A 144,179-nucleotide genomic window follows, 5' to 3' on the forward strand; every position below is an offset into this window, starting at 1 on the left:
TCCCCCTCCACCCCCGCTCACATACGTGCTCTCTCTCTTTCTCTCAAATAAATAAAATCTTAGAAAAAAAGAAAGAACAGTAATGAGTAGAATTTTAAAATCAAGACATTCCTCCTAGTTTCAATAAATGTAAAATAAGAATGATTTTAAAACTCTCTAAACATTTTTACCAAAGTAAGATATAGAATGTGATTGTTGTTTTTTTGGAATTTTTTATCATGTTTAATAAATGGGAATGTATTCTAAATACAAATTTTTATTCTAAATATGAGTGAATTCTCTAAAACAATGATAATGAATAAAATCAATAATAACTACATGAGAAAAATCACTTGCATGCATCAAAAACATTTAGCAATTTCTTTTGTAGACTTTTGACAAAAACATGTACTTCAACATATACTATTAAAAAATCTTACATGCCCGGGGGCTAGGGGGGTGGGTTAGCCTAGTGATGGGTATTAAAGAGGGCACGTACTGAATGGAGCACTGGGTGTTATACGCAAACAATGAATCATGGAACACTACATCAAAAACTAATGATGTAATGTATGGTGATTAACATAACAATAAAAAATTTTAAAAAAACAAGAAACAAACACATACAAAAAAAACTAACGATGTAATATATGGTGGTTAACATAACATAACAAAATTTAAAAAAAATCTTACATGCCCTTTGACGCAGTAATTCCACATCGAGTAATTTATCCTAGGAAAGAAGTTAGAGAGACACCCAAAGATATATGGTAGGTATACTCACTACAATGTTATTTATGATATGAAGAATTATAATCAGTTTAAATGCTTGATAAACTATGGCGTCACAATACACTAAAACTCGAAATGGACGTTAAACTATTATAAAATTTTAATGGCGTGGAGAAATATCTGTTAGATATTCTAAGTGAAAAAAACAATGTGAATATAACCCCATTTCTCTGGAGGGGGGAAATAAACAAACATATTTGCATATGCGTGTGTGTGTGTTTAATACACGTGTTTGTTTTCTCTATTGGTAAATATACCAAAATGTTGACGGCTGTTACTTCTGAATGGTAGGGTTGTGAATATTTTCCTTGGTGGTTTTCTATTTTTTCCAACTTTTATCCCACGGCATGTATGTATGTATGCACGTATGTGTATGAGCTCATCATCCCTTATCTATAATCAGAAATCCAAAAAAGCTTTCAAGATGAAAGTTTTTAGTGAAGTGAGTACAAACTCATTTAGCAACAAAACCTGGCCTGAACCGACATGAGACTACATAGTTTTAAGTATTCATCTTTACCTCGTCTGTATCTATCCCATTCAGCGTGCACAGGCTTATATTTCCCTACAGAAAGGATACTGCCCCCAAACTCCCAGAGGTGCTACATAATATTCGTATATGTATCATTCTAATATTCAAAAGCACCTGAACTCCAAAGCGTCTGTCCCCAAGGATTTCAGATAAGGTATTATGGACAATATTTTGTGATTAGGGGAAGAAGGAAGGAAGGTGGGGTGGAGAAAAGAAGGGAAATATTTATTATCTGGGTGGGATAAAAAAAGTCCCAGAAGGGCTGTCGAGGGCAAATTACATGCAATAAGAAGTTAAAATGTAAATTTTGCTGCTGTTTCTGCCAAAGTTCTTCAGCCAAAGGGCACCAGAACCCACAAGTTGGGCTGGTTACTTATTGCAGGGAGGGAGAAGGTGCACCGTGAGGGAACCCTGGGCTGTCTCCGTAAGGGAAGTGTTAGGACTTGTTGTAGATTTAGGCTTTTATTTTGTGATTTGGGGGAGGGCTTAAGGAAGGAGGGGTTCACTCTTAGAGTGGGTGCTTTCAGGAAGAAGGTGCAATTCTATGACCGTGTATCTATTGGAGGGGGGACTAGAAGGAGAATAAAACTGTAATTGGCAAAGAAGCCGTCATTTCCTTCAGTCAGGAGAGGGTGTGTTTGGCATTTGCACGAAGCTCAGTGACTTATTTTGGTCTGAGCTTAGACACGGTTATAAAGCCACCTTGCTCTGTCTCGTTTTATCGTGGTGTCAGAGCACCCTGAGGTTGGTCTTTTTGTCTAGCGGGAGAATCACACGGCCCAGCCTCGAGGGCCAGGCCAGCTCCTGAATGTCAGGGGCTATGCTTTTTTTCTTTCTGGTCTCAGCATCGGCTGAGGCCCAGAGCTGTGACATAAAGGGCCCCAGAGGCCCCACAATTATAAGGGGGGGTGACAGCATCAGTACAGAATTTGATAAGCATCACCCGGATACTAGTCCAGTAACCCTCAGCCCATCACCCACTTGAGGCTTGAAGATTGATCAATAGGCAGAGACTGGAGCCAGGAGTTTGTTAGAGAGACTATGGCTCGCAGAGGCAGGAGGTGCTTTCCCTCACCCTCGGCCACAAACCACAAAAATGTGCAAAGGCAAGAACCTCTGGAATCTCTAAAGGTGAGAGGCTGGCCCAATCCTGGCTGCGGGGAAGGGGGAAAAAGGTAGACTGGGAGAGAGAAAGCCATGTGCAACCCCGAGGAAAGGAAACAACCTTGAGCCAAGAGTACCACCTTCAGGGCAAAGGGACCCTGAGAGACGCTGTCTGCTGAGGAGAGGGCCACTGGGAGCCAGGGGATGACAGGCATCAAAAGACACAGGTGGGCTAACGTGGACCCAGGAGCCCAGCACAGATTCGGGCAGGACACCATAGCAACCGCCTCACAGAGAGCCAGCATGGGGACAGCGGCCATCCCCGAGGCCACCCAAACCAGATTACAACCTGCTTCCCCTCGTCCGTCTCCAGAGAAGTCAAAAGCAGACTTCTGAGTGGCGAAGACAGAGGGGAAAGGAAAAGAAGCAAAACAGTGAGGAAGCCACCAGTGCCCTCCTTCCCCAACCATCTCCCAGCCTGAGACAGGCCCATACCGGGCCAGGGAACAAGCTCTGGATCAGGCCAGAGACTGAGGCTTGAATAATTCAAGGGACTGGCCTCCATAATACCTCCCAAACAAGATGTTTTGATAGTTGAGAAGGACTGGGAAAGCTACAGGATCTACCAATGACCTCAGTAAGGAGAGGAGAAAGAGGTTCAGACCGAAGCAAGGATATGAAAGAGTAAGGTTGCTTTCTGCATGCACCCAACAGGTGTGGTTTGTTCACTGAGTCATTATATATATATACACAGTGACATGCTGGTGCTTTTTTTTTTTTTAAATAAATGCTTTGGGGGAGGCAGTTTTGGGTTTACGGGGAAAAAATTGAGCAGAACACGCAGAGAATTCCCATACCCTCCCTCCCCCTGCCCCACCCAACCATCCACAGGTCCCGCATTGTTAACACCTTGCACTTGTGTGATGAACTTGCAATGGTGTATACACCATTACTTTTTCTGTATCATACAGAAGAGTTTCACTGCCCTAAAATCCCCTGTGCTCGCCCTCTTCACTCCTCCCTACTTATCAACCATTGATGTCTATATTTTCCCAAAGTTTTGCGTCTTCCAAAATGTCATATAGTTGGAATCATACAGTATGCAGTCTTTTCAGACGGGCTTCTTACACTTAGCAATATGCATTTAAAGCTCCTCGTTGCCTTTTCATGGCTGGATAGCTCATCTCTTTGTATCACTGAATTACATGCCATTGTATGGATTCCAACCTCTGTATTCCTCAGTTTGTTTACCCATTTACTTATTGAAAGACATCTTGGTTGATTCTGAGTTTTGGAAGTTATGAATAAAGCTGCTATAAACACGTATGTGCAGGTTTTTGTGTGGACCTAAGTTTTCAACCCATTTGGTCAAATAACTAGGAGCCCCATTGGTGGGTCAGAGGGTAAGACTTTGGCGAGCTTTGCGAGAAGCTGCCAAGCAGTCCTCCAAACTGACTGGGCCATTTTGCATTCCCACCAGCAGTGAAGGAGAGGTCCTTTTGCTCCACGCCCTCATTTGGTCTCACCAGTGTTTTTGATTTTAGCCATTCCCGTAGGTGTTTGCTAGTAGATTTTTTTTTTTTTTAATTTTAGCCATTCTCATTGTCTTGCTAGTAAATTTTTAAACGAGTTTTCCCTTTGCTGGAGAAAAGCATTTCCATTTGCTGAATGTTTGCCAACTTTCATGGTGGAAATATTCCCACCGTGGCCAATGTAAACAACCAAAGTGATGTCACCGAGCACAGAATCAGGTTGAGGTGTGCAGGGGTGGGCGCTGGTTCCAGAATACCACTGCCTGTACAGATGCTTCGTCCAGAGAGTGGGCTTAGGCATTCTCGACAAATCTTTCTGTCATCTTCTTAGCCTGCATGGCCACTACTTGATCATGAAGGGTTGATGTCCTGGTGCTCAGAGTAGGAGAAATCACATAACCAGTTTCCTCTACAGAATGCAGACTTAGTGAGGCTAACTTCTTTCTTGATGACAAAGATGCTAAATGTAGCAAGTGGACATCGGGCAATCACTAAGTCATTCCTGTCAATGCTGGGTGCTACCTCGGGTCTTCCAAACTCTATAAAACTGTGCCCTAGTCCTCTAAAAAGGCTTATGCCACAAAGACCTTGCCACCCTTTACCTTCTCTCTCTGTTGTTCACCTTCCTTTTAAAGAGACCTATTTGGGGGAACCCCCTCCTTTTTTCTCCCTCACCTTTCCTCATTTGTCCTGCCCGAGTTGGAGAATTTTGTTGGTGACCATTTGACAGTAAATTTAGATACATACTGACCTAGAAGGCAGGAGAAGATCCCCATCCCCTTGCCCAGCCTCTTACTCTGACCCCACTCCTCTCAGCTCCCCTATAACTATTCTGGCATCATTGTCTTTATGTCCATGGCCAGTGAGGTTTCCACAGCTTCTAGGAGGACATCTGATCGAGGTGTTAAGCTTTCTGATATAAGAAGACAATCGTATGTGCACAGGATTATTTTTTAAATCCTCCATGGGGGTTCAATTATGTAACTGATTCCTCTCTTCCTAGAGCATTCTTTCTTAGTCATCAATACTTGGAGTTGGTAATGATCGTTTGATGATTTAGTGTTCGGCAATTATTTGATTAAAGCTAAATTTAGACTTGATGCGTGAGATTATGCTTTGAAGTGTGACCAAGGCTCCACAAGAATGAAACAGGGGTAGCCATGAAGTCAAAGCAGGAGTGCGGGGGTCAAGACTCCCAGGCCACTGTTGTCCTAATCTACTTGCAGAGAGGGAAACTGGAGTGCAACTAACAGACAGGATTAGTAGGGGCGATCATCCTGGAGAAGTGAAGTAATTTGTCTAAAAGGAAAATGGCTCCCCACCGCCCTGAAGTTCCTAGCCAGTGGCCTGTTCCCGGCTGGCATCCTCTAGCCCTTCTGAGCGCCCTGCATTGAGCCCAGGTCTGACCTTGGGCGGATTGCGCAACCCCCTGAGATTAATTTCCTCATCTGTTACCTGAGACTGCAAGCCTTTCATGATGAACAGGTGGTCTGGCTCAGAGGGTGCAGCCACGGTTTGAAGCAGGCAACAGGGAATTTAAGACCGGTTTTGTCACCATTGGTGCTATGCGACCTTGACCGAACAAAGCACTTAATTTAAACCTATTTCTCTCTCTCTACCAAATAAGGACAATGACGATGATGGGCTAGTAAGTTACAAGATGTCCACTGTAACTCCCAGCCCATAAACGATCTGTTAAACCTGATCTGAACCTTAATTCCTTGGGCTACAAGACTCCACAGTCCTTTCCACGGTTTCTGTGAATTCCTGTGCCTCCCTTTTCAAGATTCTCCTGCCTCCAGGTCCCTTGTTGGTATGTGTTCTGCCCCACATCAACCCAGATATGAGCCCAACTCCCAATTGCCATGAAAAATGCACTTACCTACAAGCACCTCGTGGATTCAGAGAAACTCACTATGGAAGAGGTGGCCACGGAGCAGGGTCCCTCCATGCACCGCCTCTAGCACCTCCTCAGCATGATGCACAAGCCCTCCCCAGGCTTGTGCAGCACATTCTGCCTGTGCCCAAGCCTCCCTAATTTCAGCTTCTATTCCAAAGCACAGATCAAAGTATTTCCCCAACAAACCAGCTTTCTCCTTCTACGGGAAATGCTGGTAAACAAACTTCTCCCCGCGTGGGTACAGTTATAATAACTGACACAGATGCACTCTTTGTCAGGCATTTTACAGGCGATTTTGTTCAAGCCTCAAGACAACCCTCAGAAGTGTGATTTTTACAGATGGGGAAACTGAGGCTCAGAGACGTTCCGCGACCACCAACATTGCACACCTGGGAAAGGTTGGGCCTGATTTCAACGCCAGACTCCAAAGCCCGTGTTTTTCCTTCCATCACTGGCTCTGGGTTTTGGAGACAGAAGATCCCCTCGAGACTCGCCAGGATGGACACCTGCTTCCAGAAGACACTGGCATGCCCCCCTGCTCCCTGCCAGAAGGGCAGGGAAACCTACTTCTACACCACACCCTCCCCCATGGAAACCCTTCTTTGACCATCAGGGAAGCAACAACAATCTTCAAAAGAAGGAACTGAAGGAAGCAAAGGGCTTAACAGAGAACTCAGGTTGGGCCGGAGACGTTCTCTCGGCCTTTTCTCCTTTCTGTACTTCCTCTATCACCTCCCTAGTCAACTCCCTCCCTCCCTCCTCCCTCAACCCCCCCCCCCCCCCCCCCCCCCCCCCCGATTCCCAGCCAGAATGCCCATGCCCTGACAGCGACGAGCACCATGGGGTATGTGACACAGGAAGGAAGCGGGAGGTAGACAGGAACCAGCAGTCTGGGCAAGCACGAGAGGAAGAAGGCTTAGGGTCAAGTCTGAGTCGGGCTCTGGAGACACAACCCAGGCCCCGACAAGGGCGGAAGTTAGAGATGCAAGAGGAAGAGATTACCGTATGTACATATTACATGTAAAACCTTCCTAAAGGTTGACAATTAATTCTCCGGTAACAAGGATAACACGGAGAGAAGTGGGAATATATCTGAGCAAAATATACCTCAGAAATCTGTTTGGCTTCGGAATGCAACATGCCTCTTAGGGGACTTTCACTCTCTGACCAAGCTTGGCTCCAGCTGGCAATAAAAATGCAGTGGTAACCTCCTGAGCACACTCCCCACCAGCTGACAGTGGCGGGAGGTGGTGGAAAAATGTGCTGGGTGGTCTGGGTAAATCAGCCTTGGATTAAAGATTGGCTAAGGATAATATACAAAATAAATACCAGCAAAAAGTCAACAGTGGACCATGCTACCTAAAACAGGGGGTGGGGGGGTGGCAGGGCCAAGGGCAGAGGCTGCCTCACTGTACAGAAGTGAAGGGTATTTTTAGATCACCAAGTAAATGAAAGGTGCAGTTATTCTAACCTTGCATTTATACAGCATTTCACAATGTAGCCAACGATTTCATGTGCATTGTTTTATTTAAGGGAACTAGTCGTCCAGACTCTAGGGTTAAGCTGCCTCTTTTGAACATCAGCCCCACCACATGCTCCTATGTGACTTCATGAAAATGATTTTCTTCCCTATGTCTCGGGTTCCCCATTCATAAAATGGAAGTGCTAAATGATTCTCACCTCACTGGGTTGTTCTGAGGGCTCAAAGAGACACCCATTCATTCACTCAGCAGATAGTCCTGAGCATCTCCTCTTTGTCAAACACTGTCCTAAGCACAGTGAACAAATTATGGCAAAAGCCTCTCTGTGAAGTGCTCTCTCCAGTGGGGGGGGAGACAGAAAGTTGACACAATAAATGACTAAGCTAGGTTGTATATTAGGGGTGAGCAAGCCGTGAATAGACTCAAGCGGGCTGAGTGGGACCCCAGAGACTCACACCTCAGAAGCAAACCTAGGCCAGAGACAGACTTCTAACTTACATTTTACAGGTATGCCACCCGAGGCTCAGAGAGGTTGAAGACCTGCCCAAAGCCATACAGCTAGCAAAGGCCAAGCCGGGACTCAGAGTCTGCCTTCTGACTCCTTTTCCAGTGCTCTGTCCCTGCCCCTTCGGGGGCTCCATGTGCATGTCACAGCCGCTCCGACCCCTCCCTCCCTCCCAGGGAGCCTCCAGAACTTGCCCAGCAGGACACTCCAGGGGGCCGGGGCTGACCGAGGCTGAGCGCCTCGGTAGGAGGCCTATTCCTGGAGACTCCCGGAGCGGGGTTCCCACGGTGTGGAGGCTGACAGGGTGCCAAAGGGAGCAACACCGGCTTGTTTTATTGACTTTTCCCTCCGTGGAGTCCTCCAGCCCCGCGGTTAGAAGATAATGAACAGAAGACAGCAAGAGGCGGTGCTTGCAGGCTGCCCCCGTGGGGTCGGGCAGCCCCCCAGGCCGCCGCCTTGCCTGGGCCTGGGTAGCCTCAGGACACGACGTCCGTCTCCTGTGGGCTCCTGGAGTCGTGGGCAAGGCTCCGATGGCCAGCCCTGGCCCGCAGCCTGCATGCACACCCCCTTCAGAAGGGACCCATCCAGGCCAGGGCTCCGACAGGCTTCAGAGCTGGAGGTGCGGGCCAGACCACCGCTGTGTGGGGCTGGGCCTCATTCGGAGACTTCCAGCTCTGCTTCTCCACCGCTGGAGCCATCTGACTCTCAGCCAGACGCCTGGCCCCAGCTGCCCCCCGGATTCATCTGAACGCACTGGGAGAAAGCCCCGAGCCACCCTCCGTAGCGGACACTGTTGAGGACAGCCAGGGCCCAACATGTTGTCCCCGCTTGTACTTCTGGTGACTGGTTCTACTGCCCCCCGAGGCTTACTAGCTTGCCGACCCTTCTGGGGCATCCTGATGTCTCTAGTTGGGCTCTTTCCAGACGCCTCTCTCCTCTTCCACTCCTTCGAGGGTCAACCTTGTCATCTTGACAAGGCTCTGTGACATCTTGACAAGCTTCCAGAGGCTACCTGCCCACTGTTTTAGGTCTTGGAATAACATCAGCATTGTTGATTTGTCTGCTAAGTCCCACACTGGACGACCCCAGTATGAGCACCGTAGAGGCCCACCCACCTGCTGTCATGCTCTGCCTGGCCAGGTAGCAGCCCACCCCCCACCCCTGCCCAGGACCTGTGGGACCTGCCTGCTGTCGTCTTAGTAGTTCCCACTCTGGGGAGGAGAGCTAGTTCTGGGCCCTAGCCTGCCTTATGTACCACCGCACCTCACTCCCTGTCAGCCTGTGCTCCAAGATACATGTTAAGGTCTGGGTTTCCTGGCTCTGAGAACAATATGAAGATGGTGTTATATATTCAGCTTTATAAATATCTTCTTTTAAGTTTTATTACAAAAATTCAAACAATGAAATGTGTGAAAGTTAAAACGCATAGCTCCAAAAGGCGTGAAGGGAGCCAAAATTCCAGTTATAAAATTAACAGGTCGGGCACCTGGGTGGCTCAGTTGGTTGAGCGACTGCCTTCGGCTCAGGTCATGATCCTGGAGTCCCGGGATCGAGTCCCGCATCGGGCTCCCTGCTCAGCGGGGAGTCTGCTTCTCCCTCTGACCCTCTTCCCTCTCGTGCTCTCTGTCTCTCATTCTCTCTCTCTCAAATAAATAAATAAAATCTTAAAAAAAAATAAAATTAACAGGTCATGGGAATGTAATGTACAGCCTGGAGACTATAGTAAATAATACTGTCTTGCATATTGGAAAGTTGCTAAGAAAATAGATCTTTAAAGTTCTCAGCACAAGACAAAAGCTCTGTAACTCTGTATGGTGATCCACATTAACTAGATTTCTTGTGGTGATCATTTCACAATATAGACAAATATCGAATCATTACACTGTACTCCTGAAATTAATATAATGTTATATGTCAATTATATCTCAATAAAAACAATTAATAGTTTCCCCTACACACTTCTTCCTTAATCTCAATCCCCAGAAGTGTTCATTCTTAACAGTTTGGTATGTATCCCTCCACTCTTTACACACACACACACACACACACACACACAGTCCACATAGCATTCTTTTATATAAACAGAAACATATTATACAAATTGTTCTACACCTGTCTTTTTTAATGTAGCAAGGACATTTTCCTATTCAGGATACATAAAGCTAACTTGTTGCTTTAGTGACTGCTACATTATTCATTGCAGAGATGTCCAATAACATGTTTAATCATTCCCCTGTTGATGTACAATTAAGTTGTTTCTAATTATTCACTGCTACAAACAGTACTGCAATAAACATCTTTGCGCATACATCTTTTCATACTCCTGTTTTCCCATAGGTTAGTTTCCAAGAATTCTTGTTATTCCACTTTACTTTGCGTTCTTTGATGATTAGTGAGGTTGGTGTATTTTCACCTGTTGGATGGCACTTTGTATTTCTCCTGTGAATTTCTTGCCTGCACACTCTGAGGCCTGCAGTAACACTGAACTCTCCAGGCTTTTACTTCTATAATCCCTCTAGCTCCACCACCAGTAACTCCGACCTTCCATTTCATCAGAGTGGAATCTACGTTTCCCATGCAGAGTTTGGCTCTAGGAGGACTAGAGTAAAAGCACACGTCTCTCATAAAGCTTCCCAGAGGTCGGGAGGGCCCACTGTCCTCCTGCCCAACCACACTCCCCTTCGGACCCACGCAGAGCCTGAGTCAAAGTGGACTCCACTGTCATCCAGCCAATGGCAGAGGCAGTGGGATCTGAAAGCCTCAAGGAGATACATTGTCACTTGGAGATGAGGATCCCAAATGAAAGATGAAGTTTCAGGAGGGGGCTACGGAGGAACATGATGAGGGATTAGAAAGATGACGAGAATAAGAACCACAAGTTTATGGTGGTATCTGGGACAAGGGGGCAATACTTAACCTAAGCAAGGTCAGTCCTTCCCCTACTGCAGAGATGATGACAGGCCTTAAGGCCCAATCCACCTCTTCCTCCCCGCCCCCCACCAGCACCTAGTAAAGGACAACCTCCTGCTGCGCAAGTAAAACTGGAAAAATTGAGCAACAAGTAAGTTCCCGTAGTCCTACCATGAAAACTTAATCTCTGGTGGCCTTTTGAAAAGTTCCATCCAATCCTGGGCCGTCCCCTCTGCTCAGTGTCTTTCCAGAGGCCATGGGACTGGCTCTTGCATTGAGTGACCAACAGTCTTTGGACTGTAGCCAAGGCAGGCACTGGGAGAGTGGCCTTGGCATTGTTCCTGGGCTAGTGTGGGCAAATTTGGGATTGTGTGTCCTCAAGGCTGACACTCCACTATCTCTTCAGAGTAAACATGTGAATTGCATATATTAAAAAGCCACTCTAGTGCTAGAAAACCTCTAAAGAAGAAGAGGAATTAACATATATTGATGAGTTTCCATGTGCCAACCTCAGAATAACATTCCGTGTTAGGTATGATCATCATCCCCATTGACAAATAAGGAAATTGAACTTCAAAGACATTAGGGAACTTGCCGAGCTCACGTGGCTGGTCGGAAGGAAGGCATGGTTTTCAGCCCTAGTCTTCTCATCCCACGTGCAGAACTGTTCACATCACACCAAGTTGATTATTACATCACCTATTAGCCATCTTCCAAGTAATGAGCAAAACTAATCTGTTATACTTTCCACATCTCTCTGTTCACATAAATACTCATCCCAAGTGGGTACTGGAGGAAGGAATCAGAGGAAGGATGGGGAAGTCAGCCCTAGTCTAAAGAATGGCCACACATGAGGATTTACACAAGTGCAAGTGCAGGGTGCCAACCCACAGTTGGGATGGTGGACGGAAGGGAGGCGGTCCGAACAGACACCTGCTACCGTCTTCCCAGTGCCCTTGTCATGCCATCTCTAGAATCAGCTTCACCCCAAACCGCTGAGGTGGGTAGGAAAAGAGAACCGATTCAAACTCAGAGATAAGTTTGAAACCAGCCTTGCTGAGATGGGGAGAAATGATCTGTCTCGGTTACAGAGAGATGAGGAATTAACACCTTACCTACTCCTTTGGGGGCCATATTCTTCTCATCTGTCCTTCTTCACTGTATGTACAAGACCATATACACCCATAGGTGATGAAGCGTTAAAGAAACAGAAATAAGGAGAGAGCAAAAAGGAAGCTAGCTGAGAATATTCTGTTGTTTGGGGACAAAAATTTTTTTAACCGAGTGAGTCAATTTCTTTTATTGTGTCCCCTAACCCCCAAACCCAAATCTGAGTCAGGAAGACCTCTCAGAGTCAAGGCAATGAAGACCTCCATTTCCTTGGCTGGTTTTATTCCCAAACCACCCTTCTCTGATGGTCTCAGCACAGGAACTTTTCTAGTAGAAAAATCTAACTATGTCACCCTCCTGCTTAAAATCCCTCCACCCCTCCTTCACACGGTCTCTATGTTCACTTCTGATCTGTCCTCTGTCCCCTATGACAGCTTCCCTTCTCTATTCTGACCTAAATTCTAGACATAATGAGTGTCTTCTAGCTGCTCAAACTGACCATTCTCTGTCTTGGCTTCCTACCTTCACATAGGCTGTCTCTACCTTTCTATCCAACTGGCCCAAACTCCACACTGGCTCTTCCAGCTAACTCACTGCCCCAAAGAGGCTTTTCCCTTACTTCCGGCATTGGTGAGCTCTTGATACCCCGAGTTACCAAGATCCTACATTTTCTCCATTGAAGCAGCCAACATGCATTGCTACTGTCGCTCATGTATCTATCTTCCCCACCAAACATAAACCCCTTGAGGGCAGGGGCCTTGTCAGTCTTGTTCTTCGCTGTGTTCTACGGTCTAGCATGGTGTTTGGCACATTTAAGTACTCAGTAAGTAGTTGTGAAATGAACCTCCAACTTTTATTTAGTAATGCACCCATCGAGTATTTTTAAGCACTTCAAAGTGCCAAGAATGGAGCCAGGACCTAGAGATTCGGAAATCAATAGGCATCGTCAATGCTGCAGAAGATTCTCCACTTCCTCTTGTAATACAGTAAGTGAAAACAAGAGCCGCCGTGGAGCCCATGTTCCTGCCACTCCAATGGGAGCGCAACTGAGTGAAAAGTGGGGAGCAAGAGAAAAACTGTAGATTCCAGCTATAAATTATACATATGTTTGGCATTAAAAAATTATTTTAACACATCAAATATTAAGTCATTCGTATGCTCTGCAATTACTTTATCTGTCATCAGCACACTCAAGCTATTCGAAGCGGTGACAGATGGAAAGGAGTCCGTGCCAAGTTTTCTCGCAGGTGTGCATCTGGGCTAGAGAAGAGAATTCTGTACGTGCATGAAGGGAGGGGAGGGGATGGGTTGACTGAGGTTATGAAACTGGAGCTGATGTGAGAGGCTTGGCAAAAAATAAAAATTACAAATTTGCATCCTGGAGAGCTGCAGGGCATCGTACTCCCTGGGAACTCAGCATGATCATTAACCGGGCAGCTCAAGGGAGGTGAAACAGCATGCTGCCCACATTGCAGGAGGGAAAAATCAAGGCCCAGCAGAACTAAGGCGTTAGTAAGGCAGAGCTGGTGACCAGACCCAGCAGGTCTGGCTCCTCTTACCCACCTCATTTGGAGCCTAATCTGTTCGGTTAATCGATTCTGAGTGCAGCACTCCAGAGAAAGTGAGGCAAATGGAAGGGTGGGGAGAAGGGGCTACAGGTTGCCCAGAGCCTAGGGCTCCTCAGAGGCCATCAGGTGAGGGATGGAGGGATGGAGGGATGGCGGGAGAACCAGACACAAAATATCTGACCCAGGCCAAAGGATTTTCTAGAACATTTTCTCATACAGGTTATGAGAACCACTCTGGAAGAGACTGACCCGTCCATTTCAATCCAGCCTAGTGCAACACCTCCCGGGCCTAAGGAGGAACCCTCCTCCCAAGCAGCATTACGCATTCGCTCATACCCACTTGTCCCTACTTCCTTCCCCAGATTCCCAAACCTGGGTTCTGCTCCAGACACAGCATCCTCAGCTGCTTTCTGGCAAGTGAGAATCTCTGTCACCTATCCTAGGAGGGTGGCTGAGTCCCATCCCCTCCTGTCACCCTCATTATATTACCCTCCTGTTACCCATACCCAGCCACCGGGTCTCACCTCCTTCTTCCATAATCTGTACTTGGTCCAACATTTTGACTTCAAATCTCACTATCTTCACTCTCTTCCTTAACTTTGATATCAGAGCTCACCACTCCCCCTTTCTTCTAATGATCTCTCCCTCATAAATCTGGACAAGTAAAACAACTCCCCGGGTAGATTGAGCCTCCACCAGTAGTACCCCACCCCAAACACACACACACACACACCCGTCCTGTGGCCGACTGTCAAGGCAACTTCACTCTGCGGTGTGTGTTCTCTGAAGCAATAACCTATTCGGCACAAAATGATGCTACTTTTCTTCCATCTCCTCAGGCAGAACAGGAGGGAAATGACTTAAAGCATAGGATGAAGGAATTAAGGTTGACATGAAAAGTAACTTCCAGCTCATGGAGTTGCAGAGTTCAGACTTAAAGAAGTTCTGAAAGTGCCTTTTCCACGTGACTGTGGCAGAGATCTTTCGGGTCCGGGAGAGCTGGGGAAGGGGCTGGTTGGGCAGATGGATTAGGTTTCCCTGCCACCGCCGGGGTGCTCTGACCCTATTACGAGGCAGCGGGCCCCCTCGCTGAGAGCCAACTGCCAAATGGCCAAAGTGCCAAAAACAAACTGACTTTCAGCAAACTCGCAGGGAATCAACCCCAGGGCCCAAGCAGGGATTGCAGTCCCTGCCAAGCACAGTGCGTGTAGGTCGGACAAGCATATTCAAAATGCCATTGCTTCGCTTTGCTTGAATAACAACATCTGACTTGTTTTGAAATATCCATCACATTAAAGAAAAAGAAAAGATTTCTATGTTTCTCAAAAAAGGGCCTGGGTTTTTAAGAACTGAGAAGCTTGGTTCTTGAATAATTCATATCTTTATTAAAGCAGAGGAAGGAGGGAGATTCCAGCTTTAGTCTTTCATTTGTTCTACAGAAGCAGGAACTCATTTCCTATTTCAGGCCTGGGATTATATAGACAAATAAGGCCAAGTTCCCAGCCTCAAAGCGGCCTCATGTAACAGAGGGGAGCTGTCGGGAGAACCAAGGACTGCCACTCGGGCCGGTTCTGGGATGTAGGGAACTCTGGGAAGAGAATGGAGGAATTCAGCAGGCCTGGCATGAAGTAGGAAGGCTTCACAGGGGCATTTGAGGAAGTCCATGATGAGGTGCTCAAGCAGAGGACAAGTTTGAGGATGAGTCTGAGACATGACAGACCAGGGAGCCAACAAAATGGGTGAATGTGTGGAAGCAGAACCGCCCTATTTCAGAGCCATCAGGAGACTATTGCAATAGTCTGGGCGGGAGAGGTCTGTGCATTGGAACCAGATTGGAGATGAACACTGCATCGCACATCTTCGTCGTTCAGCACAACTGTGAATTCCATGACATAACAGTTCAAATAGGAGCTGAGAATAAAATTGGAATACAAATGCAGAACCACTGGGGTGGGGGGAGGGGTGGACTATAACTACCACAAGATAGACTCAGAGGGATAAAGAACAGCTTTAGGAAGGTACTCAGAGGAACAAAGAAGTTGGAGGAAATATCCTCCCATTCCATGAAGAACTTGAAGGATCATCAAGTATCTGAGCGCTAAGTAACTCCTGGTAGAGGGGCCTCTAATCTCAAGGTCATCTACATGCTGCCTTGGAAGACGCTCCTCGGTGGGACCCTCAGCCCATGGGCTTTAATTTGCTGGCTGGCTCGGCTCACTCCCTATGGAAGTCACAAACAGAACTGACCTTCCCAACTCAGCAGCTTGAGCTCTGACAAGATCTCTGCCCCAGGAGGCCAGGCTCCCTGGCAGGCACCAGCTCCCTCACCACACCTGATGTCAGAAGAAAATGATGCATCCTCCTGAATGGATTTGGGCTGAATTGGAAGACCAAGCCCTTGTCAGTCAACTGCCAACAGGGCAGTTCTCAACCTGCCAGGCAGGGTTAGTCATCACCCTTATAAAATAAAATACCCCAATAATTAATACAGGACAAATTAATTAAAGGAAGTGGGAGCATTGCAGAGCCCATTATGAATTGGGTGATAATTATTAGCAACACAGGAAGAGGTTTACTAAGTACCCCTAACTCTCACTTCACTGACAATAAACTAAACCCTGAAACCTGTGCCTCCAAAGTCGGGAGGAAACAGAGCAGAACCCACATGACTGAAACATACAAGGTGACAGCCCAGGCTCGGCCCTTTGCCTGATCCTTTTACCCATTCAAGGATTTTCTAAGCACCTCTGGCCCTTGGTCAGTTACAATCCCAGCCCTATGATGAAAGAACCACAGGCTTCTCTCTACGTTTTTGACTGACAAAGCAAAAACAAGGGAACATTAATCCTGTAATAAGCAAGCCATCCCTTCAGCCGATGCCCTTCCCACCTTCCCCAGCCCTAGCACTTCCCAGCTCCAAGGCAATTACCCCTCAGCTCCCTGACATCCATCTACAAATTTGCAGAGCCTCTGGGTAGAGCTTTATAGACGATCGGAAACAGGGACTATATCTAACTTGTATTTAATCGACTCTATTTTTTTCTCTGTTACCATCTTACTCACCTGCTCATTTACTCTATGAACTACTGTTAGGAGGTGGAGGAGGGACAGGAAAGTATCCCCCCAAACTGAGAGGGCACTTTGAGACCGGAAAACGAAGGAGGCCACTCTATAGAGTTGACACAGTTTTATTCAATGTAACTTACTGACTGGGGGTGGGGATCGGGCCGAGGACGATCCATAGCGGCTACATGGTTATTCTGTGCAAAACCCAGACCTCAGTCCACAGATTTTCTAGAGCAAGGGGGACACACATAAGGGCATCGTAGTGAGATCACAGGGCTCACACACACCTTGAAGGGCTTGCATGCGCCCAACTGACAGCTTTTAATTAGATCTTAGGGTATCACCTGGTGCATTATAAGAGGAAGACTATGTCATCTCTGAGATTCATGGGAGGCCAAAACAAGCCTCCTCCCATCCCCACCGTGGTGGGCATTTCAAAAGTATGTGTATTAATGTCCAAGGGGCCTGTGACATGTAGCCCCAGGAGAGGTCACTGAGAGGCTGACTATGAGCAAGATGGAGTCAGTATTATCAACTTTCCTACAACGACTCGCCTACCCATGGGCTCTGCTCTCTCTCTCTGCACATCATCAACAGAACTGATCTTCCTAATGCAGCAGCTATCACAGCATGTCCACCAAGTCAGGTTTCTTGACAAGCATTGAGAAACTGACAGGCATTGGCTCGCTCACCACACCTGATGTCAAGAGAAGATGATGCATCCTCCCGAATGGACTGAACTGGATTTGGAGTTTACGCCCTCCAAAAGGCTCGAAATACTGTATTTAGTGTTTGTTATCTCTTTCCTCTCTCTATAACGAAAGTGCCGTTGTTTTATTGCCAAAGGGCCATTGTTTTATTGACAGATGTGGTCCCTGAAGCTAGAACAGACTGGCACATAGGACCCACTCCAGAAATGTTTTACTGAATAACTCAGGGAGGGAGATCCTGACGAGAACGTTTCAGGAGTAGGTTATATCCGCTCTACAGAATTCCCAGGACGAAATGGAGCCCAATCCCAGCAGTACTTCGTGTTTCCCCTCTGCAGCCCTGGACGCCTGTTGGGGAGAGACCAGCCATCAGTCAGATCCGAGTGTGTAACTGCCCCACAATCTGGGCAGTTCTGGACTTATGGGGTGCACCCTCCCTCCCCGGAGGCTCCCTGGACCACATCTCCCGCAAACTCAGGTGTGTTCTGGCTCAGGTCCCCGACATCCCTAGCACAGGCCAGCTCGCCCTGTGCTGGAAGGCTGGGAGCAGCATGGTCAGCACGTGATGAACAAGGCCCTGTTAGGATCCCCATCACTGGCCCTCTGACCCGGCCCGGCGCCTGGTCCGCAGGCCTCTGAGCGCCTCGGGTTGGTTCACTTTTGAGGCTTCTTGTGAAACGGCCTAACCAGGATCTCTGCCAGGAAGAGGCGCACCCCCTCTCTTCTCCCCAGTCGGGGCTCCGAGCGGCCCGCGCGCTCTGCCGTTGTCTCAGGCCGAAGCAGCGGGGCTGCACAACATTGACAGATCACAGTAGGGGAAAGAGGTTCTTAAATGCAGTGGGGAGAATTTTGCCACCATTCCCTAGGAATAGACACTATCACATTAATCCGGGCCTCTGGTTCCTGGCCAACTTGAGGGTCATCTTTTTTCTTTAAGGCTGAAAGTGCCAGAATATTTTAGCTGTGAGGCAAATAGGGCCCCTTAGGAAGAGTGACAGGTCTGTACACTTAACCTGTCCACACAGAGGCAGCAATTTGACTCCGTGGGAGGGAGGTTCCCCTGGAAGCAGCTATCTCTCCACATTTTATGGCTCAAAGGGAACAAAACATTATTAATTTCGTCTGTCAGTGAAGCCATAAGTTTTTTTGGGGGGGAATCCCCTTAAGTTCTTCAGCTACAACCCAGTGTGCCTACCTTCTAAATATGTCTCCATTCCCTGCTCTTTTCTCCATACTCCTGCGGCCCACCTCACCTCTCATCTGGATGATCACACCCACTCCTCAATGGTACCCCAGCCTGCAGTCTTACACCCTCTCAACCCATTCGCCACTCTGGCTAGAAAGATCTCCCCTGAGGCCCTTCCTTGAAACCTTCCAGTGGTTGCCACTGTCCTTAGGATTGAGTTCAGTCTCCTTAACATGATCTGAACCCTCCCAAACACTCCAGCCGCATTTCTTACCCATTCCTCCATTTCCCACAACAGAAGGGCCATGCTCCACCCCCTTCCACGTTCCCCTACACATCGCACCTCCATCCTTTCCAGGTCTTTCGGGGTGCAGTTTCCTACACCACCCCCACCCCACCACCACTTCCCACCTAACTCTACGCTTTATCCTTATAGTCTGCTGCCCTCAGGAGATCTCTGATCCCCAGACCAGGTTACATCGCCCTACTATCTACTAACATCTGTCTGAACTTAGCCAGTCTTAACTTCCATTAACACTTTTGTCATGGCAGGCTTCCCACATGATCAAAGCCAGCCTGGTCTGTCTCCTCGGCTTTACCAACGCCCAGCACAGCCCTGGATCAATAAATTTGCGGTAGATGAAAATGTACACTCATTTTCAGAACAGCTGTGCATCCCTGCCTATCTGCTACCTCCCCAGAACTCCAGTCCAATATTAGCCTTTAGTTCATTTCTTATCTGGGATTCTCACTAGACAAATTTGCCTGATGTACTTCCCTATGAAATACCTGCTGTTGTCATTTTTCTTATCCCCTCACCAACTCAGCCTCATATTCCTGCCCTAGCAATAAATTCCATCTGGCCAAGGAACTCAGAAGCATTGAGAAATGTGGGCGAATTGGCTACTTCACTTTTCAAGGTTGTAAAGAGGTCTGGGCATGCCCCCTAGAGATGACAGTGAGTACTTTGTAAAAAGCCTCTGGTCCTCCTCCTAGATCCCTGCCTTCCAGCAATCTCCCAAAATCACTAGGTATAATTCTAGAAGGACTGTTAGGAGGCCTCTAGCCCAGGCGCCTACACTTACAGATGAAAAACTAGCCAGAAGATCTTGAAGAGGGGAGATGGTGAAAATACTGGTCTGGTGCCCCCTTCTCCCTCCCAGCGCCCCCGCGCCCAGCATTCTAAACCCACCCCACTGCAAATTCAAAAAGTCAGCTGAGGCAAATGCCTGGTGGTGGACACAAGTTCACTTTCCTTTCTTCTCTAATAGCTGTGAAGGACTGTAATGGTAATTAGTGACAGTTTGTTTTACAGCGAGGAAACAGAGGTCTAAAGTACCAAATGAGAGCCAATGTCCTTTTTGTGGCGGAACATAGCCAAACTCTTCCTGAATCTCTTTCCCAAAACTGTGCAAGATGGAATAGCACTGCAAAACCTCATTTTTACCAGATATCAATCATCCATGTAATGAAACACCTGAAATATTCGGATCAAATTTAGTAATCATTTGAAATGGGAAGTATTTACTAACACGTTTTCTGGCACCTACATATGTAATAAAATGAATATTTTCAGATATTGTCCTCAGGTCAGAGGCAGCTCTATTCCACTTCTGCTGGGTCTGAAATAAGATGAACTTATTTCACTGTCAATACCCTGGGGAGATAATAAGGTTTGAAAAAGGTAAAGGGGGAACTGTGAATTTAACATCTACTAATGTGCAGCAAAATGGTAACTGTACAATGAGAAGAGTAGAGGGGCGCCTGGGAGGCTCAGTGGGTTAAGCGTCTGCCTTCGGCTCAGGTCATGATCTCAGGGTTCTGGTATCGAACCCCGTGTCAGGCTCCGTGCTCAGCGGGGAGTCTGCTTCTCCCTCTCCCTCTGCCCCTCCACCCCACACCCAGCCCCAACCCCCACTTGTACTCTCTCTCGCTCTCTCCAATAAATAAAATCTTTAAAAAAAAGAGAGAGAGAGTAGACATGGTTTTTCATGGGCAAGAGACTTTCCCATAAGGACACTTTCTCTTTATCACATGTGACACAGTCTAAATTTATCAGAGTAGTTTCCTAATATAATGCAATTATGAGTCAAGACATTAAATGTTCATGTAGTTTGAACACTCAGTCACCTAGAACAGTGTTTCCCAAAGTGTGACCTACAGACCACTAAGTCTTCTCCAAAACTCTTCTGGGCCTGTGAGGTCAAAACTATTTTCAAAATAATACTAAGATATTATTTGTCTTTTCCACTGTGTTCCCAGTTGCACTGGTGGGTGAAACTGCTGGTGTCTTAGCACAAATTGAGCTGGTTAACACCAAACTGCATCCTTCTTTGACATGTGCTCACAGGGCGAGAAAATGCTAGTTTCACTTGAGAATGTCCTTGATGAAACAGTAAAAAATATTGTTTTTTTAAAAAAAAGATTATTTATTTATTTGAGAGAGAGCAAAAGCGAGAGAGATCACAGAGGGAGAGGGAGAAGGAGGCTCTCCGCTGAGCAGGGAGCCCGATGCGGGGCTCGATCCCAGGACCCTGGGATCATGACCTGAGCCGAAGGCAGATGCTTAACCCACTGAAGCACCCAGGCATCCCAAAAGTACTGATTTTATTAAATCTCAACCCTTGAGTACACACCTTTTAAAATGTTACACTCTGTACATAGAGCACTTTTGTAGCACAACGAAGTACAACCCTGTCTGGAGGATAAACAATTGAAGGTTGTTTGAATTGTAAAATGAACTAGCTGCTTTTCTCATGGAATGCTATTTTTACTTGAAAGAGTGACTGACAAATTCCACTTACTCAGACATGGATATTTACAGATGTTTTCGTAAAAAATAAATAAAATGAGCCAGTCGCTTCAATGAAACCAGTTGACCTTGTGGCCAATGAGAAAATTTGACCTTTCAAACAAAAATTACAATTCTGGAAAACTTGTATCTGCCACTGTAAACCTGACAGCTTCCCCGCCCATAAAGACTTTTCCAGTGAAGTCAATGTGTTATTAACTAATGTAACTTTTTTATCTTGCATAACGAAATTTGTCAACACTTGGAAGATCTGCATAACTCAGTGAGTCATTATTTTCCGAATGACCGATGCATGGTGTTACAAAATCATGCGTGGGTAAAGATCCACTCGAGTACATGTTGACCAATAGATTTTAATGTAGCAGAAGGTGAAATTCATTGACGTGGTTTCAGATTCCACACCGCAACCACCCTTTCAGAAATTACTACTCGGGGCACCTGGGTGTCTCAGTCGTTAAGCGTCTGCCTTCGGCTCAGGTCATGATCTCAGGGTCCTGGGATCGAGCCCCACATCAGGCTCCCTGCTCGGCGGGAAGCCTGCTTCTCCCTCTCCCACTCCCCCTGCTTGTGTTCCCTCTCTTGCTATGTCTTTATCTGTCAGGTGAATAAATAAAATCTTTTTTTTTAAGATTTTTTTTTTTTATTTGAGAGAGAGAGAATGAGAGATAGCACGAGAGGGAAGAGGGTCAGAGGGAGAAGCAGACTCCCTGCCGAGCAGGGAGCCCGATGCGGGACTCGACCCCGGGACTCCAGGATCATGACCTGAGCCGAAGGCAGTTGCTTAACCAACTGAGCCACCCAGGAGCCCCGAATAAATAAAATCTTAAAAAAAAATTAAATTAAATTAAAAAAGAAATTACTACTCATCAATTTTTTATGTAGAAAAATATCCATAATTATTAAATACTTCTCCTCTTTACAGTTACATATCTGTGTGAAACCATACTCTCTCCCTCTGTGTCCCCTGAAACAACACTTTACAACACATTTAATTCAGAAGCAAACATGAAAAATCAAGTCTTCTTTTAAGCCAAAAATTAGAATGAGTTGCAAACACATAAAACAATGCCACTCTTCTTGTTAAAAGGTCTTTTCTTTGGAAAATATAGTTTTTTTAACAAAAATCATTTCATCTTTGTTAATGTATAATGTGTTTATCAATATTATTTTTAATTAACACTTTTTGAAATGTCTCACTTTTTATTTCTAATTTACATAAATAAAAGTATACTTTTTTCCTTCTCTTTCCGGTGCTTATCTCCCCAGTAGCTGGAATATAAATCAAGCTACATCACTCCCTACCTGAAATCTTTAATGGATTCCCATTGCAACTAGAATAAAGCCTGAACCCGTTGCTGCTGGGTCAACAAGGGGGGCCCCAGCCCGCTCCAGGGCAGCCCCTGGCTTGCTGTGTCAGAGCACATGGAGCTTGCTGTCACTGACAGGCCTTTGTGCTTCCTTTCACCCCAGTTCCCTGCCTGGTGGCCTGGTCCTCACGCAGGACCTCCACCAACCCCCATCCAACCCAGCATTTATGTGTGGCGCTTACACTCCCTGAAATCATCCTACTTACTTGTATTTTTATATCCATTTTTATTGCCTGTCTTCCTGAACCAGAAACAAAAGCTTCATGAGAGAAGTCGCCTCATCTGCCCTTTTTTGTCCCAAGATCTCCAGTCTGTAGAACCATTGCAGACAAGACACATGATCTCAATAAATGCTTTTGAATTAATGCATCTCTCCTGTGCTACCAGACACCTTGGGAAGGGAGAAAGAGGGCACAAGTGAGAAGACTCTGGACAGACACCTCAGTCAGGAATCAAGGTGGTTGACAACAGCGGTGGAGGTTTCATAAATGCTCTGCCTTCTGGAAACATCTTAAAAGTGGAATGAACGCAAGAGAAATCTCCTTACTCTGACACATGAGCGTATACTCTCCCTTCCTCGTGTGCAAACTCCCAGGACCCAGTTTCCCGTCCATGCACGTTCACACTGACACTCTGGCTAAGTCACGCACACAAACAGGCACCCACACTCATGAACATAGAATGATCTTTTTAAGGGCGCCTGGGTGCCTCAGATGGTTAAGCGTCTGCCTTCGGCTCAGGTCATGATCCCAGGGTCTTGGGATCAGGTCCTGCATCAGGCTCCTTGCTCAACAGGGAGCCTGCTTCTCCCTCTGCTTGCTGCTCCCTCTGCTTCTGCTCTTTCTCTCTCTCTCTTTGAAAAATTAATAAAAATAAAATATTTTTTAAAAATTTAAAAATAAGGTAGAAATAACTGAAATCCCAACAGTGTTTCTTTAGCTTCCACCATCCTTCTAGCACAATAAATCACTGACATAGGGTATCACTAACTGATGCCCTGGCTGGATCTGGGAACTCACCAAAAAGTAAAAGCATCTGTCCAGAGTAGATTGCAATTCTTTACCCAAGTCCTTTTTTTTTAAGAGGTTTCTATTTTATTTTATTATTTAATTTTTTGAGAGAGAGAGAGAGAGAGAGTGGGGGTGGGGGGGCAGAGAAAGGGAGAGAGAGATCTTAAGCAGGCTCCACACTCAGTGCAGAGCCCGATGATGGGGCTTGATCTCATGACCCCAAGATCACGACCTGAGCTGAAATCAAGTCTGATGCTTAACCGACTGAGCTACCCAGGTGCCTCCTTTACCCAAATCTTTGAAGTAATTTAAAGTAAATTTAAATTTTAAAGTAATCTGTTCTGCATATAACAGTAGATGAGGGGTCAGGAAGGTAATATAAATGAGGGACTAGGGGCCAGGAGAGGGACACAGGCGTACATTGTGTGAGTTGTGGGTCTCTGTTGAACTTGAGACCCTGCAAAGGCAGCCACCACGCAGGGTCAGCTCCTTGCTCCCGGTGGAATACAGGCCCTGCATGGCCAGACCTGCCAATTCTTTATGAAAAGCTAGATAACTGGATTTTTATGCAAAATCCCCAATTGTTCAAGGGTAGCTCATATTCTTTAAAAGCATTTTTAAAAACATGTTTAAAAACATATCTGAGGTCAGATTTAACCTGAAGTCCACCAATGTATCACCTTTGTTCTAGAAGTTCAGCAAAAAAAGAGAAAGGACAAAAACCATGGGGGCGGGGTCAGGGGTGAGGTGAAGGCAAAGAAAAAAAGAGGGAGAAACAAGCTTTTAGCAAAGATTTGAAATTTCAAGAGTGGAGAGAGGCTCTGGCCTCAAGGGCAATGTGATTGTCTCTGACTTCATTCCAATCTGATCCAACCCCAACCAGGTCTTTTCTGGGCCACTTGGTGAAAAGAGGGGATGAAGAACTTGAGATGAGAAAGTAAGGACCAATCAGAGAAACTGGAATTGGTCAGCCCCAAAGGATGGGGAGGAGAAAAAAAGGCTAAAGATGATTCAATGACAAGCTTCACAAAAGCTGGAAATACAGAAAGAAGAACAGTAGAACCTTAAGGAACATGGAAGGAGATGTCCTGATTCCCAAGACTCTGTGGGCAATGGGAGGCTGGGGAGGGGCCGTCCACACATTTGGAAGCTACCTTTCCACTGCCCATCTTCTTTTTTTAAATTTTTTTATTGATTGATTGATTGATTGATCGATTTCATTTTATTTTATATTTTAGAGAGCGAGCACAAGCAGATAGAATCCTCAATCAGACTGCCTGCTGAGCTCAGAGTCCTACTCCAGGCTTGATCCCATGACCCTGAGATCGTGACCTGAGCAGAAATCAAGAGACGGACTGCCACCTAGGCGCCCCTCCACTGCCAATTTTCAGACATGGCACTACCTCTGAAGCTGCAGGGCAGGAGGGGGACCAACAACTTGCACTTCGGAGCTGCTGAGAGGGGCCCGGGAGGCCCATGGCAATGAATGGAGTTCAGGCTGAGCAAGCTTATTCCATCACGTGGGGGCCGGGCAGGAAGCCTCCAACTCCCTTGCGCCCCTCTGGCAAGAGGAGATCGAATGGCCGCTGAAGAACAGCACGGCTTTTGGGAGTGAGTGTAGTTTGCACTATCAACTTGAACTTCCCGCTTTTCTCCCCCAGAGGAGGCTTTTCCCTATTCAGTGATCTGAAAACTTTTCTACTCTTCGTCTTGCTTTTGTCCAGGAGAAAGGATAAGGAATATGGTAAAGGCGACAGCCCCCAGAACAAAGGCTCAGGAAGGTGGGAGCATCCTTACTTGCAGCAAAACACCCAAAAGAATTGAAAGCAGGTGTTCAAGAAAAGGTTGCACACGAGTGTTCATCACTGCACTATTCAATCTCACCAAAAACTGGAACTCACCCAAAATGTCCATCACTGATGAATGATGATCAAGTGTGGCAGATCTGTACAATGGAATCTTATTCAGCCATAAACAGAGCGAAGTGCCGATATATGCTACAGACATGGATGAACCTCGTCAACTTTTCTAAGTGGAAGAAGTCAGACAGAGAGGTCACATATTGTATGATTCCATTTATATAAAATGTCTAGAAGAGGCAAATCCTCACAGTCAGAATACTTTCTGATCAGGGGGGTGCCAGAGGCAGGGGATAGAGAACGGGGTGACCATGAACGGGGACAGGTTTCCTTTGGGGTATGAAGTGGTTTTGGGGAAGTTGGTTTTTTTAAAGATCTTATTTATTTATCTGACAGAGAGAGAGAGAGAGAGACAAAGAGAGAGCACAAGCAGGGGGAGCAGCAGTTCTTGGTCTCATGGGATGACCTCCTTGAGCAGCCGGGCGGCACGTGCTGAGCTCAGCTGGAGACACTGCTCCACTTTTAAAGATTCTCACACAATGGGAATGAACAGGAGCTTCTGGTCTGGGACCCAAATTCTCAAATGCCTTAGGGTCTGGGACCCTTTGTGGGCAGAGCCTTGTTTATAAGGACTTTTGAGATTCCTGTAAAGAAAAGTGAAGTTGAGGACCTCTGGAGAAGCCACACAACACTGCTTGGAGGTGGTCCCAGTGCCCCCTTTCCCAGGCTGATTAGGATGGGGGGCTGCAGAAGTAATGCGGGTTCTGGAGCTACACTGTCCCTGGGCATTGGCCCTGCGGAGCCCAAGCGGGGTGCCTGCACCTGAGAAGAATGTGGGGGTGCATTCTCTGCTGCATTCACCCAAACTCGGCTGTTGTAACAATGACCCTATTGTGGGTTTGGGATCATGTTTTCCCTAGGTTTTGTGTTTGTCTTTTACATGAAGTGGTTTTATTTTGTTTGGGGGTAAGTATGACATGAGTCCAAAATCAATTCACCCAAAAAGGTATACAGTGAAGTCACCCCCACCCCACTTACTATTTGCTCCCCATTCCACAGCTAATTTTACTAGTAGCCTATGCATCCTTTCCCGCAATCTCTTTAAAGTAATACAAAGGCCAATATTATTTTCTCTCTTATTTATAGGAAGAACAGCATATTGTGTACCCCCCACACCTCATCTCAAGTGCATTTCTCAAGCGAAGTGCATTTTTGCTTTTTTCACTTAATACACCTTGGAGATCAGTTCCTAGCTCCTAGCTTCCTCATTCTTTTTCACGGTTGTATAGCATTCCCTTGTAGGGCAGTACCATAATTTAGTTAGCCATTCCCCTTTCGATGGATATGTGGATCGATTCCAATCTTTTGCTATTAAAAATCAGTGGCATAATTTTGTATGTCATTTTGCAAGCATGCAATTATCTATAAGGTAAATCCCTAAGACTGTTATTGCTGGGTCAAAGGTTACATGCAATTTTGATAGATATTGCCAAATTAGTCTCCGTTTTACCTGCCAACATTACTGTTAAGAGAGTTCTATTTCCTCACAGATACAACAACACGGTGTGTTGTTACATTTTTGGACTTTTTCCAATCTGATAGGTGAAAAATGGTATCTGAGAATAACTTTAATTTGCATTGATACTCTTATGAGTGAAGTTGAACCTTTTTTTATATATTTAGGAACCCTCTCTGTCTTCTATCCTGTGAACTAACTGTTCACATCCTTCACCCATTTTTTTTTTTGCATTTTTTGTCTTTTGCCAATTGGTGTCTATGAGTTTTTTTATCTGTTAGGAAGATTAGCCCTTTCCTATGATCCTAATCACAAATATTTTTCCTAGTTAATCATATTTGCAAGTGGTGTTTTTGCCATGTGGCATTTTTTATATTGTTTAATTTCTCAATCTTCTTATGGCTTGTGTGATTTCTGGATTTTGAATCATCGTTGGAAACACATTACTCACCCCAAGGTTACAAAAGTTTTAACATAGCATTCTCCCAAATTTTCATCCAAGTATCTACACGGATATAAAAAAATAATAATAATCATAATCTTTGGTCTCTTTGGATCTTTTTTTGTTTCCAGCTTTTCCCCACCCGAGGGTGGGGATTCCTGTGTCCTCTCTCCACCCAGCCACCCTCATAACTCCCTTTCACCCTAACCTGAACTTGGCCCTCACACCAGACTGAGACATTACTACAGCTGCCAGCAACGGAGACTTGAGGAAAAGGCAGCAACCCTAAGGCATCTCCCACGGCGATCAGAATTTCCGTGTGAATCTGAGCCAGTCTCGGGCGAAACAAGGTTTGGGGGGACCCGGAGGAGACTGAACGGGACCCCATAGCAGGGACCCCAAAGCTGGTTGCCACGGCCACTTAAAATTCTTGGAAGCGCTGAACAGAGTCCCGTGGAAAGGGAGAAAAATGGACTTAAAAAGCAGCGCCGGGGCTTCAACATGTGTTCTTCGTTGGTAGAATTCAGGATGAGGATTTGAAGGACCCTGTGGGAGTATCCTTTCACTGCTCGCCCCTAATCCTCTCCAAATCGCCTGGGCTCTACAGCTGTTGGTTAGCCAGATAAACTATTTGTTCAATTATTCTTGGCCTCGATGGGGCGGCTGGCCTCAAAGGCTCTGGGCTTCATAATTCGGGCTACTTCAATCAGCCCGGGCCCTCCCAGGGCTGCCTACAGGAGCCAGGGCGTGTTTGAAGACACCACGCTCCTAGCAAGTCTCTCCCTTCCACTTCCTTTTCATCTCCACCCAGACAGGGCCGGGGCGGCTGACACCTCCCCACGGACCCCAGTGTCGGGGAGCAGAGTTAGCTTTGGGAACAATGCCAAAGCAGAGAATCAAGGCGATAAAATAATTACAAATGAAAGGGAGATTAGCAGGCCCTGTCGGGACAAATGCTTCCAAAATGGTTCCTGAAACCTCAGGCAGCACATTCTCAGAGGACTCGGTGTTGCAGCTGCTGTCTCCATGGCAATGGGGGCAACAGATGCCCGGCTGGGAGCACTCGCTGCAAATGTCAGACCCGACAAAACACCAGCCACAGGGAACGAGATGACAGACTGGGTCACCTTTGCATCATGGAAATGGACTGGTAATTAACACAACTTTATTCTTCTCTTTTGTCTGCTCTCCCTCCCCCTTCGCTTGGCTTCCGTTGAGTCTCACTAATAAATGGTTGACAGCTGTGGAGAGATGGGTCCAGTCTGGCAGTTGCTATGAGAAATACTCTCTTTGGGGGGTTTGATCCCCCACTGCGAAGTCCTCAGAAGGGCTGGTATGCTCTCTCCTTAGAGAAGTTCTCATCCCAGCCCCTCTGGCCCTGTCTCTCCAATTTGCTACCTTTTCCTCAAAACTTTATTTCAGTTTCTCATAAGATCCCGAGGTAGCACTAAGAACAGCAGGTTTGCTCATCTTCATCCCATAATCTCCATGATTTCCCTAAGACAAAACTTAAATAATAGGAATGGAATTGCTACATATAAGTCCCCGCACTCTCTCCTTCCAAAGAGACTGCCCCTACCTGAGCTCTTGCTATATAAAAGTTCTAGAACTATCACCGATAGTGCCTCTCTACCTAACATGATTATAAAATCTGACACTCTCTTTCACATTCCATACCAGCTTAGGCATTCCTCTGGGGTACTTTTCCTAGAAGCAATGGCCAGGAATCTCAGCAATATAAGCAAAGAGTATGGAGAGGTACTTTCTAAGTACTCATCAGGAGACCCTTGTGAAAATCATGAATTCATCATACAGTTATTGACTTGGAGTCAAATGAACCAGACACAATCTCAGTTCTTCCATTCACAACGAATGCTGTAAGCTCCCAGAGAGTAGGACCAACACAAATTTTTTTGTGTATCTTTATTGCCCAACAGAATGCTCAGAGCAAGCATCAAAAAAACATGCAAGTTCTGTGAGGCAGGATACTCCAAACTTTTAAAATCAGGTATCCTTATCAATAAGTTTTTAACAGGCACCCCCAATCTAGCTGTTTTTATTTAAGTCATATGACCTAGTAACACAATGAACATTACAGAACATACAGAAAAGTAGAAATTGATACACAGAATTGGGTAGGATTAAAACTAAGTACAAGTTCTAATATTCTTATACTGCAACGGATCATCTTGCCCTTGCACTTCAGACACCATCGTTGTGGAGAATACACAATTTCTATACTCAAGAGACTTGTGGTCTACTTGAGAAGACTTAGGGGAAAAAATAACCGCTGGAACTTCTGTTAAAAAATAATAATAAAATCAAAGTGTAGAGTGGGGAGTGATCACCAAGCTCATGGATGGGCTTCAAGGAGCCCAAAAGACCAACTGAAATTGAATGCTGAAGTTCATAGATATGAGCATATGTGCACATTTTTCTAAGGAAAGTCCCAAAGCTTTCAGATCGTTCTCACATGGATCTGGAACACACAAAAATTATGGAACAAGTGACCTAAAGGGAGAAAGGAAACAGGAAATACAGAAGCATCCTGTCCAACGTTGTCCTGCTTGCAAACAGAGTGCTCTAGACCCGATGGGATATTGCTCCAAAAGTTACTCAAGGAGATTACGGGATTTCCAAGGACTGAAACTTTGTCTCTAGGTTAGTGATTTTTCAATTTCTTTTAACAATGCCCACTTTTCAAATGATCTCTTACATGAAAAACCACATATATAAAAGTAGATCAAAGTGAAGGAGTTCAGGGTGAAGTAGGGTTGACCTTCAACCACCATTCCCTCATCCTCCCCAACCTCAGCATCCCCACACTGATGATTCCAGGGCACAGGAAGACTCCTTGGAATACAGCTGAAAATCCCTACACCGGGGATTCTTGAGCCTGTAATCTGACAGTTTTCCTTAACTAGTATCCTCTTCACTCAGTTTTTGAACCATTCGAAATCACTCCGTCTGCCCCACCTCTGTCTATGTCACTTCCTTTGCATCCTTTGCCAAAGGCCCCATTAGCTGTAGTCTCTAAATGTTTTTTACCAGGTGTGGTCCACGATCCACCTTCAGCAGAATCACCTGGTGTGCTTGTGAAAGACGCAGACTTGTGGGCATCACCCCAGGCCTACTGACTCAGAATCGCTCGGCATGAGGTCCCACCACGTGTAACTTCAACAAGCTCTTCCCATGAGTCTCAGGGGCCCTGAGTTTGGGGTAGGGCAGCAACGCCCGCCAACTGGCCCCTAACTACCAAAGTCACCGAAATTGACTCATCTTCGCTTGAGCTTACCCAGAAGCTAAAGATAGAGCCAGAAGGAGATGAAAATCACGGGAGTGTGTGTCCATGGCTCCAAGGTGAACAATAACTGAGTGTCCTCTGAGGTGACAATCCTCTTTCTCCGGTCTGGATGCACAGTGACAGGCGTTTTTCTTTTAATACAGCGCCTCATGCTTTGCAGACTTCTGGAGGGGAACAAGGGCAGTTCACGAGGCATGGAATTTACTAACCTGGAAGTCAGTCATCTGCAGCCTTGGTGTGGGGGGAGCCGGGGGGAGCCGAATCCCAGTGTTGGACCATTAGCTCTTGGGGCATTGGTGCAGTGGGAGAACCCCTAAACATTGCACATTTTTCCCAGTTAAAAAGACAGCAGTGGCTAAGCCTACATGTGAGCCACCTGGTAACTGACCTCATGGGGATGTTGCTAAGCTAAGCGGTTGAAGTTGTTTTTGCCATACTGACATAGAAGCCAGAACAATTCAGAGCTGTAAATGGCAGGAAGTCATAAAACCAATTCTCCATATTCTGCCCTCTGTTAGACCCAGATCAAGTTGTGCTTCTTTCATGAAGCCCTTCCTCAACCCACACCTCTCTTTCTTTTGAATTCCTAACGCATATATCAGCAGAACATACTTTAGCACAAACTTATTCTTTACTTTCAGCACCTTGCTTTGGGCTCCACGTCTCCACAACATAAGCCCTTGAGTTTGGAGACTACATCTAATCTCAGTTCCTCCCTCTGCATCCGCCACAGTATTTTGCACAGAAGCATCCAGGAGTCCTTCTGAACAGAGACCACATCAAAGGGAGAGGTTGGGAAAGGGGAAGGGAGTAATAATAGCTAATGCTTACTGAGTAAGGCAATTATGTGCCAGTACTGTTGTAAGCATTTCACATGTACTAATCTGCTTAATTTTTGCAACCACCTTTTGAGGTGAACCCCACATTTATAGAAGAGACAATTTAGTTACAGGGAAGTTAAGTGAATTGCCCAAGGTCACACAGCTACTAAGAAAAGGCAATGAGCTTTTTTCCAGTGTCTCAGCTCTGGGTTCAGTTCCTGACAAATCAGCTTTTCCCTCTGCCACACCAACTGCAGCCTGCTCCCCGCACCCACTCCCCCCGCCCAAGATCCTTCCTGCCTCTGCATGGATTGGGGGACATGGGGAGGGAGGGATTTGTCAATGGAGAGTAGCTCCAGATCGGAGAGCCTCAGATGGAGCCTCGGAGTCTCCTGTTGGGGACAACTCCCAGCTGGGCTTCACCAAACCAAAACTGGCAAGAGAACTCTCACTACCCTAGAAAAGCACCCTGAAAATTAAAACAATGCCTCACCCCACCTCCTGCCCCTTGCCGCAGACTTTGTTTTTCAAACCTTCTAATGCTAAGTAATGAGATTACCAATCCCAGTTGGCCACACCCAAAACCACTAGAGGCCCTCCCAACCCCATTCCAGGCAATGACACTTGGTGACGTCTACAACCGCACAAGACTTTGTCCCAGGTAGCCTGAGAAGACACTTTCCATGAGATGAGGGGAAAGTCTCTCCTTTGAAGGTAGCAACTATTTAAGGGCCTTCATATATGAAGCAAAAGTAAACTTCTTGCTCTGGTAATTATTTTAAAATGTAAACATACTCATGGATTCATATAGCAACAATGAATAAAGCGTCAGACCAATTGTCCAAGGCATAAAATGTCAGGATGGTTGAAAGAGACATGGGCTTGGTTTGCTTTTTATGGAAATTTCTATCTTATAATTCTTTCTAAATTCTTTCTAAAGTAGAATGTACTTTTTTCCTTCATTCATTCACTCAATGAACTGTACTGAATGTTTCCCACGTGCTGGGCTCTTCCTCGGACTGCACACTGGAGATGTGAAGGTGAATATGCCCCATAGGAGGAGAGCCTAGAAGACACAGAGAGGTAAGTAAATCATCATGTGTAATAAAAGTTTCAGGTTTCGGGGATGCACATCCCTAAAGGGAATCAATGGTGAGGGAATCGTTAGATCTAGCAAGGGGCTCAGGAAAGGCATTATGGAACAGCGAGTGCTTTTGGAAATCCGGAAGAGAATGTGGGTGTTCACACCAAGCGTAGGTTCAGGGCACTGTGAGCGGCACGGCAAAGGTGAAGATGGACGAAATACGGTGAAATTAATACTGGAGAGGTGGGCAAGGTTTAAAGAATTATTCCATTAATTCAGTTCCTGGAAGCACTTCCTTCTGAAGTAGCCAAGAACTTGATCCAAAGCCCTTTCTTTGGTCCAAATTGTCTAGAATTCTTCAAGGGAGGAAATGAGCCTTCCACCCTCATAAAGGGAATGCCCGGCCCTGGTGGAACACAGGCCCTCAGGAGACTGGCCGGGGGTGAAGGCCAAGGGGACCACAGAGCCAGGCACCCGGGCCCTCCACAGAGAAGTACAGAGCATCCTCCTCTCGCAGTGCTGGCTGCTTCACACGCCTGACTTTGTCTCAAGTTCAAGGACACGCTTTCGTCCTTTCTGCCTGCAGTGCTTAGCCCAATACTTTTTATACCAGAAATATTAACTGGCCAGAATCATGGTGGTCTTTTTCATGTGGTTGCTTTTGGGTAGTAGGCTGTGTGTGGTCTCTGAATTCGTTCTGTAAGGTTGAATAAAGGTACTGAACTGTGGGTAGTGAAATATAATGCTCACCATTATTTCTTGTGTCAGCTAACTGCCAGGCCCTGTACTAATGGCTTTGATATGGATATAGATATAAATATAGATATAGATGTGGATATGGATATAGATATGGATGTGGATATGGATATGGATAGAGATATGGATATGGATATAGATATGGATATGGATGTGGATATAGATGTGGATGTGGATATGGATGTGGATATAGATATGGATGTGGATATGGATATGGATGTGGATATGGATGTGGATGTAGATATGGATGTGGATATGGATATGGATGTGGATATGGATGTGGATATGGATATAGATATGGATGTGGATATAGATATAGATATGGATGTGGATATAGATATGGATATGGATATAGATATGGATGTGGATATAGATATGGATGTGGATGTGGATATGGATGTGGATGTGGATATAGATATGGATGTGGATATGGATATAGATATGATATGGATGTGGATATAGATATGGATGTGGATGTGGATATGGATGTGGATATGGATATGGATGTGGATATAGATATGGATGTGGATATGGATATGGATGTGGATGTGGATATGGATGTGGATGTGGATATGGATGTGGATATGGATATGGATGTGGATATAGATATGGATGTGGATATGGATATAGATATAGATGTGGATGTGGATATGGATATGGTATAGATGTGGATATGGATGTGGATATGGATGATATAGATATCTCATTTAATACAGCAAACTTATACATAGAATTACTGTCCATAGTCCACAAAGGAGAAAACCAGCCTCAGTCTGTACTCAAACTACACATAAGCAGCAGGTCAAGGACTCAAAGTCAGTCTTCCTGCTCCATTACCAACATCCTGGGCTGGCACTGGGCCTCACACAGGGCACCGAAGACTGCAGTCAAACGTCTAAGAAGTGAGTTAAGATACCATTTTCTCCGGTTCCTCTCCATCCAAAATTTTATCCACTCCTTCTCTGACATTCAGATTGTCTCAATCCCTACCAGATTCACATCCTTTCATTTTCAACATGGGGTTTTCCCTCTTCCCTCCTGCCCCTATCTGAGAGAGATGAACTTCTGGAAGCCAAAAACCTGTGGAGGGAAATAAAAGAGATTTGGGACTCTGTGAAATCACTGACCTCACAGCTAGAATCACTTAAGGAGGTAAGGTGCTGGTAACCCTGTGGCCATCTATTCTCTGCCGGGGGCCAGTTGAAGATGGTTCCAGAAAGGATAAACCTAACTTGCAGCATTTGCCTCTGATGGAGCTCACCCAGCCTCCCTGTCTCCTGTTCTACCTGGCTCTGATGAGCAACCCCCAGGGGGCTAACTTGGCAAGAACAGGGTTAAGGAGGTATGTTCCTTTCACCCTTGAAAAGAAAGATTTGCCAGAGAAATTCATACTTGTGCTAAGTCATAGCGTATGCATAGGATCCAGTATTGTGCCTCAGTGACAGGCTTCTGCTGACAGACAGATGCCAGGGTGAAGCTGGGACACCTCTACTGCTCATTCTGTACGGCTTGTTCAGAATACCTTTTTCATGCCTCGGCTTTGTCACAACCTGGTGTCCTCTTACCTTTCAGAGTGGTAAGAGCCTAAGAAGCCAGGAGAGATTACTGCTGTGAAATTGTCTTGGACCTGGGATGTGTGGGACCAGAGATATATCTTGGAAGGTAAGGGTAAAAGAGAGGAGATGGATTTTTGCCTAGGGGCTGCTGTGGGGGAGCCCTGCACAATCCTGTACTTTTCCAGGAGAGCGGAACGCGAACCTGTCTCTGGATTAAACTTGGTCCAGAAGTGTATTAACATAATAGCTCCTGGTGTATGGACACCCTGAGAAATAGGACTTCGAGGTCCCCCGCTGAAGGAAAAGAATATGCTGAGATCGATGCAGGGGCTCTGGTGTCGGCTCTAGTGAGCAAGAGTCAGAGGGAGCATCCTTAGCAGTAATACGTCCCCAGGAGCGGGACAGCACCCCCTAGTGACGGAGGGCGTGTGGAGGTCATTGCAATATCGTGGAAACAGCGCCACCTACTGAACATTCTATAACATGCTGATTTGTCAACTCAAACTTTCCTGCAGGTACTTTTTAATTTGCTTACTTAAATTAGTCAGTATTGGGCTTATTGAAAGTGTACTGGTGACATGGAAAAAGAAAGTGAAAATACGAGATGGTTTGCTTCCTGGAACAATGGGAACCAAAGAAAAATAAGCAGCCATTCTTTCAATAATAGGTGCTGCCTATCTATACTGAGTTGTGAACACAGGGCAGCAAGCACAGTGCAGTGAAAAAAGCATGAATTTTGGAGTCAGACAAATGGGATCGAATTTCCATTCACCTTGTGAACTTGGAAAGTTACTTAAAATCTCGGAGCTTTAGTTTTCCATATCTTTAAAGGCCGGGATTCTTGCAGTGTGTTACAGCAAAAGTTAAATGAGATAATGTACCTAAGTTAAAAATAAAATGTGTATAAAGTAAATCAGATATATGTATAATAAATAGGTTTCAAAAGTATAACATAAAATATTTAACATAGAAATTTTACCCCATTGTAAGAATTGTGAAATATTCCTGAAATGGATATATCAAATGAGAAGATAGAATATCTGTGGGGGGTTTTTTAATAGTCTAAATTTTCTTTTCCCTAGAGTGGTTAGTTCTGACCCTTCTCCAAAGGACAATCTATTTCTGGTCACAGGGCCTAGAAACAGAATTCTACCAAATTGAGATTCCACTCACATTTATTGATAATGTCTGCCATGTGCTAGACATTTTCAGAGATGCTCTTTTATGATCACCAGTAAAATACAAAGCTTCAAGATCATCCCTTCTTTCCACCAGAAAATTTTTTGCCAAGAATAGGAAAACCTCCTGCTTTCAGAGCCTCTCAAGTTCTTTGAAGACTCCTCAGAAAAATCTAACACCGGAAACAACCTAAATGTCCATTAACAAAAAGATAGATTGTAGTCTCTCCATATAAAGTAATACCACTGGACAAGAGAAAGGGCAAACAACCAGATAAACACAACAATCTAGGTAAATCTCAAATCTCAGGGGGGGAAAAGCCCAGACCAACCCAAAAAAATACACACACACACACACATACAGTATATATTTATGAAGTTCCAGATTAGAAAAATCTAATCTGTGCTGGTAGAAATCAGAATAGTAGTTTGCACAGGATGGGGGTGGGGAGGAGCACTAGGGAACTTCTGTGTGATGGAAATGTTCTAAGTCTTGATTTTGGTGATGATTACACAGGTATATATAACCAGTTCTGTGCTGGAACCCACTGGAAGCATCAAGAACACTGATTGTTACATTTTCAGGAAATTTGCAAGCCAGTTGACATTGGTAGCTTGGAATTCGCTATGGTAAAAATATTCATACCACAGAAATTCAAATACTACAAAGCAGGGGCTTTTTATTCCACCAGAGAGCCAGTTGTTAAACATTTACAAACACACCACTGTGCCACCGTACTTTTGTCAAAACTCATCAAACCATGTGACTAATACCGTATAAGAATTATACCGCAGTAAGTGAGAGGGAAATCGCCACTACAAAAGTGTGAAAAGGAGCACGGCTGTGGGCCCCTACTGAGCACTCAGTTGAGAAGGGAAGATTGTCAGCAGCTTCCTGGGGTTGACAAGCAGAACTTAAGAAGTCTTTTTGTTCAGTCATAGTGGATCCAAAGCAAGAATCCAAATCAAAATACATGGACCTCGGGGAAGAGGTACAAAGCTGAATTGACATTTTTATAGTAGCTATATGGATTATAGATTATCACCTCACCTTAGTGAGGAAGAACTGGAGATCTATATCAGAATCCACTGTCCATACTCTACTATTTTATTAATTCTGTTCTTTAAATCATAAAGGAGAGTCTCTTGTATACAGTTACATAATGTTAACACATGTAGAGATCCATGTAATCATCAGGATACAAAGTAGTACCATCACCCCACAAAATTCCCTCACACTCTCCCTTTATAATCACAGCCCCCCACCCCACCCATGGACTCCTAACTCCTGGAAACCACTCATCTATTCTCCATCACTATCTGTCTTTTCAAAAATTGCATATAAGTGGCATTCAAATGAGCAATATAAGATGTCCTCTGTTGAGACAACTTCTTCCACTCAGCATACCTTGGAGTGTCATTGATTGTTGCACATATAAATAAATAGTTCATTCTTTTTTATTCCTGAGTAGTAGTCCATTTTATTGATGTGCCACAATTTGTTTATCCATTCACCCACTGATGGACACTGGGTTGTTTCCACTGGGGCAATTATGACTAGAAAATTGGTAAACATTCATATACAGGTTTTTATGTAAACATAAGTTTGAATTTCTCTAGGGAGTGGGGTATATGGCAAATGTGCATTGATTTTATAAGAAACTGCCAAAGTATTTTCCAGAATGGCTGTACCATTTTTCATTCCCCCCAGAAGTGTATGAAAGTGAAGTTGCCCTTGGTATCACCAGTAATTTTTATTTTAACTATTCTAGGCATGTAGTGGTATCTTACAGCTTAGTGGTACCTTAATAGTATGTTTGTGGTTTTACTTTACAATTCCTTACAACCTAATGATGTTAACTTACCTGTGTGTGCTTATCTGTATTCATATGTCCTGCATACAAGTCCTAGGACAGATGTGGGGTTTGCGAATATTTTCTCCCAGGCTGTATCTAGTGTTTTCATTCTCTTAACAGCATCTTTCACAAAGGTTTTTAATTCTGATGAAGAGAAATATGTCAGTTTTTTTTATTCATGCTTTTGGTATCCTGTCTAAGAACTGTTTTCCCAGCCTCAGGTCACAGGGGTTTTCTCCTGAAAGTTTAAGCTTTTCATTCTACATTGAGTTCATTTTTGTTTTTGTAAAAGCTGTGAGGCCCGTGTTCTTTTTTATTTATTTATTTATTTATTTATTTATTTATTTATTTCACTTATGGATGTCCAGTTGTTCTAATGCCATTTATTGAAAAGATGATCCTTTCTCTCCTGAACTGTTTTTGTACCTTTGTCAAAGATCATTTGGCCATGTTTGTATGGCTCTATTTCTGGACTCTATTTTGTTCCACTGATCAGTGTATGTCCATCTGCAATTCCACACTGGTAGCTTCGTGGCTTGTCTTAAAATTGCATAGTGTGATTCCTGCAACATTGTTCATATTTTGCAAAACTGTTTTAGCTCTTCTAATCCTTTGCCTTTCTCTATGAATTTTAAAACCTATACCAACAAAATGTCCTGGGTGAGATTCTGACTGGAATTGTGTTCAATCTATAGGTCAATTTCAGCAGATTTGACAACTTTTTTATGTTCCATCTTCTCATTCATGAACATAGTGCCTCTTTTATTTATTTAAGTCTTTGAGTTCCTTCACCAACATTTCAGTGAGATTTTTATCTAAGTATGTCATTTTGTGGAGCTTTTTAAGTGGCATTGTTTTTTAATTTTGCTTCCCAAGCATTATTTCTGGTTGTGATAGTTCATTTTATGTCCAGTTGGCTAGGACATGGTACCCAGTTTTGGGTAAAAACACCAGTCTCTTGATGTTGCTGTGAGGTAGTTTTTAGATGTGATTAACATTTAAATCCCTAGAGTTTGCGTAAAACAGATCACCCTCTATAGTGTGAGTGGGCTTCATCCAATTAGAGTAAAGATTAAGATCCCCCAAGGAAAAAGGAATTCTACCTCCAGAGAGTCTTTGGCCAAGTCTTCCCTGGGTCTCCAGCCTGCTGGCCTGCTCTGCAGACTCAGACTTGCCAGCCCCCACAGTTGTGTGAGCCAACGCCTAAAATAAATCCCTTTCTCATTCTTTCTCATATATATACATACATAGAGAGACTAAAGAAAGAAAGAAATATATATATATATATATATATATATATATATATATATATATATATATATATACACACACACACACACATACAGACACACACACATCCTATTGGTTGTGTTTCTCTGGAGAACCCTGACTAATACACACTGGTATACAGAAAGATTGTTTGTATATTGACTTTATATCGTAGAATCTTGTTAAATTCACTTACCAGTTCTAGGAAGATTTTTACAGACTCCTTGAGATTTCCTACATACAGAATCGTGTCAACTATAAATAGGGACTCTTTTATCTGGGCTGGGATGGAGAGCCCCCCAGGGTAAGAGGGTAGCGTCTCCTTCAGATTTTCTTATTAGGTGAGATAGTTTATGAGAGCAGTAAATGTCCCTGGCCCTTTTGAAAGCATGAAAATTCTGAGAGAACGCAACAGAGAACAAGGATTTTCGCGAATGTGATGGGGTAAGGAGAGGTGACTCAGACACTAGGGTAGAAAGGACGGGGCCAGACAGTGGGGCAGGAAACATGTGGAACAAAGTTCAAAGATTAACTCAGCCTGTTCCTCAATAAGACCAGGCCTCTAGATGAAGCAGCAATCTGAGCTTAAACTGAGGCTGGGTCCATCACAGGGATCCAGGTAAGTCTGGCGCATTGCTGGGGATGCCCAATCTTTGCAAGGGGGTGGAGGGGTGGAGGCACTAAGAAGTTTTCAGGGCTAGAACTCATTATGGGAAAAGAAGAAATGGTCACTGCAAACTAACCCAGAACAGAGCCTGAGTTAGAGCATTCTGAGCACAGCAGGAGAAATTTCATCAAAAGTCTCCAGAATTCTGGGACGGAAGCATCTCTTCTTGGGAGCCCTTCTCTTAAATTGTAACTCCAGGTTGAGAGAGGCTCCCTGAAGACCAACATAATGCAGTGGCCGCTGTGCTCAGCAGAGCCGTGGTGGACCAGCTCTGCAAAACTCCTGCTCAATGTGCAGGGATGCACCCAGACCAGGAGGTGTAGTCGCTGTCCTGGGGCAGCTAATTAGTATGTGAGCTCATGAAATGCTCCTGTAGGACCCAAGATTCTAGTCACAATATCCAACTTGGAATCTGTACCCCATTTCAAGGGGGATTGCCGTACCACCAAGGAATTCTTAGACACCAGCTGGGTGTCTTACAATTCAACTCATTTCTGACGCTCTCTACACCAAGATAGTGTCTACACAGAAATAGCATCTACACAGAAATAGCATCAGATCCCACAGGTTAAGGGTTCAGTCCTACAAGACTGCCCCCCAACCCCCCCCCCACTTCAGACACCAATCATAAACCCAGGTAGTCACCTGTGGCTTCTGAACAACTGTCCGTAAATCAGAGATGCCCACAACCCTCACCTTGGGTTCAATTAATTTGCTATAGCAGCTCACAGAACTCTGGGAAACATTTTAGTTACTAGATGACCAGTTTATTATAAAAGGATGTAACTCGGACCAGCCCGATGGATGAGAAGCAAAGGACAGGTATGCGGGAAGGGGCTCAGAGCTTCCAGGCCCTCTCCAGCATTTCCCATGTTCACCAAGCCAGAAGCTCTCTGAACTTCGTCCTTTTGGGGTGTTATAGAGTCTTCATTGCACAGGCTTGATTGATTAAATCATTGGCCATTGGTGATTGAACCTGATCTCCAGCCCCTCTCCCCTGCGGCTGGGGGGGGGTGCGGGGGGAGACACTGAAAGTTCCAACCCTCTAGTCACCTGGTTGATCCCCCCAGGGACCATCTCCCCATTCTTAGGCCATTTAGGGGCTTTCCAAAGGTCATCTCATCAACATAACTAAATACACCTGCATTGCATTTGTCACAGGACATCCCAAGAGTTCCAGGAGTCCTGGGCCAGGAATGGGGACAAAGGCCAAATATATGTTTCTTATATAGGACCCCAGACACTTGGTGTAGACTTTGAAGGGTCTGGAGATCCAGTGAGATCATGGTGGTGCAGGGACCAGTGAAACTGGAGTTTTTAACTCATGATATCCTGCTTCTACAGGCTGGGAGGTCAAGAGAAATTTTTAAATAGGGGAATTGCATTTTTGTTACCCGAGAACCCTCCCCATTCCTCCGTCACAACACCTTTGGGACATGCTTTAGCCATTTCCACAGAACCGGGAGCTGTGACAGCGTCTGACCACCTATGAAGTTGCTAAAGGTGGCAGAATGTCCTCCAGCTCCCCATGAGGCTGCCCGTTAATCATCACACCCCCTGGCTCCTGCTTACTTTTCTCTCATCCCACGGAAAGCTCCTCACAGCTGTCCCCAAATTCTCCCAGGCTATAGAAAGCTCTCCCTAAACAGTATGTCAAAACACCGTTAGTGCCCCTCAACACAGTCGTCACTCGCCTGCCCCTGTCTCTGCAGGCCACTCTTCTCTTCTGCCTCTCTTCCTCCGCCTCCAGAACCTTCGGCAGCTTCCCTCCAAGCCACTCCTCCCCATCCTTTCTCCTCCTCCTTTCCCAATCCCCCACACCAAGACTGAACACTTGTCAGAGAGCGTGTTACCTCTGGGCCCCTCGGAACCTCCTGCAGCCCAGTTCCCAAGATTCTGGGACTTCCTATCCACCCCCCAGCTCCCTGACACCCCTGGGCCTCCCGACAGCTGGGCCCTTCCTGGATCCCCTCACATCACCAAGCTAAGCCAGTGTTCCAAAATAGCCTCCCGAACAATGATAACAACTGCACGGTTATTTTGGAAAGTCTGCACGGCCGAGACCCAGAACAATGCAGAGAAGACAATGGCCTGGTGACCAGTAGGAGGGAAGCATGACCAGCTGTTTGTGCCAACGGATTCTCACGCCTAGACTTCTCCTGCATTTCTGCCAAAGGATGACCAGAGCGTGGAAGAGCACGAAGGATGAAGCTGAAACCAGATCCCTATAGCTCCCGTCCCTTAAAAACACAAGGACTGTGTTTAAAAAAAAAAAAAAAAAAAAAAAAAAAAAATTCAACGGGGTAAATTTGAAGATTTAATTGGCTTTATTAAATGATTTATGAGTCAGGCGGCATCCCATCTAGCAGGTAGAAGGGAGCTCCACTGATCCAGACAAAAGAAAGGTTTTTAAGGGCAAAGAGAGGGTATTAAGAAAAGAAGAAGAAGAAAGGAATTTATTAGCAAGGAATGCATTGTTCAGGCAAGGCTGCGCTCCTAGGGGGAGGGGGACTGGGTCTCTCAGTAAATTTCCTAGTGTTGGCCAGGATTTTTCGTGTTGACTGGTTAAAGGTTGCATTCCTAGGGGGCTGAAACTGCACTTCGGTCAGGCATTAAGTCTTCGTTTGCTGACTGGGCCTAAGTGACACCATTCTGGGCCTGTGGTTTTCTTTTCAACAACTGTAAAGACATAGAAACAGCTTCCTTTAAAATTGGCTTTATTATTCTCACAGGATGACCAGAGCCAGGGCCTGGATTCTTATACTAATAGGGTCTACACTAAGCACTAGCTCTCTTTAAAGTGCAATTTCAGGGGCGCTTGGGTGACTCAGTCAGTTAAGTGTCTTTCTTCAGTTCAGGTCATGATCCCGGGGTCCTGGGATCGAGCCCCACATCAGGTTCCTTGCTCAGCGGGGAGCCTGCTTCCCCCTCTTCCTCTGCCTGCCACTCCCCCTGCTCTCTCTCTTTCTCTCTGTCAAATAAATTTTAAAAACCTTTGAAAGAAATTAAAAATAAATAAATAAAATAAACAAAAAATAAAGTGCAATTTCAAACTAGCCCTGAATGGAGTCCAATTATATATGACTGTATATTTCTTTATTTTTTGTGTTAAACGAAAATTCAGCTGAGTAATTTAAAAAACCCAACTGGCTTTTCTGAATGATTCATGAATCAGGCAGCATCCCATCTAGCAAATAGAAAGGAGCCCCAACAATCTGCAGTAAGGGAAAGGCTTTTAAAGGTAGAGAGGTAGCAAGGGAAAAAGGAAATTAATAGCAAAGAATCCATTGTTTTAGGCAAGATCACTCTCCTAAGGAGAACAGAAGGGGTCTATCAGTAAATTTCCTAGCGCTGGCCAGGAAAAACCATGTTGACTGGTCAAAGGTTACATGGGGAGAGGGGCTGAATCTGTACTTAGGTTAGGCTAGGTATTAAGTTTTGGTTTGCTGACGTGGGGCCCTTAACATCGAGTGACTCCATTTGGGACCTGTGGTTTTCTTTTTAACATTTGTAAATTTTATAAAACATACACATAGAAACATACATAAGTCATTAAACTTAAGCTTGATGAATGTTCACCAAGCAGACCCACCTGTGAAACCAGCAGCCAGATCAAAACACAGAATATTACAAAACCCCAGAAGCCCCCCAGCCCCACTTCCTGTCATTACTCCAAGCCCCCCCCAACCCCAAGGCAACCAGTATTTTAACTTCTAATGTTATACATTAACTTTCTTGGTTTTTTTTTTTAATATAGTAAAATCATAGAATATGCACACTTTAGTGACTGGCTTTTTTCATTCAGTGTAAGTTTGTGAGATTTATTCTTCTTGTATGTGGTTGTAGTTAATTCATTCTCATTGTTGTACAGAATTTCAGGGAGTAACTATACCACAGTCTATTCATCCGTTCCACCATGGGCATGTGGGTACTTTCCAGTTTGGAGACATTAGTAATAGAGATGTTGTGAACATTCTAGAACATGTCTTTTGGTAAACATATGCATGCAGTTCTGTTGGGTATATATTTTGGAGTAGGGTTACAGTTCTGAGAAATATATTTCAAAGAAAAGGAAGCAAGCTCAAGTTTGATACAGACTTGACTGTTGCAAGAAATGAATTCCACGATTGCGGCACACCCAAAGGGGCCATGTGCAGTGGATGGAGCGTGCTCGCTAAAGCACAACTATAATATTGTGACACATGTACAAATCTCAAGGAGATTGTTCAGAAAAGCACCAGACTTCTTTTAAAGGATGCGAAAGAGCCTTGGGAAAGGATCACAGAATCACTCAGATAAATAAGTCTAATGGGTGGGGCCAATAACTATCTTCAGAGAATGTGTAAGATCATACAGTTATTTTTCATTCTTATATGCAGAACTTTCTGAAGAGAGCTGTGAATTACTGGGAAAGGAGAGAAGCAGGAGATGGGGAGGGTACCATATGTGCCTGTAGGCCCTAAAAAATCTACACTGGGAATTACTTATGATCCTGGATGGGGGTAAGGAGGCATGTGTTACCCTAAGGAAAGAAGATTCCATGTCACCATTCTCCGTCCTGGGTCCTCATACTGCGTGGGAGTAAAATAATTTCCTTAATGCCATCAGATCCCCTCACGCATATACAAAATATTTATGAACATCTCTGTCATTTCTGCTCGTTGAAGTGACAGAATCAATCTTCCCCTTTTAGAAATAGAAAAATGAAGTACCAAGGGAGTCTGCATTTTCTAACTTCAGTTTTAGTCAATGATTTTGGAAGTTCTGCCCTAGTAACTGAAGTGACCCAGCCTGTGAACCCCACGGAGCCCTTCTCAGCTCAGGCCAACGAGGCAGCGTGGCTGGGCCTAGAGCGCCATCTTGTGTTCACAGTGAGACAGCTACACGTTCTACACGTTCTATCAAGCATTAGTCATTCAGTATTGGGTACTGTGCCTCCCCCATTACATTAAGTCCAGGGCATTCAGAGATTGGTAAGACAGTTTTAGAGTTCAAGTTTGAACTCATGCCACATGGCTTTGGACAGCTTATTTTAACCTCATTATGCCTCAGTTTCCTAAACCTGAAAATGGAGATAAAAGTAAGAAATTCAGGTTCTCAGAGGAGTATGTGAGTGAAGCAGCATAAGGCACATAAAGTGTTTGTCCACTTGGTAGTCACTCCACACGTGGTAACCGCAAAGCATGCTCCCTTGAAGAGTTGACATTCTCATGAGGGAAAGTGGGAATGTAAGTGGAACACAGAAAATACACGACAAGAAATGAAAAAGAAATACAAAATATTTATGAATATTCGATCCATATAGACAAGCATCAAAACTAACATTGCTCTCACGTGTGACCTTCAGGCATTGTGCATTAAGACTTCTTTGATCTCAGTCAAAAAATAAGTACTGGGGCACCTGGCTGGCTTAGTTGGAGAAGTGTGTGACTCTTAATCTTGGAGTCATGAGTTAGAGCCCCAGGTTGGGGGTAGAGATTACTTAAATAAATAAATAAATAAATAAATAAATAAATAAATAAATAAACTTAAAAAAGAATAAGTACATACTAAAACAACAATAGGGGACCTCCTGTGTGTCCAAAGAACTTTCAGGCAGAGGTAAGTTACCTAACATCATTGTGTTTCAAACTATATTTCTCAAGCCTTAGTTGTTAGATATTCACATATTAATATATCATATATATGTACTAACATTTCAGAATTTCATTTCATCTATACCAGATATTCTCTAAGTTCGTTAACCTTAGAGAGTTAAAACCAAAGATCAGGGTTGACAAGAACAGCAGCATTTAAATAACAGCAGAGCCTCTGTCTGGAGGTCACCCAGCGAAGACCATGGGATAGTTTCCTTACAGTCTTGGCCCTTGTTATCAGAGTTCCTGGGTGGTTCAGGAATGGTCCCTTTGGCCTCCAGACACTACCAACAAGCTTCTTCGCAAGCAGCTCTCTGGTCAGTTGGTTCTTCCTCTCTTTGCTAGAGCTGCTTTTCTCTCTCTCTCTCTCTTATGGCTCACTTTACTGACACTAAAATGTCTCTCCTTGCCCACCCTCGAGCCCTACTGTGTCCTGAGGCTGGGCCCACAGACTCCCATTGGGACCCTTCTAGTCGCCATTCCTGCCTCTGGCCTGAGCGCAGCCCCTCAGCTAATCCATAGCACGGAGTGGGTGGCTCAGGCCAGAGTGGGGGCTGGAAGCTACTGCTCCCAGAGAGAGTGCTCCCCTTGCCCATCTTTCCTGGTGGCAGCCACAGGAGGCAGCCTCATACCAGCTCCTCTGGCCTGCTTGGTAGCCACCAAGACCCTTGGCCTTTCACTCTCTTTCACACGCAGCACCCAATAAGTACAATTTACAGTGTTTGCATCCAATCACAAATTACCGGGCGAACACAAAACAGAACAAAAACAAAAACAGAAACCTACCGTCCATGATGAAGAGAAAAAGCAAACATGAAGACAAATCCAGAAACAACACAGATTATACAATTAGTGGCAAGAACGTTCGTTTTCTGTAACTGTTGCGTATGACCATTTCCTGTGTATTCAAGAACTTAGAGGAGAGACTGAACATGTTGGTAGAGATGTGGAAGATACAAAAAGACCCAAATTGAACTTCTGAGAATAAAACTATAATTCTTTTTTAAATTTTAAGAGGCGGGGGAGGGGCAGTGGGAGAGGGAAAGAGGGAGAATCTTAAGCAGGCTCCATGCCCAAGGCAGAGCCAAATGTGGGGCTTGATCTCATGACCCTGAGATCATGACATGAGCCAAAATCAAGAGTCGGACATTTAACCGACAGAGCCACCGAGGCACCAACCCCCCCCTTTTTTTAAACTACAATTCTGAGATGAAAACACACTGTATTGGATTGATAGCGGATTAGACAATGAAAAAGAAAAAGCTAGTGAACTTAGGGACACATTAATGTAAACCCCCACAGAGGGGAGGGCGCCTGGGTGGCTCAGTTGGTTAAGCGACTGCCTTTGGCTCAGGTCATGATCCTGGAGTCCTGGGATCGAGTTCCGCATCGGGCTCCCTGTTCAGCAGGGAGTCTGCTTCTCCCTCTGATCCTCTTCCCTCTCGTGCTCTCTATCTCTCATTCTCTCTCTCTCAAATAAATAAATAAAATCTTTAAAAAAAAAAGAAATACAGAGGGGAAAAATATTGAAAAAAATAAAAAGAGCATCAGTGCACTGGGGGACAACTTCAAGCAGTCTAATATAGGAAAAGAAAGCTTCTGAATGTAACAAGGAGTCCCCTAAAATGTCAGAGACCCCATCAGAATTTTTAAATAGCTTAAGTGGAGAAAAAAAAATTTATTTTTGAGACCCAAGTCCCCAACACATAAATTTTTGTGATGCAATTTCTTAGTTATCACCAATCCAAACAGTCTGTTTGTCATCTGACACGCTGTCATCCTAGGACTTTCAATCACACTGCTCATTTATCAGTGTTTTTTAATAATATGAAAATAATACATGACTGGGACGCCTGGGTGGCTCGGTGGGTTAAGCGTCTGCCTTCAGCTCAAGTCATGATCCCAGCGTCCCGGGATGGAGCCCCGCATCAGGTTCCCTGCTTCTCCCTCTGCCTGCCCCCCACCCCGCTTGTGCTCTTTCTCTCTGTATATCTCTCTCTCTGACAAATAAATAAATAAAATCTTAAAAAAGATTTTTAAATATAAAAATAATACATGACCAAGAACAGTTCATTCCACTAATAAAAGAGTTGTTCAACAGTGGGAATCCTATCAACATCAACCATTATATTTGTATGCTAAAAAAGAAAACCTACATGATTTTATGAATAAATGCAAAGAAAGTCATTTCCTAATATTTACTTTTTAAAGATTTATTTATTTATTTATTTTAGAGATAGGCAGTGCACATGTGTGCTCGGTGGTGGGAAGGGCAAAGAGAGAATCTCAAGCAGGTTCAGGGCTCGATCTTACTACCCGAAGATCATGACCTCAACTGAAACCAAGAGTTGGAGACTTAACTGACTGAGCCACCCAGGCGCCCCTGTTTTCTAATATCTAATAGCATCTCTAATAAAAACACTAACTAATATAGGAATAGAAAGAAACTACTTAAACATGATGAAACTGTTTATCAAAAACCAATGTTCAACTTCAGCTTTCAGTCACAGTGGAATAACAAGAGACTGGATTTACCCTCCCTCCTTAAACAACCAAATGCCGGACCAAATATGTAAAACAAAAGTTCTCGGACATTGCACCTCAGCCAGTGCAGGTCAGTGACCCCAGAGAGAAGGAAAACAAGCAAGGTGATCCTGAAAATTGCCCCAGCTCACTACCTGGAGAGTCTCCAGGCTGGACGCGGAAAGCGGAAACCAAAGCAGAGGCCAGAATTCTTACTGGGTTAAAGAGACAGTTTCAGAGCTGGAGGGGCGCAAGGTGATGAAAATTTGTTAGCAAAGTATCAGCGAGGGAACTGCAGAGAGAGAGAATGCTCTGGAGATCTGCAGGGGGGATCCCTGGAGTTTTTGGCTGAGCACTAGAGTATACTGCATGTGGAAAGAAACCTCCAAGGCTGGGGAAGGCACACCAGAAAGGAGGATGCAGATCAAGCCCTGGCGCTCGCACAGGGTCAGAAGAGTGCTTCCGCCCTAGCCAGGGTGGGAAGACCGCCTATCACCTGGAACCCTCCGACACAGGGCTCAGAAGCATAGTGCCTCAGTGGGGCCAAATTGGCCCTTGATGAAAAGTTGGGTTAGACCTGTCCTATCAGAGCCTAAAAGCAAGCTGCCAAAAAGACTCAAACCCATTCCAAATAATTTACTGCGTTCTAAACCAAGCCCATAAAAATCTAAAGGAATTCAAAAAACCCAGCACCTGATAACATACAACACACAATGTCTGGTGTCCAATCAAACATTACCAGGTATGCAAATAAGCAGGAACTATGACCTATAACCAGGGGGGTAAAAAAATCTATCCATTGATCCAAAAAAAAAAAAAAATCAATTCGAATGAACACAAAGAACACCCATTAACTATATTTTAGCCAAGATTTCACACTCTTGCCTCCTCAAAGCTTTTAGCAGCAGATGCTGCCTCAAAATTACCGAACTGGCAGATTTCCTTTCCCTGATTTTTGGTGCTAATAAACCAAAAAGTTGTTAAAAGGAAAGAAAAACCAAAGCCCAACTGACAGATTACTTCTGAAGAATTCTCTAAGCTTCAAGGTTGCAAATCCTGCTTCGCCCTCGACGCCTTTCCGTTCTTCCTGCATTCCGTTGTGTGTTCCTTCCTTCTCTTGGTAAGTATATTCCTCTTTCTATTTTTACAAAAAATATTTCAAAAACAAAAACTTATATGTATTACATATATATTTGTATATATCATCTATTGTTTTATATATTATATTAATTAAGTATGTATTAATTAATTATATATACACACACAAGTTAACACAAGTTAATGCATGGCCATTATTAAATGGATGCTTCTATTTTGTTCTTTCTGCTTTAGATCTCTCAGGTAACAAAAAACACTTAATAGTATGCTGCTATGTGCCAAACAAAATCAGTGCCATGCCCATATGTGTGTATTCTCATACGAAATACATATTTTGGTAATCAGATCAGCCCTGTGTGGTAGATACTATCATCATTCCTATTTTACAGTTGAAGAAATTGAGGCATGGAGAGGTTCAGAAGGCTGCACTACGTCAGACGGTGGATAACTGGCAGATTTGGGTTTGGGTTCAGATAATCTACAACCAGAGCTCATGATTTTGATCATAAATTCTACTGCCTTTAACTAATACAGAGGCTATAGAATAGATTATTTATTTTTTTTAAAAATTAAACTATACAGATGTAACCAATACAGATCCCTCCCCTTCTTTTTCTTCCCTATATCCCTCCAAATAGCCACTAATCTGAAGATGTTCTCATACATGATTTCCCCCTCACCTGTTCCCACCCCTTCATCTGATCTCAGGTGAAGATGATTGAGTGAATCCCATTAGCCAGTTTCCACCTCCATTGTTAACTATGATTTTCATAGTAGCATTATACATAATATCCAAATGTGTTTTGTATGTATCTTCTAAATCCCATATTTAATGATTTAATGTGTTTTGTACATGTCTTCTAAATTCCATATTTCACCCATGTTGGTGGTGGTGGTGGTGGCTGATGGTGTGTGTGTGCGCTCACACTTTAAATTTATAGAAAGGGCATTTGTATTATATAGACCGTGTATTATTTCTTACTATCTTTACTCAGCACTGTTTTTACAACATATCCTTGTTGTTATGTACATTTCATTGTTGCTTCTAATGGGCACACCGTTCCCTAGTGTGTATCAACTGCATTGTCTAATTGTCTCCAACTATAATGACCATTTATGTACGTGTCTTGCTGTGGGCCTGTGTGTGAATTTCTGGAACTTATGAATGCTTGATTTAACCAAATACTTAACAACTACTCTCCAAAGAAAACTGTACCAATGTCACCACTTCCCCAGCAATACAAGAGGGTTCTTATTTTTCCCACACTCTTACATTATTTGGCATTATCCAATTTCTAATTTTTGCAAATCTGATGTCCAGTCTTTTAATACAGGGTACATTTTTCTAATTGCTAATGAGCTAGCGTTCCTCTTGATTACTTTTCATTTGTGTTTCTCTATTTGTAAATTACTGTTTATATCGTTTGTCCAGTTTTCTGTCGGGTTTCTCATTGTTGATTCACAAGAGTTGTTTGTATATTTACCTAATAGCTAGAGACTAATAGTCTCTTGTTAGTTTTAGATATTGCAAATATATTCTCCCAATCTATTGTCTCTGTGTTGACCTTGTTTACAGGTCCTTCATTTAACAAAAATCTTGATGCAATGAAATCCATTAAATTTTTTTGCCTCCTGCTTTGTGCTTTGTGGTCTTAAGTTGGCACAAATATATTTTTATATAAGCTTTTTTAGGAATGTGCCTTTAGATCTTTAGTACATCTGAAGCCCACCTTTATAAATAGGTAAAGATAAGAAAAGGATGCAGTTTTATTTTTCTATTTATGGACCAATTTTTCCAAGAGCATCTACTAAGCATTGATTTGTGGCACCAATGTTTGTCACATATCAAGTTTACATAAAGAGGTGGGTCTATCTCTGAGTTCTCTGTTTTGTTCCATTAGACTATTTGTTAATCCTCTTTAAATTGCCTTTGTCTAAAATCAATTAAGCATAAATGTAAGAATTCCTTTCTGGACTTTCAGTTCTGTTCCATTGATCTATATGCTTATACTCACACCAGTTCCACACGGTCTTAACTAGCATATTAAAATTTAAAATCAGAAAGTGTAAGGGCGGGGCGCCTGGGGGGCTCAGTCGGTTAAGCGGCTGCCTTCGGCTCAGGTCATGATTCCAGGGTCCTGGGATCGACTCCTGCGATGGGCTCCCTGCTAGGCAGGGAGCCTGCTTCTCCCTCTCCCTCTGCCTGCCTCTCTGCCTACTTGTGCTCTCTAACTCTCTGTCAAATAAATAAATAAAATCTTTTTTAAAAAATTTAAAAAGAAACTGTAGGGGTGCCTGGGTGTGGCTCAGTCAGTTAAGTGTCTGTCTTTGGCTCAGGTCAAACTCGAGATCGACTCCTACGACAGGCTCCCTGCTCAGCCAGGAGTCTGCTTCTCTTCCTCTGCCCTGCTTGTGCTTTCTCTCTTTCAGTTTGTCTGTCTCTCAAATAAATAAATAAAATCTTTTTAAAAAATTAAAAAAAATAAAATCAGAAAGTGTAAATTCTCCAACTTAATTCATATGTAACAGGGCTAGCCCTCAGCTTTTTAGAACATTTTATTATGCAGTTTGTTAACACACATAAAAGTAGAAGGAATAGTATAATGAGCTTTTATTACCTATCGTTCAGCTTCAACAACCTTGCTTCATCTATACTTCTCCACCCCTTACCCATTGCTGGTTTTGATTTTTAATACCTTTACTGAGATATAACTTAGCAAAAAATTCACCATTTAACTACACAATTCAATGATTTTGAGTAAACTGATGAGGATGTGCAAACATAACCACAGCTCAGTTTGAGAAAACTTCCATTGTCCCAGAACATTCCATCTTGCCCAACTGCCATCAGTCCCTACCCCTGCTCCCCCTCCAGCCCCAGGCAACCAACCATTCATCTGCTTTCAATCTCTATACATTTGTCTTCTCTGAACGTTTCTTTTTTTTTTTTTTAAGACTTTATTTATTCATCTGAGACAGAGATACAGAGAGAGAGAGAGCATGAGCAGGGAGAGAGGCAGAGGGAGAAGGAGAAGCAGGCTCCCCGCTGAGCCAGGAGCCCGATATGGGGCTCGATCCCAGGACCCTGGGATCATGACCTGAGCGGAATGCAGACGCTTAACCATCTGAGCCACCCGGGCGCCCCTCTCTGAACATTTCTTATAATGGAATCATATAGTATGTGGTCTTTTCTATCTAGCTTCTTTTGCTTACCATAGATTTTACAGTCATACATGTTGAAGCTTATATTAGTAGTTCATTTCTTTCTGCTGCTAAGTAGGATTCCATTTTATAGATATAACACATTATCATTCACCAGTGGACTGACCTTTGAATTGTTTCTAGTTTTGAATATTATGTATAATGCTACTACGAAATTTGCATATAAGCCTTTGTGTGGATACATGTTTTCATTTCTCTTGGATATATAGCTAAGAGTAAAATTTCTGAGTCAGATGATAAGTTTGTTTAACTTTTAAGAAACTTTTTAAGAAAGTAATTCAGAGTGGCTGTACCACTTTACATTGCTATAAGCAATATATGAGGGTTCCAGTTTATCTACATCCAGTATATGAGGCTGTAACACTTTACATTGTTATAAGCAATATATGAGGGTTCCAGTTTATCTACATCCTCTCCAATTTTTACTATTTTCTGTATTTTATTTTTATTTCCACAAGTATTCCTGATTAACATCATCTTGGGTTTTTTTGGGAGGGTGGGTTCTTATATTTTTAAATCTAACTTAGTGGGCATATTGGTATCTCATTATGGTTTAATTTGCATTTTCCTAGTTCTAATTTTGCTAACCATCTTTTTATAGGCTTTTATTTATTGTTTTAAGATTTATTTATTTATTTTAGAAAGAGAGAGAGCACGCCAGTGGCGGGGGAGGGGCAGAAGGAGAGGGAGAGAGAATCTCAAGCAGACTCCCCGCTGAGCGCAGAGCCCAACACAGGGCTCGATCCCAGGTCTCTGGGATCATGACCTGAGCTGAAACCAAGAGTTGGACACCCAACCAACTGAGCCACCCAGGTGCCCCTCTTTTTATGGTATATTCATATACCTTTTAGATATTCATATACCTTTGTTGGTGAAATGTCTGTTTAAACATTTTGCCTGTTTTTTAATTGGGCCACCTTTTTATGAAATTATAAGACTTCTTAGTACATTTTAGATCAGATACATCGGATAGATAACTTGGAAATAGTTTCTCCCAGTCTGTGGCTTAACTTCATTTCCTCACTGGTGTCTTTTGAGCTTTTGAGCTATTCATATACCTTTTAGATATTCATATACCTTTGTTGGTATATACCTTCATATATCTTTTGAGCTATTCATATACCTTTTAGATATTCATATACCTTTGTTGGTGAAATGTCTGTTTAAACATTTTGCCTGTTTTTTAATTGGGCCACCTTTTTATGAAATTATAAGACTTCTTACTACATTTTAGATCAGATACATCAGATAGATAACTTGGAAATAGTTTCTCCCAGTCTGTGGCTTAACTTCATTTCCTCACTGGTGTCTTTTGAGCTTTTCAATTTTGATGATGTCCAATTTATCAAATTTTTCTGGGGCGCCTGGGTGGTTCAGATGGTTAAGCATCCCTGCTCGGCGGGGAGCCTGCTTCTCCCTCTCTCTCTACTGTTCCCCCTGCTTGTGCTCTCTCTCTCTCTCTGTCAAATAAATAAATAAAATCTTTAAAAAAAGTTTTTTCTTTCATTGATTATGATGTTGGTATGGATATCTTGGGTCCTCCCTGGTCTATCCTGTGCAGACATGTGGAAACTTACCCAGGCCTTATGGCTATCTCATATTCCAGATCTTTGACCAGTCCCCCAGTTCACTGCTAATGCCAGCCAGGACTGCAACGTCAGGCTAGCTGAGCCACTAGATTTACCTGTTTGTTTGCTCCTGGGATCCTAACAATTACTTCCAATCCTGCTAGAAGTAGGTTTTTCTATGCTTATTCAAAACCAAGTGAGACCCCTCTGGTGGTGAAGCTGTGGGTTTTCACAGTTTGAACACCCTGGTAGAATATCCCATAAACTAAGATGGAAGGTGGAAGAAATGGGAGCAATCTCAGGTAAGATAATCACAGAACGAACCTACTGGTTTTTTGTTTGTTGGTTGGTTGTTTTTTTTTTTTTAAGATTTTATTTATTTAGGGGCACCTGGGTGGCTCAGTTGGTTGGGCAACTGAGTCCCAGGATCGAGTCCCACATCTTAAAAGATTTTATTTATTTATTTGAGAGAGAGAATGAGAATGAGCAGGGGAGAGACGCAGAGGGAGAGGGACAAGCAGACTCCCCACTGAGCGGGGAGCCCAACATGGGGCTCCATCCCAGGGCCCTGAGATCATGACCTGAGCTGAAGTCTGATGCTTAAACTGACTGAGCCACTCAGGCGCCCCAGAACCTACATTTTTATTCAAAGTTTAGCATTTCATTAATTACTACCTCTAAATTAGTCATATACCTTTGGTCAATTTCCAAAGCCCTGGAATGGTTATTTTGACAATTTAGTCCAGTTTTATAATTAATTTTGGAGGAGAGAATTTGCTGGGGAGTTCCTTCATGGCACTGAGCAATACTGGTTTGGGGGATGGAATAATACAGGCAAAATGATGCTTTTCTTCTAAGACTGGGAACAAGACAAGGGTGCCCACTCTCACCACTCCTATTCAACATAGTACTAGAAGTCATAGTCAAAACAATCAGACAAGTAAAAGGCATAAAAAATATCAAAATCAGAAAAGAAGAAGTAGATAATACAGTCTTAGAGAAAATCCTAAAGACGCCACCAAGAAACTGTTAAAACTGGGCTCCTGGGTGCCTCAGTCAGTTAAGCATCTGCCTTTGACTCAGGTCATGATCCCAGCGTCCTGGGATCGAGTCCCACGTTGGGCTCCCTGCTCAGTGGGGAGCCTGCTTCTCCTTCTCCCTCTGCCATTCTTCCTACTCATTCTCTCTCTCTCTCTCTCAAATGAATAAATAAAATCTTTAAAAATAAATAAATAGCTTCTGCACAACAAAAGAAAACAAAACCTACAGAATCAGAAAATATTTGCAAATCATGTATCTGATAAGGAATTAATATCCAACTCATACAACTCAGTAACAAAAACAAAAAAACAGAACAACAATCTGATTTTCAAATGGGCAAAGGACTTGAATAGACATTTTTTTTCAAAGAAGACATACAAATGGCCAACAGGTACATGAGAAGATGCTCAACATCACTCATCATCAGGAAAATACAAATCAAAACCAAAATGAGGTATCACCTCCTACTTGTTGAAATGGTTAGTATCAAAAAGACAACAGATAACAAATGTTGGTGAGGTTGTGGAAAGGAACTTTTGTGTACTGTTGGTGGGAATGTAAGTTGGTACAGCTACTACAGGAATCATTAAATCATTAAACAGAACTACCATGTGATCCAGCAATTCCACTTCTGGGTATATATCCAGAGAAAATGAGATCACTATCTCATCACGATATATGCATCTCTGTGTTCATTGCAGCATTATTTACAATAGCCAAGACATGGGAACAACCCATCAACATATGAATGGATAAAGAAAATGTGAAATATATCAATCTGTCTTTATTATATATCTATCTACATGTGGAATTTTATTCAGCCATAAAGAGGAAGGAGATTCTGCCCTTTGCAACATGGATGAATTTTGAGGGCATAATGCTAAGTGAAATAAGTCAGACAAAGAAAGACAAATACCATATGATCTCATTTATATATGGAATCTAAATATCCAAACTCATAGAAACAGAAAGTAAATGGGTGGTTGCCGGAGGCTAGAAAGTGGGGGAAATGAGAAGATGTTGGTCAAAGGGTATAAACTTTCAGTTATAAGTTGAATAAGTTCTGGGAATCTAATATCAGAATAGCGACTATAATAAATATACTGTATCGTGTACTTGAATGTTGCTAAGCATAGATCTTAAATGTTCCCACTATAACAACAACTCCCCAAAAATGGTAATTATGTGAAATGACAGCTGTGTTAACTACCTTATTGTGGTAAACATTTTCCAAAATATACCTATGTCAGATCATCACATTATAAATCTTAAACTGACATGTTATATGGCAATCATATCCCAATAAAGCCGAAAAAAATTGAGAATTTTTACATATTTTACTGGCTATTATTCCTCTTTTTAAAGTGGTTATTTAGCTCCTTTGTTTATATTTTAAATGTGTTGTCTGCCTATTTCTTACTGGCTTGTGGACATTATTTGTATATTTTGTATATGCATCCTTTATCAGATACATCCTGAAAATATTTTCTCCTAGTCTGTGGCTTGCCTTTTCAGTTCCTTAACATTGTCCTTTTCTAAACACAAGTTCTTAATTATAATAAAGTCTCATTTACGAATCTTTTCTTTTATAATTGGTGCTTTTTTATGCACTTTGCAGGAAATATTTTCTCACTCCCCAGGTTGTAAAGATATTTTTTCATATTGTCTTCTAAAGTCTTTATAGTTTTGCCTTTCACGATTAGATCTACAATCCACTGTAATCGATTCTGGATAGCAGTGAGAGGGAGGGGACAATATATAAACATTTCTGTATAGATGTACAATTGGCCCAGCTCTGTTTATTAAAAGACTATCCATTCCACCAGTGCACTGCACTGCAAACTTTGTCATAATTCAAGTGACTGTTTATGTATGGGTCAGCTTCTGGACTCTGTTTTCTGTTCTTTTTGTTAATTGATCTGTTCTTGTGCCAATTCCCATACTATCGTGCTTACTGCAACTTCGTAATAAGTCTTGATATCTGATAATGTGAGTCCTTCAGCTTCGTTCTTCAAGTTTGTCCTAGCTGTTCTTACCCTTTTTGCATTTCTGTTTGTTTTAAAATCGGTTTGTTTTACACACACACACACACACACACACACACACACACACACCTTCCAGTGATTGAGATTACATTGAATCTGTAGATCAATTTCAGAGGATTAAATCATTATTATACTGAGTCTTTCAAAATATGAACATGGCATATCTCTCTGTTGCATAGGTCTTCTTTAAAATTCTCTCAATAGAGGTTTCGGGGTAGAAGTCTTAGACATATTGTGTTAGATTTATTTATTAATGATGATTACCTAAGTTAATTATCTCATTAGAATTTGCCAAATGGTGGGGCACCTGGGTGGCTCAGTCAGTTGACCTCTGACTTTTGATTTCAGCTCAGGTCATGATCTCAGGGTCATGAGATGGAGCCTCCCCACCCCACACTGCCCTGTGCTGGGCATGGGGCCTGCCTAAGATTCTCTGCCCCTCCCTCTGCCCCTCCTGCCCTCCTAGGCTCACTCTCTCTCTCAAAAAAAAAAAAAAATGCCAAATGGTGATTTTCTAATTCTATCATTCATTCTATACTTATTGGCTAGAATTTTTCTACAAATACTCTCCTGCATTCTCTAAAACTAATTTCTCTACTCTACAGTTCATATAAGAAAGACAGGATGGGGCACCTGGGTGACACAGTTGTTTGAGCCTCTGATTCTTGGTTTTGGCTTGGGCCTGATCTCAGGGTTGTGCGATCAAGCTCCGCATCGGAAGTCCAGAATGGAGCCTGCTTGAGATTCTCTCTCTCCCTCTGCCCCTCCTGCTTGTGCTCTCATTCTCTCTCTAAAATAATTAAATAAGATCTTTAAGAAAAGAAGGAGGAGGAGGAGGAGGAAGAAGAAGAAGAAGAAGAAGAAGAAGAAGAAGAAGAAGAAGAAGAAGAAGAAGAAGAAGAAGAAGAAGAAGAAGAAGGTAGGATAAATGCTTAATTCCTTCCCTTTAGTTACTAATGAATTGGCACCCCAGCAACCCCCAAAACTATCTGACTAGTTTTGCTCCTGTTGGTTAAGGAAATCTCATGTGCAGTCTTTCAATCCCCAGTCAGCACCCTAAGAATGGGCCTTGGGCCTGGACCACTTCCTTACCAAGAGACACAGAGCCCACACACCTGTGTCAGGCTGATAGCCTTCCTCTGCTTAAACATGTGTGTCCATGGCCTCAGGCACACCCCCAGCATTCAGTATTTCAGACACCATGGGGAGGAGTTGTGGTCTTTCCACTCTGGACAAGAAGGGCGCATACAGACGTATTGCCCTGCAATGGCTGTCAGGAGTGGAGGGGGACCTTGGTGGCCATGGGGGACCGACACACACTATTGGAGCTGACCTTGCTGTCTCTTCTCTGTGTGGATAAAGCATTGTTCCATCCAGTGCTCTACTGTGCTGTGTTTTCCTTGGTGACTCTGATACCAAGATGCAGTGAGCAGAGTGTTGGGACTTCTACTCCAGGTGGCTGGTGTTGTGATAAGCTTTGCTATCCTCTAGGTAGTTGTAGTCCTCCCCTCACTGTGTTCTGCTTGACAGTTTGGCATAGTAAGCAGGGTCGCCAACTATGGCATGGTGGAAGCACAAGGGCTTGTCAGCCCCATTGTCCCAGGTGGTGCCAGCCCCTCAAGGATCATGGGCTGCTCTCCTCTGCCTTATAAGCATAAATGGGATGTAGAAAATCTCCCTGTCGATAGGACTGAGCTGGTGCAATGGGTGAAGGCAGAGATACAAGAGGTGGGTCCTAAGAAAAAAACCTATGGCCTAGCTCTTGGCCCCTCTCTCATTGCCACACCACCAGCCAACTCTCACGGTATCCCAAGGGTCTGTTGGGGGAGTTCATTGAACGACATGACTGCCGGTTGACTTGCAAGCTGGACTCAGGCAATGGGAGGCTCCTCAGCCCCTCCCTGTCCTTAGAATGTGCATCCTGCTCACCTTTCCAGCTCCCAGAAGCTGCCCCAAATATATAGCCTTGAGATGGTGATGTGGTGTTGAGACCATCTGGATGGTATACATGACTGAACCCAGGGAAGGCATCCATATAAACTTAAGATTCAGTAAGTAGGTATAGAGACCTATTCATCTTGTAGCTGCCCAAGACAAGTCTCATATTTAAGTTCCCTTGCTTGTTAAACCTGCCATCTACCAATCAAGAATGGCCTGCTTCTTTCTTCAGTCTCTTCCAGCCCTCCGGGTATGGGGACCAGTTTCAGATTTCACGTGGGACGCTCCCGAGGTTGTGAACCAACAGGGTCACTGGTGATGTCCAAGGGAAGGGAGTCCTGTGCAGGAAGTTCCACCCCATCCTGCTCATTTGGGGGCCTCAAATAAGATCTGTTTGCACTCAGTGCTAAACCACTGATGACATCGCTGAACACAAAACTGTTGAAATAAGATCCTTCTTTGCGAATGAAATACAAAACCTGAAAGACACATATGGACAGAGGCCAGGGAAATCTCATGCAGCAAGGCTGGTGTTAACATTTGATGAAGGGACCCTGCAGACCCAGATGTCTCAGGCTGGAGGGCACAGTTAAGGATGGGGCTGAGCTCTTCAGGTCCCCATTGTGGGTCAGTGGCCTTGTACCCCTGTCAGGATAAAAAGGGAAAAGAGAGAAATCAAGACTTTTATGGGGCTCTTGGATACTGGTGCCATAAGGACCTGAAAATGAATGACTTTGGGACATTTGGGGGTAAATGAGATGACCCGTGGCAGACAGGTGCTCGTATGCTCATATGCTCAATATGCCACCACTGGGCGGGATTTGACCTTCAACAAACCCAGGTCACCACAGGAGTTTCGGCCGTCCATTACATCAGTGACATCTTAGCTGGAAAGCCCACCAAAAAACAGGTGGAAGTGGCACTGCAACTAGTCACTGATACAATGACTAGTGGCAGCTGGGCTATAAACCCAGAGGAAGTACAGGACCCAACAGAGCAGGTGCATTTCCTACGGGTCACTTGGGCACAAAGCCAAAGAAGTACCCTCGATAGAGTAAAGGAATTATTGGCTCCAATGGCATCCACTGTTAAAAAGGAGGTCCAATATTTCCTAGGCCTTTTTGGGTACTGGAGACAGCATGTACCCCACTTGGATGTTCTTTTGTTCCCCCTAGTTAAGGTGACCCACAAGGTTATCAGTTTTGAATCAGGTCCTTTGTAGCAGCAAGTCTTGAAAGCTCTTCAACAAGCTCTGGCCCAGCCGCTGCCCTGGGACCCTCAGAGCCTAGACACCATCCGTGTCCCTGACCTCCACACATGCTGATTAGGCAACAAAAAACTTCCACTAGGGGGTGCTGGCCTCTTGGATTTTGAAACCATAAGTTGCTTAAGGCAGCCACCAGAGAAACCTTTTGAAGAGCAACTCCTTGCTTGCTCTCGGGCACTGGTAGAGACGAAACATCTCAGAGCCAGAGCACGGCATGTGACTCTGTGACCTGAACTGCCCATTTTTGCTTGGGTGCTTACGGACTCCACCAATAAAATTGGACAAGCTCAATTGAGCTCAATTATTAAGTAGAAATGGTATAACCAAGGTGAGGCCTGGTAAGCCTGGACAAGCCAGCTTACCAGGAAGGACTGAGCAACCCACAAGGAATGCTTTGCCCCAACCTGCACGGCTACCCAGGGCCCAAGATTCAAAGATATGCCTGCTGACCGTGTGGCACAGTTCACTGATGACTCTGCAAAATTAAAGACAGACAGAGTCCTTGCAGCTATGGCCACCATTTAGCCAACAGTGGCCATCTTTTGGCTGGGACTGGATATGGACATTCTGCTCAGTGGGCTGAACTCCGGTGATGGTTGTGGTGATGGTTGTGTAAGCCACCCACACCACCAAGCCTTGCTACATTTTTACCAACTTGTGGGTCATTGCCAATGGCCTAGTCATCCGGTCAGGAGAGGGACAACTGAATGATTGGACTATCAAGGGGTTCCATGTCTGGGGACAAGAACTATGTCAGCAGCCTGGAAAGGAAAAATATATGGTAATGCTCATGGCAAAGGACTTTTAAAAATGGATCATGAATGAACTCTCATGCCTATCAAGCTTGTGCCCCATGGGTAACAACAGTAGCCCAGTGGATACATCAATGAACTGGACATGGAAGTCCATTTCAGATGCGAGAAAATGCCAAGGCCCAAGGAAGATGCTGGAAGATGTCAAGACTAAGGAGGCAGTGCAGTCTTGGGATTCTTGCCAATGGACACAACTCATCCAAAGAAGAAGGAGATTTGAAGTGTTGCAGGATCTGCAATCCACATATTTGGAGCACTTACCCCAGACTCAAATAGTCCACATGTGGCCTGTTGCTTATCTGACGGGGGTCCCAAGCCATCAGTGGTTCTGATCAGAGGCTAACACCCTCAGTGCAAGTTCAAACACATAGGGCACCTAGTACCCCATGCATGAAGCTTTCCTTGAACATAGACATCTATCGAGAGGCAGACTTCAAATATCACTAATAGTACAGGACCGTTGTACATCATGCAACTTTACTTTACCACCTAACCTGTAGTTAAACCAGACACGAGCTTCATACAATTGGCATAGAGACTCTTCTAAAGAGTGCTCCCTGACCAGAGTGATGGGTGTTCCTCTGAGTTAGATGTTCTCTAAGGGGTACACTGGCCTATAAAGTGCTTGTCACCCTCAGATGGGGCTTGCTCTTTGGAATTTCAGGGTTCTCGGGTGTTGGTACAAAATGATATTCTAAATTGGAAGGGCCCCACAATTGGGATACATTGCAGGTTTGCCAGAGACACTACAAGAAAAACAATTGGATAGCTAGTTCCATTCTGCTGACTGTGTCTTCATACCTGGCATAGGCTCACATGCCCTGGAAAAAATGGTATGTCATTAACTACGGCAGAGGTAGTTAACACTACTCCCCACGCTATTCTCAGCGAACTCACTAGCCATGGCGGTGATGGAACAGGGTGGTGTCCGTGCTATTGCCAACATCTCCTGCTGTGTAATGTATCAATAATTCAGGGAAGGTAGAAACCAAACTGTAGAAAATCCAGGCTCCAATGGAATGGTTTTCAGCTCACGGATCCCCTTAGACTTTGATGTCTTTAGTTGAAATAACACGAGCACTTGGGGGTCCTGGTTGAGGACCATCCTCCAGGGAGGCCTGACCATCCTCTTGAGTCTGGTCCTCCTAATAACCCTAGTGAAATACTGTCTCAAAATGACAGAGAGGCAGCCAACCACATCCATATAATAAGTGGTTTAGGAGCCCCATGAGCCCCAATTTCACCTCCTAATTCAAGGTGGGCAATGGTCCTGCTGGATTTGATATGTTTCATCTGCTGTTTCAGTGGATGGGTGAGGATCGGGGCAGGGGGAAGCTAAGAAGGGCAGTCTCATGTGCAGTCTTTCAACCCCCAAGGCCTCATAAGGATGGGTCTTAGGCCTAGAATACTTCCTCACCAAGAGACAGAGAGCCCACACAACTGTGCTGGGCTTCCAGCCTTGTGCGGGAACATTTTTCCCTGTTTCAGACTCAGTGTGTGCTCTTTTGTTCTGCTTGAGACTGTGCATCAGTGCCCCTCAGGCACACCCCAGCATTCAGTTTCTCACACTCTATGGCGGAGGAGCTGGGGTCCTTCTGCCCTGGCATGAGAGGGGTGCATATAAACCAGTTGGTCTACATTGGCTGCCAGGGCCAGAGAGGCACCCTATTTGATCTGTCTCTTCTCTATGTGAGTAAAGCACTGTTCTGTCCAGTGCCTTACAGTGTTGTGTTTTCTTTGCTGACTCTGAAACCAAGATGCAGTGGGCAGAATGTGTGGATTTCTATTTCCGGTAGCTGACATTGTGATGAGCTTTGCTATCCTCTGTGCAGTTAGAGTCCTCTCCTTGGACTGTGTAGTGTTCTACCCAACAGTTTTATTTATCTTTGTCTTTTGAATATCACTATGTTTTTATAAATGGTTGGTATTCTATTGGATTTTCAAATTGCCCCATCTTTAGAGTCTTCGTTCAGGCTAGCTTCTGTGGCTTTTAGACGAAGCTCTTATTCTTACCTGGGTTTCCCCAAGTCAGAGCCTGAGAAAAAAGTTTGTGTACAGGTAGTATATTTGGGTAGGTGATTCCAGAGAGCAGGAGTGAAAGATGAGGGGAGTGTCACAGGAAGGAGGGACAAGTTGGCCACTGGGACTTTTTTTTCTGACTGGTACTTCTTAAGGAATTTTTTAAAGTATGTATCAGAACTATCCACCCATGGGACGAAAAGGAAAGCATTTGTTGCTTAGATACTATTCCCCATTGATGGATTATGGCTTCATGGGCATTTATTCTTCCCAAATTCCCCGTTGCACATTCATGACCACCGAGTGGAGTCCTGCCAATGTTCTACATCCTGCAAGCCTCAAAAAAAGCCCCAAGGCAGGAAGCAAGAGATCGTTGCACAACCAGGCAGGGAAGCACTCTGTGACTGTACCTGCACAAAGCCTGTCAAAGCTCACATGAACTGCTCACCACACCCACAACTAAACTGGAAAGCGTGACTGAGATGATTATGAAGTATTGCACAAGAGATGCCTAGTGCTGCTCATTTTGAGCCACTCGTGCTTCTCTTAAGTCCAATCCATCACAGCGTTTCCTTTCATGCACTGGCCAATCACAATTTCTGCAAGAGGATGAGTGGAGCAAACATCAGTCCCCACTGCTCTGCTGCTTCTGAGGCCATCATTGGGATGGTCATCACATACGCTCCAATCTAGATTCCTTCACCCTCACCAGCCCGTCAGCTTGGAGCACACTTCTGAAAAGAAGTTCTCTCTCCGGTCCAGTGTTATTCTCATGAGTTTACCAAGGTAGCTTTCCACACCTTCCTTTCTACTCATACATGTAACACACACACCCTGCACCTGTGTGTGTATGTCATTTAAACATCTTACTCTTGGCTCAGGTTATGATCTCAGGGTCGTGGAATCAAGCCCTTCGTCGGCTCCGAGCTCAGTGGGGGGGTCTGCCTGGGATTCTCTCTCTCTCTCTTTCCTTCTGCCCCTCCTCTCTCTCTCTCTCAAATAAATAAATATTTTTTTAAAAGAATAAAATACTTAGGAATTAATTTAACCAAGAAGGTGACAGTCTTGTACACTGAAAACTATAAAACATTGCTGAAAGGAATTAAAGAAAACATAAAGAAATGTAAAGACATCTTGTGTCCATGGACTGAAAGACAATTTTAATACTACCCAAAGCAATCTACAGAGTCAGTGCAATCCTTATCAAAATCCGAAGGAGTTTTTTTTTTTTTTGCAGGAATAGAAAAATCCGTCCTAAAATTCAAATGGAATTCAAGGATCCCAAATAACCAAAACGATCTTGAGAAAGACAAACAAATTTGGAAGATTTGTACTTCCTAACCTAAAATTCACTAGAAAGCCACAATAATCAAAACAGAGTGGTACTGGCATAAAGACATAGAGATCGACATAATAAAATAGAGATCCCAGAAATAAACCCTTGCATATAAAGTCAAGTGATTTTTTTTTACATGAGTGCCAAGATGATTCAATGGGGAAAGGACAGTCTTTTCAACAAATGGTACTGGGAAAACTAGATATCCATACATAAAAGAATGAAGTTATATCCTTATCTAACACCATATACAAAAATTAAGTCAAAACGGATAAAAGATTTAAACATTAAGAGCTAAAACTATACAAGTCTTAGAAGAGAACATAGGGGAAAATCTTCATCACTTTAAATTTGGCAGTGATTTCTTGGATATGACATCAAGAGCATAGGCAACAAAAGCAAAAACAGAAAATTGGATTTTATCAAAATTAAAACTTTTTGTATCAATACACACTAACAGAGTAAAAGGCAACCCATAGAATGGGAGAAAATATTTGCAAATCACATATCTGATAAGAGATTAGTACCAAATATATAGAGAATTCCTAAAAGTCAACAACAACAAAATACCCTATTCAAAAATGGGCAAAGCACTTGAATAGACATTACTCTAAAGAAGATATATACAAATGGCCAATAAGCACATGAAGAGATATTCACCAGCATTATCATTAGGGAAACGCAAATCAAAACCACAATGAGATACTACTTCGAACTCATTAGGATGGCTATTATCAAAAAACAGAAAACAAGTGTTAGCTAGGATGTGTAGAAATTGGAACCCTGTGTACTACTGGTGGGAATGCAAAATGGTACAGCTGCTCCAGAAAACAGTAAGGCAGTTCCTCAAAAAAATAGAATTACCATTTGATGCAGCACTATTTTTGGGTATATACACTGAATAATTGAAAGCAGAAACCGAAAGAAATACTTGTACACCAAGGTTTATAACAGCATCGTTCACAATACCAAGGATGGAAACAATCAAAAGGTCCATTGACAGATAAGCGGATAAACAAAATGTAGCACATTATATGTAGTGTATGTCATATATATTCCTGCCTTAAAAGGAAAGAAATTGATACATGCTACAACATGGACAAAGCTTGAAGACATTATACTAAGTGAAATAAGCTTGACACAAAAGGACAGATTCCACTTTTATGAGATACCTTGAGTACTCAAATTCAGAGACAGAATCTAGAAAAGTGATTACTAGGGTCTGGGGGACCGAGGAATGTGTATTTACTGCTTAATGGGTATAGAGTTTCAGTACAGGATGATGAAAAAGTTCTGGAGATAGATGGTGGTAATGATGGTACATTAATGTGAATGCAATTGATACCCCTCTTGTGTATAATTTAAAATGGCTAAAATGGTAATTTTTATGGTATGTATATTTTACCACACACACACACCAAAAAAAATCCCACACCACTCTGCAAACTTTTTAACTTAAACAATATACCATGACTATTTTCCTGGTCCATAAATACAAATCAAATTCAGTCTTTTTAATAACTGCACACTATATCATAAAAAGACATGCTATACCGTATTTAACCACTCCCACATTGACAAACACTTGCTATTATAAATAATGCTGCAGTCCAAATCTTTAAGGAGGTTCTTATGATGTATTAGTCCTGTACAATGAAGTCTTCAAATTGAAATTACTGGGCAAAGTAAATAGTATATTTAGATCTTTCTTTAATCCATCTTCAACTTTTGTTTATTCATGGTCTAAAGCAAGGAGGAAAGATGCTCTGCATTTGTTAGGGTATGGATTTGGCTGCATGTAACAAAAACCTCCAATCACTGGGACTCATACCAGATATAATTTTATGTCTCTTTCATATAACCATCTGGAGATGGGCATTCCAGGACTGGTATAGAACCCAGACTCCTTTCATCCCCTTACTTCACCATTCATTTTCCAAGATGGCTCACGACCATCTCCACATTCCAGTCAGTAGGACAGGTCAGGGGAGAGGATGGGCATGTCCCCTTCCTTTCAAGACTCCACCCAGCAGTAGCCAGTACCACTTCCGCTTCCAACCTATTGTCCCGAACTTAGTCATATAACCCATCCTAGCTAAAAGGGAGGCTAGAAAAAATGGTACTCATTCTGGATGGCCATGTGCCCAATTAGGATCATGATGGCCCAGGGGAGATTTGATAATGAGCAAGTCTATGATTAAGATCTTCCAAAAGAATACCCCATTATGTCAGCAGTATTTATAAAGTAAAAATTTCCCATTGAATTAAAAGACATCCTTGGATCTGTTTCTAGACACTAATCTGTTTCATTGTTATATTAAATGGCTTTATCATAATTGGTAGCTGTTCTTGTATTAATTTATGGCAGTTGATATATTAATCATTTATCTTTTGTTAACTCTTTGATTTAAGCTACTTGATTTGTGTTATTTTGCCAAGTTAAAGGCAGTCAAACTTACTTGGCAAAAACTAGTTTGTCCTGACACTTGGATATGATAATTTGAGGCAGATATAATTTTCTTAGTTCCAATTTTTCAGTATTAAGAAGCATCTCTACCCACCAGTAACTACAACTGAGAGGTCACCCATCTGTTTCATCCTCATAGCCTTAGAGGAAAACATCACTTAAGAGAAAGCCGCCTGACCATTGCAGGGATCTAGTAACAGGGAACAGAGTTCCCCAGGGTAACAGACACCCAGGACTCCACCTTGTCACCCATTTCAAAAACAATGGATGTGAGCAAATGCCAAGATGAGGCCTGGCATTAGTTAGATAAACTCCTAAGCTGATGGGAAATAAAAGAGGTGCTCTCCCAGCTCCTGGTGCTGGCACATTATCCATCTGACTTGTGTGGCTCAATTAGCCTTTTAACTGATAGCAGTGCTTCTGCCATTATCTTCCGCTTCATTCACTCTGTTTGATAGGCCTCATTCACTCTGTTTCATGGAGGAAAGATTTGCTCAGGTTGATGCCTTATTCTCAGAAGTGCCTTCCTCTGACTTTATAGAAAAGAAAAGCAATTTGATCAAAAGAAGCCATAGCTGGGCTCCGGTGCCCTGCCGCCTTGCTCCTGTATATCCTTTGCCTTTCTTTCTTTAAAACCTACATAGAGCATCTTTTCCATGAACCCTTTCTTGGTTTCCAGGACTGACAACAATGGAATAAGCTGGAAGGCATCTTAGAGATCTAGAAGGGAGGTTCTCAACCCTGACTTCCTGCGGTCACCTAGATAACTTTTAACAGGTCCTTCTGCCCTCACTCCTCCCTAGATTTTGATCAGTAGGTCTGAAGTGGAGCCTTAGCTCTTGCTAAGGGGTAAGTTTTAACTTCCGCAGGGTATTATGAGTAATAAGAGTAGAAAACTACGAGGCCAACACCTTAACTGACAGATAGGGGCACTGAGACCACATGACAATACAAAGAAAGTCTTGCGTTTCTTCGTAGGAAGGGAGCCCCTTCCAGCAGGGACTTTCCTTCGCAGCTCTTCCTCCAGCACCTGGAACTGTGCGCATCTAACGTGCGGCAGATCTGGCAGCATGAACGAAGGAAGGAATCCATGTGACACTAAGCTTAAACCAGAAAATCGGACTCTGGTCCAGGATATGACACCACAGGCTTCCTTTGCTGGAGGGAGATCCGTGACTAGTTCGCCGGTGTGTTCACCGCGATGATTGGCTCGGTAAACAGCCTTCCTTGTGAGAGCCTCTGGCCCCGAATCCTCGCCGCCTCCCAGGCTCTGTAAGTGCTTTGCATCACAGGAGGTCACGGCTGGTCGCAGTTGGCCTTGAGTGCCCAGGAACCGGCCCCCGTCCGAGCACACCTCAGGGCGTGTCTTGGGGCCAGGGAACACCTCGGCGGGAGTGTCAGGGGCGTGGAGGGAAGCGCGGGCATTGAGACCGGAGGCCCCGCACGCCCGCGAGGGCGGGGAGAGGCGGCCAGGGGTGGGGAGGGCGGGTCGGGCGCTCGCACCTGCCGGGTGGCTGCAGCAGTCGGCGCTCGACGCGGGCAGCGGAAGGCTCCGGGGCGCTCCGCGCAGGTGAGCCGCCGCTGCGGGCTGGGGGCTCGGACCCCCCAGCGGGCCGGGCCAGGAGAGGGGGCCTCCGGCGGGGAGGGGGCCCGGCCAGGGCAGGGCGGGGGCGGGGGTGGGGGAGCTCGAGCAGGAGAGCCGGAGGGGCCGGACGGCCCAGGGGTGGGGCAGCTGATCCGGGAGCCTCCTGAGCGCGCACCGCTGTGGGGTCGTCGGCGGCCGCGGGGTGAAAACGGCTGCGTCCCGGGCCAGTCGGGTGGACCGTGTGGCAGGGCCAGAGGAGCTTCGAAGTGTGAAGCCCCCGCCCTCCATTCCTCCCCGCGGATCCGAGGATCCGAGGACACCCCGCCCGGGGTCGGCTGCGCGTCGCCGTGGGCACTTAGCGCCCTACCGTCCGGCTCGTGAGCGCCAACCCCCAAATACGACGAGCCAGAGACTCTCCTTAAGCCAGGAAGCCCAGAATTCAATAATAAGAGGCGATTGACTGATAAAGTTCCCCGAGTCGTGATTTCGCTTCCACTGCGGCTTCAGTGGGTAGGAGCCAAGGGGGACGATGAGCAGGGGTTGGGGAGGTTCACGTTGGACCTGAAAAGCGGTTTAGGCCACCCGTCTGGGTCCAGAAGGATAACCTCTGGAGATATATTCTAGCCCTAGATGTAAGAAGGATTTGCGCTTCAGAAAGGGAAATCCGTCGCTTTATGAAATAGGTCTTTTAAAAATTTTTAGCCAACCATCTCTTCTAAGAAGTGACCCATTTCCTTCACCAGCTCTTCCGCCATTTGCGCCCGTGGCTGCCATGTTCCTCCGCGTCCCTGACCGTTTGCCCCGTGGCCCCGCCCCCAGCTCTGTTGGGCTCAGAAAGTGGTGGAAGAATTTTATCTGGGTCTTTACATTCACTTTAATAGGTAGTACGGCTTATTGTTCCTAAGAAACATGTAACATTTAACCAGATGTGCAACCTGCTCAGTACAGTCTGGAGTTTGTTCCTTGTCAAACCTTGTGGAGGACAATCCTAACACACCGTGAGATACCAGGCCAGGGCCACTTCCGGCGTCGTTCTTCCTGAGAGTTGATCCACTTTAATAAGGATGTACTTACCCTCTGCTCCTAGAGTTTCTGGAAAAGACGTGGAATTGATATGAAGGCTTTATTGAATATGGTGCCTTGATTTTACAAGGGAGAGTGCCTGACGTAAGCAGAAGGGAAGCATTATTTCTGGTTGGGCATTATTAGTTCTGGTATTAGGACAGCCAAGTATTCAATTCCCTTTTAAAGGACTTTGATTTCCTCTCACTCCTTCCATGGGAGGCAGGACAGTACCACCACATACTTATCTCATGCTGTGCGTTTTTCCGTATATTCTGTGGATTCCTCCCTCAGCCTTCTGATGGGCAATGGTTGTGATGACCCAGGTGAAACTGTAAAGCTCGAGTTTGACTCCAGTGATTCTGTTTGGGTGTGCCCCAGTATGTCCTTGGTTGTGTCTCTTGCCTAATCTTAGCAAATAGCACTTTGAGATAGGGAGAGAAAAGGACTAAAGAGAAAGAAAGACTTCTGCTAACTTGAAAGTTAACATCGGCTGCCATGCTAAATTGGTTAAAGTACAGATATTACTTATGTTGGTTATAATCAAAGGATTATCTCTTTTCCTCAAACGCATTTGCCTGTTGGAAATGGATAAGGGCAGTTTTACCATATGTAGAACCACTCCCATAGCCAAAGTTCCTGTTATTGCAAAACTTTTTATAATTGCGGGTAAGAGAATGGAAGTCACCACTGTGTCATCAACTAATGGATGCATACAAGACAGATTTCAAATCTGCATATATTTCTAGAGACAGGTTGCAAGACAAAAACTAGATCATGCACGGGTGCCTGGGTGGCTCAGTCGTTAAGCATCTGCCTTCAGCTCAGGTCATGATCCCAGGGTCCTGGAATTGAGTCCCACATCGGGCTCCCTGCTCAGCGGGAAGCCTGCTTCTCCCTCTCCCGCTCCCCCTGCTTGTGTTCCCTCTCTTGCTGTCTCTCTCTCTGTCAAATAAATAAATATTTAAAAAAACCAACTAGATCATGCACAATACTACACAATATCCAGTAGGAACAATTAGAGGCAACCGGTAAGTCCTGTAATCCCCACACTTCCTTTGAACTCAGTTTCCCTTTTAACTAGTCTTCTCCCCCAAACCTTTACTGGGGGCTAGAAATAAACAGAGATGATTTGAATTTTAGATCTTTTTCTTTGTCTTGTCTGTTCTCTGTGTCACAGGCTCCACTTCTGAATGGACAGAGAAACTCAAAAAATTCTTCCTTATGTGAGGAAGAATTTAGGCTAAAGATACCAAAGTGCACTCATGTGTTCCCTTGCAGGATTTAGATATTACAAGTCGTTGTTGATACCTTGCTGGTATCCCATCAAAAGGGGGCTTTAGAGAGTACAAGGTGATTTCCATAAGCAGCACTGTGAGGAAAGAGTAATTGCTTAGTTCATAATGGGGAAACTGAAACTTAAAAATACTGAGTATCTGGTCTGGAGTTATCCAGCTGTTAGTGGCAGAGCCAGGACTCAAACCAGAATTCCTTCCATAATACCTCAGCTACCTACATGGTGTCTTTTTGTTTGCTCCTTTAATTTAAGGATGGGGAGTTGTTTGTGATTTTTTTCTCCTGACCTTTTATTGAATATAGTCTCTGACTTGAACTCCTAGAATCTAAATTTAGAAACGTTCTTGTTTGGTAGATTTCATTCGTACCTTTGTACAGTATAACTGCAAAAATATTTTAGAGCTGAGGATAGCCTGAAATATTATCAAGCCCAATCTTTTTGTTTTTTCAAAGAACAAGGGGAAATACAGGGAAAACTAAGCAAGTACCCAAACCTACTTTGCTAAAAGCGAGGCCTGCCAGTGTTCAGACTCTTTCCAGCATGTGGTCCCTTGAGGATTTCCTAGATATATAAATCAAGTGGTTCAGTTTGATTTACTCCATTGCTTTGGGGTCTGTGGTAGCAAACCATAGCCTCTCTGAATCCTGGACTCAAATATCTGTAGATTCTTCTGGTCTTACTGGGATTCCACATTCCATGAGGGAAAGAGCCGATTGGTCTGGTGCATTGTGTTGTTCTAAGCACAGGACCTATAGTAGGCACTCAATAAAATGTGTTCAATACCCATCAAATAAACATTTGAACAAGTATGAGATGTCATTAGGACTTCATTCAGCTACAAGTAACAGAAAATCCTACTATAGTAACTTAATAGTGAGGAGTTTGTTTTTCTCAAATAGCTAGATGTCTAAAGGTGAGAAGCTCAGGACTGGGCCAGTTTCCTCTGTCTTCCTGCACCACCATCCTTAGTATGTGGCTTTCCTCCTCACTGAGAGACAGGCACCTCTTCTTTTCAGAGAGGGCTTACCAGGAAAAAAGGGCAGAATGAAGGGCAGAAGACATGTGCCACCTGAACCTGTGTTTTTGTAATAATAAGAAAGCTTACCCATCTTGAAAGCTCTACCCAGTAGACTTCTTATACCTCATTCATATAAAAACTAAGTCACATAGCCACTCCTAACTGTAAGGGAGCCTGAGCAAATCTAGTGTTTTAGTCGGCCATGTTGCCAATACAACAAAATAGGGATTCTGTTAAGGAAGAAGGGGAGAATGGATATTGGGTAAACAATTAGCAGTACCTGCCATAGTTTGTTTTACGAGTCATTGACTCTTTGTTTCTACATGGATTGTTGTTGTTGCTTTATTTTTACTCTTTGTTGTTGTTCTTTGGTTTACTAAAAAAGTGATAGATAACACAGTGGTTGTAGAGGAACTTTTTAAAATTATAGATTCTGAGGTCCAACCCAAGAAATGCTGATTATTTAGGTCTGGGATGAATCTATAAATCTGAATTATATAAACTGACACTCCAGATAATTTGAATGCAGGTGGTCACAGGATCACAATTTGAAAAACATTGAATTGGGGAGTGGTTTAGAAGAGGCACTTTCATTTTATTTCCAAAGTCTTTCCTGCCTCGTTCCTCTTGAGGCTATTACTTTCTTTTTTAATTTTCTATTTTGGTTAGTATAAATAAATATGTAGTCTTAAAAGTCACAAGTTCTACAATAGGTTCTTACTAAGTCTACACTGAGCTACCTCCCTAAAGGCAACTATTTTCAATGCTCTCGGCCTACGTTTCTATCATATTTACCACCATATTCCCAAATAACATGCTAATACGGGCTATTTCTCTTTCTTTTCCCAGTTCTGGATAGTATCTACTGACATCCTGCCTGGGAGGATAAGGGTCTCTCCCTCATACCCTCATTATTCTTTCTCACATTTGCTTCCCTTTCTTGCAAGGTCCCAATATACTTATATCCTAATTTTTTTGATATAACAGTATTTGGTGTTGGTGTTTACATTATTATGACTCTGTAAATGTTATTCACAACCCAGCTATGTGATAAACCATGATTTCTACACTTCCTTTCTTGTACAACCTTTTTCTATCCCCTAGACTTAGTAATTGCTACCTCTTCTTCAGTTGCTTAGTGTTTTTTGAACACGCATTACAACTGACTCAAACTTTGACAGGATGGTAAAATTCCTCCCAATAAAGCATCAAGTAAGTAGTCAATTTGATTTGCTTTTCTTGGAAGCATCCCTGCTTGCCCCCCGCCCCCATTCTCTGGGACTGGTTATTCTGAGCCCCTTGTTACATTGGGAGTTCCTCTGGCTGCCACCTTGTGGATTGTACTGGATTCTGATTCTTGGATTACATGCCTTCTCACTCAGTTTGGTTTGCTGGAGCATAGCTTCCTGAGAAAGGGTGCATGGAGAGAGAGGCAGATTTATCCTGAAGGTGATGAAGCTCACGGGGCCTCTGTGAGCGCTGCAAAGTGTTCCAAGTTGACGAGTCAGGAGGAAAAGCCAGGTCACCATCATGAAGTATTTTTGGCACATTTTCTAAAGAGATCTTAGAAACGAGAGCCATGAACCTCTAAGGCTCCCATTTGTTGTGATTTTTTTTCTCACTCTAAATAAATATTCACATCCACACCCAATTTTGTGTTTGTAATTTTATGACTTTTTCTTAAAGGGGGCTTCTCAAATTATGTAAGATGCAGGCCCCACAAGACCTGGCTGTTTTTTCAGACTTTGTACGTTCAAGATGTCATTTTTCTTCCTTCACATTTGATTGATGGTTTAGCTGAATATAGGATATTAATTGGAATTAACTTCCCCTCAGAATATTGAAAGCATTGCTCCATTTTCCTCTATCTTTTGATAGCTCAATTGAGAAGTTGGTGCCATTCTGGTTTCTGATCCCTTGTGTTTTGTTTTTAATCTCTGGAAGTTTGTAGGGTTTCCTTTTGTTTATTCCTCATGTTCTGATATATCATGATGTTGTTAGTTGATTTTGGCTTTGGCTTTTTCCCCCCATTGTTTTAGGTACTTTAAAGGCCTTTTCAATCTAAAAATCATATTCTTCAGTTCTCAGTTTTGTTCTGTTGCATAATTTCCTCTGTTCTTTCTGCAATTTACACTAAATTACTTAGATGCTGGAGTTCTTGAATCTGCCCTCTTATTTTATCTTTTCTATTTCTATTTTTTAAAAAACCTCTCGGGGTGCCTGGGTGGCTCAGTCGTTAAGCGTCTGCCTTCGGCTCGGGTCGTGGTCCCAGGGTCCTGGGATCAAGCCCCGCATTGGGCTCCTGCTCCACGGGAAGCCTGCTTTTCCCTCTCCCATTCCCCCTGCTTGTGTTCCCTCTCTCTCTGTGTCTCTCTCTGTAGGATAAATAAAATCTTTAAAAAAAATAATAAAAAATAAAAAACCTCTCATATTTTAGTTCTAATAAATCTTCTAACCCTCATAAATTTTTAAATTTCTACCATCATATATGTATGTGATATATATATACTTTTTTTTGAGAGAGAGAGGATGAGCGGGGAGGAGGGGCAGAGGGAGAGGGAGAAGTATGGTGGGGGGGGGGCGGTGATTGATCCCAGGACTCTGGGATCATGACCTGAGCTGAAGGTAGATGCTCAAGAGCTGGGTGGCAGATTGAGCTGCCCAGGCACCCCTTCACAGGTCATTTAGAAGAAGATTTAATTAAGGTGGAAAATTATAATTAGCTTAGTATTTGTCTTTAAGAGGTTATATTGAGAAAATATTTTTCCAACACCTTTAGAGAATGTCTTAGTTATAGAATTTGGGAGAAAATTTCTGCCCTTGAAAGTCACTCTCCAAATCCATACTATTTTCTTTCTTTGCTCAGCCTGGCATGTGATAACCCAAACTTGGGGCAGATTCAGCCCCCTTTCTTTGCTGGGAAAGTTTTAGATCACGTAAAAGCATCAGATAATATGTGTCCGTGGTTTAGCTTTTAGTGACCTCTTCACTGGAAAGCCTAGGCATGAGATACCAGATTTTCTACTGTTGGCTCTTCCTTCTCAGGCACCTTTAAAGACAACTGCAAAGCCCTTGCAGGCTAGGGCCCAACCTTGGTATCTCTGTTTCTCCAGCACCTAGAACCATGCTGATACACAAGAGGCCCTGGATAGATGTTGCTTGAATCAAATTGATTCCATTACCCACTTTAAATTAACCTTTCCTAATGGTCCCCTTGCTGTTTCCTCTGTTTCTTTCGCATCTTTTTATGTCACTTTTGCTGTAAGATGATACCTCATTCTCGAATTTGATGTGTAGATATGTTGGAAAACAGACTGGGAAGATCTACCAGGACTCCAGGTAGAATTTCCAGGGGTGAAAACTCCCCATATCATCTTACTGAAGATGTAATAATTTCTTAGGTCATCACCAAACACCCTACATCTTGGTATCATCTTGAACCACAGTTGTATTTGAATGCTTTTTTTGCCTCGTAGTCCATGCCTCACTTATACTGTCCTTTGCTTCCTTCCACTCTCTTTGATCTGGCCCCTGCTTTGCCCAAACCTTCTCTTTGTTCTGTTCTAATGTTGTTTTTCTGCCTCCTCTCCCCCACCTTCATCTGCCATCTGGTATATTTTGCAGAAAGCACAGTGATGTACTAATTTCAGAAGACCTACCCTGCCTATCAGGAAGACATCTTTTTAAACTAACCCAGAATAATAATAATGAAGAATGAAAAATCTCTCTTCTGGCTGTTGTTGAGATTGTTTCTATGCTTTGTTCCCACTGGGATTGTTTATTTTTATATGGAAGGCTCTAGAACAAGAGCTAAACTACAAGATCACTGTAAAACAGTGATCTGTAGATTAGTGTTTCTCAAACGCTATCACTCACCACAGAACTGGTACTCTCATGGCATGGAGGCTTGGCTGAAAACAGCATGGCATAAGCTACAGTCTCTCTTAATGCTAAACAGTATGGGCTACCCCAAAATACATCTCTGTTTTAACAAAATCATTTTTCCCAAAATCTTGAGGTAAAATTGATACTACAGGATGATAACCGTGTTGGTCATGTGATTCCAGATATTTTTGGCTTACCCATACATGGGTCTAAGAGGCATAGTACAAGATGATCTCTGAAGGACTCATCTAGCTCTAAAAATTATATGAAAAAGTAATGTTAGCAGCAACCTTACTAATGACTAGACCTAGGGCCTAGTTTCTTCATGATTCAGGATTACAGCTAAGTTGAATCAGTTCAGTTCAGATTAAGAACGACTATTATATGGCAAGCTTTGTGCTAAGTTGTGGGAAGTTTAAGATGAAGCAGATAAGATCTCTGCTCTTGAGGTACCTATAGTCTAGTGAGTAAGGCATGTAAATGTGTAATTTTCATATGACAAGCTAAGAGATAAAAATCAAGATATGCATAAGGTACTATGGTAGCACTGAAGAAGGGGGAGGGAATAGCATGAACGAAGTGTATACTGTAAAGTTTTTGGTGGGAAGAAATGGGAAATGAGGCTCAAGAGACAGGCCAAGGGCCAGGTTCTGGGTATATGCCATGCAAAGGGGTGGACTACATCAGTGTGGTGGTTAGTCAATGAAATATTTTAAATTTTATAGTGGTGTAGTCAGATGTACATTTTAGGTAGCTGATGCCGGTGGCAGAGTAGAAGAAGGATTTATGGATGGCAGGATTACAAGCATTACAGTAGTCAAGGCAAAAGACAATGAGAGCCTAAATGAGATAACCATTGTAGGAACAGAAAGGAAACAGAGAACACCAGAAAATTTGGGGAAGCAAAATAAGCAGAGTATTTTAGTCTCTTGGGAAATTGGGGCACTGCGGGGCAGAGTGGGGGATGAAGGGGTATCTAGAGTGAGTCCTAGGAACCTGACTTTAGGAGTGACTGGATGTTAAGCCACTACCCAAGTTTGAGATACAGAACAGAAGCCAATTTGGTGGGGAAGGAAGATGATGAATTCAGGTTGGGACATGTTGACTTCAAGGTGTCTAAGAAGAATCTGTGTTTATGTGTGTGTTGGTTGGTTCACCAGGTTGTTAGATATATGAGTCTGAAACTGAGGGCAAAGGTCAGGCTAGAGATAAGAGTCATCAGCGTACAGGTGGTAATTGAACTATGGGTGTGTATGAGTTCTTGCAAGAAGAAGATTATATACAGAACAGTGGACCAAAGGGTGCTAGTGTTTAAGAGACAGGAAAAAGAAGAGAGCCTTTCGAAAGAGAGGAAGAAGATTACAGAAGATGACAAGAGCTAGGACAGAAGAGTATCATGAAAGCCAAAACAGAAGGTAAATTCCAAAAATAAGTGATAAGTGACATCTTCAACTAGAGCAGCACTAGAACAGAAGAGAGGTCTATTCAGATAATATTTTAAAGATTCCCACTGATGAAACAATATGGAGAACATTTGGTGATATCTACGAATACAATTTCAGGATCGTGATAGTGAAGGAGGAGAAGCAAACAGAGAAAGCAACTGTCTTTCCGGGTTTTTCCAAGAAACTTAATGATTTTGACAGTGCTTGACTGCATTACACAAAACCATCAAAATCCCTTTCTATTGAAAGAATATTTCATGTAAGTGGTAATTTAGTTCAATAATTACTGACTTTCCAAAGAATTTTAATACTAGAAATTGTTTTTAATTATTTATAAATAAACCTTTTAGCAAAGGAGTTTGGGCTCTGGACTAGGGGAGATGGTGAGAAAGAGATCCACATATTTTGAGACTATATACATAAAGTTTAAAAAAATTTGCAAAACTATTACGTTGTTTCAAGATAACGTATGTAGTAAATGTATGTGGTATATAGTAAAACAAAAGTGAGTGAATGCTAAACACACAATTCAAAATGATGTTTACTTCTCAAGAGGAAGGAAGGAGAGAAGCCATCAAGGAGGTGTCAACAGGAAGTTCCAAGGATGTTAGTAATGTTCTCTTTCTTAAGCTGGGTCATGGGACACAGTTGTTGTCATTCTTTATAACTTTTACATACATTAGCCATATTATTTTTATGTTTGAAATAGTAAATAGGAAGAGAGATACACAGTGGTTCTTCAGAGACCCAGGGTAAAAGCAGATTTTTTTGGTTTCTTTTTCCTTTTTCTTTTATTATTTTGTGTGGGAAAAGTCTTGAGCCTGGTTATAGTTGAAGGAAAGGAGGCAACAAAGAGCGAGAGAAGTTCATGAGTAATAGAAGCAGACCCAGAGGACGCAGATGGAAGCCTGGCCTATCAGAGGGGTCAATTTGAGAAGAGTAGATATGGACATATATGCATTTGTAGGTGAAGAAGAGGAGATTGTGATTGGTGCCTTCTAGTCTCGATTATGTTCATGGAATGAGAGGAAAGGTTTACCCAGAGCTGAGTGAACTCAGGCTCGAGGGAAGGGGTGAGTTTTCAAAAACCAGACTATGGGAATTGGGAGTAAGACCTTGCACCTGTCAAAAAGCACTGCCAAGTGCTGTAGAAGGCCCAGCATCCATCTTGTTCATTGGTGTCAATGCTGAACAAGTTCACAGATAGTACAGAAGGAAGGAAAAATATATTAGAAATGTGTTCCTTGTTGCTTAAAAAATAAGCCAAACTTTCAAGTCCAGGAATGCCTGTCCTGCTCTAAGGTATGCCGAAGTGACTCCTTGTCCTCGTTGGTGACATCCACAACTTTAGTTCCATTCTTCCCCCACACGTCTGACTTGCTCTGTCCTTTTCATGTTTCATTTCATTTTTGTGATGTGTTAGGAGCAAACACAGAAAGTGATTTTAGAACTAGGAAAAGCTATGGAGATGACCTCTTCCAAACTAAGACTTAACAAGGAAATTATGATCCTGAGAGGTTACATATCTTGCTCAAGGTCACAGAGTTAAGTTCTTAGCAAAATGTGGACTAGAACCCAGGTCAGCAGACTCAGAGGCCAGTGTTCTTTATTAGTTCTTGGGAAATCATGGAACTTAGCCCAGATTTGTTCTTCAGTCTTGAATTCAGGATTCCAGTAAGGCTGCCTAATTTTAATGACAGTTTGAAAGAGGCAATCAAGAAAGGCCCAGCTCTAACACCAGCCCCCTCTGTGACTAGAGGATTGCAATCAGTATATTTCATGACATTCAACCTTCCACAAGCATATGGCTCCGTACTAGATTATAAACTCCTTAAGGATAGGGGTCATTTTTTTTTTTTAATCACCTGGTGCTCATCATGACAAGTGCCCTCCTCAATCCCCATCACCTATTTCACCCATCTCCCGCCCACCTCCTCTCTGGTAACCATCAGTTTATTCTCTCTAGTTAAGAGTCTGTAGTTTCTTTCTTTCTTCTTTCTCTTTCTTTCCTTCTGTTCTTTCGTTCTTTCTTTCTTTTTGTCAGAGAGACAGAGAGAGAAAGAGAAAGAGCGCACAAGCAGGGGGAGCAGCAGTCAGAGGGAGAAGCAGTCTGGCTCCTCACTGAGCCGGGAGCCCGATGGAGGGCTCGATCCCAGGACACTGAGATCATAACCTGAGCTAAAGGCAGACACTTAACTGACTGAGCCACCCAGGCATCCCAAGAGTCTATAATTTCGTGATTTGTCTTTCTTTTGTCATTTTTTTTTTGCTTTGTTTCTTAAATTCCACATATGAGTGAAATCATACAATAATTGTCTTTCTCTCACTGACTTATTTTGCTGAGCATAATACTCTCTAGTCTCACCCATGTCACTGAAGATGGCAAGATTTCATTCTTTTTTATGGCTAATAGTCCATTGTATGTATACATATATGCACACACATATATATATACACACACACCAATCTTCCTTATCCATTCATCAATCAATGGACGCTTGGGCTGCTACCCTATTTTGGCTATTGTACGTATTTAATGCTGCTATAAACATAGGGGTGCATGTATCCCTTTGAATTAGTATTTTTGTATTCTTTGGGTAAACACCCAGTAGTATGATTGCTGGATCATAGGGTAGTTCTATTTTTAACTTTTTGAGGAACCTCCATGCTGTTCTCCAGAGTTCACCAGTTCATACTCCCACCAACAGTGCATGATTGTTCCTTTTTTTCCACATCCTCACCAACATCTGTTGTTTGTTGTGTTGTTGATTTTAGCCATTCTGACTGGTGTGTGGTGATATCTCATTATAGTTTTGATTTGCATTTCTCTGATAATGTGTGATGATGAGCATCTTTTCATGTGCCTGTTGGCCATCTGTATGTCTTCTTTGGAGAGATGTCTGCTCATGTCTTCTGCCGATTTTTAATTGGATTATTTGGTTTTTTGAGTGTTGAGTTTTATAGTTCTTTATATATTTTCGATATACTGGATATGTCATTTGCAGATATCTTCTCCCATTACATAGGTTGCTGTTTAGTTTTTCTGATGGTTTCCTTTGCTGTGCAGAAACTTTTTGTTTTGATGTAATCCCAGTAGTTTATATTTGCTTTCATTTCCCTTGCCTCCGGGGACCAATCTAGAAAAAAGTTGCTATGGCCAGTGTCAGAGAAATTCCTGTCTGTGCTCTCTTTTAGGATGTTTATGGCTATAGACCTCACATTTAGGTCTTTAATCCATTTTGAATTTATTTTTGTGTATGGTGTAAGAAAGTGGTCCAGTTTCATTCTTTTGCATGTTGCTGTCCAGTTTTCCCAATGCCATTTGTTGGAGACTATATTTCTCCCAGTAGATATTCTTTTCTGCTTTGTCAAAAATTAATTGACCATTTAATTGTGGGTTTATTTCTGGGTTTTCTATTCTGTTCCATTGATCTGTGTGTCTATTTTTATGACTATACCATTACTGTTTTGATTACTACAGCTTTGTAATATAACTTGAAGTCCAGAATCGTGATGCTTCCAGCTTTGCTTTTCTTTTTCAAGATTGTTTTGGCTATTCAGGGTCTTTTGTGGGTCCATACAAATTTTAGGAGGGGTCGTTTTTATTTGTTTTATTATTTCCTCAGCACCCAGCATAGAGTCTTATATTTAATAGGATCACATGAAGGAAGGAAGGAAGGAAGGAAGGGAGGGAGGGAGGGAGGGAGGGAGGGAGGGAGGGAGGGAGGAAGAAAAGAAGGGAGGAAGGAAAGAGACCATCTTTTGCTTAGAAATCAAACTCAGCAGGAAGGTAACTGAGCTCTCGTTCATGGAATTTTGTTCCATAGCTCATGAAATCATGCCAGAACAGGGTTCAGATTCTTATTCTCATCTTATGCCTTCTGACCAGTTGTTCCAAGGACCCACCTACAGAGAAAATAACAGTGACAGTAGTAGTTATGAAATTTTAAAAAGAGTGATGGACTCCGGAGTGACTTAAGGGCTCTCAGGCTACTGTAGAGCAGGGATACACTCTGCCAGAAGTTCAGGACTAAAGCACCATCACATCAGCTGTGGGCAACAGAGAATTTTCACCTCTGTACTTCTGCTTCTTCTGCATTTTACTACTCAGCAGCTCATAGAAGAAGGAGAGGTAATAAGCTTGTTATTTGCAGAGTAACAGAAAGCTGAGTCAGGCAGGGTTGGTTATATTCCAAAGTAAACTCAGACCAGAAGCCATCTGAGTGTTTCTCTTGGCAAGAACAGATTCAAAAAGTATAAAAACCATGTCGTGGAGTAAAATAATATGCTATATCCTCCCCGTAACCTACTTGCCTACTGACCAAACACACGTCCCATTCCTATTAAAAAGACATTCAACCACTACCCTCTCCAGAGTCAGGTAAAGGTTCCACATGACTGCCCCCCTCCCCACTTGGAATTAGGTACTGAAAGCAAAGGACAGCAGCCTTCGTTCAATAATTATACGTCCCGTAAGAGAGAAGCCCAGTTTCTCCCCCCATTAATTGTGGGAATAAGTATAAGAACACCAGAGAATAGAGGAAACTAACATTTGTTAAACATTCACTCTAGTTAGCTGCTAGACACTCCCAGTTAATCCTCACAAGATGCTTTTGTTAAGGTCCCTGTTTTGGAAGAAGGGGTACTGAAATTCAGAGAGGTTAGAGAACTTGTGCAAGCTCTTACCAGCAGAGGTAGCAAAAGCAGGATTGACTCTCCATAGTTCATGTTCTTTGTATTATGTGACCATACTTACCCTTAAAGGAACATGTAGGAACCCAGTTTCCTTTAGGGAAATCTGGGAAATTGGATGCACCCAAACTAATATAAAACTTGACTTGCATCTTTTCTAACTTAACCTTCCTCAGGCCCATTTGTGAGTCAGTTCATATCCTTTCCAGAGACTCTTGGGCACACAGGACCATAATGTTTAGCTTTTTTGACTTTAAGTATACTGTTTTGTTCATTCCCAATCTGAGATAATTTCAAGGTTTAATGCATTCCACCCATGGAGGAGAGTGACAGGTAGGTAAGGAAGGTAGGAATGGTAGGGTAAAGAGAGTAAGCAACATTACCGAGCTCAACTCTGACTATATGGATGATTGGCTGCACTTGTTCCTTAGCCTTTGCATGTACTATTTGCTCTGCGTGACACTGTATCCACCCTGCCTATGCTTACCTGTTTTTCAAGGAAGTTTTAGGTACACTTCCCTCTATAATCTTTCTCCTATTTCTCACGGGGTGAGTCAGAGTCCTCCTTTCATTGTCATAACTCTGCCACTCTATTAAAACATTTAATATATGTGTCATAATAGTTGAATTACTCTTTCTTCACCAGAGTTTTGCCTTACTGAAGGCAAGATCCTTCTCTGAAGATTGATGAAATCCATTTTCAAGAGTAGAAGGGTAGATAGGCACCAAGACAATTCAAAGCGGAAAAGAAGAATCTTTCATCAGATGGCTGGGACAGTTGGATATGCAAAAAATGAAGCTGGATCATGACCTCACACCATATACAAAAGTTAATTAAAATGGATATAGACATAAATGTAAGAGCTAAAACTGTAAAAATCTTAGAAGAAAACACAGGAGTGAATCTTCATGCCCTTGAATTAAGCAATGGTTTCTTAGACATGACACCAAAAGCACAAACAACAAAAGAAAAAAAAATTGCTAAACTGGACTTCATTTTGAAAGCTTCTGGGACGCCTGGGTGGCTCAGTCGGTTAAGCCTCTGCCTTTGGCTCAGGTCATGATCCCAGGGTCCTGGGATCGAGCCCCACATCGGGCTCCTTGCTCAGCAGAGAACCTGCTTCTCCCTCTCTCTCTCTGCTGCTCCCCCTGCTTGTGCTTTCTCTCTCTTTCTCCCTCTGACAAATAAAATCTTAAAAAAAATAAATCAAAGCTTCTGCGCTCTAAAGGACACACTTGAGAAAGTAAAAAGCCCACAAAAAGAGAGAAAATATTTCCAAATCATATATCTGACTTGTATCTATAATAATATAAGGAGCTATTACAACTCAACAATATAAAGACCCCAATTTAAAATGGGCAATGAGGAGCACCCGGCTGGCTCAGTCGGTTAAGCGGCTGCCTTCGGCTCAGGTCATGATCCCAGGGTCCTGGGATTGAGCCCCGCATCGGGCTCCCTGCTCAGTGGAGAGTCTGCTTCTCCCTCTCCCTCTGCCTTCCTCTCTGCCTACTTGTGCTATCTCTCTGTCAAATAAGTAAATAAAATCTTTTTAAAAAATAAAAAAATAATAAAATGGGCAATGAATTTGAATAGGTATTTCTCCAAAAAAGATATACAAATGCCCAATAAGCTCATAAAAAGATGCTTCACATCACTAATCATTAGGGAAGAAAATGAAACAAAACAATGAGATAGACTTCATACCCACTAAGATGGCTAAAATAAAAAAGATGAACATAACAAGTGTTGTTGAGGATGTGGAGAAATTGGAACCCTCTTACATTGCTGGTGAGATTGGAAAATGGTGTAGCCACTTTGGAAAAGAGTCTGGTCATTCCTCAAAATGTTGAACATAGAGTTATCATATGATCAAACAATTCCACTCCTAGGTATATGCCAAAGAGAAATGAAAACATAGGTACACATAAAAATATGTACACCAATATTCATGGCATTATTATTCATAACAACCCAAATATCCATCCATAGATGAATGAATATTATATATCAACTATACTTCAATTAAAAATCTAAAAGAGGGGCGCCTGGGTGGCTCAGTCGTTAAGTGTCTGCCTTCAGCTCAGGTCATGATCCCAGGGTCCTGGGTTCAAGCCCTACATCGGGCTCCCTGCTCAGCAGGAAGCCTGCTTCTCCCTCTCCCACTCCCCCTGCTTGTGTTCCCTCTCTTGCTGTGTCTCTGTCAAATAAATAAATAAAATCTTAAAAAAAAAATCTAAAAGATTAGGGGCACCTGGGTGGCTCAGTCGGTTAAGCATCTGCCTTGGGCTCAGGTCATGATCCCAGGGTCCTGGGATCAAGCCCTGCATCAGGCTCCCTGCTTAGCGGAAACCTGCTTCTCCCTCTACCTCTGCTACTCCCCCTGCTTCTGCACTCTCTCTCTCTGTCAAATAAATAAACTACTTTTTAAAAATGTTTAAAGATTAAAATTTAAAAACCAGATGTATGGATAAACAAAATGTGACAGATCTGTACAATGGAATATTATTCAACAATAAAAAGGAATGGGGGTGCCTGGGTGGCTCAGTTGGTAAGCATCCGACTCTTGATTTCGGCTCAGGTCATGATCTCAGGGTCATGAGATAGAGTCCCCCCAAGTTGGGCTCCCTTCTCAGCAGGGAGTCTGCTTAAGGAGTCTTTCTCTCCCTCTCCCTCTGCCCCTCCCCCTGCTTGTGCTCTCTTTCTCTCTCTCCCTCCCTCTAAAAGCAACAACAGCAATAAAAAGGAATGAAGCACTGATACATGCTACAAGATTGGATGAACCTTGAAACCATACTAAATGAAAGAGGCAGAGATATATGATTACACTTATAGGAAATATCTAAAATAGGCAAACCCATGGACACAGATAGGAGGCTAGTGGTTGCCAGGGTTGGAAGGATTGGGAAGAAATGGGGAATGACTGCTAATGAGTATGGGATTTCTTTGGGGATGATGAAAATGTTCTAAAATCAGATGGTGGTAATGGCTGCACAACTGTAAAGATACCAGCAATCACTGAATTATACACTTTAAAGGACTGAATTTTATGGTATATAAATTATATGTCAACAAGGCTGTTATTTGAAAAGAGAGAGAAATAGCAAGAAAGCACTTGAGACTTCTAGAACCATATGAGGGTGATTTTGAGATTCATTAGGAGAAACTGTCCCAGGAATACTTAGGTTGTTGAAACCTTCAGAGTGTCTTCTTTGATCATCTGAGTTGTCTTTTGTAGTGATTTAGTAATTAAATCTATAAAAGTGTATGGAACAGTCAATTAAGTGATGAACAGATAAAATGTGGTGTTATAGCCTGAATTATGCTCCCCACCCCCCCAGTTCATATGTTGTTGAAGTCCTCACCTCCAGTACTTCAGAAGGTGACTGTATTTGAAGACATGGTCTTTAAAGAGATAATTAAGTAAAACGAGGTCATCAGGGAGGGCTCTAATCTAATCTAACTGTTGCCCTATAAGAAGAGGACACAGGCACACACCGAGGGAAGATGTATGTAAAGACACAGGGAAAAGACAGCCATCTTCAAGCCCAGGACAAAGGCCTCAGAAGAAACCAACCCTGCCAACACCTTGATCTAAAACTTCTAACATCCAGAACCATGAGAAAATAAATTCTGTTTTTTAAATCACCCAGTGTGGTTTGTTACAGCAGCCTTAGCAAACCAGTAAATGCAGTATATGCATACAATGAAATATTCAGCCATAGAAAGAATAAGTAGTGATGCATGCCACAACATGAATGAACCTTGAAAACATGATGTTAAAAGGGAAGAAGCCAGTCTGGGGGCACCTGCCTAGCTCAGTCAGGGGAGCATGTGACTCTTGATCTTGGGGTTGTGAGTTGAGCCCCACACTGGGTGTAGCAATTAAACAAATAAACAAACAATTAAAAAATGAAAGCGAGTCTCAAATGACATGTTGCATGACTCAATTTATATAAAATGTCCAGAATACGTAAATTAATAGAAATATAATGTACATTAGTGGTTCCCTAGGACTTTGGAGGGAGGCGGGACTTGGGAAAATGGAGTCACTAATGGGTTAGGGGAATTTTTTTGTGGGTATGAAAATGTTCTAAAATTGACTATGGTGACTAATTGTACCACTCCATGGATATACTCAAAACCACTGAATTGAAAATTCATTGAAATGGTATGTGAATTATATATCAATCATATATCAAAATGGAAAGCAAGGGAGAAAATTTCTAGGAGTGAGTTTATGCCCCATAAACAGTTTTGAAGGTAGAACACTCTAATAAGTGGTGACATAAAGAACAAAGAAATAAAGGCAGCCTGATCTCTGTTTCCTTCAAAAAAAAAGGATAGGAAGCTGGCCTAGAATAGAGCAGGGTCTCACAGCCTCAGCATTATTGAGATTTGAGCTGCAGAATTCTCTGTTGTGGGGGGTGTCCTGCACATTGCAAGATGCTTAGCAGCACTTTCAGTCTTTACCCACTGGATGTGAGCAACACCACCATCACCCCCAGTTGTGACAACAACCAAAAGTATCTACAGACACATCACCCCCTGTTGAGAACTGGGGGACTGGAGAAATGGACCTAAAGGTTAACCTTACAATGTAACAAACAGACCCCTGTTTGCCTGAATTTTAATTGTGCTGTCTTTTAAGGCAGGGCAGTAGGGTGGGGGTAGAAGAACTCAGGCACCATTTCAAAAGAGAAAACATATGTCTATCTGATATCAAAAAGAAAAGGGGGGAGTCGGACAATTCCAGATACAATTTGCCAAAATTGTCTTTGGCACCTTTTTGGTACAAATTCTGCCATTCTTTACGCCATCACAACTTCTTCCCTGGATATAGTAAAGCTTTCCAATATTTTTTTTAAAGAAACTACAAAAGCCTGAGTGTCCTACCCATAACATGTTGATCTGGTATATCTGTATGATTCATAAAATTTAGGTTATACTGGATAAAAACAACCCGCAAAGCTTAGTGGCTCATTACAACTGTTTATTTTTCCCATGCCATGTGTTCATCATGGCTTGTTTGGGGCTCTGCTCCAGGTTTCCTCACTCTGGGATTGAGACTCATGGAAGAGCTACTGTCATGAACAGTGATAGTAATGTGGTAAAGGGAAATGTGTTCTGAGGGTTCTTGAACTGGCAATTACATATTTCTGCCCAGAACTAACACGTCACTTCTGCCCACAACTCACAAGACCCCACCCAACCACAAGGGGGCCAGAAATTGCAGTTGTACCATGTGCCTGGAAGACAGAGAGCCAGAAATAACTAATGAATAGTGTTACATACCCTCAAAGTACTCTTCCATATTGCTTTCCCTGTTCATATAATCATATACCTGTATACATATGTAGTACATATATGCAGGACATTACCATTGCTCAAAATGGGGTCATATTGTAAGTAGTCTTTTCCATCTTGCTTGTCTCAGCCAACTATCTCATGGAAAACCTTCCAGGACAGCTGGTATAGCTCTAATTCAGTCTTTTTAATGATTATAGAATATCCCATGGTGAAGATAGACCATTATTTACTAAAGTCAAATGTATGGCTAGAACTAAGAGGTTCAGGTTCTCTGTGATATTTGGTAATCTATACGTTTTGTATCCTGTCATCTCAAATTGGGACAAATTGGCTTTCACTCCTCCCCCTGCCATGAATGCCAAGTCCTTAGTTCTAATGTTGGAGAGTGCGGGCTGCTAAGCCCAGGCACTCAAGGAAGAAAATAAAATTTGATTTCCTTATTTTTGATTCTCATTCATCTAAATACATCCTTTCACTACTTTCTTCATCTAAAATAAGGGAACATGTGGGCTTTATTAAGAAACAAAGGGCACCATATCAAGTTTTATTTTTAACTACAGGCAAACTGCATCAAGCATAATTTCTCCTCTGCTCGCTCCCTCTACTTCTGTGACTCTCCAGTCTTCTTTCCCTGTCTCCTACTCTTCCTTAACTCTTCCCTCCTTTTTCTCTTCTGGACATCTTTAACTTGTCTTCCATTTCACTTCCTTATCTCAAATTAAAATTAGAGAATGCAGAGGGGGGAATGGTTAAAGAGGACAAGGAAAAGCATGTCAAACCTCTTATGCAAATGATGTTCCTTTTCCAGTGATTTCCTTAGACAGGACATGAAAAGTTGCCCAAACCACTAGTCTTCTCAGCTGCCAGGTTTAACTTAAAGCTATCACCTCTCCAAAACATTCAGCCCTCTCTTCACACTCTATCTCATGCAATATCAAAAAAGAGCAAACATATTAAAATAAGAAAGGAAGCTTGTCTTTGCAGAAGCACTTTCTGATGTTTTCCTCTCTGTGGGTTTTCCTGAGATTGATTTTTTTCTTTTTTTTACATCTCAGGGTTGTGAGTTCAAGCCCTGCGGAGCCTACTTTAAAAAAAAAAAAAAAAGACCTGAGCTGAAATCAAGAGTTGGACGCTTAACTGACTGAACCACCCAGGTACCGCTGAAGTATTTTATAGTTTAATTCTAAAGAGCTTATCCCTTAAATATTTGCTTTTTATTTTTAAATCATTTTTTTAAAGCTAGACTTGTCAGAGACTTAACCTATTTGAATGGTGTTATCCAAATTATTAGACTACATTTTTATTTTTCTACTTGAAGTTGGTTATTGCCTTGTGCCTCCTAATTGAAACTGACCCATCCTATATTTCTACCACATGTCCTATGAGGTAGCTAATCAAATAAACTAATCTAATAATTGGTTACTGGAAGAACTCTACCTCCCTGCTCCTCTCCCTCATCAAATCAAGGTACTCAGCCTTCCAAGTAGCCTAAGTAAATTTAGAAATGGTTTCTACAGACATGCTGCAGGCACTGCATTCACTGATGTCAATCTGAAACCAGGTAAAAGGGGAGAGTGGGGCTTGACAAATTGATACGAACACACAAGGACTCTGCCTTTATTCAGGGTATTGCTCCTCAAAAAATGGGGAAGGACAGGAAAGATTTGCAAAGCTGTTTTTCCTGCACTTCTGGCTAAGAAAACAAGGGAGTATAACTGGCTCGATCATGAAAGGGACCTTAACAGGCCTTTTACTTTTGTTTTTTTGTTTGTTTTTAGAAGATTTTATTTATTGACAGAGAGACACAGCGAGAGAGGGAACACAAGCAGGGGGAGTGGGAGAGGGAGAAGCAGGCTTCCCACTGAGCAGTGAGCCCAATGCAGGGCCCAATCCCAGGACCCTGGGATCATGACCTGAGCTGAAGGCAGATGCTTAACGACTGAGCCACCCAGGCGCCCCTAGGCCTTTTATTTTTGGAAAAGCTACTAGACCTTCAGGTAAAACAGTTTGAGGCCGGGTGCCTGGGTGGCTCAGTCGGTTAAGCAACTGCCTTCGGCTCAGGTCATGATCCTGGAGTCCCGGGATCGAGTCCCACATCTAGGGGCTCCCCGCTCAGCAGGGAGTCTGCTTCTCCCTCTGACCCTCCTCCCTCTCATGCTCTCTCTCATTCTCTCTCTTGCAAATAAATAAAAAATAAAATCTTAAAAAAAAAAAAAAAAAACAGTTGGAGGCCATGGCCTTTCTGCCTGAGGGAGGCCATAGGAGGACATTAAATGAAAATGGAGGCTTTTTTTTTTTATGTTGATCAATATAGGGTTTAAGAAGAATGAGGAGAGAGCCTTCGGTTATGGCAGCATGAACAGATGGGCAATTTCTTTCTGCAAAAGCAAAAAACAAAAAATGTATAAAACTAAGCAAAATTGTCAAAACCAGCCATTTCCAGGAACTGGAAATTGACCAAAGTCAGACAACAAATTAAGAGGCTGTTCTGACTTTGTTAAATTAACATTTGTTAAGTAGGGTCCTGGGGTGTCTGATGGTGAGTTTCTGTTCAACAAAAGACTATTATCGAAATAAGAGAATTTTATTTCTCAAAGGTCCTGGACAAGGACAAGGCATGCCTCAAGGGGCCACCTGGGGAGGTGAAGGCAGAGTGCAGGTAGAGAGAGTGACAGGACCTGGCACACATACCTTTATGAGGGTCCACAAGTGGAGCCCTTAGGATTCCCAGGCTAAGCCTGGATTGGTCAGTTCAAACCAGAGAGAACAAGGTTTTGGTCAGCTTCACAGGGGTCTTATTTAAGGGGTGCACAAGGGGACGGCCCTGGGAGATGGGGGAGACTGTTGGGGAAGTCGTATCAGGAACTTCCACGTACTCACGACTCTGCAGTTGTTCTTTCGGGTATGCCCGCAGGAGGAGCTCATAGCAGGTCAAGGCCCCTGCAGGCCAGTTGGCCATACGAAATGGAGGAGGAGACAGCAATATTATGGAGTAGTTCAGCTAAACTCGCAACAGAAGCTTTTATTTTTGAAAAGCTACTAGACCTTCAGGTAAAACAGTTGGAGGCCATGGCCTTTCTGCCTGAGGCCACTGCCATTATCCCCTCACTCAGCCGATGACTTTTAAGTAATGTGGTGCTAGCTATGAAAACAAGTAGTTTTGCTGCCACAGGAAACAGATGCAATCCAGGGTGGTGATGGGGGGGAGGGGGTTGAAAATCCTTGGCTCTGGGTTAAACATGGGAATGAGCAGGGAAAATGGGGGGTGGGGAGAGGGCGGGGGGGGGGGTTGTCAGAAAAAATAGTTGAAGAATTTATGGCTGAAAACTTCCTTTCATCCCCTGATGAAAAATATTAAATTACAGACCCAAGAAGCTCAGCCACGATCAAAAAATAAAACACAAAAAGAACCCACAAAAGATATATCATAGTCACACTGCTGAAAGCCAAAGATAACAGGAAAAACTTGAAAGCAAGAAAAAAAAGTAACTCACTGGGGAAAAACAGTATGATTAATAGCTGATTTCTCATCAGCCAGAAGCCAATGGAATGACATAATCAGAGTGTTGAAAAACTGCCAACTAAGAATTCTATATCCAACCTATTCTTCAAAATGAAAACGAAATAAAGATATTTCCAGATAAATAAAACCGAAAGAATTCATTGGTAAGAGAACTGCTCTATAAGAAATATTAAAGGACAAGGCGCCTGGGTGGCTCAGTTGGTTGAGCGACTGCCTTTGGCTCAGGTCATGATCCTGGAGTCCCGGGATCAAGTCCCGCATCGGGCTCCCTGCTCGGCGAGGAGCCTGCTTCTCCCTCTGACCCTCCCCCCCTCATGTCCTCTCTCTCTTTCTCGCTCTCTCAAATAAATAAATCTTTAAAAAAAAAAAAGAAATATTAAAGGACATCCTTCATGTTGGAAGTAAATGAGATTAGAGGATTATTCAAATGCACAGGAAGTAATGAAGAACACTAGAAATGGTAAACATGTAATTAAATATAAAAGACTATGTATCTGTCTCTATTTCCTGGAAAATGTGAGACTATTTAATGCTCACTTTGCCAGCACAGATACTAAAACTGTAATGATACAGAAAAGATTAGCATGGCTCCTGCACAAGCATGACATGCAAATTTGTGAAGCGTTCCATATTTTTTTGTTGCATCACTATATTGTACACCTAAAACTAATATAACACATATGCTAACTATACTGTGCTAAAAAGAAATGAGCTATCAAGCCATGAAAAGACACAGAGGAAACTAAAGTGTGTATTACTAAATGAGAGATGGAGGCTACACACTTTATGATCTCAACATTTGACATTCTAGAAAAAGCAAAACTATGGAGACAGTAAAAAGGGGTGGTGTCGGGTGGGGGAGGGGGAGAGATGAACAGGCAGAGCAGAGAATTTTTAGGGCAGTGAAAATACTGTGTGGTATTTATAATGATGGATACATGTCATTATAATTTTGTCCAAACCCATAGAATGCACATCTAGAGTGACCCCTAGGGGCGCCTGGGTGGCTCAGTCGGTTAAGCGTCTGCCTTCAGCTCAGGTCATGATCCTGGGGTCCTGGTATCGAGCCCCACATTAGGCTCCCTGCTCAGCGGGGAACCTGCTTTTCCCTCTCCCTCTTCCCTTCCCACCCCCCCACCCAATGCTTGCTCTCAAATAAATAAAATCTTAAAAAAAAAATGGGGGCACCTGGGTGGCTCAGTTGTTAAGCGTCTGCCTTCGGCTCAGGTCATGATCCCAGGGTCCTGGGATTGAGCCCCGCATCGGGCTCCCTGCTTTGCGGGAGGCCTGCTTCTCCCTCTCCCGCTCCCCCTGCTTGTGTTCCCTCTCTCGCTGTCTCTGTCAAATAAATAAATAAAAATCTTAAAAAAAAAAAAAAATGGGCCCTAAGGTAAACTATGGACTTGGGGTGATTATGATGTGTCAATGTGGTTTCATCCTTGGTTTAAAAAAAAAAAAAAAGCACCAGTCTGGTGAGTGGTATCAATAATGGGGGAGACTATGCATGTGTGCAGGCAAGGGGTATGTGAAAAAAATCTCCCTACCTTACTCTCAATTTTGTTGTAAACTAAAACAGCTCTAAAAAAAAACAAAAATGGTAAAAACATAACCCATAATATACTACTTGGATGAGCGTGTTATTTGTTCCACAAATATTTGATTGCTTACTCTATCACACCCAACTATAAGTGCGGGGCTAACTGCAATAACAAAACAGATCAAGGGGCGCCTGGGTGGCTCAGTTGTTAATCGTCTGCCTTCGACTCAGGTCATGATCCCAGGGTCCTGGGATCGAGCCCCACATCGGGCTCCCTGCTCTGCGGGAAGCCTGCTTCTCCCTCTCCCACTCCCCCTGCTTGCGTTCCCTCTCTCGCTGTGTCTCTCTCTCTGTCGAATAAAAAAATAAAATCTTTAAAAACAAAAACAAAACAGATCAAATCCCTACTTTCAGGGACTACATTCCAGTGGGTAGAGCTGGATGCTTAAAAAAAAATCAATATGGAATATCAGATAGCGATCCATGCTTTAAAGAAAATTTAGAAGTATACCTGGATACTATTTGGTAGGTAGTGATCAGGTGTGAATTATAAACATACAATGAATGAATTCCTAAAAAAAAATATATACCTGGATTGAAAAGGGGGACATGCCTGCTACTTCACACAAAGTAGTCCGGGACTAGAGTAACATTTGAACAGCAACCTGAGTAAAGTGAAGAAGAGACCTGTTGGCTCTGGTTCGGGAAGCTGCTGGAAATAACAGACAGCCCAAGCCCTGAAGCAGGAATGATCTGTGCTTAGAAATGGAAGGCCAGGGAAGGGACCCCGTGTGGCAGGGCTGGAGGGGTAGGTCGGAGAGGTCAAAGAGATAGCTGGGATCGCTAGGGCTTATGGGCCCTGAGGACTTTGGATCTACAGAGCCATAATAACGAAACTAATGATTGAAGCAAATGAACATCATGTGACTACAGTGAACGTGAAGGGTTGAGGAGGAGGGAGAGCTCCAGGAAGCTGGTAGATAATGCCTGACAAAGATAAATGAGCAAATGGCCGCCTGCACAAATTAACGAGAATCCAGGCGGCAAATACCAGAAGAAACAGTGGAAAGGGATTAAAGTGGTTTCACTAGTGGGTGAGGAGGGATGGAACACGTGACTGCTGCTTTTCAGTAGAAGCCTTTTAAATACGATTTGACTTGTTTTTTAAAACATGTGGAAGTTCTCGAGGAAGGGTGGAAAGCTCAACTGTACATGCATCAGACGTGAAGCAGCCCATGTAGCCAGTGAGAGGGGGTGGAAGTCCTGACGGCCAGGGTTGGAGTAGTCGTTCTCATAAAATAAGCCTTCATGTTACGTCCTTGAAGTCTTGTCTGCTGAGTGAGCGCCCCTGAGAAAGAGTGGGTCCTTCTTCATACGGCTTATGATTTGGAATCCTCAGTCACATGTTGTGTTTCCTGCCAAAATATCCATTTATGTTTTCTTCATTCAGCCACCTGACAACTGTCCCCTATTTTCTTAGGTGCTGAAGAACACCGATGGCAAACTTTAAGGGCCATGCTCTCCCAGGGAGCTTCTTCTTGATAGTCGGACTGTGGTGGTCAGTGAAGTACCCACTGATGTACTTTCACCAGAAGGGGAAAAGCAGCCGACTGACTCATTACCATCAGCGACTCGAGATCATTGAAGCCGCAGTCAGAACCCTGTTTTCAGTCGCTGGTAAGAAGGGAGTCACCTGGTGCAGGGGGTCTCCCCACCACACCCAGAAACCTTAACCCATTTTCTGGACCCTGTGAAGTGGATGTTTCCACTGGCAGATAGTAAGACAAGGATTTTCAGTGGGCCACCACATATTTTATAGTATCTATTGTGTACTGAGCTTTGTTACTGTTAACAGTTAATAATAGTGCACCATGAAAAACTACCAAATAAACTATATTCTTCGCCCTAGAAGGACATAGGTATAAGTTGTAGGAATAGAAAACATACTTGATGAAAAAGATAAAACATAAGAATAGAAAAAATAATAGAGTAAGCTCATGTACATGAATTAGGAAAGTACTAAATGCAGTTTAGTTTAGAAAAATCATCTTTTTTTTCCAGTTCTCTCTCCACTAGAATCTCAAGAGTAGCTACCACCTAATTCCTTGGCATATCCTCCATCCCCATATCTCAAGCAATTACAAAGACGGGGACTTTATGCTAGAGGACTAGTAAGAGAGGCAGTGGAAGAAACTGAAGAAAGCCAGCAGAGGGCTGTTAAAAAGGGATTTTCCTTTACTGTGCCCTGTTCCAACAAAACCCACGCACTTCCACTGTGACTCGTCATTCACTCCACTAGTGGCCACATGAGACGGGGCCCACCTCGCCAACAGCAGAGAGTGTTCTTCCTCAGGATCCGCCCAGCATGGGGGTAACAAGGGACTTTATTCTGCAATTGCGTTTTGCCACTTCTCACCTTAGGCCCACAGCATCTCAGAAGGAACCGAAGCAACACCAGTAGCCCCTCTTGGAGTGAGCAGAGGCACCTAGCTTTGTGTGCCCAGCCCCGCTGACTCTTCCCATCCACCAGTCAGTTGGGCATCTCGTCTTTCTGGAGTTGAGGTGATGGGAACTATACAGTTTAAATGCTAAGGACAGCATCAGTGTTGCCCAGAAAAATAGAGCTGGGAAAGTATTTGGCCTCTTTGCTGGGTGAAGCTACTGCTCATTCCACAAGATCTCCTGAGCTCCTACCCAGCAGGAACTCACTATTCCAGGTCTCGGGGATACAGTGGGGAACCAAGCAGAGTCCCTGCCCTCACAAAGCTCCCATTCTAGTGTCAGTGGGATTTCTTCTCCCGGGTCCTTTCCACCAATTCCTTGATCCCTCACATATAAATTCAGGAAGGGGCTGGGTTTAAGAAAAAAAATGTTTGGGGAACAGGGTCCAGAATGTTGTCATGGAGGATTATTCTAGGCCCCAAGAACATTTTGGGCACCAGGCATAAAGGCCAATCTTTTGCCTTCCAAAACAGATCATGAAGTAGAAGGGCTAAGAACTACGAGCCACTGTCTCAAAGGCTTGCCTCTCCTAAGACACAGTATGGCCAGAAACACTGTGGTGACAGGCCTTCACCTGGTTCTCCCAGTATTTAGGGTACAGAGACCTAAAGCTATGGGAAGGACTCACGGCTCACAGAGCACACTCTGTGCTCAGGCAAACCACTCACTCGAAGTCTGCCCTGATGAAAACACACCCGGGAGCTACTGTTCCCCCCTCAGGTGTGCACCACTATCTTCCCCACCAGGGTGTCTCTGCTCAGATCCCATTATTTTCAACCTAATGGTTTCGTTCCGGGATTTCTCTCACTGCTCACTTAGCCCGAAGATTAATATATCAACCACATTCTCATTTAAGTGATTATGCCTTGCTTTCAGCTCAGCCACTAGACAAATATCCCGGGGACCTGTGTGGCTGTTTCTATCACTTCTTCTCTCCACACCCTGACCCCCAAAGGAACAGCAGAGGCAAGATGTCTACACAGGTTCGTCAGCAAATGCATCTTACGCTGAAGTAGCTGCATCTGAGGGAGCAAAGCAGGTGCACTGACCTGGAGGCCATTTTCACCCATGTTTCAACTTCCTTCCTGACTTCAAGTTCCACTCTCACCCCTGCAGGGATCCTGGCCGAGCAGTTTGTTCCGGACGGGCCCCACCTCCACCTGTACCATGAGAATGAGTGGTGCAAGTTAATGAACTGGCAGCACAGTACCATGTATTTGTTCTTCGCAGTCTCGGGAATCACCGATATGCTCACCTATCTCGTCAGCCACGTTCCCCTGGGGCTGGACAGACTGGTTATGGCTGTGGCAGCATTCACTGAAGGTAACTTAGTGGTACAGATGGAAGAAACAATGCAAGAGACTGACAAATTGTGTTTATGATGCATCAGGATAGGGAGACCAGAAATACTGCCAGTACAGTAACTTTACCCAGAAAATCCAAATCCCTGAATTTCAGACACCTGAATAGGACTTGGTCCTGGTGCTCTGGAGGTTCCAGGGGACATAGTCCATAAAAGAGCCCATGAAAACATAAGGTTTTCAGCCAAAGTCTCGGGATCTTGGTGCCCAAACTCTCTGCCCCCTCCCCCATCACGCTCATTTGTATGACAGCATGTGTGCACTTCCACGCTGAAACACACAGTAACTCTCCAAAACCTGGCTGGAGGCCACCACATACAAGGATAACTCCCTCTGCTCAGGGAAGAGAAACTGCACTCCACCTCCCACCCTGGAATGTTCCTGTCTGGACTCCATGACAAACCTCAGGAGACCCACCCAAGCAGCTAGGACAGATTTCCCAATATAACTCTTATTAACCGGGGTAAGGAAAAAGCATTTTGTAATCCAACAACCTCACTTACTTCTGTACCTCAGGAAGAGTTGGGGGTGGGGGGGGGAGTTAAATGAGGGCAAAACTGAATTTCAAGTACACACACAAATTTGTCACAAATCCGCGTGTTTCACCTACGCATCCTGTATTGAGTAAAGAGATTTTAAAAGATCCATCCTTTGCAGCATATATCCACTTCATACATACACGAAATCTAATCTGGGTCTGTTGCCCTGTAACGTTATATAAACTGACTTCCTAACTGCTGAAAAATCTAGCTTTGAGACAGGCGTAGGAGGGCATTCTAGGAATGGTTAACAGTGCAGATGAAGCCTCTGAAGCAGAAGGCAGCGAACCCGTGATGGCCAAAATTGCTTTGTGCAGGTTTTCTCTTCTACTACCACGTCCACAACCGACCACCCTTGGACCAGCACATCCACTCGCTCCTGCTGTGCGCTGTGTTCGGAGGGGCTTTCAGCATCTTCGTAGAGGTGGTCCTCCGGGACAATATTGTGCTGCAACTCTTCCGAACCAGTCTCGTTATCCTTCAGGGCACCTGGTTCTGGCAGGTAATTATTCAAAAGGGTGCTCTTCACCTTGTGTGGATTCAAGGAGCCCCATGGAGCTCGTGCAAGGCAGGTCCTGCAGGGCCAGCACTGACATACACCACAGGAAGGGCTGTGGAGGGCCACTGGTCTTCCCGTGCCTGGCCCCTGACTTAGGTCATTTCGTCCAGTAGTACCTTGCTGACGAACTGACAGGTGGATCCCATGCAGCATACACAGTGAGCCCACGTGCCCTCCCTAGTGGAGGCATGGATACCGTTTGTTTATAGGCCCCTGAAATGTGGTTTTAAGCCCATACTAAAGCCAGAATTAGAGCCATTCTCCTATGCAAAAGGCCTTTCTGTGCTCCCAGAGGTATGACAGGAGGAGGCAGTGGGGGATGTACAGACAGCAGGGGCAGTCGCGGGGAGAGGCGAGCTTGCTGCTCAGGACCAACTAAGGCTGGCTTCTCTGTATAACCCACCAGATCGGGTTTGTGCTGTTCCCACCTTTTGGAGGACCCGAATGGGACCAGAAAGATGACGCAAACCTCATGTTCGTCACCATGTGCTTCTGCTGGCACTACTTGGCTGCCCTCTGCATTGTGGCCATCAGCTACTCGCTCGTTTTCTGGTATGTCCAAGGGAAGACAACTTCTGTCTGGTTTTTCCTAACAACCCCTCGGTCCCCAAAATCTACTACATTTTTACTTCCAGTGACCCACCTTTCATAACTAAAGAGTGCTAACTTCTACCACTTTTTGAGTGCCAACTATACGCCCAGTTCTGCAAATCAGGGGGATGAGATTCTGAGAAGTTCAAGGACTGTCTGGTCACTGTCACCTGAAAGACCCAGGTTTCGAAGGCAGTTCTGATGGACTTGAAGCCTGCACTGTGAAAGGAGAAACTCTGAGTTAGGCATCAGTGCTGCACTACAGACCCCGCTGTCCATCGTTTTGAGCCCATCACCTTATTCCTGGATTTGCCCCACCTCCTTCCCAGAGACGTGGCAGTCAGACACGATGCTGAAACAGCAAGTGCTTGGTCAGCGGTTACTAGAATAGCTGACCATTCCCAGACACTCACTGTCCCAGGCCCTGCGGTTAAGAACCTCATGTCTATTACCCCACTGAATCCTCATTATTTTATGAAGTATGTGCTGTCACATTTTACAGCTCGGGAAGGGAAACCAAGGCTTCAAAGACTGAGTAACTTGATCGAGGTCACCCTATGAGTCAACAGCATACCTGGCCTTGAACTGCAGTGCGAGTTTCTTTTTGGATATGCTAATAATTAGTTCTGTTGTAGCTGCCCCTCGTTTTCCTAGTTTCTGATTTCCCTCCCCAAAGCAGATCTACTTCACACACACACACAAGTTCCATGCAGACCAAACAGAAGGGAACTTAAGGTCACAGTTTCCTTTAGTTCTACTGCCTGGTCAGTGAAACAATAAGCTGGGAGACAGAAGACTTATGTTTAGTCTGTTACAACATTAACCATTAAATATTATTAATCATCTATCAATGAATAGTGTCCAAGAAGCAAGATATGCGGACAACCATGTTGTGGTTTCTTTATATGTTTGATAGACATATAAAGAAAATGCTTTAAGAACCAGTGCATGCCTTAACATCCTTGGTTGAGAGAATAAGGGCATTTGGGGGCTAATTTCATGCGCTCTTATTGTTGCTCTATTACAGCCATTTGACTCGGTTAAAGAGGCATGGAGGAGAAATCATTGGCATTCAGAAGCTGAAGTCAGATCACACTTACCAGACGGCCCTCTTGAGTGGCTCAGATGAGGAATGAGGGAGACCACCCGTCATCAATGTGGGGTGAACATGCCCCTTTGAGTATGAACAGCTAGAGTGTGCAAAGGGGAAACTCATCTCCATTTCAATGCTTGCGCCAGTCTGCTCTTAAGGTTCTATATATTTGCACCTTCTCACTTAACTGACTAAAGTCTCTGTTGCTATGGTATCCTTCATGAAGAAAAATGAAGCCTTTGTGTCCCAGTATGAAGAGAAATCATTCAAAGACTCTGAAAGTTTCAGGACAGGATAGGGCCTCATGGATGAATCCAGGATATGAACCCAGCAGAAAATACTGCTTTTGATAACTTATCCATTTTTTTCTGAAGAAAACAGGTTGTTTCTTATGAGAAATTAAGTGAGACTTCCTTTATTTTAAAGATACAATTCTAGCACATTTTTAAGTAAAACAATTTACAAGCTTTGGTACTTTAAATATTACTTGTTAAACATTTCCTAATTAACCATTAATATTACAGAGTACTGCAATACTACTCATAAGTGATGACATTAGGTCAAAGGTGACTTTTTTTTTTAAACCAGGAAGCTAGTTAGTGGCCCAGCTAAGAGCTGGAACACTGATGTTCTGGGTCCTCAAAAGTACCCTCAAGGGAAGATGCTAACAGGAAGTCTGTATAATGAGGTAGAGAGAAAAATGGCAGGTTATTGAAGACCTTGAATTTAAATATAGCCGAAAGCAAAGTGTAAGAATCCTGCAAAGGGATCTTGAAATAGTAATCTAAAGTCTTGACACTGTAATCTTGGTTCTGGGGATGTTTTTTGTTTTTTTTTTTAAACTTCCTTCAACAAATATTTATTAAACATTTACATTGCACCGGCACTGAAATGGTTGGAAGGATTACTGAGATACCTGTCCAGCCAGGAATTCACAGTCTAACGGGAGAGAGATGCAGTTACCTACAGGGTCACTGGTGCCATAAGGGGTAAGTACAACTACCATGAATGCGAGGGAGGGGAGGAGATGGGGAGTCTGCCCTGGAGAAACACGTTCCGGGCAGAGAGAACAGGAAGCACAGAGACCATGAAATCATGAAGGAACACGGAGAGTTAGTTAAGTTCCACAAACTGACAGAAGTGGGCTAGGACAAACTGGAAAGGTCTTCCAGACCAACATACCATTCGTGTGTACAGCACCTCACACACACTGACAGGCACTGTGTCCCATGTGAGTCACACCACCACCAATAATGGAAGCACATTCAGTTCTGCAGAGAAGTTGATGAGCCAAAGGTCACAGAGCTACGAAGTCGCAAAGCCAGCCTTCAGGACTCCAAAGCCAGCTTACTTCTCAATAGAGCCCCCCCCCCCCCCCCGCAGCTACTTCACACAGATACGGCAGAGATCTTCGACACTCAGCACCATGTGCTCTTCGGCAGAAATGCTGTACTTACGTGAGAACTGACCTCCCACAGTTAGCTAGCATTTCAGTGCTGAAGTCACACCTCAGGGGTTAAGAATTAGCTACTTGAAAATGGGATTTAATTATGAGAAGAGAACCTGTGGGGCCCTTTCAGGATCCAATTTCGTTTGCCTGCTAAGTAGGAACCCAAACGTCCATTCAGTTAAGTACTGGAGGACCCACCATGAGCAATTAACATAAAATACGTTCTTTCCCCGAAGAGACTGGAGGTGGGGGGTAAGGAACCTATTCACAATGTTCCTTTCGTCGTAAAGATTGCTGCGGGTGGACAGGGTGGGGTAGTGCAGCACACGGCAAGGAAATGTATTTTCTGCAGAGTGAGGGGTTGAGGTGTGAAGATCAGACAGGCAACACTGAAACTTATTGTGATGCCCCTTTCGTAGCACAGTTTGGGATACCTTCGTGGAACTGATCAGTCCTGGAGGAAAACCTTCTTAGATGTGGTATTAATGTACAAACCCATCACAGTGCTAGTCACCAAATCCAGTCTCAGGCACACGGTCTGAATAATTTTACCAACCTCTGAACCTTAGGTGCAGAGGCTCAAGGGCTCCCACCAAGTTCTTCTGGGCATGTTCCCCCAAAACATCTGCCACAGCTCCCACATCTCTACAAGACCCTTGAGGTCTGTATCCGAGGACCATGTCTGAAGCAAATGTTGCTGACATCCCTTGAACAACTCCAGCAGCGGCTGCCCTTCCTCAGCACTCCACCGACAGGCTGGGCGGTACCAAATCGTACTCAGCAGGGAGCCAGTCCCACACTAGCATCCTGAAATATCCCTGTTCTCTGAGCGGGCAGGTAAATGTCTCCAGGCACTAAGGAGACAGACACAGCCAGGTGACTTCAGTAAATAAAAGAGTGGGGCAGGGCTGAATGTCGGAACTACTTTCATGCAATCACTTGTTAAGTAACTTCGAGAAGGGTTTGTTTTAACCAGCAATAAATACCTGAGACGGGATCCCTCAAATGTCTATCGTTTTCTCATTTAGAAACTGTCACTCGGACTCTTCATGTGAAATGTGACTCTAGGAAGCAATGACGTGCAAATATCAAAGTACTGGAAAGGACAGATGCCCTCTCCTCTACTCAGCTAAAAGGCCATTCTTCTCCTTCATGGCAGTTCCTACCTCTCCCCCTTCCCCGTCTGACTTCTGTGCCAGCCCCCTACCACCAGCAAAAGCTCAGTCACCCCTCAGCCAGTTCACCTCGGCGCTCTGTAACCTGGGCTTACCCCCCCCAATTCCAACTGTCCCCACCTCTTGGCATGACACATCACAGCCACCCTCCCCTAGGAAGGCAGCAGAAAGGATCAGAAGACTGGATTTACATCTTGCTTCTCTTTAACCCCAACTCAGACCTGCAATCTGTCACAGGGATGAGAAGTCAGAAGAGGGATAATGCGGTCTATTTTACAGAACTGCTTCAAGAATCAAATGCGATGTCTAGAAAGCCACCAGCCACTCTGACCTTCCCTGCTCCTCTGCAGCCTGTCTCATCACTCAGCAGCCACCTGGCAACCCCCTCTACACTAGGCGACAGAAATTTTCTGCCCAACTCCACTTCCTCGCCAGAAAAAAAAATAAAAGATCATCTCTGAATTTCCACAGATTAAAGACACATTTTTAATAATCTGGACACTCTCAAGAGAAACAGGGAAGCTCTGACCCTGCAGGAAAGCTCCACCATCCAACCCCTGCTCCCGTACAAAAGAGGCCTATGTTGTTAACAACCAGGGCTTTACTCACTTATGACATTTTCCAGTATCGTTCAGAGCTCTGCCTAGAGCTTGGTAGAGGCTCAGAAGGGGGACACAGCCAGGATGAAAGGACAGGTAAATCCCGACTGACCTCTCCTGTGACCGAGCCGCCTGGTGCGCACACCCACTCTCTTCTTGCCCTCTCTACTCTGGAGCAGAAGTCAGCAAAGTTTTACCTAAAGGGCCTAAGGACGTAAATATTTTAGGCCTAAGGGCCATATGGACTCTATGGCAATGACTCAGGTCTGCCTTCAAATTGAAAGCAGCCATAGATAATACATAGACAAATGGCCAGGGGCTGTGTTCCAAGAAGACTTTATTTACAAAAACTGGTAGCCAGCCCCAGGGCTGTGGTTTGCAGACTCTTGCTCTGGAGCAAAGCAGAACATATAATCTCTGAACCGCAGTAAGTTCTGAACTGCAAAAGCAGCATCTCTGCTGGTGCTTGCCTACTCTGTCCACTGGCTCTGGACTTTGGTGTAAACAGGCTTGACAAGGACGACAAAGTCAGCAGGTGAAGATATGGACCACAATCAAGATGCCAATACCTCATCTTTATGAGGCGGTGCCAAACTCATCCCATTTCGGGGAACCCGTACTCTCTCGTTCCCTAGGGTTCCCTGCCCACCTTACAGCCTCCCCATTACTATGCAGTGATCAAGTCAGCCACCAACTTACTAAGAATCCTGCTACTCTCTCATTCTGGTCAGAAGAATAAGTAATCAGTTTGGGGGGCGGGGTGGGGGGGGAGAGGGCTAAAGCCCAGGTTTCTATTGGATAAAGATGTACAACAGGTTCCTTAAAAAAATAAGTTACATAAAAATTTCTGGACACAAAAACTCCTATCTAGACCACTAGTCACAGAGAAGAGCAGAAGCTAAAAAACCCAACCCCCACAGAGAACGAGGCTTCCTGCCGGTGTGCACGCTCTGCGGCTGTGAGCCCTCCCCCGGTGTCTGGCTCTCCAGAAGAGAACTGGGGCTCGTGGGGCCCAGCGATGACCTCACCCAACCCTGAGAGAGGAGCTTCTCCCGGGTCTGAACAGAACAGCCCCTGGAAGCCTGGAGGGGACTTTTCTCGGTGTGCTCCGCCGTGGAGTGTGGAAGGAGATTCCAGGCCACTGATGCCACCATCCCACTGCCGGCCTTCCCTAACCAGACAAGCTGAGAAGAACGATGCCCCCTCTCTGGTCCCTTCTTCTCGGCCAGGAGGGCAGACCAGGTGCGCGCGTGCACGGACGCCACTTCTCTCGCCCCGAATCACTGCTGCTCAGGTGCCTGTTTAGGAGATGGAGCTGTGGTCACGACGACAGTGGAGACTGCTTTGGAGGAACCCGAAGCTGTCCCCTGCTGAAGATGGGATGCAGGCACGGTCTGGATGCGCACCTGTGTGCAAAGAGAGAGGGTCTGGTCAGGAGGTGGCAAACGAACTCTGCAGTCTCGAACGAACAGCAAAGGGGAGACAAGCCCGATACGGCCAGCTGTTCGCCTTGGCCCTTACCTGTGTGGCCTGACCTTGTTGCTGAAGCTGCTGCAACTGCTGGGCAGTGAGGAAACTCACAGGCTTGTTGCCAGCAATGAGCTTAGTACCCGCTGGCATGGTGGTGAGAATGATATTGCGGCCCAAGCCACCGAGGCTGTGGAGGGAAAGCAGGAGTGAGGCGCCGTAACAGGCGGGCCGTGTGCTTAAGGAAAACAGGGAGCTCTGCAGCCCAGCGAAAGTTCCTGCATTCTGGACTGAAATGGAAACCAGCTGGTGAGACCACCTTTCTCCTAGCTTCTAGGCTTCCCATAAAGCCCCAAGGCCCTCAGTGCTCTGGACACAACGGCTCTGACACCATACCCCGATCAGCAGGAATAATGGACAGGACTCCATGGAAGTGGGCATTCCAGAAAAGAAACTCTTCCCCAAAACAGCTGCCTTGAGACCATCTGACTGATGTCATCATGCCCCTTATCCCCGTTTAGGGCAGGACCACCACACAAAGCCCGGGCTCCCAAGTAAGCCCTCCTCCTCTGAACTACCACAGCACAGGGCTCAACGTCAAAGTGATGAGGCCTCCCCTAATACCCGCACTGGACACTGCCATCTGAGCCACGGCACCAGCCCACCCCCTCCCAGCACTTCCTGTCCCCTTCCTTCCTTTTTTCTCCATAGTACATATCACCACCCCACATGGTATTTCACTCTATTATTTCTCTCCTCCCCCTACAATGTAAGCTTGAAGACAGCACGGATTTGTGTCTGTTTTCATCACTGCTCTGTGTCCCCAGCACCCAGAAACAATACTAGGTGCTCAAAACTGTGGATGAACACAACAAAGGAGAAATATCCAAGAAGAGCCCCAGAAAAACTAGCTGCCCTTCCAGTGTGTGGCAAGGAGCCACGTGGAAGCCCTGCCCGCCCATCACTCCGGCACTTACTTGGCACCAAGGTTGCCTTTGATGATGGGGGCCGTGACCACACTTTTGCCCTTCATAGGCTGGCTAATAACAGAGAGTGGAACCGTGATCCGCGTAGGCAGCTTCCCCTAAAGAGAAAAAGAAATCAGGCTTACGGGATAGGAGGGAAGGAGAACCAAGCGTCACCTACAGGGCCGAGGCGCAAGCACTCAGATGCTCTCACTTCCTATACTCTGCAGGAGCCCAGTATTTCTGAGGGGTGGGCCCAGGCTGCCCTCCTAAAACCGCTGACAGGCTGTAATAAGTGCTCACATACTCTACTGAGGTCTCATCTGCTCTGTTAACCATCCTCCTCCTCACTCCCGGAAGCAGCAACAACCATATATAACTGCTACCATCAGGATAAACATGCGTACTAAACTGCGAAGGAAAGCACTGTGTTCACTTAAGCGTGATAAGAGTCTGAGCTCCATAGAGAGTAGGGTCTCAGTGATCTGTGTACCTCCCGATACTTGGCACACAACACCTATCTGAAGGAAGTGTGATGAAGGACAGAGGCACTCAGGAGTTAATAAAGTGCACAATCCTGCTTCCCTGGAACGCAGGCTCACTGGCAGGGTGCATACAGCCCAGCACGCTAGATTAGGAACAGGTCACATTTTCCAAGTGCTTTCCGTCTCTCCCAGAGATAAGAGGTTAGTTAAGGGACATTAATAATAAACTCAACCAAGTGAAAAGTCCAACCCCAAAGCCACTAAGGCCCAAAAGGAACAAAATAGAAGCTCAACAGGCCTAGAGTCTTTGGGATTTCGGGATGGCAAAGATTAGCTCACTGCATCACCTGTGTTCAGGATGCCTGCTTTTTAACCCTTGGTTGGTAATAAAATTTATACACAGTAAAATCTTGTGTAAATCTGATTTTTAAAAAATGATTCAAGGGCGCCTAGGTGGCTCAGTTGGTTAAGCAGCTACCTTCAGCTCAGGTCCTGGGATAGAGTCCCGCATCGGGCGCCCTGCTCAGCCGGGAGCCTACTTCTCCCTCTCCCTCTGCCTGCCTCTCTGCCTACTTGTAGCTCTATCTCTGTCAAATAAATAAATAAAATCTTAAAAAAAAAAAATGATTCAAGAGGGGTGGTTGCTAGGATACTCAGAAAAGGCATCGACACTTCCAAAGGGCAAGCTATTTCTCAAGAAGCCAGGCACTCAGGTACAAAACTGTGTGTGTCACAGGTCCCCATACCAACCTCCAGTTGACTCACAAGCTGTAGCCCATCAGAAAGCACTCATAGATGTCAACAGGCAACAGAATAACTTGAGATGGTGCCTCCAGGTGGATTTACTTATGGTTTTATTTTCTTAAGAATGCCTCAGTTGCTTCCAACATTTCAGACCACCAGAACACCAGCTGGAATTGCCTCTTTGTGAACTAGCCTAACTAGCTGAGTAGACTGGGAAAAGAATCCCTGCTCCATGCTCCATGCCCCTCACAGGGTCCCAAGTTGTATTTGTGTCGACTGTGACGGAGTAGATGCCACGGGCTTACTACCTTTCTGTGTTAGGAGAAGGATTCAAGAGAAAGAAAAATGGATCAAGTACGTAATGTTTCCTTGCTTCCTTAATTTTTTTGTGATATGAGAACCCAAATAAATATTTCCTTTTAAGCCACACTGTATTTCAGGGTTTGTTGGCTGGTTGGTTTTACTAATATCCTCCTTCCTCCACCACTGTGGCTTTTATCCAAATTATTGAGGTTTTACTATGCACCTTACTTAGGGAAAGTAAAACTGCGTTTTATACTGTGCATATGCACCCCACTCTACAGAACAGTGCTCCTTATCCACAGGCTAAAAAATAACACACGTGCACCCAGAAACACACCTATGTTGATACAGGAATTTGCTTTATGGTAAGTGTAGTATTTCAAGTTAGTGGGTAAGGAATAAACTAGCTGATGATGTTGGAATAAAGTAAATATAAAATGACATCTCTCTGACGTGCCATTCACAAAACATATTTCAAATGGATTATCGACTATACTTTTTCTAAAACCCTGAAAATATTTTATGAAAATGAAGGCTAATATCTTTATAATACTGGAGTAGGAAAGCACAAGACACAAAACCCAGGAACCATAAAAGAAAATGTTGATAGATCTAATCTGATAAAATACCTGTAGAGCAAAGGTTCCATATGCAAGGTTAAAAAATGACAGACTGGAAGGAAGTATTTTCTACACATACCAAGAATTAACATCCAGAAGATATAAAGAAGCCACCACAAACAATGTGAAAAAGCCAAATACCCCAGAAGAAAACTGGGAGATTTATCCACCACTGGACAGCACATGGCAAAATGGATGCCCAACTCCTCTAAAGATCAGGGAAATGAGACAGAAAAAGAACTCTCTTCACCACTAAGATAAAGTTAAAACAAACAAATCCCAGGATACCCAGCACTGGTTAGGGTATGGCGGAGAGACGAGGGCTGCTGAGGGGAGTGTAAGGTGTGTGACCTTTGTGGTTACAAGACTGGAGTTAACAAAGCTTTCCATACGTATCCCTGCGCTATTCTAGCATCCTCCACTCCGGAAACACTTACACGTGTTCATGCACCACAGCACTGGTCTTTAATAGAAGAAAGGTTCAAGCACATCCCTTCTACGGATCATCATGTATCAGTAAAAAGAAGGCTGTCGATATCCACACAGGATCTACTACAATCCCCAAAACATAGTTTTAAATAAATTAGGCAAATCACAGAACAGTATGTGAATTTAAGGTCTCTTACAGGGATTTCTTTTTAAACTATGTGTATATACTGTATGAAGATGCTCAGGAAAAGGACCAGAAGGATAAATGCCAAAATACCAGTAGTAATTAGCCCTCATGAAGGGAGAAGTAGAGGGTGGTGAAAAAAATTTTACCCTTTACGTACTTCTGTACTGTTTTAATCATTTATAAGAATGTACACATATACTACTTCATAAATTTGTTTAGAAATTAAACAAAAAAAGCCTATTAGGAAATAAGCCTGTTTGGGTCAAATGAAGCGATACAGACCGGGTGTACTTTCTGTTCCTAAAAAGAGAAGCTCCCTAAGCAGAAGCGCTATTCTTCCCTCCCCCTGGCTTACTCACAGCCTGGGACGTGGAAACCACCGTGGTGCTGACAGGGACCTGCCGCACGGCAGAGGCTCCTGTCCCGATGCTGATGGGGGTGCTTGCGGCCCCAGAAGCCACAGCCACGGTCTTGGACACAGCAGCATTCATACTGGGCAAGGACACCGCTGAAGTATGGACAGTTCCAGACCCACCGGCCACTGAGGACCCTTGCTTGGCATGGGCCGCAACTGTGATGGTCTGGCCTGCTTTGGGGGGCATCACTCCCAGGCCCTGCACAATGCGGATCGTGGCAGCCGGTTTCGCTTCAGAAGAAGCCACTGTGTTTTTCGCCTTCTGGTCTGCCACACTCACACCGAGTGCCGGCATCAAGCGGAAAGCTGAACTTGAAGCTTCTGTTGGCTTGAGGTCAGGAGTCACTTTAACCACGGTAGTACCTGTCGGAGTGGATGAAGGGGCACTGGCCGAACTGGCCTTGGCAGGGCTCTCCGTGGCATGAACCGGATTGGAAGTGACATGTAAGGTAGCAGAAATGCCTTTGCCCGCAGTGCCGCTTCCTGTCCCAAAGAGGTCCTGGGTCAATTTGACTGTAGTGACCTGGGACTTGGCCAATGTGGCCATCATGTCCGGAGTGATTCGCAAAACTGTCTGGCCTTTGGCATCCGTGGTGATGGAAGAGGGCGGCAGACGCAAGACATCCTTACCCTGGATGCAGAAGTTAGTGGCTGTGAGCGGAATGCTGTTGCCCGTCTGGGGCTTCACACCAAGCTGCCCTGTGATGGCCACCTGGATGGGGAAGAAACAGCACTGACCAGGGGAGCCGCAGTGCTAAGCTGCTGACATTTTTCTAACTTTTTGTTTCAAAAACTGGTGAAAATTTACAAAAGTAGAAAACAGTGTATAACAAATCCATGTACCCAGCTTCAAAGTGATCACTCTGCCAATCTTGTTTTATCTGTCCTTCCCCACTTTTTTGGGGGGGGGGTGGACAGAGGAGTTGGAATATATTAAAGTAAACCACTTTATGTCATTTTGCTGATCGATACTTCTGGATACACTTCTAACCTAGAAAAAGACTTTTCAAAGTAAAAAAATAATCACCTACACATTAAACCAGATGGGCTTAACAGATATATATGGAACATTCCATCCCAAAACAGCAGAATACACATTCTTTTTAAGTGCACACAGAACATTTTCCAAGACAGATCACGTTAGGCCACACCCACACACATACAAAACCCCAACTACTATTACCTAATAGTAATATGTAAATAGTACCTAAATAATATATATTTGCATTTCCCCAATTGTTTCAAAAAATGTCTTTTATTGACAATTATGATGACCGTCAATAATGAGAGCAGAAAAATGGCACCGGGGGTCCAGAGCATGGGCTCTGGAGCCAGACTTCCTGGATTCATACACCAACTCCTACCTAAGGTCAACGTCCCATGTGTCACACATGCAACTCTTCTAGCCTCAGGGACCTTCTCTCCATCGCATTCCCCCTCTCTACTGGGTAACTGCTATCAGAATGCAAATATGCTTTAATATCTTTCAACCTACAAAAGCAGCAGACCCTCATTTACTCCACATCCCCCACCCAGCCCCGGTTCTCTGCTCTCTTCAAAAGCAGAATTGCTGAAAAATTGCCTACAATCCCGGTCTCTACTTCCTCGCCTTAGATTCTCTTTTGAACCCATTCCCAAACAGCCACCAATTCACTGGTGGCCAGTCAAGTGTACTCATTACCTGTAACCAGTGAGTGATCCATTTTCAGCCTCACCATCACTCACACTTTCATACCCCTGATACAGGTGCTGACTTCATAAACACACTGGTCATAGGTCTGAATTCCAGTATCTGCACCTCGGTGTTTTCTAGCTCAGTAAATGGTATCACAATCTACCTAATCACTCAAGCCCAAAGCTGTGGGACACACTCACCTCCCTTCTTTCAAAAGACCCCATACTCTGCCCACTGGAGAATCACATGAGCTCTACTGTCAACCCTATATCCAGAATCCCAGCCTCTCCACACCTCCAAAGACGATGCACACGAGCCAGCCCCCGCTCACCTGGACTGCCATGACTACGTCCCACCTGGTCTCCCTGCTTCCACTGCCCCCTGAAGCCCATCCTATGCAGCACCCAGGGAGCTCTTTAAATGTAAACCACATCAAGTCATTCTGGCCCGTGATCTTTCAATGGCTCCCCATCACATTAAAATTAAAATCGAAGTCTGACGTGATTTAACCACAGCTAACCTCTCAAGTAACCCCGCCTTCAAACACCTTCACACCTGCTCACTAAGCTTCACACTCAATGGCTTTCCTGTTGTTCCTCAAGCATATGATGTGGAAACAACGGACTCACTGCACTTTCACTTGCTACACCTATGCCTAGAATGCTTTGTCGCCAGATAATCAAAACATGGCACACTCTCTAACCTCATTTCATCCCTCTTCCAAATGCCATCCCCTCAGGCCTGCCCAGACCGCCTTGGCTAAAACGGCACGCTACCACTGTCTACCCTCCCCGCTTATTGCTCTCCTCAGCTCTTATTACACCTGTCCCTGAAGCAGTTTTCCGTCCCCCAGCTCTATGAGAAGATGAGCTCCACAAAGGCAGGGATGCGGCCTATGGAATACACCATTACATCCCCAATACTCTGGACAGTGCCTGGCACAAAAAAAGCACTCGATAAATATTTGTTCAATGAAAACAATGACATTATTTTGCCATTAGATAATTCTATTACTTCATGTACAAAATAAAGATAACAAAAGCATCTACCCCATAGTACCATGGGGATTAAATCACATAGTATCTATGAAAGCCTGGTGCAGGTACATGAAAAGCACATCACTGCTACTGTGCCTAACAATTTTGTTTTTTTGTGATTTTTTTCCTTAAGATTTTATTTTTAAATAATCTCTGCACCCAGCATGGGACCCGAACTCACAACCATGAGACCAAGAATCACATGCTCCACTGACTGAGCCAGTCAGGCGCCCCACTGCTTACCAATTCTTCAAAATTTGATTATCATCCTTGCATATTCACAATGAAGAAAGTACAAATGTATCCTATGCTACCAGAGTTAAGCAAAGATACCAGCAAAGTATACAATGTTATACTGCAAGATTTTCATTAAATAAATTCATGGAACGTCTACTCCAAATCCAGAAACTACTAAATGCTCAATTATATGGAAAAGAAACAGAAGAAATCTTCAGCATCTATGAAGCCTGCACCACCATTGGTGGGAACTCACCTTTGAAATACCTGTGAACTAAGGATCAAAGATTACAAATCATTAAGATCTCCAACTATCCTTTGCTGTAGGACAAAGGCATTGAATCCACCCGGGGATTTCCACTGACCTGCTTGATGATGTTCTGTCCTGTGACATTCTGAATGACAGCAGCCGTGGAAGCACTCGGAGCAGAGCTCCCGGGAGAACTCGTGGCTGGCTTGCTTGCGGGGCTGGCTGTGGCAGGGAGACTTGTCATCGTGAGCCCCGTCTGCCCGGGGCCAGGACGCTGCACAGTGGCCGCCGTGCTCTGGGCTTTGACTGGAACGGTGGCCATTACTGTCTAGTTCAAGTGTGAGGCCGAGAGCTTGATTAGACACGGACATGCAGCCCAGCACACCAAGCCGTCTCCAGTACGCCACCACCCAGAAGTGTCCCTCTAAGAGTACCTGTACTCTACCAGTGTTTAAGGCTCGCTACACCACTAAGTGGACACTGTAAAGTTCCTGTCTCTGCGTGTAGCATCTTAATTTTCAGAAAGCTTTCACACTGAACCTCCCATTTTATTCCTACACAATGAGAACAAATATTATGCCCCTTTTATGGTAAAGGAAACTGAGGCAGGAAGTAAGACTCTTCTTTAAAATTACCCAACTAGTTAGCAGCATGGCTAAGATGAGAGGCACAATGGAAGGAGCCTGAAATTTAGAATCACATCCCATCTCCACGAGGGTCCTGGTATTACAATCCTGAGTAAATCACTAAACTTCTTGGAAGTTCTGAGACCCAACGTGTAAAATACAACTTATTAGTCATGCTTACTCAGTTGTGAACATTAAATGAGCTGCTGTGTCAGGCTCCTCAGTCCCTCCCCTCCTGCCCAGTGGACTCATCAGACTACCTCGGGGTCCAGGCTCGCTGTCCCTGTTTACCTGGGGCATGACTTTGGTCTGTGGAGCAGTGGCTGGAGCGCGAATCTGTGGTCCCGCCGGCATCTGGGGTAGTGTCTGCGTCGGCCCCGCCGACTGCTGAGTCACAGTAGGAAGGCCAGGCTGGGCCACCACCCGCACCTGGGGTAGTCCGGCTGAGCCAGAGTGGCTCACGACGCGGGCGGTGGCCTGAGAACTTGGTGGAGTCTGGCTGGAAGCCGGGGAAAGCATCGTTCCTAGCTGTGGCATGGTTGGTGAAGACACCAGAAGAACACTACAAGGAAACGGGAAAATGCAGGGGATGGGAACACGACAAGAACCAAACAATTTAAGCCACATCCAAAAGGCCTTCAGAGGGAGAAAGCTGGAGAAAAAACCGGAGGAGCTCACCCTGAGCTAGATTTAGCTGGTTCTGAGACAGTAGCAGGGCCACTTTTGTTCACTGATGACACAGGTGGAGGGGAGATCGGGGTGGCAGGCAAAGCCGGAGTGGTGGGGGTCACAGGTGTAACCGGGGTGGGTGGCATGCTGGAGTCACTGAGGCTCATCTGGCTCTGCTCGGAGGGGCCACTGCTGAGGACCTTCAGTGAACTCTCCTTGCTACCAGATTTCTACGAGCACAAGAGAAATCGGGTGCAGTTACCAAAAGTCACCAAGGGGTGGCATGGCCCTGCGATTCCCGAAGGCCTCGCTGCCATCACCTGCGACACCACTAAGGCAGCCGCTCTCAGAGGTCACTTACCACCTTCGATGGGGGCTTGGGTTTTTGCTGAAGGGCTTTCCTGGCTTTAGCTGCAGCTGCCTGTGCCTGGTGAATCCGCTCTGTAAACAAGAGTGGTAAGTCTCAGCTAGTTTAACCTCAGGAAGGTAAGGAGGGCGGCTTCATTAAGAGCCGAGCCCCGGCTGGTGGTCCTGCCTGAACGTCACCGAAAAGCGTAACGGCACTGGGGCAGGAAGTCAGAAGCTCCCCTAGTCCACTCGGGGCCTCACGCACCGAACTCCTCCTCACTCCGGTCTCGATGCAGGTAGATCCACAGCTTTCGCCCAATGTCGTATTTCACACATGGGTCTTTCTCATAATGCAGCCGATCCAGTGCTCCGCTCACTACTGTGTTCACCTAAGAACCAGAGCCAAGGGGAAAAGGGATGCGTCAGACTCGGACGCCAGAGCAAAATCACTGGGTGTAAGTCACAGCCGATCAACAGATCCTATCTCGGCCGGGTGGCAGTACTGCCAATGGCTCACTGCATCACTTGGCAAAACAAGAAGCACTCTAAGATTCCTGAGACTGAGCTGTGCCCTGAAGGAGCCGGGGAACTAAGAAGCCATAGAAGCTGAAGGAAACTGCAGAGTGAAATCTGTGCTCCACTGACTACAGGGTCTCAGGTCATCACTGTTCCCATTTCTTAGGATCTCCTTCTTTCCTCTTCCTCATTCAGTTAAAAAAAAAAAAAAATACAACATTTTATGTTTCCCTCTAAGTTTTCTCAAATCTATTCTGGAACAAAACAAACACGATCTCTTTTCCATCCTACCTGGGTGCTGGTGACATCTGGGGCGAGAAACTGGGAGTCCTTGAGTAGTTCACAGATCTCTGCCCGGGTACCTTCCCCGTTAGGCAGCCGGGCCGCAGCATCTCGAACTGATGGCATCAGAAAATGGAAAGTCCAAGAGTCAAGCACGGCTGCCACTGAGGAGCACCATCCTTCTCACCTGCTCTCATGGGGAGCAGCTCACTGAGGAGTGTCTCTCTGCTGTAGCCAGACTCGGCATTACCATCTATTATGATAGTAATAAGGGGGCAGTGGCCTATTCTCGTCACACTCTCAGCCAAGACTGAGGTCTGTTAACTCGGGTGGGAAAAAAATTTCCACATCTGACTGAAATTTAGCATTTTCCTTCAATTATGAGCAAAGGTATTGGCAGTGACGTGATCAGAAATCAGGTATTTTCATATCACATCACAGCTGCTGTGGACAAGATCACATCACAGTATCATTCCCACTCATCACTATATGGAAATTACAGGAGATGTAAGACCCGCTGCTGGGGATTGTCATTTAATATCATAATAAAAACATATATATTTCTGCATCATAAATTTAACATTGTGATAAATATTTTAATAGGGCCGGTTTCTTTAGTAACTCTATGCATTTCATTTTATGCATTTAAAGACCAAATCCTGAGATGGAGTCTGCAGGATTCACCAGCCTACCAAAGAGCTTCATGGCACAAAAAAAGGTTAAAAACCTCATCTTTAAAATAATCAGCCTAGAGAAAGCAAATTCCCACACTCAAGCTAACTATTTAGCTGGCCTGTGAAAAATTCCTACATGAAAATAAATGTGAGCCCAGACTTCAGGGAAGAAACACCGATTCCTGGCATCAATCTCTGGGGATCGAATTCCCCCTTCATGTCCCAAACTCCAAGGCCTCCTAAAACTGCATCTGACCATCAAAGCCCTTCTGGGGGGGTTGGTTGGAGAGACAGCTGATTAGAGAAAGAAGGGATTCCTGACAAGAGACAAATGACACATACCAAGAGACAGGATGGTGACATAGGCAGGCCGGTCAGAGCGCAGCAGGGAGTGCTCCCGAGCCTTGTTGAGTGAGGTCTCCTTGTCAAAAACACCCTTCACAGGCCCCACTACAGACTCGAAGCCATGCATGCGAAAGGTGAATGCCTTATGGGGTTGGCTGTATCTGTAACGCTCCTACCAAGAGAAAAGCGACAAGGCTCCTAAGTCACAATTAGTGGGGTTCTGTCTAATGCTCTCATACATTAAGGGGTCGACCTGGAGAGACTAAAAAAAGGAAACAGGGTATTGCACTAGGAATATTGAGCCAAACACAGTGGGAAAAGGATGATCTCCAAAGAGATCACTAGCAAAGGGACAGAGAGATAAATATAGATGTATTCTGCTGTCTGGAAGAAAACCCCATCAAAACATTTCTCATTCCCTTTCCTCACACCAATTCCACCCCCCAGCAAACAATCTCAACCAACAGAATATCTAAGGTTAAGGGTGTGAGTTTCCTCTAAGAATATGGACTCAAGGAGAGTCAGGCTCAGAGCTTCCTCCACATGGTCCCATAAATGAAGAGATTTTCACTGGGTGCTAGCGACCCCTTACCTGCTCCTGAAAAACTCTTTTCTCCTCCCCCGTGCTGGGCCGCACCACATAGTCAGTTCTTCTGGAACATAAAGAATTTTGTATCCATCACCCCTTCTCCAGTACCCAGAACCAGTCCTTTGCACCATGAAAAAAATGTCCCTTCATTAGTACTCTTCCTGCAAAGGTCAAAAGTCCACTTTCCAGATCCTACCAAGTACTCCCTTATTTCCAAAAATTACTCGAGTCTTAGAAATCCAGAAAAGTTACTACGTAGATGAGAAAGAGACTGTTCTTACCTGTTTTCGGTACTGTTGCTAAGTAAACCCCATCTAATGGCAACCAAAAAATTCAGCCTTAAAGGAACAAAGGACTTCAAATTTGTAACGTGACAAAGATGGTTTTTCTGTTCCCAAGAGAAACTGAGTTCTACACCCCCATTACGTAAGACAACGGTTCTGCCATATTCAGGCTGGCCCTCTGTGCTAGTGCTCAGGAACCTAAAGAACCACACATCAAAAGCAATAAAATACTTAGAAATAAATTTAACCAAAGAGGTGAAACATCTGTACACTGAAAACTATAAGAATCTGATTAAAGACACTGAAGAAAAAAAAAAAAAGTACAAATCAGTGAAAAGATTGCCTACGTTCATGGACTGGAAAAATATTGTTAAAATGTCCACATTACTGGGGCACCTGGGCGGCACAGTGAGTTAAGCATCCGACTCTTGGTTTTGGCTCAGATCATGATCTCAGGGTCGTGAGACAGAGCTCTGCGTTGGGCTCTGCGCTCTGCAGGGAATCTGCTTGGGACTTTCTCTCCCTCTCCCCATCCCTACTACCTCTTCTCTAAGTCAATCTTAAAAAAAAAAAAAGTCCAATTACCTCGTATCACCTATAGATTCAATGTAATCTCTATCAAAAGCCCAAAACCATTTTTCACAGAAATAGAAAAAATAATCCTAAAATTCATATGGAACCACAAACATCCCCAAATAGCCACCGCAATCCTGGGAACCATCACACTTGCTGATTTCAAACTTTATTACAAAGTTGTAATAGTCAAAATAGTACAGCACTGGCATAAAAACAGACACATAAGCCAATGGAAAAGAATCAAAAGACCAGAAATAAACCACTGTATATATAGTCAAACCACTTGCTCCATATCTGACAATGGAGCCAAGAATAATCAATAAAGGAAGGATAATCTCTTCAATAAATGGTGTTGGGAAAACTGGATATCCAGATGGGAAAGAATGAATTTGGACCCCTATCCTACACCACTCACAAAAATCAACTCGAAATGTATTAAAGACTTAAACAAAACACCTAAAACTGTAAAACTCCTAGAAGAAAACATATCAAAGAGGCTCCTAGACACTGGTTTAAGCAACAATTTTTTAGACATGACACAAAAACACAAGCACAAAAGTAAAAATAAACAAGCGAGACTATTTCAAACAAAATCTTCTGTACAGCAAAGGAAAAAACAAAATGAAAAAGCAACCTACCAAATGGGAGGAAATATTTGCAAAGCATGTATCAAAACCACAATGAGATATCACCTCACACATGGTAGAATAGCTATTACCAAAAAGGTAAGAAATAACAAGCATTAGGAAAGATGCAGAGAAAAGAGAACCATTGTGCACTGCTGGTAGGAATGTAAATTGCTTCAGCCACTACAGAAAGCATATGGACATTCTTCAAAAAATTAGATAAAAAAAAAATTAGAACTATCATATGATTCAGCAATCCTACTTCTGGGTGTACTTCCGAAGGAAATGAAATCACTATCTCGAAAAGATAGGTGCACCTTATGTTCATTGCAGCATTATTTACAATAGCTACAACACACAAACAACCTAACTGCCCGTCAATGGATCAACGGGCAAAGAAAATGTAGTATATAATAATCCTTAAGGCAGAATATTATACAGCCATAAAAAAGAAGGAAATCCTGCTATTTGCAACAATATGGATGGCCCTTCAGGGAATTATGCTAAGTGAAATAAGTCAGATAAAGAAGATAAATACTGTATGATCTCACAGATGTGGAATCTAAAAAAAGCCAAGCTCACAGAAACAGAGAATGGTAGTTATCAAGGGGTGGTGGACGGGGGAAATGGGGAGAGGTTGGTCAAGGGTACAAACTTCCAGTTAGAAGACAAATCAGTTCTGGGGATCTAATGTACAGCATAATGACCAGTTGTCAATATTGTTTCGTACACTTAAAAGTTACTATTAGAGACCTTAAATGTTCTCACCACAAAAAAAGAACTGATGATTATGTGACATAATGGATATAACTAATATGGTAATTGTTTCATAATATATACATGTACCAATTCAACACGCTGTACACCCCACAATATTGTCAACTGGATCTCAACAAGGCCGGGCGGGGGGGGACACAAAGGACCACATCAGACTGGAAACAATCACACGAAATGATGTGATATAAAGAGCTCAGGATCGGAGGTCAAGAGGCCTAAATTCTAGCTCAGGTCCTGTCACTAACCTTCAGCAAGTCACTTAACCTCATGCCTCAATTTCTTCATAGGTAGAATGAGAAAGATTAGATGAATCCTTTTCAAATGGGAACTGAAGGAGAATTCAGGGAAAGGAGTATGCCCTCCTACAACGTGGATCACAACCCCCTCAGAAACTCTACAATGCAATCCTCTCCCCAATCCAGAATCCTTTGCTCAGAAAGCCACTCTTACTGATGGGAGTGTGTTACCCTTCTCAGGTATGTTAAGGCAGGTTAGAATCAGTGGACACCTAGGAACTCTAAAGTTCACTACGACTCTAACATACTAAGAAACATCAGCAAAACCATGGCAGTACCTTGAACTATAATCTTATGGACTACCCCCCATCATTCGAGTATTATACTCACACCCGAGGAACAGGTGTTGTGGCATCTGAGCTGTCTTCATTTTCTTGCTGGAGAAAAGGAAAACATTAACAGGTAAATGGACTAAAGAATTTTGGCTAATTTAAGGACTCTGGAAATCCAGTAAGAAAAATCTGGTTATTTCTTAAAAACTGTACCTTACAGAAAGCCTGGTCTTTGGTTTCTAGCCACAGCTGGAAGAGTGCAGCTAATTCCTTTTCATTATCTTGGGACTGGCCTATCAGGAAAACAAAAAGGCAAATAATAACAAGAGTAATAACAATGCTAAAACAATCCACGGTATTACTCAGAATCCCACTGTCTCCTTACTTGCTCTACCTATGCCAGAGAGAGAACCCATCAGGACCTACAGTGCAATGGTCCTGTGCACATACTATCCCCTCAACCTGTATTGCCTTCCATTCACTGTCTGCCTGGACCAACACTTCTGGATGTTTCCTGAGTAAATCACTCCTTCCCTAGGTATTTGCTGAGCAGCCACCATGTGCCAAGCACTACATGCGAGGCAGGGTTATTCAGTGAACTCAGCCTCTGTTCTCATGGAGTTTATAGTCAAGTGAGAAAAGAACAAACGTTAATAAAATCTCAAAGTGGTCAGCATCACAAAGGATATCATGACAGCTTACCCTAGGGAAGTTTTCCTGTCTTTGGCGGGTCAGAAAAGGCTTCTCATTGTGGGGCAACAAAGGCATTCTACCAATCGGCATAGCAAGAAGAAGGCCCTCAGTAAGGAGAAAAGCTTGACCCCCTTGACCTGCCTAGAGAGATGAGCACCTCCCTCCTGCCCTCCTCCCCTCTTACTTTGTTCAGGCTCCTACGGAAGCACCCATCACACGATGGTCCCTATGTCTCCTGCCCAGACTAGAAGCCACAGAGACCACCAGCACTCAGGTCTGCCTGTGGGAAGAATACAGCCTCCCAGGGCCTACTGTTCTCAAAGCAACTAAGATGATGCTTCCGAGGACTCTTACATGTTCTCCCTAGTCAGGCATAGTCCCACCATCGCCGGAAAGTGCTGAACTTTCTTATCCTGGGAAGAGTCCTCTACTCCTCTGCCTTCTAGAATTGCTCCTTCACAGTCCACTTCCCTACAGCCTGATCAATCCTCTTCTCACATCACTCCCTCCACATCCTGCCACCTGTCTTAGCTGGTCCACAAGCTTAAAATCCTTATTATCTGGTCCGATAAGGTCTGCCACCCCGGGCATAAGTCCCCCTCCAGGCTGACTTCGAGCCACCAGTCTGACAGAGTCAGAAAGAGCGACACGGTCAGCCATCGCGGGTTGCCTTCAGCTCCCCAAGCTCCTTGATGCCCATCACCCTAGTAAGGATTCACTCTTACAAGAAATTCACCAGTTCTTCCATGTTCTCAAATCCATGGGCTTTATCTTCCTGAACCCTTTTAGGATGATCAAGGCTAATGACCACTCCGCACTTCCTGTGTCCTTCCCCGGCTTCCAAGATCCAACTATTTCATGGATTCCTCCCACATCACTTCTGCACATGCTCTCCCGCTCAGCCTGCTCAGTCTCAGAGATTCTCAAGGCTTAGTCTTAAGGCCCTCAGTTCTCCTCACTTCACGCTTCCTCCCTGTGCCTTGATCGCTGTAGATATGCCAACAAATCCCTGCCTTGACTCTCCCATCTGGGTTCTAAACCCACACACCCTACTGCCTACTCAACATCAACACGTTTAAATACCTCGAAGGCAGCTCACACTCAGCACATCCAAAACTAAACTCAGGATCTCCGCCCTCACCCCAGGCAAGATGTCCTCCACAGCTGCCTACCACAGCGAACAGCATCTTCACCGTGAGGCACAAATCTAGCAGAAGTGATGCTTGACAGCACTCTCCCGTCACTCCCCACAGCCAGCCATAACCAAGTCCTATGGCTTTTACCACCCCAACTTTCTCAACTTTGTCCATTCTCTCTCCTCGGGTCCAGATTATCGTCATCTCTACGTAGGCCTGTGTGATCTTTTTGAATCGAATCTTCCCTGGCATCGCTGATCCATACTGCTTCCTCCACATAGAATGCTCTTCCCCTCAATCTGCCTCGCTCCCTCCTATCATCATTAACATCTCTGCTGAAATGTTCCTTCCTCAGGAAGGTCCTCCCAATTCTGCAGAATACACCAACACCTCGTCATAAACTTCCATCCTTTCTGGTACTTTCCCCTCACAGAATGTGTATGTTTATTTCATGTGAATGGATATTTGTTCATTATATACTCCAGCACCTAACACAATGCCTGACACCTAAAAGCCAAATAAACGTCGTAAGGAATAAATGAATCTACCGCGTTCACAACCTCCTCTCCATCTCTCTTCCCAGACCACTCGAGAGCTTAAAGAGAAAGACTAGTGAATTTCAGTAGAAAATCAACATGGAATTTTCCTCTTAACACCATCGCTGGTAACCAAATTACTTCAGGTACATACTAAAACGTCCTCAGTGGGCCTTTGTAAATAAAAATAAAAAAAAAAAGAGAGAATCCTGCTCTTTGGAAACAGTGTGTTCAGGGCTGTCTGACATCCTGTTGCACGTTATCCTCAACAGCAAAGCCGACTGTTAGGAAAGAAAAACAATCACACTACAACAAGTTAATCTGAAAGCACAGGCACGGCGAACACGATGATGAGTCCTGCTGCAAAGCGCCCCCTGCTGACCCATCGTCCCGGAAGGGCCGCCCCACCCCAGCCTGGGGGGCGTTCAAATTCGGGGGGTGTGTGAAACTCAGACTGAGACACCACAGGGGCCACAAAGGATCTTTTTAACTGAGCAAAGTAAGGGCGCCTGGGTGGCTCAGTTGGTTAAGCGACTGCCTTTGGCTCAGGTCATGATCCTGGAGTCCTGGGATCGAGTCCCGCATCGGGCTCCCTGCTCAGCGGGGGGAGTCTGCTTCTCCCTCTGACCCTCTTCCCTCTCGTGCTCTCTATCTCTCATTCTCTCTCTCAAATAAATAAAATATTTAAAAAAAAAAAAAGAATTTTAACTGAGCAAAGTAAGACTTAATATTGCCGTTCTCAACATCCTACCGGACTGTAGGGACTAGAAGGCAAGAGCAGCTGAGCAGGGGATGCGAGACGGTGAAAACCCACCTCTACGAGTGGGCAGTATGAATTACTCACCAAGCAATTTCCACTGCTGGGTTTTCTCTTTGAATTCAACGAATGCAGAGAAACTGGAAGGTATGGCTGCAAGAAATGGGATCACGTGAACAAGGTGCACAGGTCGGAGAGCGCATAGAACTCCGAATAATTGCAATCCTTGAGCTTTGAGAGAACTATTGAATGTTTCATAGTGGATCAAGACAGCGGAGACCCCCCAAGGCACAGCATTAGGTGAAACCACAGGGATTTAACCAGGAATGCTGTAGTTTACCAGGAAAATTAATTAAACAAGGGGGAGGGATACTTGACCCTAAGGAAAAAAGTACCTTACCACGACTTTCCCCAGCAAGATATTGCAGGGCTGGTAACACCAACTCTGCCCAGTTGGGGGCGGCAGAGAACCAGCTATTGAGGGAGCTGGCTGGAGAGGACTGCCAATCCAAAACCCGTTCCTCCAGCTAAGGGAAAACAAAGACAGAAGCCAGTTAGAGTTCTATTCCACACCAGTAATCCCACAGATGCGCTAGAGCAAGCTAAGGTACATCTGCAAGCCACAAAGCAAGTTAGCTGCAGAGCTCTGAGAGGAACCCAGAATTCTTCTCCAGCTGTAGACTGTTAGTTTTCTACAATTTGAAAACTCTGATGTACATCTGACTTTTCTAAAACTCTTACCATAGGAAGGCTAGCCTGCCCCTCTAGCAGCAAGATCTCTAATAAAAGAGAGAAGAAACTGGAGGATATTTCATTGATTCCAAGGCAAGGCTTGAGGTCTTCAAGAGGCCTAATGAAGGAAAAAATATGTAAGAACAATCCAAGAGACCAAGAACACATCCCCAGATGGTTTAGGCCCTCCAAACCCTCTAACAGTCATACAAAAGTTCAGTAAAGGACCACACCATACAAGTTCCCTAGCAGGTCCCCTGGGACTCTGGTCTTGCAGGTTCAACATGCACGGGCTCATTCCATGCACCAGTGCTGGGTACACCCCAGGTTAACTTTTCACCCTCGAGCAGGAATCTCTTGTTGCTCACTTACTCCTCCTTGATAGCAGGTATAGCCAGTGGAGAAGGGGCCTGGGAGAGAGGTGGGATCCCGTCAGCAGTGCTTAAGGGTTCAGCCAAATCCTCTGCCTCTGATTTGATCAGTTTTATTTTCTTCTTCTTCTTCTCCTCTTTTTCCTTCACCTTTTTTTTAAGGACAGCCAAGTCATATAGGGCTAGGAAGAAAAGGCAACACAAATCACAGAACTGCATTTTCTACATCAGGAAGTGAGGGTCTTATCTGAATGTTATTTTCCAAACACCCACCAGTAGAAGAAAGAGAAGTCTTAAGTAAAAAAAATTGAGTTACTTTTTGTTTCCTATTTTTTTTTCTTTTTTTACCAAATCCAGTGAGAGATTTTACAAGTTAATTTTAACACCTATTAAAGAGCCAAAGATCTGTTGTATTGATTTTATATTCATTTTCCACCTACAAATCCGTAAGAGGCAATAACTAAACAAAGGTTATCAGCAAGAAGAAAGCTGTGGTCTCATTTATTTTTGCCATACGGAGCTGGCTCACGTAACGTAACACGTCAGATGAGGTCAGCCTCCAGAGGACATCACTTACCTGCTAGAGAGCCCTTCCTGCCGGCATTTACTCGAGTCATGATGTCACTGAGAGTCAGGTCCCCTGTCAAAAGGTCCGGATGATCCTGGATGTGATATTCAGAGATTTGTTATCGAGGCCCCAAAAAGAAGCTAAAACTGCTGATGATTTTGCCAATTTACCTAGATTCAATCAGATGTTCGGCGCACTTGAGGAAATCATGTCTCCCCTTCATAATGGGGCACAGAACCCACTTCCAACCTTTCTACTATATGGCATTTAGTTTATAAAGCTCTTCTGCATTCCTTATCTTAGTGCTCTTCAAATAATCTTGTTAAGTATCACTATATTTTATAGTCTGAAAATGGGGTTGAGAAAAAGGTAAGGGAACTGCTGATTTCCAGTGTGGATGCTTCCCACCTCACTACCTGCCTTTTCTTCCTCCCCTCCGCTCTCTGGCTTGGCTGCACTGGCACTACCTTGACTTGGTAGAGTAACAGTGAGAGTAAAAAGTGGGAAGAGTACAGGATTTGACTCCTGACTTCCTAGCTGCAGGGCCAAGGACAAGCTCCTTAACCTCTCCAAACACAGGTAAAATGGATATAATGACCCATGTACCAATCTTGCTGTAAAGATGAAATCAGACACTACATCAAACATTTGTCTTCCTCTCGTATCTCTGGTGTTAACAAGCCACTACGGTGGCTCCTGTCCCCCCAACAACAGAAAAGGAACCATAAATGATATGGTGACTACCTTCATCTCCCAAAAGCCAATGCAAAGATATTAGACTGAAAACCACTAATGACCACCCCACCCAATCTTACTGGTTGATGTTTCCGCTTCTCATGGTGCTTCTTTAACATTATCTTCAGGTCACTGTCCCCCAGTTCTATTTTATCTGAGAGAAAATGAACCAAACCACATGGACTAGGTCATTCACTAACATGACGCTCAAATCCAAGTCTTTCTGGTCACTGTGATACTCAAAAGTAACATGTTTCTCTGAATGTCCCTTCTGAATCCCATGTACTACAAGCACACACAATCTTGAAATAGTCACAGGATCAACTCTTCAGCTTTTCTCTACATTGATCAATAACAATGACCTCAGTTAGTTAGCTGTTCCTGAAACACCTCAAAAATTTTTAACTGTCTTCTTTGATTCCTATCCCAATTAAAAGGTCTTCTCTAATTTCAGACATGCTAAGAAATTGCTATGGCTCTGATTACCTCCCTTGTTCTACTATTGAACTGTCCCTAAATACTGCTATTTTAACAATCTACTTTCTTTAAGCCCAAAATACCAGCCGATCAGCTCCTAAGGAAAAGCCTCAAAACAAAGGAAGGAAGAAAGGCAGGCCTACCTACTGGTAAAAAAAGTGGAATCGTACAGAAACTTCTCCCAATCTCCCACTTATGAGGAACACTGCTTCGATTCCCTGGCAGGTAAGAATCCAGCGCCCACCCTGTAAGGGAGTTCTCAGATCTACGTCCTGATCTCCCAAAACATCCACAGCATCACTCAGTTCTCACCTGCAGTTTTCATATCCGTGGTTGAAAGCGTGGGCACCACCCTCAGGGGCACCGCAGGGCTAGGAGAACGCGCTGGAGAGCTCGGAAGCCATGAGCTGAGATCTTCAAAAGAAAATTTTTCTTGTAAATCCAACGTGGCTGTGGACTCCAATAGGGGAGATTGGGTAAGTGGCCATTTGGATTCAACAAGGCTAAGCCAACAACATGGAGGCCAGGGTTCCACCATTCCTTTCTGACCCTTCTCCAGACGAACTGGAGCACACTTAGGTCATTTAAACGGCTCTTCCAGGAAGAGAGACTTCAACAGAGTGATGGGGTCGCACTGCAGCAGGCCAACAGTCACTACTACTCTCCTGTAGGGGGAAAAGCAGCTCTCTCAAGTGGCACAATAGGACCAGACAGGCCTACTGCGGAGAGCCCTGCCATGCAGGGATTCAGCTCACCTAAACTCTAATGCCACGTGAGCACCAGGGGAACAAAGGTATGCAGTCACACCCCACCCAAAAGGAATGGCTCAGAGCCCAAAGATTAGGGAGTTCTGAGTGCCGTCATCCAACCCCCGAGAGACACAACTGGGAGAGCTTCTTTCCCGGGAGACAAATGGCTACCACTGGCTCCAACTGAACAACACGCTGCTGGTATAAATCCTACATCCCAGCTACTCCAAGTGCCCACACTCACCCTCTTCATCAGATGACAGGTCCGTGTCGCCACACTCCTCTTTTACTTCCCTCAACACCTTCAAGTAGCGCTGCTGGGTCCGCCACTCCCGCTCCTCAGGGGTACGGGAGGGTGAAGGACGCTTCTGGCGGAAGGGAAGGGCTGGGCCGCTCCGTCGGGCCATCTCCAGTAGGTCCTAGGAAGAGATCAGATGGGGATACACATCGTCATCCAAAGCTCATTCTGGTACATTCCTCAAGTCTACATTTTCTTCTCTTCATTGTTTAACAAGCTCAATTCCCTCCCTTCAGATCAGAGATGCACGTAGGAGAATATGTCCAAATAAAAAGAGCCTCTACTAGGGGCGCCTGGGTGGCTCAGTTGGTTAAGCGTCTGCCTTCAGCTCAGGTCATGATCCCAGGGTCCTGGGATCGAGTCCCACATTAGGCCCCCTGCTCAGTGGGGAGTCTGCTTCTCCCTCCCTGTCTGCTATTCCCTTGCTTGTGCTCTATCACTTGCGTGTACACTCTCTCAAATAAATATCCTTTAAAAAAAAAAAAAAAAAAAAGAGCCTCTACTGATTACCACATGGCAAAACATCTTAAATCTGACCGGCAAACTGCTCCCTCAAGAATGAATACTTATTATACGAGACACCCAACTATTTCCATACCCGAGCTTCAGATCCACTTAGAGCCACCACAACTGTGCCTCAAAGATTACCACACAGGTCCAGATCCCAGGGCCATGAAGCCTATCCATCAGGATATCTGAAGGCCTGTGTGCTCTCACACATCAACTGTAGAGCAACCTGCTTCTCCTTAACCACCCACGATGGATTGCAAAGCCATCCGTTTACCCTACTCAATACTGAACCTATGATGTTTCTTCAGTTTTAAGAGATACCTTTTTTCCATGTCTTCACATCTCTGACATCAGGCTACATCTTAAAATGAGTAAGAAAGGACAGTACAGCCTAACTGTGTCAAGGCTTAATTGGTCACATTTTCTTCTTAGTGCTACCTTTGGTGTTTGGTACCTGAGCCACTTCTTGAAGTCACGAGATGTGTGCATTCACTGTCCACATCTCATAAGCGGTTCCCAGCATTACTTACACTCCGGGAAGCCAGGATCTGCTTCAGCAGCCTATGGAAATACTGCTGCTGGGAGGTGAGGTAGCGCTTATACTGGGACTTAAAGCACAGCTGCCGGTACTTGACCACCTCCGGGTTGAAGTGTCCATCTGAAAACAACAGAGGCATGACTGTGTGTATATATATTTAACATGTGCTTAAAATGTAAACTCTGGATTAAACTGGAAGACAGTACAGGAGAGAAAAATGACAATCTTTGTGTACGTGGGGCCTACAGTCCAATGCGAGGCAGAAAATAAACAGGTAAACAGATAGAAACGCTTTTTGAGTACTACAGGAAATTCATTTGAAACAACTGTAGAGTAAGGAGGGGTATATTCAGGAAAGGGACCTCTAAAGAACAAAATGTAAAATGAAGCCTGATTAAAACAATTATGGCAAAATGTTAACAACTGATAAACACTGATAATAAAAATTATACAAACGTCTGTTATACTAGTTACCAACTTTTCTATATGTTTAAAACTTTTCAAAACACGAGCCCCGCATCGGGCTCCCTGCTCAGCGGGAAGCCTGCTTCTCCCTCTCCCATTCCGCCTGCTTATGTTCCTTCTCTCACTGTGTCTCTCTCTGTCAGATAAATAAATGAAATCTTAAGAAAAAAAAATTTTTTTTTCAAAACAAAAAATTGGGAGGAAAAATCAATGAGAATTTAAAAATAAGAAGTAAAAATGGGGAAAAGGGAGAAGGAATGGCGTGTGCTAAGGCAGGATCTGCAGCAAGCAAGAACTCTGCACGTCCCAAACCTTGAGGAAATGTCTGTATGACTAACGCAGAGTGGGCTGCCTCTGAGAGAGCGTGTGACGCCCTGGGAAGGCAGGCAGAGATCCAACCACACAGAAACCTGTAGGTCACGGCGGGAGCTGGATTTTATCCTAAGTGCAATGGAAGTCATCTGAAGGGTTTGAAGCAGGAGAATGACATGGCGGGGAGCAAGAGAGGAAGAAGGAAAACTCCTGCAGAGGGTCCAGATCAGAGAGGATGGCACCTTCCCTCCACACTCAGAATAAAAGCCAAGGTCCAAAAGATGGCCTGGAAGGCTCTTCATGATCTGTCCTGGGCTCGCCCTGGCCTCATCTTCCACCAGTCTCCTATTTGTTCCTTCTACCCCAGCCCCACTGGCCTCCATGCTGCTTCCCCAACAGGCTATGTACCCTACTCTCTCAAGGCCTTTGTACTTAAAGTTCCCTCTACCTGCAAGGCTTCCTACCAACACCCAGTATTTTCACAGCTTGCTCCTCTTACCCTCATTAAGTCCCTGTCCCGATACTCATCTCATAAGAGAAACCTTGACCAACTACCACGTCTAAAACAGCTCCTTCCCATCATTCTATTCCCATTACCCTCCTCATTCTTGGAAGTACTTAATGCCCATAAGTATTTCCTTGTTCATCTTGTTTTTCCCTATGGGAATATAAGATTATTACATTTCCAGAACCTCCCAAGAACGTCTGGCACATATTAGCTGACCAGTAAGTAAAATAGTGGTTACATGAACAGAAGTAGAGAGACTTGAGATATATTCCTGAGGGAGAAGGATTAAACCAGCTGATAGTTTCAGATGCTGGGGTAGGATGGGGGCCATGGGGAGGTCAACTGAGCATGGTACCCTGATCACTGGACATGAGCAACGGATATCATCACCTGTCAAGGAGAGGTCCATTTTGGACATATTAGACTTGAGCAGATAGACCACGATGAAAACTGAGAGGGAAAGACTGAAAAGCTAATCTCAGAAAGCTAAAATGAGAAGTACACAGCGTTTCTCTCTTTGTTCCCCTAACCATCCTAATACCATCCAAGGTAACTAATAACAGCAAATGCTTATTTAGAACAGCATCTGACAACTGCCACTATGTAAGGACCCTGCATGTATTAACTCATTTCATCTTTATAACCCTATAAAAGGCACTACGAAATCCCCATTTTACAGATGAAGAAAGTGAGGCATAGAGAAGTTAAATAACGTGTCCAAGGTCACACAGTTAATAAAAGGGGAAAGTAGGTTTGAACCCAGGCAGCCCAGCTCCAGAGTCCAAGGTCTTACCCGCTATGCTACGCTGCCTGCTGCAGGGAAACTGGATGTGACCTTCAAGAAACAAGCCCAGAGCTGAATGCTACTGATGCTGTTTGACATGTAAAAATTGGACTAGAATGACTTTTTTGCTTCTGCACTTCTTTGAAATTAACGTTCCTTCAGTCTTTAGTTTCTCCCACTTTTTGAAAGCCATTAAATGCCACCCGTCTGTTAAAACAATATTTTGTACGTATGTATTAAAGAAATTATTGAAATTAATTATAATAAATCAAAATCTTATTAAAATTAACTCTTTATAATTGTTAACACAGCTACTAGAAAATTTTAACTTGAACACATGTTCATGTAATTAATATTTCCTTCTTTTTTTTTTAAAGATTTATTTATTTGAGAGGAGAGCAGGGCCTGGGGGTGGGGGGGGAAGGGCAGAGGGAGAGGGAGAGAAGCAGACTCCCTGCTGAGCAGGGAGCCAATGCAGGGCTCAATCTCACAACCCTGAGATCACGACCTGAGCTGAAATCAAGAGTCAGACGCTTAACCAACTAAGACACCAGGCACCCCCGGCTCTATTCGTTAGCGGTGAGCTAGTTAACAGCGAGGAAAGGAGAGAGTAGTACCAGATGAAGTTGGATAAGTGCACAGGAGCCAGGTCACATAGAGGCACTGAACTTTATTTCAAGTGAAGGCAACTGCTAAATATTCTGAGAAGTGAAGTTTTAAGAAGCTCACTCTGGTAGCTGTGTGGAGGTGGCTGCTAAAACAGCCGGGCAAGAGTCAGCAGTGAAGAGATATTGAGTGAAAGCACGCAAGGTACAGAGGTAAGAACAGTGCCTCAGGGGCGCCTGGGTGGCTCAGTCGTTAAGCGTCTACCTTCGGCTCAGGTCATGATCCCAGGGTCCTAGGATTGAGCCCCACATCGGGCTCCCTGCTCGGCAGGAAGCTGCTTCTCCCTCTCCCACTCCCCCTGCTTGTGTTCCCTCTCTGGCTGTGTCTCTCAGTCAAATAAATAAATAAAATCTTTAAAAAAAAAAAAAAGAACAGTGCATCAACAGCAGTAACACAGACAGGAACAATGAGTGGAAGAGCGGTTAGCAAAGAAAGCGGGATGTGGGGAGTAGGGTGTCAAAGACACAGGAGAAGATCCAGGCCAGAGAAGAGTCACCGATGCAAAGGAGGAAAGTCTCAAGATGAAGAAAGTGGTCATGACAGTAGATGCTGGGCCCTACAGGGGCACCTGGCTGACTCAGTCAGTAGAACATGCGACTCTTGGTCTTGGGGTCATGAGTTCAAGCCCCATTTGGGTGTAGACCTTGCTAAAAATAAAAAAAAATTAAAAAAAAAAAAGACTGTAGATGCTGTGCATGGACCAAATAGAGAACTAAAAAGCATCTGCTGGGGCGCCTGGGTGGCTCAGTCGGTTAAGCGTCCAACTCTGGATTTCAGCTCAAATCATGATCTCAAGGTAGTGGGTTCAATCCTTGTGACAGCTCTGCACTCAGCAGGGAGTCTGCTTGAGATTCTCCCTCTCCCTCCGCCCCTCCCCCCTGCATATCCTCTCACTCTCTCAAATAAATAAATCTTTTAAAAAAATAAAAATAAAAAGCATCTGCTGGTTTGGAAATTACATGCTCACTAAAGAGACATGGAGTAGAAAAAATGCTCACTGGAACAACTGGTGAGATGTGAATATGGACTATATATCAGATAACATCACGTCTGTGTTACATTTTACACTTATATACAGAATTTAAGTACAAAAAAAATCTGTATTTACAGTATCTCTGAATATGATCATTTGTGGTTATGTTAAGAGAATTTTTTTTTAAGATTTTATTTATTTGAGAGAGAGAGCACACAGAGGGAGAGGGAGAAGCAGGCTCTCTGCTGAGCAGGGAGCCTGATGCGGGGCTCGATCCCAGGACTCCAGGATCATGACCTGAGCCGAAGGCAGACGCTTAACCAACTGAGCCACCCAGGCACCCCGAGAGAATGTTCTTATTCTTCAGAGATGAATGCTGAAAAATGTAGGGGTACAAGGTCCACAACACTCTCAAATGGTTCAGCAAAAAAAAAAAAAAAAGACATTAATAATACATGCAGTAACGAAAGTGAATGTGGCAAAATGTTAGTAGTTGGTGAACCTGATGAAAAGTACAGCTGACCCTTCAACACCAGTTTAAACCGTGTGGGTCAAGTTATATGTGGATTTTTTTTTACAGTATACTGTAAATGTATTTTCTTTATGATTTTATTAGCATTTTTTCTCTAGCTGACTTCATTGTAAAAAATACAGTACATAAAATATGTGTTAATCGACTGTTACAGGTAAGACTTCCAGTCAATACTAGGCTAACAGTTAAATTTTGGGGAAGTCTAAAAAGTTATACATGGATCTGTGACTGAGTGGGAAGCAGGTGCCCCTCAGCCCTGCAGTGTTCAAGGGTCAACTGTATATGGGTGCCCATTATAAAATCTTGTGACCTTTCTGCAGCCTTGAACTTTAAAAGTAAAAAAGTTAAAGGAAAAGAGAGGTCACGGGTGGCATTAATAAAAGCACTCTGTGAGGTAATAACAGAAGAGCCCCTAGAAACAGGGGCAGAATGACTGAAAGGGGCAGCTATGGATGTCTTTCAACAAGTTTGGAGATAAAAAGGCAAATGACAGAGGACAACAGAGGGGACAGTGAAGGACTTTTTTTAGTCTGAGACCCCTAAACGCATCCGTAGGCTGAAGAAGAGCAAGTGGAGTGAACAACAAAACAGAGTGAGTACACAGGACAGAAGGGATGGTTAACTGAGGAAAACAGGTCCCAGAGGGCGGAAAAGATGAAAGGATCAAGAGCAGAGGTTAATCTTAAACAGAAAACAAAACTCCTTCTTCCTCTGAGACAAGTAAAGTAGGTCAGAATGGAAATGAATACAGGGAGCCGGGGTGTAGGTTGGAAGCAGGAAATGGGGGGTTTATGACAGAAGATCCTTTATGAAGCAGGAAGCAAGAGTTTGCTAAGCATGTGGAACTTAAGGGAAAGGTGAACATTTAAAACAGAAACAGGAAAGCTCACCAAAGGTGAAAGAATACGGGAATGTAATGACAGCTCAGAGGATGCATAAGCATGGTATTACACCTGTCTGCAGCAACACTAGAACTAAAATATGACCGCGGTCAGAGTGAAACATGCAGGAATTCCCTGTTTGCATCCTCACCACACTGTAACACTGCTGTGGGGGGAAACATGCCAGCACAGCGGACAGTGCAAACATCACACAAGGTCCCTGCCATAACCCCTCTTAAAGCAGGCAGACTATCGGAAGAGATGGTTTACTCCTACCTGAGGCCCCTGGCTGCAGGGAAATAAACCTTTGCCCACTATGCAGGGGAATTCCTCTTTAAACCAGTAATTCCCCAAAGGAAGGAACTCGAGTTTGAAACGAGCTGAGATAATAAAAGTTTTGCAATAAGCCTGTCCCGTCCAGGCTTTTGTAGCTCTTCTGTTGTCCAATTTAACAAAACTCAAGGAGATTCACTGTACTTTCAGGGCCTCCTGCCAAAGCAAAGTCACCCCAGAAAGAGGAGAAGAGGCCTTTCTGCTGCTCTCCATGGAACAGAGAGGAAACTGTGGCTTAATAGTGGCCCCAAACCATTTTGCAATCCCCAGTGTAATAAATAACTCAGGGCAAGGATCATTAATGGACATTAAACCACTGAGTAAAACAAAGACTTTTGGGAAAAACGACTATCACCTGGTCCCAAGGTATCATCCTACATTTTCCTTCTGAATTATGAAGGAAAAAAGGTACTGTTACAAATCAGTGTGTCTGGCAGACACGTCCACTTAACCAAGTGATCAAATACATCATTACCAACATCAGAAAAACTGACATCATGTGCCTCCTGAGGTGATGGTGGGAAAGAAGTAACATTTCCCATCTAGTATTATCGGTAAAATGTTTAACCCAAATCCAATCATGAGGAAACAAGACAATTCCCCAGGGCGCCTGCATGGCTCAGATGGTGAAGCATCTGCCTTCAGCTCAGGTCATGATCCCATGGTCCTGGGATCCATCCCGCATCATCCCGCTGAGCAGGGAGCCTGCTTCTCCCTCTGCCTCTCTCTCTCTCTGTGTCTCTTATGAATAAATAAATAAAATCTTTAAAAAAAAAAAAAAAGACAATTCCCCAGAAAGCAGGACATTTTAGCATTCAAGTGTCCTGGGCTCTTCAAAAATGTCAGTGTGTTTTGTATGGAATCACAGAAGACCCCAAATAGCCAAGACAATCTTGAGAAAGAAAAACAAAGCTGGAGAGATCACGTTCCTTTATTTCAAACTACACTACAAAGCTACAGTAATCAGAACATAATGGTACTGGCACAAAGAGACACACGGATCAATGCAACAGAATAGAGTCCAGAAATAAACCTACTCTTATATAATCAATTAATTTACAACAAAGGAGACAAGAATATACAATAGGGGAAAGAGTCTCTTCAATAAATGGTGCTAGGAAAACTGGATAGCTAAATGCCAAAGAATAAAACTGGACCGCTTTCTTACACCATACACAAAAATAAATTAAAATGGTTTAAAAACTTAAATCTAAGGGGTGCCTGGGTGGCTCAGTTCTTTAGTAAGTGTTTGCCTTTGGCTCAGGTCATGATCTGAGAGTCCTGGGATGGAGCCCCATGTTGGGCTCCCCACTCAGCGTCTGCTTCTGCCTCTCCCCCCTGCTCATGTTCTAATAAATAATAAAATCTTAAAAAAAAAAAAAACTTAATGTAAGGCTGAAACTCCTAAAACTCCTAGGAAAAAAACACAGTAAACTCTTGGGACATCAGTCTTAGCAATGTTTTTTGGATCTCTCTCCTCAAGCAAGGACAACAAAAGCAAAACAAAACAAAACAAAAAAACAATGGAACTACATCAAACCAGAAAACAAAGAAAACCATCAACAAAAAGGCAACCTGCTGAATGGGAGAACATATCTGCAAATGACATAACCAATAAGGGGTTAATATCTAAATTATATAAGTAACTCCAACTCAACACGAAAAAGACAAACAATCCAATTAAAAATGAGCAGAGGATGTGAATAAACATTTTTCCAAAGAAGACATACAGATGGCCAACAGACACATGAAAAGATGCTCAACATCACTAATCACCAGGGAACTGCAAATCAAAACCACAAGATATCGCCTTATACCTGTGAGAATGGTTATTATCAAAAAGACAAGAAATAACAAGTGTTGAGGAGGATGTGGAGAAAATGGAACCCTCACGTACTGTTGTTGGGAATGAAAAATGGTGCAGCTTCTATGGAAAACTATGGAGTTCCTTAAAAAATTAAAAACAGAACTACCATTCAGCAATTCCACTTTGGGTATTTATCTAAAGAAACTGAAAACACTAATTCAAAAAGTGTACATGCATCCCTATGTTCAGCGAAGTACTATGTACGAGTCAAGCCATGGAAGCAACTTAAGCATCCATCAATAGACAAATGGATGAAAATGAATATATGGATAAAAAGTTTATATATATATATATGTATATATATATGTGTATATATATATATATGTATGTAATGGAATACTACTCAGCCTTAAATGAAATCTTGCAAAATTTGAGACAATATGGATGAACCCAGAGGATATTATCCTTAATGAAATAAGTCAGAGGAAGACAAATATCATGATTTTACTTATATGTAAAATATGAAAACCAAAACATATGAACCAAAAAAAGAACAGAAAAAAAAAAACAACCAAAAAAAGAGAAACAGACTCAACAGACACAGAGAACATGTGATGATTGCCTTGTGGGGGTGGGGAGACTGGGATAAGCAAAATAGGAGAAAGGGATTAAAAGCTACACACTTCCAGTTATAAATAAGACAAAAGGATACAACGTATAGCATAGGGAATACAGCTAATAATATGTAACAACTTGTATGGCAACAGATGGTAGCTAGATGTATCACGGGGATCACTTCAGAATATACACAGAGAATCAGGATGTACACCTGAAAATAATATAATATTGCATGTCAATCACACTTAAAAAAAGAAGTCATTGTTTTTGAAAGACAAAGAAAAAAACGCAGAGGGCCCTAGGTTCAAGGAGCCACGAGACTGAAATCTAAACACAATGAACTTGAATAGATCATGAATTTAAAAGGAAAAAATAAAAAATAAAAGGCTACCATTAAGGATATTTTGAGAACTGACAACATTTGAATATGAGATGTTCTATGATATCTGCACAGTATAAAATTTCTTGGGTGTGATAATAGGACTGTGATTACATGGTAGAATGTCCTTGTTAAGAGATACATGCATGCTGAAGTGCTTGACAGTAAAGTATCATGATTTCTGCAGAGAAAAAAAAGTGTATGTCTGTGTGACACACAAATACATATATACACATATGTACGTGTGATAAAGCAAATGATAAACTGTTTTGAAATTTTTTTAAAGACTAATCATAAGGGGACCTGTAAGGCACTAGTCATGTTTTACTTCTTGATCTGGGTGGTGGTTATACACAGTTAAGTTCATATTACAATACATCATTTATGATTGATGTATTTCCTGTGTAAGTTAAAAATTCTTATAAAAAAAAAAAGAACAGCCTAGGCAAAGTGTTGCACACAATTAGTCTGAGTATCAGTACATAAAAATAAATACAATAAATGAATAAAGGAGTATTTACGTAAGTGAACATGTTCCTTCTTTTCTATTCCTCTCAAAAAAGAATGCCAAGCTACGTACCTCGGAAAAGCTTCTGGGCAATGTGCAGAGGGTTCCCAAAGCGGAAGTTCTCCCCACTAAACAGGGCCAGAATGAGCTGATTTTGCTGCTCAAAACTGTCTTCAGGGAAGTGAGGCAGAAACTGCTGGAGGTGTTCACGTTGAGAGTCACTCAATACTTCTTGCCATGTTGAGAGGCTGACTACATCAAAGAATATCTCAGGCTAGGACAATTAGGAAAAGGAGGAGAAAAGTAAACAAGAGAAAAACAAGCTTTTAAGTTTTTCTGTGAGTGGTAAAATATACATAAAATTTACCATTTTATCCATTTTTAAGTGTACATTTTTAAGTGCACAGTGATATTAAGTACATTCACGTTGTTGTGCAACCACCACTACATCCAAGTTTTTAAGTCTGTTTAAACCAAAATGTCACTGGGATGCCTGGGTGGCTCAGTCAGTTAAACGCCTGCCTTCAGCTCAGGGTATGATCCCGGGGTCCTGGGATCGAGTCTTGCATCAGGCTCCCTGCTCAGTGGGGAGTCTGCTTCTCCCTCTGCCTGCCGATCCCCCTGCTTGTGTGTGCACACTCTCTCTCACTCTCGCTCTAACAGATAAATAAAATCTTAAAGAAAAAGTCACTGATCTTTATTCAGTTCTCAAATCTTAGAGATTAATGACTACATATAAACCATTATCTTATAACCAACAGTAAATAATAATCCAAAAGAAAAACGATCTCAGCAGAGAGAATCTCATTCGGAAACCATTTCTACCAACAAGGCATATGAGGGACAACTGAATCCAGCTTAAGATGAGGAGCAGGAAAAAGTTAACATTAGGAGGAGAGAACATGAGGAGCTGAGGCACCTGTGAAGAGGACAAGCAGCAGGATGGAGTTCAATCTCAGTTCAATTATATACTGTGTATCTCCTATGTGCTGAGTACTAAGCTAGATTGGTATACACAGTCCAAGGGGGAAACAAGCAATTACAATGTAGCTTAAGTGCTGATGTGGGCAGAAGCCGCTGGGGTCTCCGCCAAATCTCGGATTTCTAGACCCTGAGCTGCTCTGCAAGTCACCATGCCGCGTGGAAGTCGGAGCCACACCTCCCGCATGGCCCCTCTGGCCAGCCGGGCACCTCAGATGAGAGCAGCACCCAGACCAGCGCCAGCAGCTCAGCCTCCGGCAGCGGCTCCACCAGCTGCTGTTGGCTCACCTGCTGCTGCGCCCTGGCAGCCAGGGCTCATGGCCCAGACGGCAACCACTGCAGCTGGCGTGGCTGTGGGCTCTGCTGTCGGGCACACGATAATGCCATCACTGGGGGCTTCAGTGGAGGAGGCAATGCTGAGCCTTCAAGGCCTGACATCACTTACCAGGAGCCTCAGGGAACCCAGCCAGCATACCAGGAGCAGCAGCAGTTTGGCCCATGCCACTAAGAGATGAAACAGTTTCTGGAGTGTGCCCAGAACCAGGGTGACCTGAAGCTTTGTGAAGGTTTCAGCGAGGTGCTGAAACAGTGCAGATTTGCAAATGGATTAGCCTAATCCAGAAGTTCAAATTGAAGATAAGGAAAATCATCTCTCATAACCAAGTTAATTTAGCATAAAAATATAATTGATGGTGAATGGTGAATATATAAAGTGTAAAACCACCAATTAAGCTTCTCCTTCATCATTAAATACAGCTTTCTTCAGAATTGGAATAAAAAAGATTGTTCTTACTGTATAGAAGTTCACTGAGATGGTCTGAATTTGGGGTTGGGCAGATATTTGTGTGCCTCCTTAAATCACCTTTTGTGATGTTCTCATTTGTGAATTAGAATAAAGTGATTCTCTCCCCCCCCAAAAAAAAGTGCTGATGTGCACAGAAGCACATAGAAGCACATGTCTCAGAAGCAAGACGTCAGAGAACACCTACAGAGGAAGTGACATTTAAGATAATTAAGGGAAAAGAAAAATAGTTGAAGCAAGAGAGTTAAAAATCCACAGAGCAGGGGCACCCGGCTGGCTCAGTTGGTAGAGCATGCAGGTCATGAGTTCAAGCCCCACGTTGGGCATAGAGATTAAAGATTAATAAACAAAAATTTAGGGGTTTGTTTTGTTTTTTAAGATTTTATTTATTTGACAGAGAGAGACACAGCGAGAGAGGGAACACAAGCAGGGGGAGTGGGAGAGGAAGAAGCAGGCTTCCCACGGAGCAGGGAGCCCAATGCAGGGCTAGATCCCAGGACCCTGGGATCATGACCTGAGCTGAAGGCAGATGCCCAACGACTGAGCCACCCAGGCACCCTGATAAACAAAAATTTAAAAATTCACAGAGCAAAACCATAAAAATGGAAGAATAATATAAAAGAAAGGATAGCAATTACCTGTGGGGGCCTGAATGGTACTGGCAGCGTTCTACTTCTTAACCCAAGTAGTAAAATCCATATATATATATGGATTTTATATACTCTTATGTGTGCCAGAGTTCACTTTTTTAATAATGAAGAGAGCTGAGGAGAGTTGAGGCCATGTATAGCTAGTGCAAGGACCCAAAGGGAGGGAAGGAGCAGAAGACAGAAGAAAGAGGAGCAAGAGACCTATAAACATGTTAAGTACTTGTGTCTAACATTATCCTAAGGACAATGGAGAGCCACCAAAGGGCTTAAGCAGGAGACAACCCAAAAATCCAACCATCTACTAGGCATCTCCTGCATGCATGTACTAAAGCACCTCAGTGTCCAAGATCTTCCCCTGCAAATCTATTTTTGCACACTTTATTCCTGTATCTCAGTGTCTGCCACAAAGTAGTACTTAGTAAAACAAGTGTTTGCTGACAAAATGAATAACATAAAGAAATTTATTTGAAAGAGTGTGCAAAGAAAACGTGGATGGCAAGGATATATATGCCAACTTCAGTAATTGTTACTTCAGGTGGCAGAGAGAATAAATGGTGGCTTTAATTTTATCTACAATGTTTTACATATTACGAAAGAAAAAATCTGAACCAGATATGACTAAATGCAATTATCTGCTAAAACTGGATGATGCACCAATGAATGCTTGCTATATGACACTCTACACCTGCCTGTATATGCAAAACAGGGCAAAATAAACAGTAATTCAATACATTTTTTGGCATACACAATGCCTTGCACATAAGCACTTAATAAGTGGTAGCCACCTTAATGATGATGATGATTACACAGTCTGCCTGTGAAAGGGGCCAAAAGCACACTGATATCCCATTCCAGGACCTGTACTACTAACTGACTAGAGGGTTACTTAATTGGCAGATATAGTTAATGTCTGGGTTTTGTTTCATGATCCACAATGTGGGTAACCAATTTATGTAAACATATCCTTAATTCTGTCCTTAAAATATATAATTTCTTGTTAACTGCTCAAAATTATCTGGTTAAAAATAGGGCTTAAATGTATAGCTTATACTTTCTTCTCTAAGGACAATGTTAAAGACTTTACGTTAAAAAAGAGAGAGATGACTTTGGCTGCAATGGAGAAAATGTAGAAATGCTCCAAAGGGAGCACAAAAGACTGAAAACTTGTAGAGTATGGAAAAGGTTTAGAATAGTGGTTATGGGCAAGGTGACAGAGAGAAGACGGTGGTGATGGTACTACTTACATCCTCCAGAAGGTCCTCGGGCAGACTAACTCTGGTGCCCCCCAGGAGGCAGTCCTCCATGATACGTGTGCCATGGCCATCTCCACATGGACCCAGTTCCAGGGGATCCGTCAGCATATGGTCCAAGGAATCCATTGTTTATGTTCCACAGGTAATCTAGACAAATATATGCAGTCATACCTCCAGACAGAAAGGCAGGAATCCCAGGGATCTGGTTGACACTAACACTCCTTCAAAAAATATTCTGGCCCAGAAAATAGTCAAACTCAAATCCAGTTTTATATTTTATCCTCCTACCCTAACTACAGCTACACACCTCTTCTCTCTTCTACCACTGCATTCTCATCTCAATCTTCAAATCTTTTCTAGTAGGTCTCTTATTGCTCAGAATGCTTCTACAGTAACTCCCAAATCTACAGAATTTCTTATACCTTCATTTTACACTTGAGCAAAGTGAGACTTAGAGATTAAACAGATCAGAGTTCATAACTTGAGACTTCTAAGGCTAATAATCTCTCTACCATAAAATAATTTCATGGGGAGCCTGTGTGCTCAGTCAGTTAAGCATCTGCCTTCAGCTCAAGTCATGATCCCTGGGTCCTGAGATCAAGTCCCACATCAGGCTCTCTGCTCAGCGGGAGCCTGCTTCTCCCTCTCCCCCGGCTGATGCTCGCTCGTACTCTCTCTCAAATAAATAAAATCTTTAAAAAATAATAGTTAAAAAAATAATTTAACAATTTTTTTTAGTAATTCTTTGTTATGCTTTCATAAAGAAAAATCAACCATATAGACTAGTAAGGCTCAGACACTAACAATAAATTATTTAATGAGGGCCTATTAAGCATCATGCCTCTCATTTAATTCCTACAACTGTGCAAGACAGGGTCATCAGATTTACTCTATAGATTATTAAAACTGAGAATCAAAGTAGATAACTTGCCCAATCTCAGGGGTAGTGAATGAATGAAACTCAGGTCTGTCTGATTACAAACACACATTCTTAACACTACACCTCCTGTATAAACTCTCAATTGCAGTTGTGAAAGGGGAGCATGTTAATATAAACTCTGGGGTCTCCAAGCACCTGACCACAACAGCCAGCAAACTAGCCAATCTGCCAACTAAAGGTCCATCTGATATTTATAACCATGTAAATATAATGCTATTTTTCTCCTTCCTGTAATAACTGAAGACTGCTGGTCATCTTTAGAAATGTACATATCAAATATCTTCAAAGGGGTGCCTGGCGGGCACAGTCAGTTAACCCTCCAACTCTTCTGGGTTTTGGCTCAGGTTGTGATCTCAGGGTTGTGAGATCAAGCCCGGTGTTGGGCTCCATGCTCAGTGGGGACTCTGCTTGAGATCCTCCCTCTCCCACTGCTCCTCCCGCTTGTGCTCTCTCTCAAATAAATAAATAAACCTTAAAAAAAAATCTTCAGAAAGCATCTCGTTAGGCTAATGGCTAGAATCAGCTGTAAAGCTGAGGCCACAGGATTGAACAAAACTAACAGGACGACAGAGAGCATTAACTCAATCACTCTACAAACATTTGCTAAATCAATTCTATCTCCTATTCCTATCAAATGGACTAACAAGCACAATAAAATGGAAAGAAAAAAAAAACAGACTTAACAGTCAAAATGCCAAACTTCTAGCCTAATCTTGGTGACCTCTGGCAAATCTTACCTTGCAAGGTGTCAATTTCCTTATTTGCAAGACAAAGGGGAGTTGCACCAGGTCCTCTGTCCTGTTATTTCCAATTTTGGAATCCTACAATAAATAGGTAGAATGGATGGATGACAGTTTTAATGCAGTCATATAAACACAGTAACATAACGACTTCTGATTCCAAAACTCTTAAATGATAAAAAGCAGAGCTGTAATATTACTACTAAAATAAGCATCTTCCCACAAATTATTTCAAGTTATCCTTTAGAGATTTCAGATTTATGTAAAGATATTGCAGGAAGATTAGTGCTGGACAAAGCAGATGGTCTCCAAACAACTGTGCTCCACCACCTTTCAATACATGGGGAATTACAACATCCTGAACAGTCTTGGTGCCTAAATAACTGAAGCAGGTGAGAAAGCACATAGCACATGAGTTTAACAAAACTTTATAATAGAAAAATTGGCAGAAGCAACCTGATGCTTAGAGCAAGGTACTCTTTACAGAATTGACATAGAACAGGACAGTAACTGCAAAGCCAGTGTTCTACCTGACTCTTAGGAGGATCGCCCGTTTCACAACTTGTTCCCAAGTTTCTTCAACTACGATGATGTGTGGCTAAATTTAATCTATTCGAGTGGCAACCTTTGCCCTGCTACTATTCTGAACAGGATCTCAAAATACAAAAAGCAGGGAGCTGCCAGACGATTGGAACCCCAGAAGCCAAGGATTTCTAAATCTTGCGGCGTCCTGGACCTCCGTAGTAGACCAGGAGGGTGTCTCCCAATGGCCTTTCCTCTGCACCTGGGCTAGTCTTGCCTCTTGGACCCTCCCCGACGAAAAAGCTAAACCCTGTGCTGCTTCCGGAACAAACGCCCGCTCCAAATCCACCGCCCCTGCAGCTAAACCCCTCCCCAGCCAACCCCGCCCTGCACAAGGCCCGGGTACCGCCCCTCTAAACTGCACCTCTGCGCCCACGGCCCCTCCCCCACACCGTGCCTAACCCTAACCCCCACCCACCCGGCCGCCCGGCTCCCAACACGCCCGCTCCCCTGTCCCAGGACCACAGGAGCAGCGACCCTCGGAGACCCAGCCTCTCCCTCCCTCCGCTCCCCGGCTACACTTTAACCCTTTCGCCGTCCTGGGCCCGCCCTCACCTGGGTCGCAGGCGCGGGTCTCCCAACCCGCAGCGCTTCTCGGCCCGCGGGCTCCCAGACGCGCTCGCTCCCGCAAAGCGTCTCGGTGCGTGCACGCTCCGGGCTCGGGCGGCGGAAGGGGCGGGGTTGCGCGGGGCGGGGCCTGGAGGGTGCCGGGGGCGGGGCCGCGCGGGGCGGGGCCGGGGGCGGTGCGAGCCCGCGCTGCTGGCTTTGGGTTGCAGTTTGCACGCGGCCTGGGCCTGTTGGTCTCACCTGCCGTAGAAGCTTCTTCGGAAGAGTGTCTGTAGTCTTTATCTGGCCGGGAACGGAGGCCCATGAATAAGTGAACACAGTTTTATTAGCCAGCGTTTGCAGAGAGCATACCCTGTACCAGGCACTATGCTAAGCACTTTCTAGCCCCTATCTAGTGCTGTATGCTCTTATGCACTATTCCCATTTTACAGCTGAGGAAACTGCAGTTTCTTGAGTTTCAGGGAGGAAAACACAGACCCGGAGCCTGTGCCCCTGCGTATCCCCATATCTTCCTCCTGTCCCTGGGCCCCTGACGTTGGGAAAGAAAGCATACATACGTCGAAGAAATACATTTAAAATTAAACTCGATAACATTCCTCTGTTAAGAATCTAGGTCCCAGGGCACCTGGGTGGCTCAGTCGGTGGCTGTCTTCGGCTCAGGTCATGATCTCGAGGTCCTGGGATCGAGCCCCACGTCGGGCTCCCTGTTCAGAGGGGAGTCTGCTTCTCCCTCTTTCTCTGCCATTCCCCCAGCTCGTGCTTTCTCTCTCTCAAGTGGTTAGGTAAAATCTTAAAAAAAAAAAAAAAAAAAATCTAGGTCCCTGGTGCCTGGGTGGCTCAGTCGGTTGAGTCTGCCTTCTGCTCAGGTCATGATCCCTGAGTCCTTGGGTTAAGTCCTGCATAGGGCTCCCTGCTCAGCCGGGAGTCTGATGCTCCCTCTGACCCTCCCTCCTCTCGTGTTCTCTCTCTCTCTCTCTCTCTCTGTGTGTGTCTCTCTTAAATAAATAAATAAATCTTTAAGAAAAAAAAATCTAGGTCCCTTTTTCACTGGGTCTTCTTTAGAACAGCTTCAGACTACTTAATCCACAACTTCTCCCACCAGTTGTGCAGAGACCATCCTCAGGTCTCTCCACTGGATGGAAATGTGTTGGGGAAGCTGACAGGCCAAACTAATGCTCCTCCCTTGTTGGAAAACAGTGATTTCCAAAGAAAGCCCATTTTTGCTCCCCTGCTGGCTGCCCACCTGCCCTTAGTTCCTGCCTGTTAGACCACTGGGAGGTTCTTGAATTAGAAATCACCAACTAAAAGGGCAAAGGAACACCATTCCAGAGTTGTCATCCCTGAGTTTCCCTATATTGTGTCTCCGACCAGACCAGCGTGAACCAAAGAGTCAAAACATTATAAATTGTAATATTAAAAAAAAAAAAATTGGGGCACCTGGGTGGCTCAATTGGCTAAGCGATGACTCTTAATTTCAGGTCAGATCTCAGGATTGTGAGATAAAGCCCCACTATGGCTCCTGGCTCAGAGGGCAGTCAGCTTGAGATTCTTTCCCTCTGGCCCTCCCTCCTCCCAGCTCACCCAGGTGCGTTCTCTCTCTCTAAAATAAATAATCTTTTTTTAAAAAAAAATTAACAATCTCAGTAGTTCTTGTAGCTTCACACATACAAACAAGGAAGATGTTTATTAAAAAAAAATATTTATTAATCTTTACACCTGCTGAGTAGCACAAGACTATTAACACTATAACTCACTGAATGTACAATAAATGTTCACATTTAAATAACAGGACAGGGTCAATATTTTCAACCTGTGGGTCAGCTTGAGCATCTCATGAAGTGCTTTTTAGCCCTAGATATCTTGAGAGTTTTTTGAAAGGATAATTCCAAATCAGAAAACAATTCAAGAAGATCAAAACAATAGTTTTTCCAGAATAATAGGAATTTTACATGATGAAATGTCTATTTATGCGGGCACAAATCAAAGAATAAAAATGTAAAATCTGTATGTAACCTACTCCAAAATTTTCACACTGCACTGATTGAAGTCTAGAGTGCCAACATGTCCTAAGAGAGGCCACAATATAAACACTGGCTACATACTTTTTTTTTCCATACTGGTCTTCAGATGGCTTATAATCCACCATCTCTTCAAATCCAAGTCCTTTTGAAAATCTATTAACTTGGAATGGACATGCAGAATACCTGATCTTAAAGAACTGTTGTTTGGCTTGACTGCACCTGCATCTCTGGTTGATAATATACAAATTAGTTTGAGATCCTTTGCTTATTCCACATAAGTACAAAAAGAGAAAAAGAAAAAACTTAGATGGGAAAGAAACAGGGTCCTTCCAAACTATTTTCTTCTGTGTATTTTACAACTTGAAATAACTGGCATAAAATGAACATTCTGTTCAGTGATAGTTTTCTCTTTTAATCAATAAGTTATTCCTGAGGGAAGGGGAGTTACCTTGCTGGTTCAAATTAAAAAGGACCCAATAGGGCCAAATTTAAGGTGTAAAAATTTAACTGGACCTTTAGCAAAGTCTAATATTCTTCACCTAGCAAGTCTTTCTAGACTGGACACTAGGATATTTACAATCATTACATTGCAGGACTTTGGAACCCAGAGTCTCTGTTTTGTGAGTCAGGGTCAATATTTTCCATTGAAAACATCAACATTACATCTTTGTTACCAAAGATAGAGTCCATCCCTAGTTTCTATACATTTACCAAGTAACTTTCTCAAGTTCTCTTAGTGCCCAGATTTTCAGGGATAACTAAATAAATGAGGTCTCAAAAATAAAGTGCAAAATCTACATATTAGTAAAGTTACTTCAACAGAATCGTTTTCAAAAAGATGTCTTTACCATAAAGAAGCTACTATACTTTTTCAGTTTATAGAACCAGTTTTTACCCAGAAATGTAAATAAAAAAGATGAGTTAACTTCATTTGAAATTGAACTTAAGTCTTTCTGTTCAGGAGTGGTAAGTTCCATCATAGGATAATTACTCTAAAAATGTGTTAGTATGTCACAAA

The 144,179-nt window shown here is 43.9% G+C and overlaps 3 protein-coding genes, 1 non-coding gene and 1 pseudogene across 15 annotated transcripts in view; 3 read left to right on the forward strand and 2 right to left on the reverse strand.

The window, feature by feature from the left end:
• Positions 1–48,885: 48,885 nt before the first annotated feature.
• TMEM45B (transmembrane protein 45B) lies at positions 48,886–99,645 on the forward strand. Of its 6 annotated transcripts, XM_073903981.1 has the most exons (8): positions 48,886–49,151; positions 57,814–57,924; positions 88,192–88,290; positions 93,677–93,873; positions 95,815–96,021; positions 96,916–97,100; positions 97,564–97,709; positions 98,776–99,645. In XM_073903981.1, the coding sequence occupies exons 4-8, from the start codon at positions 93,693–93,695 to the stop codon at positions 98,882–98,884; spliced, it is 828 nt and encodes a 275-aa protein (XP_073760082.1). In that variant the 5' UTR covers positions 48,886–49,151; positions 57,814–57,924; positions 88,192–88,290; positions 93,677–93,692; the 3' UTR covers positions 98,885–99,645. The 6 variants fall into 6 exon arrangements, with proteins under 6 accessions (XP_073760082.1, XP_073760084.1, XP_073760085.1 ...); XM_073903983.1 differs by lacking the exon at positions 57,814–57,924; XM_073903984.1 differs by lacking the exons at positions 48,886–49,151; positions 57,814–57,924 and adding an exon at positions 58,957–59,056.
• Positions 91,189–91,295, forward strand: LOC112840649 (U6 spliceosomal RNA). The gene has a single exon (XR_003212546.1). It is a non-coding gene; the product is annotated as a U6 spliceosomal RNA (small nuclear RNA).
• A 2,740-nt stretch (positions 99,646–102,385) lies between the features above and the next one.
• On the reverse strand, positions 102,386–141,233 carry NFRKB (nuclear factor related to kappaB binding protein). Of its 5 annotated transcripts, none has more exons than XM_025893433.2 (27): positions 141,129–141,233; positions 139,989–140,072; positions 138,303–138,458; positions 134,698–134,899; positions 125,852–125,979; positions 124,758–124,932; positions 124,077–124,178; positions 123,368–123,441; positions 122,562–122,646; positions 121,986–122,166; positions 121,623–121,731; positions 121,282–121,408; positions 120,969–121,034; positions 117,973–118,052; positions 117,818–117,864; positions 114,932–114,992; positions 114,337–114,511; positions 113,330–113,436; positions 112,788–112,911; positions 112,536–112,615; positions 112,184–112,404; positions 111,797–112,067; positions 110,995–111,207; positions 107,625–108,392; positions 104,510–104,616; positions 103,587–103,722; positions 102,386–103,471 (listed from the first exon to the last, which is right to left on the reverse strand). In XM_025893433.2, exons 3-27 carry the CDS (start codon positions 138,435–138,437, stop codon positions 103,346–103,348), a joined length of 3,900 nt encoding a protein of 1,299 aa, XP_025749218.1. In that variant the 5' UTR covers positions 138,438–138,458; positions 139,989–140,072; positions 141,129–141,233; the 3' UTR covers positions 102,386–103,345. The 5 variants fall into 5 exon arrangements, 4 of the variants coding, with proteins under 4 accessions (XP_025749218.1, XP_025749217.1, XP_025749216.1 ...); XM_025893432.2 differs by having other exon boundaries at positions 114,932–114,989; positions 124,077–124,214; XM_025893431.2 differs by having other exon boundaries at positions 124,077–124,214.
• Positions 135,759–136,414, forward strand: LOC141374592 (coiled-coil-helix-coiled-coil-helix domain-containing protein 2 pseudogene; annotated as a pseudogene).
• Positions 141,234–142,822: 1,589 nt separating the features above from the next.
• Positions 142,823–144,179, reverse strand: part of PRDM10 (PR/SET domain 10) — a 104,355-nt gene continuing 102,998 nt past the window's right edge. For all 3 annotated transcript variants that reach the window (XM_073903985.1, XM_025893791.2, XM_025893792.2), the window contains one exon: positions 142,823–144,179. This exon is cut by the window's right edge and continues 1,608 nt beyond it. The gene's annotated coding sequence lies outside the window, so the exon portion shown is untranslated.

Source organism: Callorhinus ursinus, unplaced genomic scaffold (genome assembly GCF_003265705.2).
Source record: "Callorhinus ursinus isolate GAN/ISIS: 27379988/994484 unplaced genomic scaffold, GSC_fseal_2.0 scaffold19, whole genome shotgun sequence".
Classification (NCBI taxonomy): domain Eukaryota; kingdom Metazoa; phylum Chordata; class Mammalia; order Carnivora; family Otariidae; genus Callorhinus; species Callorhinus ursinus.

Bases quoted from the DNA above. Each gene is read 5' to 3' on its own strand.
- TMEM45B (XM_073903981.1), top strand. From the start codon at position 93,693: ATGGCAAACTTTAAGGGCCATGCTCTCCCAGGGAGCTTCTTCTTGATA. The intron at 93,874-95,814 runs GTAAGAAGGGAG...TCACCCCTGCAG, and splicing joins AACCCTGTTTTCAGTCGCTG to GGATCCTGGCCGAGCAGTTT. The intron at 97,101-97,563 runs GTAATTATTCAA...ATAACCCACCAG, and splicing joins AGGGCACCTGGTTCTGGCAG to ATCGGGTTTGTGCTGTTCCC.
- NFRKB (XM_025893431.2), bottom strand. From the start codon at position 138,437: ATGGATTCCTTGGACCATATGCTGACGGATCCCCTGGAACTGGGTCCA. The intron at 122,647-123,367 runs GTAAGATTGGGT...TATCACATCCAG, and splicing joins AGAAGCGGAAACATCAACCA to GATCATCCGGACCTTTTGAC. The intron at 114,512-114,931 runs GTAAGGGGTCGC...TTCTCTTGGTAG, and splicing joins AAAGAGTTTTTCAGGAGCAG to GAGCGTTACAGATACAGCCA.